At 40.8% G+C, this 131,156-nt stretch overlaps 3 protein-coding genes across 12 annotated transcripts in view; 2 read left to right on the forward strand and 1 right to left on the reverse strand.

Annotated features, from left to right (window-relative positions):
- The window catches only part of SLC51B (SLC51 subunit beta), a 3,983-nt gene extending 2,586 nt beyond the window's left edge, over window positions 1–1,397 (reverse strand). The window contains exons 1-2 of the mRNA XM_060095236.1: window positions 1,301–1,397; window positions 157–247 (exon numbers count right to left, since the gene is read on the reverse strand). Coding sequence (XP_059951219.1) covers window positions 157–247; window positions 1,301–1,397 — 188 coding nt within the window. The remainder of the gene's footprint in view (window positions 1–156; window positions 248–1,300) is intronic.
- Window positions 1,398–32,019: 30,622 nt separating this feature from the next.
- On the forward strand, window positions 32,020–52,300 carry MTFMT (mitochondrial methionyl-tRNA formyltransferase). 5 transcript variants are annotated; one of them, XM_060095237.1, is made up of 10 exons: window positions 32,020–32,301; window positions 34,197–34,400; window positions 35,883–36,005; window positions 37,761–37,863; window positions 38,993–39,068; window positions 43,037–43,128; window positions 47,617–47,667; window positions 49,565–49,643; window positions 50,499–50,581; window positions 51,765–52,300. In XM_060095237.1, exons 1-10 carry the CDS (start codon window positions 32,054–32,056, stop codon window positions 51,948–51,950), a joined length of 1,245 nt encoding a protein of 414 aa, XP_059951220.1. In that variant the 5' UTR covers window positions 32,020–32,053; the 3' UTR covers window positions 51,951–52,300. The 5 variants fall into 5 exon arrangements, with proteins under 5 accessions (XP_059951220.1, XP_059951221.1, XP_059951222.1 ...); XM_060095238.1 differs by lacking the exon at window positions 47,617–47,667; XM_060095239.1 differs by lacking the exon at window positions 34,197–34,400.
- Window positions 52,301–60,134: 7,834 nt separating this feature from the next.
- SPG21 (SPG21 abhydrolase domain containing, maspardin) lies at window positions 60,135–118,029 on the forward strand. Of its 6 annotated transcripts, none has more exons than XM_060095246.1 (10): window positions 60,135–60,163; window positions 64,202–64,288; window positions 67,227–67,388; window positions 93,511–93,591; window positions 94,715–94,860; window positions 96,799–96,907; window positions 97,582–97,689; window positions 100,751–100,891; window positions 115,700–115,840; window positions 117,336–118,029. In XM_060095246.1, exons 2-10 carry the CDS (start codon window positions 64,226–64,228, stop codon window positions 117,450–117,452), a joined length of 1,068 nt encoding a protein of 355 aa, XP_059951229.1. In that variant the 5' UTR covers window positions 60,135–60,163; window positions 64,202–64,225; the 3' UTR covers window positions 117,453–118,029. The 6 variants fall into 6 exon arrangements, with proteins under 6 accessions (XP_059951229.1, XP_059951227.1, XP_059951225.1 ...); XM_060095244.1 differs by lacking the exon at window positions 60,135–60,163 and adding an exon at window positions 60,170–60,456; XM_060095242.1 differs by lacking the exon at window positions 60,135–60,163 and adding an exon at window positions 60,170–60,392.
- The last annotated feature ends 13,127 nt before the right edge of the window (window positions 118,030–131,156 follow it).

The following is a 131,156-nucleotide window of genomic DNA, read 5'->3' on the forward strand; positions in this document are numbered from 1 at the left end:
TTTTCAGCAGCTTTGGGTTCTCAGAGGACCCTAAAGGATGCATTTTGCTGTCCCAAAGGGTGGACAGCCAAGGCCCCTAGATGACTCCTCTCTAGGTTTCCTTTGGGAGGGCAGGGCCCACCCCCTCCAGAGACCACCCCCAGACCAGCTCCTCACCTGTTTGCCTGGATGTTCCTTCTCAAGAAGACAATGCTTATCACGACCACCACGGCCACCAGGACAAACATGGAACTATTCCAAGGAGTTGCTGGGGAGGGACACACAGGACAGAGCCTTGAGGAGAGGCTGGGTGCCCTTCAGGCCCCTAACAGACCAGCTCACAGCATCAACCTTCCTGTGCTGTGGGCCAGGTATTGTGGGGAGACTCTAAGCTGAAAATGAGCCCCCTGCCCTGCGGGAACTCCCAGTCCAGTGTCGGCGGGAGAGGGAGATAAGATCTCTGCTCTGAAGAAGCTCTCATCTACCTGGGGCAGACAGCACTGCAGCTGGGTAATGATGGTGGGCAAAGGAGGAGTGTGGGTGAAGATAAACTTCACAGTCTTCAGAGTTTTGCTAGGGGCTAGCCAAGTGCAGTACAAGGGAAAAAGGAAGGAAAGGAGGGAGGGAGGGAAGGAGGGAGGGAGGAAAGAAAGAAGGGGTGGCAGTTAAATTGGATTCGACCCACTGCCCACAGACAATACGTAAAGTGGCTAATCTGAATTTGGATAATCAAGATTGGTCCACACTGTACCCAAGTGAGGCAGGATCTAGCTTCAGAGCTTTTGCATTTGCTGTTCCCTCTACCAGGAATGTTCTTCCCCCACATAATCTGCATGGCTAATTCCTTCACCTCCTGCAAGCTTTATTCAAACACCGCCTTCTTAGGGAGGCCTTCCTTGACCACATTATGTTCCCTGCAGCACACTTCCTATTCCCTTTCTCCGCTTAAGTTTTCTCCGTATTATGCATCACCAGCACACTATGCATTTTAGTCATTTGTTGATTTTCCGTCTCTTTCACTAGAAGGTATGCTTCATGAGGGCGGAGATTTTTGTTTTTTCCCTTCTGTAACCCCAGTGCTGAGAACAGTGCCTGGTGCACAGAAGGAACTTAATAAATATTTGTGTATGACAGGATGGATGAGTAAATGAGTGGCCAGCCCTGAGAAAAGGAGGGTGCAGTTTAGCCAGACCCCTCTGGGTAGGGAGACCCCTCAGCCTCAGTCCCTGGCTTAGAGGAAACGTGCAGTCTGCTGCAGAGGAGGGGACCATGAAGGGGGCTTCAACCAGATTCCTCTCTTTGTGTTGTGTCCACCACTTACCATCTTCTACGCGAAAAACCCAAAGCATTTCTTCCAGCAGCTCCTGAGGCACCTCGGTGCCAGGTGGGGCTCCAGTAAGCTCCTCATTGTAGCCCATGCCGCTGCTCCTGGTTGGGATATGTTTCTGACAACAAAGTCCTTAGGCCCCTTCGCCCCCAGGTGCTCTCCTGGCCTCCTAGGTTCTGGCTCTTTGCAAAGCCCCAAAGCCTGCTGGAGACAAAGCAGAGAGCATGACTAAATATCCCACCCCAGTTTACTCTCCCCTCTCTGCCCAAATCCAGCTCTCCTCAGGCCCAAAGTTACAGGACCAAAACAGCTGGAACTCCCGGAACAGGTGGGGCCTGGAGAAGCAGAGACCATAGAAGTGGGAGTCACTCAAATCTTTAGGAAAACTCATCATGTGTGGGGAAAAGCACTAACCTGGGAGTGAGGAGGACTGAGCCACTGATGGGCTGTGGGACTCTTGCAGGGGACTCCTGTTCTCCAAGAAGAAACTGATATCTAGAATATACAAAGAATTCTCTCAAGAAGAAAAAGACTAGAATCCTAATAAATGTGTAAAGGATATAAACAGGCAGTTTACAAAATAGGAAACCCAAAAGGCTAGCAAGAATATGAAAATAAACTCTTTGCCAATAACAAGAATGAAAATTAAAACAAAATGAAACACCACTTGACATCTGTTAGATTGGCATAGTTTAGAAGGTGGATAATGCCGTGTGTTGGTGGGGCTCTGGGGCTATAGCCTTATGCACTGCCAGGGTGTTTAGACTGGGGCAGCCATCTAGGGAGCAAATTAGTCAAACTAAGTGTACACATGACCCAGCAGTTCTACTCCTGAGTGTATTTATATCTCAAAGTATCCCTGAGGATCATAAGGGGGCATGCCACACCATTTATGAAAATTCACGTATGCACACAAAACAACAACACACATTTTACAAAAACACATTTTTAAAAAGACACATTCAACACATTAGGATAATTATCACTGGGGGTGGGGAGAAGAAAAAGGTAACAGAAATGGAGATCCAAGTAAAGAAATAAAACAGGAGAAGGGTTTTGAACAGACCAATCATGAAATCATGTCATCGGGCTAAGAAGACAATGAGGCAAAGAGAGAACAAGAGAGGCCAGAAGCCATCTCAAGTCCCCCGCTCTGATACTGCCTTCCAATCCAAAATAGCCTTTGGAGGCTCAGCCAGGAGCATCGGAAAACAAATGGATGGCAAACAGCCAAACAGATGAACAAGGTACTAATAAAAAAATTGCCATCAGAGTTTTCTCCAACTCTCCAGCTCTGAAAAAACTGAAGAAACATCTACAGATTTTGAGGGAAAATATTTTGACACAAATATAATATTGAGCTGAGTTTTTCCTATATGAATGATCATTCATGTGTCAAGATAGAGATGGAAGTCAAGGAGAAAGAAAGACCTTTTTTTAGACTTTCAGGGACTCAGATGCCTACTACCTGCTTACTCATTTGAAGGATATAATATATATACTGGATAAGGGAAAGACAAAGTTACAGGAGTGGCGAATTGATGTGATCTTGTGTTCCAGCTCCAACTGTCCAGAGCCCTTGCTAAGAAGAGCCGTGAGTTTCTGTCCAGTCTCAGATGCAGGAGTACCTGGATTAACTAGTAACATTGGCCACAGGCCCCTGTTGCATATGCAGAGCCCCCCTGAATACCCACAGAGAAAAGAGCACAGAGGTCAAGACACCAAACACCAGCTCCCTTTGGGGAAGTGAGATGGGGCCTAGACCCATGGGACATCCAATTTGAACACTTCTGTATTGTATACATTTCTTGTGAGCACATACTACCTTCGTGAAAACAATACATGTAATTACATTTTTTAAATGTATGTATTTTGTATGTATATTCTAAATATATATTTTGTGTATTTGTATGTATTTTAAATGTATGTATTTACTATCCAAAGAAAACGAAAACCTAAATTCGAAAAGATAGATGCAGGGACTTCCCTGGTGGCGCAGTAGTTAACAATCTGCCTGCCAATGCAGAGGACACGGGTTCGAGCCCTGGTAGGGGAAGATCCCACATGCCACGGAGCAACTAAGCCCATGTGCCACAACTACTGCGCTCTAGAGCCCGCAAGCCACAACTACTGAGCCCACGTGCCACAACTACTGAAGCCTGTGTGCCTAAAGCCCATGCTCCGCAACAAGAGAAGCCACCACAATGAGAAGCCCGCGCACCACAACGAAGAGCAGCCCCCACTCGCCGCAGCTAGAGAAAGCCCGAGTGCAACAACAAAGACCCAACACAGCCATAAATAAATAAATAAATAAATAAATTTATTTGTTTTTAAAAAAAGAAAAGATAGATGCAACCCAACATTCACAGCAGCATTATTTACAATAGCCAAGATATGGAAGCAACCTAAGTGTCCATCAACAGATGAATGGATAAAGAAGATGTAGTATGTATATATACAATGGAATACTACTCAGCCATAAAAAATGAAATTTTGCCATTTGCAGCAACATGGATGGACTTGAAGGGTATTATGCTAAGTGAAATAAGTCAAAGAAAGACAAATACTGTATGATATCACTTATATGTGGAATCTAAAAAATAAAACAGAAAAGAAATAGTGAATATAACAAAAAAGAAACAGACTCAAAGATACAGAGAACAAACTAGTGGTTACCAGTGGGAAGAGGGAAGGGGAAGGGGCAATATATTGGGGTAGGGGATTAAGAGGTACAAACTACTATGTATAAAATAAATAAGCTACAAGGATGTACTGCACAGTACAGGGAATATAGGCAATAGTTTATAATAACTATAAATGGAGTATAACATTTAAAAATTATGAATCACAATGTTATACACCTGAAACATATAATATTGTAAAAAAACTATACCTCAATTAAAAAAAGTATGTATATATTGTATTTATACCTTTTGAGACAGTTCCAATTTTGGATATTTAATTAGTGGAACTAATCAAGATGTCAGTTCTTACCAATTTGATCTATAGATACAGTGCAACCCCAGTCAAAATCCCAGCAAGTTATTTTATTTTATTTTATTTTTGCGGTACGTGGGCCTCTCACTGTTGTGGCCTCTTCCGTTGCAGAGCACAGGCTCTGGATGCACAGGCTCAGCGGCCATGGCTCACGGGCCCAGCCGCTCCGTGGCATGTGGGATCCTCCCGGACCGGGGCATGAACCCGTGTCCCCTGCATCGGCAGGCGGACTCTCAACCACTGTGCCACCAGGAGGCCTGGAATGTGTGCTTTAAACATGTATAATATTGTTATAATAAAAATATACCAACAAATGAAACAAACAAAGTGATAAGATGGATACAAGTCAGCCCTCCCTGACTGTGTTAGATGCCACAGAAACAAAGGACACAGTTCTCTCAGAGCACTTATCCAGTTTTCTTCTAGAGTGAACATGGTATTAATATCTCTGCTTTTTAAAAATTATTAACTAAACTTCATGATTTATTTGCATTTCATTTTTCCATTAATGTCTTTTTGCTGCTCCAGGTTCCCGTCCAGGATATCATATTGCATTTAGTTGTCATGTCTCCTTAGGCCCCTCCAGGAGATTCCTGCATTTTAAACAGGGCTTAACCATCTGTCATTGGACAGTGATTCCTGCCAAAGAACCTGGGCCACCCATCCCCATGGGAGGTTGAAGACACTCACCCTGGCTCCTGGGTTCCGAGGACTTGTCTGATCTGCTGTTGCGAGCAGCACCGATTTTTCCGTTCCTCTTCCTCCTTTCTGGGCAATACCGATGGTCTTTCCACCTGAGCTTTCACACAGCTGTCACCTAGTGGGCAGCGCTGCAGAGCCTGGGGCAGCCAGGCCCATCTGGTAGCTCTGCATTTATCACACGCCTGGAGCCTTCTCTGTCACTTGGGGGTGACTGACCTCTTGAATGAGAGGCCTCAGATGGCAAACAGGCTCCACCTGACTTTCACAATCAGTAAGAACTAGAAGCCCAGTGCTCTCCTTCTTATCTGTTGGCCTCAAAGAAAAAGAAAACATCCAGACCCTCTTGCCAGCCCAGGGGAATGGGCTGGGGAGGACCCTCCATCTGAAGGTCCCGTCATTGCAGGGGGCTGTGTGGTGTGCCCACTCCAGGCCTCTATTTCCTGGTATTATCAATGTTTAACCACGGAGCAGGGAGCCAAGCCTGGCCTTTTACAGCCTCTGCTTTCTCCCAGTGAGGATCATGGCCTCCTGTGAACTCCTCACAAGAAGCTATAAAATAAGACCTTTGGAGGGTCACGGGTGGGGAAGGCAAGGCATGTGAGGCTGTGTGAGTGACCCAGAGAGGAAGAAGCGGGCCAGGTTGAACAGCGTTGAGTGGGAAGGGTTTGGTGGGGAAGCAGGAGTGAGGTGCTCCCCCAACCAGGCCACATGTATTCAATTCTGATCATCAGTGGGCTTTTCTACCCCCACCCCCCAGGCTCCTTGCATCTCCAGCATCCCTTGGAGTTGGCTCAGTAAGGAGTAGGGTTCCCATTTCCCAAATGAAGCAGGTTGAATGAAGTCACATGACAGGTGCAAGCTCCTCTTCGAGTTAATATTGGTCAACGGTGTGAACGACAGAGAAAAGGAGATGCAACAGGGAACCTAGGGCCAGAACGGACTCCAGCTCCTCATCGTTTCGTAACTCATTCATTCAATAAATATTACTTGAACACCAACTGTGTGGACACAAGGTAAACAAGACAGGCAAGGACCCTGGTCTCCTGAAGCTCATACTCTAGGGGACAGACAGGCAACAAAAAAGTAAGTAAAACATAAGATAATTTCAGCTAGTGACAATTTCTGTGAATAATTTAAACAACAAAATGATACAGAAATGGATGGGGGGCTGTGATTACTATATTACTTTACTAAAAACTGAATGACAAAGAATTAACTATGCAAAGACCTGGGGCAGCACTGAAGAAATAATGAGCTTAACTAGTTTGAGAAACAAAAAAAAAGGGCAACGTAGTGATATGGGGAGGTGGCATGGGATAAAGTTGGAGGCTAGACAGAAACAGAACGTGAGGTAAAACAGAATAAGGAGTATGGATGTAGAGAGAAGCCACCAGAGGTGACATGATCTGACTGACATTTATCCAAGATCACTTGGCCTGCTGGGTGGGGAATGGTTTGTAAGGGAGCGAGAGAGGAGATGGGAGACATTGGGAGGCTCTTGCATTCATCCAGGCAAGAGACAGTGGTGGTTTGGACCAGGATAATGACAGCAAAGATGGGGAGAAGTGGCCAGATGCAGGGTACATTTTGGAGAGAAAGGCAGCTGATAGATTTCGGAAGAAAGGAACTCTAACTCTCTTAAGCACAAAAGGAATTCGAAAGGAATTCGTTGGCTCATATAACTGGGAAGCGCAGAGTGGAGCTGTCCTTACGGATAGCTAGAACCAGGAGCCTGAAGATCCTTTGCTCTTTCTCTCTAGGTCTCTTCCTGCTTCTCTTTGGGTATCAGGCTCATTCCCACAGGCTGGCCATCTCCTGGTAACTGGACCAGGCCGCAGGAAATCCAGGCTCACACCCTTACAGCTAGAGGAGGAAGGAGTCCCTCTTCTCAACTCCAGTTTGGCAGTTCCTGGGACAGGACCCTAATTGTCCTGGCCTGGGCCACATACCCACGTTTTGGATCAGTTGTTATGGCCAAGGGTGAAGTACTATGGATGCTAGCACAAATCTCATACCCATCGAGTAGCCAAGAGAGAAAGGCTGTGAGCTGGATAGCCATGCCAGTGTGGGTCCCTGAAGTGACCCCTTGACTACAATCCTCCCAGTCTGCCCTGGGGGAGTGTCCCCTTCAAGAGGTGCCTGCCCCATCTGAGGTTTTCCGCTCTTCTACCTGTTTCTCTTTTCTTCCTCCTCTTACTTTAGTTCTCTCTGCTATAGCTTATCCAATAACTATTATTCTGTGTCTGCTCTGTGCCAGGATTATGCTACTGATGAACAATCACAGTCATTGTCCCTGACTTCATGGAGACTGCAGTCTCATGGGAGTCACACAGGTAGTCACACCAGGGATCACGTAATTGATTGCTGTGTGATAAGGGCCATGAAGGAAACGTACACACAGAGATGAGAGAACATTGCCAACCCCTCCCTTCCTCATAGCTTCAAATATCACTTCCGGACAAATCAGTCCTACCTTGGACTCTCCTTTCTTGACCTCTCCAGTTCCTTGTCTCCCTCCCTGGGCAATTAGTAGTGGAGTGGAGTAGAAACAGCTTTGGACTTGCCCCTGCTATACTAAATCTACCACCTCATAACCCTTCTAATCTCAGTTTAAATATCATCCTGTCAGGGAAACATTCCACATCAGTTAAGACTTGTGATTGGTTCTGGGTAACAAAGACCCAATTTCAGTGGTTAAAATACATAGGGTTTATTTTTTCATATAAGAATTTCAGAGGTAGGGACTTCCCTGCTGGTCCAGTGGGTAAGACTCCACACTCCCAGTGCAGGGGGCCCAGGTACGATCCTTTGTCGGGGAACCAGATCCCACATGCGTGGCGCAACTAAGCGTTCACATGCCACAACTAAGAAGCCTGCATGCTGCAACTAAAAAAAAAGATCCCACAGGCCTCAACGAAGATCCCGCATGCCACAACTAAGACCTGGTGCAGGCTAAATAAGTAAATAAATAAATAAAACTTTTTTTTTTTTTTTTTTTTTTTTTAAGAATTTCAGAGGTAGACAGTTACTGATGTCAAAAGCTCAAGGAAATCAGTGCTGATTTCTGAGAATTCCCTCATGGTCCCAAGAAGGCTAATGCAGCCCCTGCCATGATGTCCAAGTTCCAAGCAGATAAAAAGAAAAAAGGGAAGAAGGACAAAAAGATGTGGCTATCAAGTATAATGGACAAATAACCTGCCAGAGAGTAAATCCAGACAACACGGAGAACTACAGAGAAGGACGGCATTCCCATAGAACAGTAGCGGGGCAGCCAGTGGGCTAACCAGGAAACTTTATTGTCAGGGGATCGTCACAGGTCATGCCCAGCAGGATTTGATAACCGTCATGGACCAGTGATGGCTACACAGACTGTAACAGAGCCTGCTAATTGTCCCCTAGAATACATTCTTCCCTTCCTCCTTTTTATAAAAGAACCCTCTGAATTTGAGCGTCATATGGCCACCCAGCTAGAGACTGCATTTCCCAGATCGCTTGGGGTGGTCCTTTGACTAAGTTTTGGACAAGAGATGAGAGTAGTATACTACTTCTGAATTACTCTCTCTCTCCTTTTTTTTTTTTTTTTGCAATTATGTAAACTTTTAAATTGAAGTGTAACCTACATGCAGAAAAGTAAACAAATATTAAGATCTGGCTTAGTGGATTTTTACATGTGAACACACCCATGTGTGGGAACATACACCCTCTAGATCAAGAAATAGAACATTGCGAGAACGCAGAAGTCTTATTGTGTCCACTTCTGGTTACTAGCCCCCACAAAGACAACCACTGTCCTAACTTTTAATACCATAGGTTACTTTGCCTGTTTTTATATTTTATGTAAATGGAATCAATCGGTAGGTAATCTTTTGTGCCTGGCTTCTTTGCTCGACATTATATTGTGGTATTCACCCATGTTGTGTGTAGTTGTGGCTCATTCATTCTTGTTTTCAGAATATTCCATTGTGTGGCTATGCCACACTATTTTTATCTATGGATCCTATTTTTGTAAGAGAAATTTCAACCCATCCCTTCTTTCTTCTGTCTGGAACATGAATATGATGGTGGAAAGAACATCTAAAGGCAAGAGTCATTAAATTATAACGTATGGGCCAAATCTAACCTGCAGCCTGTTTTTGTAAATACAGTTTTATTGGAACATGGCGGTGCTCATTTGCTTATGTAATGTCTATGGCTGCTTTTGCATTCCATTAGAAGAAATGGGCAGTTGTAGCAATGATTATATTGTCTGCAAAGCCTAAAATACTTACTGTGTGGCCCTTTACAGGAAAATTTTGTGGACCCAGACAACAAGTTAGAAGGGCCTGGTTCCCTGGATAACCTCATGGAGCACAGCAGCCTACCTGCCCTGGAGCTGTCCACCTCTGGAGTGTTATGTGGGAGAGAGGTAAACTTTGGTATGATTTGAGGCACTGTGTTTGAGATATCTTTGTTACAGAAACTTAGTCTGTACTGTAACTAATACATACATTATTTATGCTCAGTGACTGCTGAATTAGTGAATGCCATGGTATCAGAAGAACTAAGTTCTAGTCTAGTTCACCTTTGCTATGACCAGCCTTAGGGCCTTGGACCTTGAACCTCTTTTTCTTATCAAACCATATAAACTTCAAAGAGGAGTAAAAAGGAAACGTATCTAAGAAATTATTACCAGGAGGGGTCAATTGTGTAATGACGAAATCCAGGCCCTTTAAACTCAGTAGGTTTTTCACCTGGGGTTAACCAGTTAGCTTTTCTGCTAAATAAATAATAGGTAAAGCCCAATATGAAGGGAGGAACCCTTTTCCTAAGAAAAGGTAGGGAAACACCCATTGAGCTGTCCAGGGTCTTGACCTCTCAGTTCAGGGCACTTTAATCTGATCCCAGGGTTAAAGTGCCAGGTAGGATCCTACCCTAAGCTCCAGGGACCTAAGGGTAAGCATCTTCCTGCTTCTCAACCTCCTGCCTCCCCACATCGAAGATGTGATGTTTGCTAAAGCTGACAGCCAGCAAAGGCTTCAAGGTGCTGGAGACTGCTCTATATTTCCAGGTCAGGCTGTTCTGTTCCTTGGGGTGGGTCATTCACTGTCAGCTGATACCAAGTGGGTGGACAAGCCCTTGGCTTACTGTTTGTTCTTTCCTTCATTTTCTCAAACATCACTTACACTCAGAAGCCAATTTAATCATTCAGTTTGAACAATTCTGCCAAGTTCCCAAAAGCAGCACATTCTCTTCTCAGTAAACTTCATAGAAAGTGAAATGAAATCCAAAAGTGGTGATGTAAGAAAATGATAACACACAGGATAACCCAGCAGAGATACAAGGATGTTCATTGGAACATTGTTTAAAGAGGTTAAAAAAAATCTAAATATCCAAGAAGAGGGGAGGGGTTAAATTATAGTACATTTGGAACCAATACTTCTTCTAGGGGCCAATTTTTTAAAATTAATTAATTAATTAATTTATGGCTATGTTGGATCTTCGTTTCTGCCTAAGGGCTCTCTCCAGTTGTGGCAAGCGGGGGCCACTCTTCATCGTGGTGCACGGGCCTCTCACTATTGCGGCCTCTCTTGTTGCGGAGCACAGGCTCCACATGCGCAGGCTCAGTAATTGTGGCTCACGGGCCCAGCTGCTCCGCGGCATGTGGGATCCTCCCAGACCAGGGCTCGAACCGGCGTCCCCTGCATTGGCGGGCAGATTCTCAACCATTGCGCCACCAGGGAAGCCCTCTAGGGGCCAATTTTTATATTAAACCCAGAGGAGAGAAACATATAGTAGAATTAGTGAGGAGATTTTCTGAAAAGGTGTGGCAATTTAGCCCAAAATTATTGGTGCTTAAGCACTGACTTGATGCCTCCATCTGTGGTAGGGTGGTTGAGAAAAAAGATGGGTATCCAAAGGGAAGACATCGTTATACTGAAATAAAATCATCTCAGTGATCAGATGCATTTTCAACAGACGTGGATTTTGCTGGAAGCATTTCAGAAACATTTGCAAAGTATTGGAAGTTTGGGCAGAAACTGGTGTGAAACAATGGTACAAAGTATGTACTTTCTCCAAGAAAGGACATTCTGTAGCCATCACTTTTATCTTAGTTATAACATTAGAAACGTTCTATGTCATTGACCCTTATTTACAATCCTTAATTCTATGTCTTTGACCCCTTGCTCCTGGTTATAGGATAACCAAATACATTCTTCAGTCCCTGACTAAATCAAAGTCCAAGAGTAGAATAAAATCAAAGTCTATCAGCCTTTCATTTTAACTATATGAGGTACTTGAAGTTTAATCATTCCCCTACACATCACTCTTTGAATAGCTTTGTCTTGAAGAGAGTTGCTCAATAATGTGTTTGAGGAATGTCTAACAACTTGGTCAATAATCATTGTGTGTTACTTTGTCTGAATTTTGTTGTTCTCACTTTACAAGCAAGTAAGCATTCTTTCAGAGGAACTAAGTGGCATACGATTGACCCCACTGTTAACAAGAACACTTCAGACAATTTAGTTAGGACTGCAGTTAAAGTTTTATCACAATCGTGCTGTAAGGGGAAGGGCTTCTGGTAGTCCCAGTTTAGAAATTCACTTTTGGTGGGTGACTAATCATTGTGAGACTAGATTTAAAATAAAAACAAAAACCATGTCCAATTAAAAAGTCACTAAGACTCTTGACTGATGTCAGTTGGGTGGGTGGGTGACTAAGTTTTTCAGAATAAGTCTTAATCCTCTTAAATGTATCAGAAAAATTTCTGAGCATTTTAATCAGGAATCATAATTTCTTTCCAGAGGTTATGAATTAAATCATTCAAAAAGAAAAAAAATTCTGTCCTCGACCAGATTTGGGACAATTTTTCTTTTGAACAACTCCTCCTTTGGGCTCAGATAATTTTTAAAGATCTGTCTTCCTCAAAAAAGGGACTCTATTTTCATTAAATTTCTTCCCTAGTTGATCACTTTTTACTTTTTTTTAAAAAATGGAGGCAAGTAGCCATACAAGAAAATATATAATCATCATTGACAGAAGTATTTATATCCACATTAATATTATTCCTTTAAACCAGCTTCCTATATTGGGAAAGAATTTCTTTAAAAAAATCTTTTTTCCTCAACATATAATTGATTTTTTAAAAATTTTTTTATTGGAGTATAGTTTTATTTTTTTATTTTTTTGTCTGCATTGGGTCTTAGTTGCAGCACATGGGATCTTTTGTTGCGGTGCACACACTTCTCTCTAGTTGTGGTGCATGGGCTCCAGGGCATGTGGGCTCAGTAGTTGGGCACGCAGGCTTAGTTGCTCCATGGCATGTGAGATCTTAGTTCCCTGACCAGGGATCGAACCTGTGTCCCCTGCATTGGAAGGTGGATTCTTAACCACTGGACCACGAGGGAAGTCCCCTCAACGTACAGTTGATTTATAATGTTGTGTTAGTTTCTGCTGGATGGCAAAGTGATTCAGTTATACAAATATATATATATTCTTTTTCATATTCTTTTCCATTATGGTTTAATCGCAGGATATTGAATATAGTTTCCTGTGCTATACAGTAGGATCTTGTTTATTCATTGTATATATAATATTTTTATACACACACATACACACATCTTTTTTTAATTTTTAATTTAATTTTATTTATTTTTTTATACAGCAGGTTCTTATTAGTTATCCATTTTATACATATTAGTGTATACATGTCAATCCCAGTCTCTCAATTCATCACACTACCACCCCCACCACTTCCCCCCCTTGGTGTCCATGTTTGTTCTCTACATCTGTGTCTCAATTTCTACCCTGCAAACCAGTTCATCTGTACCATTTTTCTAGGTTCCACATATATGCGTTAATATACGATATTTGTTTCTCTCTTTCTGACTTACTTAACTCTGTATGACAGTCTCTAGATCCATCCACGTCTCTACAAATGATCCAATTTCGTTCCTTTTTATGGCTGAGTAATATTCCATTGTATATATGTACCACAACTTCTTTATCCATTCGTCTGTCGATGGGCATTTAGGTTGCTTCCATGTCCTGGGTATTTTAAATAGTGCTGCAGTGAACATTGGGGTGCATGTGTCTTTTTGAATTATGGTTTTCTCTGGGTATATGCCCAGTATTGGGATTGCTGGGTCATATGGTAATTCTATTTTTAGTTTTTTAAGGAACCTCCATACTGTTCTCCATAGTGGCTGTATCAATTTACATTCCCACCAACAGTGCAAGAGGGTTCCCTTTTCTCCACACCCTCTCCAGCATTTGTTGTTTGTAGATTTTCTGATGATGCCCATTCTAACTGGTGAGAGGTGATACCTCATTGTAATTTTGATTTGCATTTCTCTAATAATTAGTGATGTTGAGCAGCTTTTCATGTGCTTCTTGGCCATCTGTATGTCTTCTTTGGAGAAGTGTCTATTTAGGTCTTCTGCCCATTTTTGGATTGGGTTGTTTGTTTTTTTAATACTGAGTTGCATAAGCTGTTTATATATTTTGGAGATGAATCTTTTGTCTGTTGATTTGTTTGCAATTTTTTTCTCCCATTCTGAGGGTTGTCTTTTTGTCTTGTTTGTAGTTTGCTTTGCTGTGCAAAACCTTTTAAGTTTCATTAGGTCCCATTTGTTTATTTTTGTTTTTATTTCCATTACTCTAGGAGGTGGATCGAAAAAGATCTTGCTGTGATTTATGTCAAAGAGTGTTGTTCCTATGTTTTCCTCTAAGAGTTTTATGGTGTCCAGTCTTACATTTAGGTCTCTAATCCATTTTGAGTATATTTTTGTGTATGGTGTTAGGGAGTGTTCTAATTTCATTCTTTTACATGTAGCTGTCCAGTTTTCCCAGCACCACTTATTGAATAGGCTGTCTTTTCTCCATTGTATATCCTTGCCTCCTTTGTAATAGATTAGTTGACCATAGGTGCATGGGTTTATTTCTGGGCTTTCTATCCTGTTCCATTGATCTGTATTTCTGTTTTTGTGCCAGTACCATATTGTCTTGATGACTGTAGCTTTGTAGTATACTCTGAAGTCAGGGAGTCTGATTCCTCCAGCTCTGTTTTTTTTTTTTTTTTTTTTTTTTTTGCGGTACGCGGGCTTCTCACTGCTGTGGCCTCTCCCGCTGCGGAGCACAGGCTCCGGACGCACAGGCCCAGCGGCCACGGCTCACGGGCCCAGCCGCTCCACGGCATGTGGGATCCTCCCAGACTGGGGCACGAACCTGCGTCCCCCGCTTCAGCAGGCAGACTCTCAACCACTGCGCCACCAGGGAAGCCCCTCCAGCTCTGTTTTTTTCCCTCAAGACTGCTTTGGCTATTCAGGATCTTTTGTGTCTCCATACAAATTTTAAGATTTTTTTGTTCTAGTTCTGTAAAAAATGCCATTGGTAATTTGATAGGGATTGCACTGAATCTGTAGATTGCTTTGGGTAGTATAGTCATTTTCACGATATTGATACTTCCACTCCAAGAACATGGTATATCTCTCTGTTTGTATCATCTTTAATTTCCTTCATAAGTGTCTTATAGTTTTCTGCATAGAGGTCTTTTGTCTCCCTAGGTAAGTTTATTCCTAGGTATTTTATTCTTTTTGTTGCAGTGGTAAATGGGAGTGTTTCCTTAATTTCTCTTTCAGATTTTTCATCATTAGTTTATAGGAATGCCAGAGATTTCTGTGCATTAATTTTGTATCCTGCAACCTTACCAAATTCATTGATTAGCTCTAGTAGAGTTCTGGTGGCATCTTTAGGATTCTCTATGTATAGTATCATGTTGTCTTCAAACACTGACAACTTTACTTCTTCTTTTCCAATTTGTATTCCTTTTATTTCTTTTTCTTCTCTGATTGCCGTGGCTAGGACTTCCAAAACTATGTTGAATAATAGTGGTGAGAGTGGACATCCTTGTCTCGTTTCTGATCTTAGAGGAAATGCTTTCAGTTTTTCACCATTGAGAATGATGTTTGCTGTGGGTTTATCATATATGGCCTTTATTATGTTGAGGTAGGTTCCCTCTATGCTCACTTTCTGGAGAGTTTTTATCATAAATGGGTGTTGAATTTTGTCAAAAGCTTTTTCTGCATCTACTGAGATGATCATATGGTTTTTCTTCTTCAGTTTGTTAATATGGTGTATCACATTGATTGATTTGCGTATATTGAAGAATCCTTGCATCCTTGGGATAAATCCCACTTGATTATAGTGTATGATCCTTTTAATGTGTTGTTGGATTCTGTTTGCTAGTATTTTGTTGAGGATTTTTGCATCTATATTCATCAGTGATATTGGTCTGTAATTTTCTTTTTGTGTAGTGTCTTTGTCTGGTTTTGGTATCAGGGTGATGGTGGCCTCATAGAATGAGTTTGGGAGTGTTCCTTCCTCTGCAATTTTTTGGAAGAGTTTGAGAAGGATGGGTGTTAACTCTTCTCTAAATGTTCGATAGAATTCACCTGTGAAGCCATCTGGTCCTGGACTTTTGTTTGTTGGAAGATTTTAAATCACAGTTGCAATTTCATTACTTGTGATTGGTTTGTTCATATTTTCTGTCTCTTCCAGGTTCAGTCTTGGAAGGTTATACCTTTCTAAGAACTTGTCCATTTCTTTCAGGTTGTCCATTTTATTGGTATAGAGTTGCTTGTAGTAGTCTCTTAGGATGCTTTGTATTTCTGTGGTGTCTGTTGTAACTTCTCCTTTTTCATTTCTAATTTTATTGATTTGAGTCCTCTCCCTCTTTTTCTTGAAGAGTCTGGCTAATGGTTTATCAATTTTGTTTATCTTCTCAAAGAACCAGCTTTTAGTTTTATTGATCTTTGCTGTTGTTTTCTTTGTTTCTATTTCATTTATTTCTGCTCTGATCTTTATGACTTCTTTCCTTCTGCTAACTTTGGGTCTTGTTTGTTCTTCTTTTTCTAGTTCCTTTAGGTGTAAGGTTAGATTGTTTATTTGAGATTTTTCTTGTTTCTTGAGGGAGGCTTGTATAGCTATAAACTTCCCTCTTAGAACTGCTTTTGCTGCATCCCATAGGTTTTGGATTGTTGTGTTTTCATTGTCATTTGTCTCTAGGTAGTTTTTGATTTCCTCTTTGATTTCTTCAGTGATCTCTTGGTTATTTAGTAACATATTGTTTAGCCTCCATGTGTTTGTGTTTTTTACATTTTTTTTCCTATAATTCATTTCTAATCTCATAGTGTTGTGGTCAGAAAAGATGCTTGATATGATTTCAATTTTCTTAAATTTACTGAGGCTTGATTTGTGACACAAGATGTGATCTATCCTGGAGAATGTTCCATGCGCACTTGAGAAGAAAGTGTAATCTGCTGTTTTTGGATGGAATGTCCTATAAATATTAATTAAATCTATCTGGTCTATTGTGTCATTTAAAGCTTGTGTTTCCTTATTAACTTTCTGTTTGAAAGATCTGTCCATTGGTGTAAGTGAGGTGTTAAAGTCCCCACTGTTATTGTGTTACTGTCGATTTCCTCTTTTATAGCTGTTAGCAGTTGCCTTATGTATTGAGGTGCTCCTACGTTGGGTGCATATATATTTATAATTGTTATATCTTCTTCTTCTTGTTATGTCTTCTTCTTTATAATTGTTATATCTTCTTCTTCTCACTTTCAGTCTGTATGTGTCCCTAGTTCTGAAGTGGGTCTCTTGTAGACAGCATATATATGGGTCTTGTTTTTGTATTCATTCACCATGCCTGTGTCTTTTGGCTGGAGCATTTAATCCATTCACATTTAAGGTAATTATCGATATGTATGTTCCTATGACCATTTTCTTAATTGTTTTGGGTTTGTTTTTGTAGGTCCTTTTCTTCTCTTGTGTTTCCCACTTAGAGAAGTTCCTTTAGCATTTGTTGTAGAGCTGGTTTGGTGGTGCTGAATTCCCTTAGCTTTTGCTTTTCTGTGAAGCTTTTGATTTCTCCATCGAACCTGAATGAGATCCTTGCTGGGTAGAGTAGTCTTGGTAGTAGGTTCTTCCCTTTCATCACTTTAAGTATGTCATGCCACTCCCTTCTGGCTTGTAGAGTTTCTGCTGAGAAATCAGCTGTTAACCTTATGGGAGTTCCCTTGTATGTTGTCATTTTTCCCTTGAAGCTTTCAATTTTTTTCTTTGTCTTTAATTTTTGCCAATTTGATTACTATGTGTCTCAGCATGTTTCTCTTTGGGTTTATCCTGTATGGGACTCTCTGCACTTCCTGGACTTGGGTGGCTATTTTCTTTCCCATGTTAGGGAAGTTTTTGACTATAATCTCTTCACATATTTTCTCGGGTCCTTTTTCTCTCTCTTCTCCTTCTGGGACCCCTATAATGTGAATGTTGTTGCGTTTAATGTTGCCCCAGAGGTCTCTTAGGCTGTCTTCATTTCTTTACATTCTTTTTTCTTTATTCTGTTCCACAGCAGTGAATTCCACCATTCTGTCTTCTAGGTCACTTATCTGTTCTTCTGCCTCAATTATTCTACTATTGATTCCTTCTAGTGTAGTTTTCATTTCAGTTACTGTATTGCTCATCTCTGTTTGTTTGTTCTTTAATTCTTCTAGGTCTTTGTTAAACATTTCTCGCATCTTCTCGATCTTTGCCTCCATTCTTTTTCCGAGGTCCTGGATCATCTTCACTATCATTATTCTGAATTCTTTTTCTGGAAGGTTGCCTATCTCCATTCATTTAGTTGTTTTTCTGGGGTTTTATCTTGTTCCTTCATCTGGTACATAGCCCTCTGCCGTTTCATCTTGTCTATCTTTCTGTGAATGTGGTTTTTGTTCCACAGGCTGCAGGATTGTAGTTCTTCTTGTTTCTGCTGTCTGCCCGCTGGTGGATGAGGCTAAGAGGCTTGAGCAAGTTTCCTGATGGGAGGGACTGGTGGTGGGTAGAGCTGGCTGTTGCTCTGGTGGGCAGAGCTCAGTAATACTTTAATCCACTTGTCTGCTAATGGGTGGGGCTGGGTTCCCTCCCTGTTGGTTGTTTGGCCTGAGGCGACCCACCCTGGAGCCTACCCAGGCTCTTTGGTGGGGCTAATGGCGGACTCTGGGAGGGGTCATGCCAAGGAGTACTTCCCAGAACTTCTGCTGCCAGTGTCCTTGTCCTCACTGTGAGACACAGCCACCCCCTTCCTCTGCAGGAGCCCCTCCAACACTATCAGGTAGGTCTGGGTCTGTCTCCTATGGGGTCACTGCTCCTTCCCCTGGGTCCCAATGCATACACTACTTTGTGTGTGCCCTCCAAGAGTGGAGTCTCTGTTTCCCCCAGTCCTCTCAAAGTCCTGCAATCAAATCCTTCTAGGCTTCAAAGTCTGATTCTCTAGGAATTCCTCCTCCCATTGCCGGACCCCCAGGTTGGGAAGCCTGACGTGGGGCTCAAAACCTTCACTCCAGTGCGTGGACTTCTGTGGTAAAGTGTTCTCCAGTTTGAGAGTCACCCACTCAGCAGTTATGGGATTTGATTTTATTGTGATTGTGCCCCTCCTACCCTCTCATTGTGGCTTCTCCTTTGTCTTTGGATGTGGGGTATCTTTTTTGGTGAGTTCCAGTGTCTTCTTGTCGATGATTGTTCAGCAGTTAATTGTGACTCCAGTGCTCTCTCAAGAGGGAGTGAGAGCACATCCTTCTTCTGCGCCATCTTGAACCAATCTCCCCCCTTTCTATACATAATATTACAGTTTGCATCTGCTAACCCCAAACTCCCACGCCATCCCTCCCCCAACCCCCTCCCCTTTGGTAACCACAAATCTGTTCTCTATATCTGCAAGTCTGTTTCTGTTTCATAGGTAAGTTCATTTGTGTCATATTTTAGAGTCCACATATAAGTGATATCATATGGTATTTGTCTTTCTGACTTACTTCAGTTAGTATGATAATCTGTAGGTCCATCCATATTGCTGCAAATGGCGTTATTTGGTTCTTTTTCATGGCTGAGTAGTATTCCATTGTATATTTATACCACATCTTCCCTTTTTTAAAAAAATTTATTTTGTTTATTTATTTTTTTGGCTGTGTTGGGTGTTCGTTGCTGCATGCAGGCTTTCTCTAGTTGTGGCGAGCGGGGGCTACTCTTCATTGCAGTGTGCGGACTTCTCATTGCGGTGGCTTCTCTTGTTGCGGAGCATGGGCTCTAGGTTCATGGACTTCAGTAGTTGTGGCACAAGGGCTCAGTAGTTGTGGTTTACAGGCTCTAGAGCACAGGCTCAGTAGCTGTGGTGAACAAGCTTAGTTGCTCTGCAGCATGTGGGATCTTCCCGGACCAGAGGTTGAACCTGTGTCCCCTGCATTGGCAGGCGGATTCTTAATGACTGTGCCACCAGGGAAGTCCCCACATCTTCCTTATCCATTCATCTGTTGATGGACACTTAGGTTGCTTCCACATCTTGGCTATTGTGAATAGCGCTGCTATGAATATAGGGGTGCATGTATCTTTTTTAAAAAATTTATTTATTTTTACTTATTTATTATTTTTGGCTGGGTTTGGTCTTTGTTGCTGTGCGCGGGCTTTCTCTAGTTGCAGCGAGCGGGGGCTACTCTTCGTTGTGGTGCACAGGCTTCTCATTGCGGTGGCTTCTCTTGTTGCAGAGCACAGGCTCTAGAGTGCGTGGGCTTCAGTAGATGTGGCGCGTGGGCTCAGTAGTTGTGGCTCATGGGCTCTAGAGTGCAGGCTCAGTAGTTGTGGCTCACGGGCTTAGTTCCTCTGCAGCATGTGGGATCTTCCCAGACCAGGGCTTGAACCCGTGTCCCCTGCAATGGCAGGCGGATTCTTAACCACTGCACCACCAGGGAAGCCCTGCATGTATCTTTTTGAATTATAGTTTTATCCAAATATATGCCCGGGAGTGGGATTCCTGGATCATATGGCAACTGTATTTTTAGTTTTTTGAGGAACCTCCATACTGTTTTCCATAGTGGGTGCACCAACTTACATTCCCACCAGCAGAGTAGGAGGGTTGGGAGGAATTTCTAAACAAATATTGTATGGTGTTTCAGTCTGGTGGTAACTATCTCATGCTGTTTATGAGCCTGAATCATGTAAGTGTTATTCTGTGTGTCATGTTTTAATTCAGGGGTGCAACGAGTGGCATCTATAAATGCACAAAGCCTCTTTGCTGAATGGTGAACAAAATTAGACCTATAAGGTTAGAAGCAGAAAGTTAACTTTTGCCTGTAAATGTTACAAAGCCATAGGGTTGAGTTTCCATTTCTTCCACCAGAAGTGCTTTCTACTGAACTTATCAGTGTGTTTGCTCTGAGGACAGAAATCAAGCACAATCTAATTCACCTCACCAGGTTTGATCATCAGTTTCCACATCTCTTCTCCAGCTCCCTGAAGTTTGTGAATGTTTCTGGCCTGTCTAGAAGTGTCAGCCTTTACTACCTGTAAGGTTGTGACTCCATAAGCCATTTCCTTGAAGGGTTTTACAGCATCATTTCCATATATAAAATGCAGTCCTTGTTTCCTATCCATGGGAAGGCTTAAAACTCATACAAAGAAATTCATCTCTAAATATGACCCTCCTGGCTGGACTTGGTTACACATTTGGATTTTCCAATCATACTTTGGTGGGAAGGAGAACCAATTCTTATTGAACTTATGCCAATAACCTCCCTGCAAAGCAGGGGCCTTCCTGACCTCCATTATGGATAGTGCTACAGAGAAGGACATTTTATACCTCCTGGACTCTAATAGGGTATGACAATGTGGGCAGGTATTCTGAGGCATTTAGTCCCTGGCTTCGAAAAACTGGATGATCTGAAGTACACAATATTATTTCTTTCATGAATCTTGAGGGATCATCTGAAATAAAATACCAGCTAAGGGGAAGGATTCACAAAGCTAATAATCAAGGAGATTTAGGGTAATAGTTCCTTTAACTATGCGTGTTAAGAGAGAGAGAGTTTCTTTCAGTTTGACGAGTTAAAGCCTGCTAAACTGAAGGTTAGAGATGCAATAAAAAGGCCCTTAATCAATCATATGCCTAGCAGAATATAGAACAGTAGAAAAGTACCAAAAACATTCCAAGACAATGCAGTCTACATTCTGTCACTGGTTTCATTCAGTCCTACATGATGAATTCTCTGTAGGCAAATATTGGGTCAGCTGTCCATGTTTAAACATTTATCTGCTTCTAGATAAAGGAGTTCCAGAAATTCTGGGATTTAAGTGCTCTGGTACAGCCTGCCAGGCAAAGTCAACTCACACCAAAAGGCCAGAACTCATGAGTTAATTCCCTGAAGTATCAGTAAAGATTGCTGGCACGCTGTCATACACTGCTGGTGGGAATATAAAATGGTGCAGCCACTTTGGAAAACACCTTGACATTTCTTCTAAAAGAAGAATGTGAAGTTACCATTTGACCCGGCAATTCCACTCCTAGGTCTATACCCAAGAAAATTGAAAACATATGTCCACACAAAACCTTGCACATGAATGTTCATAGCAGTATTATTCATAATAATTAACAAGTAGAAACAACACAATGTCCCTCGACTGATGAATTGAATAAGCAATGGAATATTAATCAGCTATAAAAAGCAATGAAAGGCTTCCCTGGTGTCACAGTGGTTAAGAATCTGCAGTGCAAGGGACACGGGTTCGAGCCCTGGTCAGGGAAGATCCCACATGCTGCGGAGCAGCTAAGCCTGTGCGCCACAACTACTGAGCCTGCACTCTAGAGCCTGCGAGCCACAACTACTGAGCCTGCATGCCACAACTACTGAAGCCCACACACCTAGAGCCCATGCTCCGCAACAAGAGAAGCCACCACAGTGAGAAGCCTGCACACCGCGACGAAGAGTAGCCCCCACTTGCCGCAACTAGAGAAAGCCTGCACGCAGCAATGAAGACCCAACACAGCAAAAAATAAATAAATAAATTTATAAGAAAAAAAGCAATGAAGAACTGATATATACAACACAGATGAACCTTTAAAACTATATAGTGAAAGAAGCCAGTCACAAAAGACCACATCTTATATGATTCCATTTACATGAAATGTCCAGAATAGGCAAATCTATAGAGACAGAAAATAGATTAGTGGTTGCCTAGGGGCAGTGGGTCAGGGGGAGGTTGGAGAGGGGTAATGGAATAGGATTTATTTGGGAAGTAATGAAAATATTCTAAAATTGACTGAAGTAGTTGGTGCACAGCTCTGTGAATATACTGAAAGCCACTAATTTGTACGTTTTAAATGGGTGAATTGAATAATATGTGAATTATATCTCAATAAAACTGTTAAAAATAATGAGTATCTGATACAGTCCTTACTACGAAGATTGTATGATTTTCCTTTGATATTTCTTCCAGAAGGCATGATCTCTGACTTACATACAAGGGCATTTAAGCAAGTGTGAAGAGAGAGCAAAAACCACCTGTTGATGACAAGACTAGGTACCTCTGCTTTAATTTATTACAGTGTCAGCTAAATACATCAGAATGGAAGACAGTGGAATTCCCTACTGGAGAGCAGGATAGAAGCAATGGGCCTTTCCATAACTCTTAAAGACTTAATTGATCATCACTCCCAGAGGGAAGGATGTAATATTACAGACAATGAAGGTTTTGACAAATCTCCAGGGCATGACACTCTGTCTTGTAAAGTGTAAAGTGGGTACCACAATCACCTCCAACTGACAAAGTTATTATAATTCTAGGAGAAATCTTCTTAGAAGTAAATTTATTGACAACCTTTATACATGAACAGAAATATGCTACTATCCAACACAAGCTATATAATAATATATCCACAGTGACACTTTACCTATAGAAACAAATAGGGTATCTTGCTCTTCTCTTTTTAATTCGACAACTTTCCTGTACTCTGAACCCAATAAATAGAGAAGCTTGCTATTGAGGTAACTGAAAACTATGGAGTGCATCAATCACATGCAACTGTTTCTAGCATCCCTCTTCTTTGTGAGTGCTACCTGAGGTGAAGGAGCGAGGCTTTAGTGCTGTCTGTAGCTGTCTAGGAAATAGCAAAGATGGTTTGGGTGTAAAAGTCAGGCTAGCTATTTTATTACTTCAGACGTGGGGCCCAATTTCAGAGAAAAGCAGCATCAGAAAGGGCTTTCAGATAAGAACCCAGGTGTCCAAAACAAGAGATGACCATGGCTTTAGCTATTTTATTAACCAGAATTTTGCAGTGCTTTGCAATACCAGAGCTGAAGGCAACACAACAAACAGGAATTCCAGCTGCTCTAGAAGCAAGGAATCCTTTATGGTTCTGTTTGCTTACAATCATTTGCAGGTTTTATATTTCCAAAAGCTTCATGAAAGTTAATAGACGCTTTTAGTAGTATACATTAAAAATACAAACTTTTTTCACTACCTCACATTGAGGACAACTGTATACTCATGACCAGGCATATGATCGATGTGTCAAGTTAGATTTTTAGTACTTTATTAAACGTAAGCTTACCAGTTACATTATTAATTTTAATATAGCTCAATACATATATATTTTGAATGTGCAGCCTAAATAATGATAGGTACAATGTTATTTTATTTTATTATTTTTTTGCGTTATGCGGGCCTCTCACTGCTGTGGCCTCTCCCGTTGCGGAGCACAGGCTCCGGACGCACAGGCTCAGCGGCCATGGCTCACGGGCCCAGCCGCTCTGCGGCATGTGGGATCTTCCCAGACCGGGGCATGAACCCGTGTCTCCTGCATCGGCAGGCGGACTCCCAACCACTGCGCCACCTGGGAAGCCCCTACAATGTTATTTAAATCTTAAAATTTTTGCTTTAAAAATAAAATTAGCCTTATAAACATATTTTAGGATACTTTTTACTGCATTGATTTTATTCTTGTAATTTGAATCTGATGAAAAAAGTACATTCCATACAGACGAGTATGTAAAAAAATATATGCTCTAACAGTTTTATTGAAATATAATTGACCCACCATACAATTCACTCATTTAAAATGTGTGCAATTCAATGGCTTTTAGTAAGTTCATAGAACTGTGTAACCATCAATGCAACCAATTTCAGAGTGTTTTTATCATCCCCAAAAGAAACCCTGTGCCCCTTGGAGGCACCCCTCAACTGTTCCAACACCCACCCCTGCCCTACTTTCTGTCTCTAGAGATCTGTCTATTCTGGACATTCATATAAATGGAATCATATACTTATTTGGTCTTTTGTGATCTTTTGTGACTCGTTGTAAAAAGGATCGCGTAGTCTTCAAGAACTTGTATGCTTTCTGTCTCTGTTCCTTTTAATTTCTTAATTTTTTTCAGATAACCAAAAATCATTTATTAATTACTTTTAATTAATATGTTTAAGCTCTTAAAATTAATTAGTGATCTTGGGATTACTATTTAAACTGACATTAAATAATTAATCACTGTTAATATTAAATACACACCCTAACTTTTACTCAGGTATTGCAAGCAAAGCAATTCTGTGGTTCCACATGGTTTGCAACGTGGCCTGAATTTTACCTATCTCACTAGTTTTTATAGTTACATTTAGTTGAGACCCCACATTTATGTCTACATAGTTTTATATTCTTGGTGTAAAGAATGATTACCTATGTAATCTATAAGACAAGCATGAGGAATTTAGAAAATTCCAACTAATTAGGTTTATCAGAATATAAATCCAAGCCTTACGAGTTAAAATGGTATGTTGGCATTTTACCCACATTGTGATCAAATAAGAGCCTTTTAAAAAATTGAAGTATACCAGACACACAGAATCCAAAAATCATAAATGTAGAGCTTGATGAATTTTCACAAACGGATCACACCTGCGTAATCAGCCCCCAGATCAAGAAATGGAGGCTGACCAGATACCTAGAAGCCCCTCTTGTGCTCTTTCCAGTCACCACCACCAAACCCCCTCTAAGGGCAACAACTGTCTTGATTCTAACACCATGAATTTGTTTTGTGTGTTTTCAACTTTATGTAAGTGGAAGCACTTTTGTGTCTGGCTTCTTTCACTTGATGCGATGTTAGTGATATTTATCTATGTTGTTGCATGCAGGTATAGCTGCTATGTGGTCTTCCATTTGTGACTAGTCTTACATTATTTATCCATTCTATTGCTGACAGCTTTGGGGTTGTTTCCAGTTTGGGGCTATTATGAAGGGTAGTTCTATGAACATGTGTGAGCTTGTCTTTTGGTGAACATGTGTACACTAGGAGTAGAATTGCCAGGTCACAGGGTAGGCTTATGTTCAGCCTTAGTAGATACTGTCAAATGATTTTCCAAAATGACTCCCCCACCAACAGTGTATGAGAATTCCAGTTGTTCTGCATCAATGCCAACATTTGGTATTGCCTGTCTCTTGGTTTCAGCCATTCTGACAGTCACATGTTTATATCTCACTGTGGTTTTAATTTGCATTTCTTTGATGACTAATATGTTTATTGGTTCTTTGAGTATCCTCTTTTTTTGTTTTTTTAAATACATATGTTAGTAGTTACACATAGACAGAAATACCTGAAAGAAAACACCCCTAAGTGTTAGTAGCAGTTTGTCCCTGTGTAATAAGAATTTGGGAGATAGATAGATGGTAGAAAGAGATAGAAGATAGAGATATGTAGAGATATAGATATATCTGCATTTCCCAATTTTTCTAGATTTTTATTGTGATACATTCATGACAGAAAAAGATGGCTTAAAAATGTTCTATGCATTTGTTTTTCAGTAGAGTAGTCATTTAACAAATATTCCTACCATCTTTGTGAACTCTATTTTTTTTTTTGCCTGCCCCCATTATTTTTTTTTTATTTTACAAATTTAATCAGTTATACATATACATATGTTCCCATATCCCCTCCCTTTTGCGTCTCCCTCCCACCCTCCCTATCCCACCCCTCCAGGCAGTCACAAAGAACCGAGCTGATCTCCCTGTGCTATGCGGCTGCTTCCCACTAGCTATCTACCTTACGTTTGGTAGTGTATATATGTCCATGCCGCTCTTTCACTTTGTCACAGCTTACCCTTCCCCCTCCCCATATCCTCAAGTCCATGCTCTAGTAGGTCTGTGTCTTTATTCCTGTCTTACTCCTAGGTTCTTGATGACATTTTTTTCCTTAAATTCCATATATATGTGTCAGCATACAGTATTTGTCTTTCTCTTTCTGACTTACTTCACTCTGTATGACAGACTCTAGGTCCATCCACCTCATTACAAATAGCTCTATTTCATTTCTTTTTATGGCTGAGTAATATTCCATTGTGTATATGTGCCACATCTTCTTTATCCATTCATCCGATGATGGACACTTAGGTTGTTTCCATCTCCGGGCTATTGTAAATAGGGCTGCTATGAACATTTTGGTACATGCCTCTTTTTGAATTATGGTTTTCTCAGGGTATATGCCCAGTAGTGGGATTGCTGGGTCATATGGTAGTTCTATTTGTAGTTTTTTAAGGAACCTCCATACCGTTCTCCATAGTGGCTGTACCAATTCACATTCCCACCAGCAGTGCAAGAGTGTTCCCTTTTTTCCACACCCTCTCCAGCATTTATTGTTTCTAGATTTTTTGATGATGGCCATTCTGACTGGTGTGAGATGATATCTCATTGTAGTTTTGATTTGCATTTCTCTAATGAGTAAAGATGTTGAGCATCCTTTCATGTGTTTGTTGGCTGTCTGTATATCTTCTGTGGAGAAATGTCTATTTAGGTCTTCTGCCCATTTTTGGATTGGGTTGTTTGTTTTTTTGCTATTGAGCTCCATGAGCTGCTTATAAATTTTGGAGATTAATCCTTTGTCAGTTGCTTCATTTGCAAATATTTTCTCCCATTCTGAGGGTTGTCTTTTGGTCTTGTTTATGGTTTCCTTTGCTGTGCAAAAGCTTTTAAGTTTCATTAGGTCCCATGTGTTTATTTTTGTCTTTATTTCCATTTCTCTAGGAGGTGGGTCAAAAAGGATCTTGCTGTGATTTATGTCATAGAGTGTTCTGCCTATGTTTTCCTCTAGGAGTTTGATAGTGTCTGGCCTTACATTTAGCTTGTCTTTTGGTGAACATGTGTACACTAGGAGTAGAATTGCCAGGTCACAGGGTAGGCTTATGTTCAGCCTTAGTAGATACTGTCAAATGATTTTCCAAAATGACTCCCCCACCAACAGTGTATGAGAATTCCAGTTGTTCTGCATCAATGCCAACATTTGGTATTGCCTGTCTCTTGGTTTCAGCCATTCTGACAGTCACATGTTTATATCTCACTGTGGTTTTAATTTGCATTTCTTTGATGACTAATATGTTTATTGGTTCTTTGAATATCCTCTTTCATAGAGTGTCCAACTCTTTTTTCCATTGGGTTATCTCCCTTTTTAAATTGATCTGTGGGAATTCTTTATATACTCTGGATACAAGCCCTTTTTCAGAGATACACAATAGCTTTCTCTTAAACCATATTTACCACAAACATTTAACTTGTCCAGGTATTTACCATGATCAAGAGTATTAGAAATTGTAATTGTATATAATTCTCTTCTATTTGTTTATCAAGTATTGATACAACTTTTATTTTTATAATATTTATTTATTTACTTGGCTGCACTGGGTCTTAGCTGCAGCACACGGGATCTTTGTTGCAGCATGTGGACTCTTAGTTGCGGCATGCAAACTCTTAGTTACAGCATGCATGTGGGATCTAGTTCCCTGACCACGGATCGGACTCAGGCCCCCTGCATTGGGAGCACAGAGTCTTAACCCCTGGACCACCAGGGAAGTCCCTTGATACAACTTTTAATATCTTGGTTAAAAAGATTTATACAGATGGATTCCCTGGTGGCGCAGTGGATAAGTATCCACTTGCCAGTGCAGGGGACACAGGTTTGATCCCTGGTCCAGGAAGATCCCACATGCCATGGAGCAACTAAGCCCGTATGCCACAACTACTGAGCCTGCGCTCTAGAGCCCTCGAGCCACAACTACTAAGCCCATGTGCCACAACTACTGAAGCCCTCGTGCCTGGGCCCGTGCTCCACAACAAGAGAAGCCACTGCAATGAGAAGCCCGTGCATGGCAACTAGAGAAAGCCCGCACAGCAACGAAGACCCAATGCAGCCAAAAATAAATAAATAAAAAATAAACAAATTTATTTTTTTTAAGTCTTATACAGAAAGCTGTCTTAGGGCTAGTCTAATATCTATTTGGATATCTTTCATTCCCTATGTTGTCTTAGTAACCAGACACCTTTTTTTAAAAAAATTAATTTATTTATTCATTTTTGGCTGGTTGGGTCTTTGTTGCTGTGCACGGGCTTTCTCTAGTTGCTGCGAGTGGTGGCTACTCTTTGTTGTGATGAGCGGGCTTCTCATTGCAGTGGCTTCTCTTGTTGCAGAGCACGGGCTCTAGGCACGTGGGCTTCAGTAGTTGGGGTGCGTGGTCTCAGTAGTTGTGGCGCACGGGCTTAGTTGCTCCGCAGCAGGTGGGATCTTCCCGGACCAAGGCTCGAACCCGTGTCCCCTGCACTGGCAGGCGGATTCTTAACCACTGCGCCACTAGGGAAGTCCCAGACACCTTCTATTAACTAAAATGTATTGTTCTTTTTTGAACACTTGTTTCTTTCTTCCTCCTTTTATTTTCCCAAGAGTTCTTGAAACCCTTGTTCTAAATTTATGTACGTGATTACCAGTCTCTAGACCAGTCATATTATGAGCTCCATTAAATGTGAGAGGCTTTACTATCTTGTCAATTTCCTTGTGGATAGGCAAAGGTAGTTTATAAAAAGAAATTGTACTCTCCCTTTGTTAATATAACACAGCTCTTTTGCTTGGGGGGAAGGGGCTGAGAAACAACCAAAGATTTTATTATTTGATCTCTTTAAGCCTATTTTGATATATCTCTTGGTTTACTAGGTTGACTATGGGCAGCAAAAAGAAACTTTCTTAGCCCTTTCTCTTATCCCTAGACTGCTTCTCATTCCTATAGTACCACATCTGGCTTCCCTTCCTGGGACTCTGGCATCCTTCAGCTGTCATGTAACCTCTCCAGTCTCTCTCCTCAAGGACACCCAGTCCTGTGGGCCCACACTGCCTCTTAAGCTCTTCCCTGGGACGGAAAGGCATCCCAGGCCACCCTGGTGGGAGAGAGTCTGTTGCATAGAACTGCCTCTTTAACATTTGTGTATTATCTGTAAGAGCTGAGGCGGGTGTTAAGAGATGGGGGTGGCCAGCATGTCCCGGTCCTTCCCTAGCGGGTGGCCTTGCTGCTTTACAGAGCAGCTGGACAAATTAGGAAGTGATATCTACTGAGACCACAAAGGGCCCTAACAACACGGACAGTCAGACAGACAAATGGGAGTCAGAAGCTCTGAAGCGTGTGTAATTGTCCACCACGCTGTGGTGGGAAATTAGTGCGCAGCGCCCCCTCGTGGGCTTCTGATGCAACCACAGGCAGTAGATGGCCGTATATGGAACTTCGCACTAAGTGGCTGCATCCCAGAAGGCATCACTGGCCTGCGTCCCTCCGTTCAGTTCCTGCCGCTGATAATTGGCGCGATGCCTGTGTATGGCAACTCTCCTCCTGGTCACATGTGGCATTGCCTCCCAGGGCACATGTAGGAATTCTGTGGACTCAAGCATCAGCCACATACCAACCAGAATTCCGCCCCCCCCACCTTTTTTGGCCTCACCGCGCGGCATGTGGCACTTCCCCGACCAGGGATCGAACCCTTGCCCCACGCAGTGGAAGCGCAAGTCTTAACCACTGGACCATGGGGGAAGTCCTTCTGACCATTTTCCTCTCATGCCCCTGCTTCATCTTTCCCAGGGCTCCGGCTGCTCCCCTTTTTGACTCTCAACACCAGTGGGCTAATTACACACACACACACACAGACACACACACTCTCTCTCTCTCTCTCTCTCTCTCTCTCTCTCTCTCTGTGGCAGGTCTCCCGACTCCTCAGAACTCATACACACATAGGTTTAGGGTGGGATGATGGGGAATAGGGAGGGGATGTTTCCTGCTTCCTCAGACTCCAGGATCAGCTCTCTCACCCGCCCTAGTCATGGAAGCCAGTCCCACATTCTAGATTTCTACCAAACATCACTTGCTTGTCTCATCACTTCAGTTTCAAAGCAAAGCTGAAAGTCATCATGGTTACCACCAAGCAGTTCTTCCTCTCTGTCAACCTCTTGTCACCTAGACTCAGAAACTGGAGTAATTTCACTGACTCAAATGCACACATACTCCATTCATCAGGGGAGAGAAATTTCTGGAAACTGGAGCACCAGCCAATTAGCATTATCTGGGTTCTATTATAGCCCAGTCCTCTTGGATGTGCTTTCTGGGCGTCTTAACTTATTACCTAAAACTCCTTGCCATTAGGAGCTAACGTCCTCATTTTCTCTGTGTGCTTTATAGTAGCTCCAGACGTGGATTTGTCTGGGCTTGGAAATGGACTCCCCCACCCCCAATACAACCCTAATTTACCACCAAGAGTTTCAGAAAGATTTCCATTTTAGCATCCTTGGAAAACTTAAGCTGTTACAATAATATCATGTTCAGTTTTTTAAAAATAAGTTTGCTAAAAATCAAAAGACCACCCACTAGAAAATTAGATGTCGGCGGTAGGAGCCAACTCTATGGAGGAAAGAAAACAGATTGGCGTTGGCCCTTCAGACTGAGCCGTCGGTATGTGCTCGGCAGAGGGCGCTGTGAGTGGCTCAAGGCAGCTCTGTGGGGCGGAGCTACCTGTGGAGAATTTGGGCTGCCAAAAATAAATTGTAGCATAATGCAGTCTCTCTAACTCAAGGAGAGAAATTACGTAAAGACAAATACGAAGAGTCATTCTTTAGACAGCAGCCAGAGTCTAAGGCGAAGACCTAAATGAGTATTTGGGTTGTATTTATAGATCATGTTGTATGGGAAAAGACCATTTTTAAAATATTAGAATCATATTTCACTTACCCTAAGAGAGGATACTAGAAGAGAACTTGACTGTAGGAATAGAAGGTTGGGATCTCAGTTAGCTCCTCACCTCATATATGATCAGATGAACAGAATCACTGGAAATACACTCCCTCCCTTCCTCTTTGCCTCTCTCTTTTCTATTCAACACACAGGTGAATTTGTCAATGTCTATGCATACATTAGACAACTTCCCTCAGTAATTCCAAATTGTGTGAGAAGCAGAGGTCCCCACAGAGCATTAAAAGGGCACATAGAGAAAGACACTAAGTCCATGCAGGCAAGAGCTCAAGTCTTCAGGAAGGATGTCTGACCTTGGCATTGAAGAATGGATAGCATTTAGAGAGGAAGAGAGGTGGAGAGGGCAGTAAAACTAGAAGAGAATCTGGTCTCCACTCAACAGCCAGGATGTGTGACCATCCTCAAGGAGAAGGCCACTGCATAGGCCTCAGGAATACAGAATCTAAGCACTAAAGGTCTTTAGAAGTCTTCTGAAGACAGCTTCCCCTGCCCATTTTCCTTAAGAGTCTCTTCTATGTTATCCCTCGGTGTGGGAGGGAACCCACGGGGTACGGGCAAGAGCGGGCCTTTGATTCACCAGAGTGACTACGAACAAGAATTAATCCTCCGTTTCCTCAGGGGCAAAAAGGGGACATTGACTTCCCTAGTACATAGGATTGCTATGAATGCCAAATGGTTAGGATCACAGAATTTGGAGCTACATGGGGCTAGCTGTGAGGATCCTATATAGGTAATTACCTTAATTTCACGGAGCCTCAGATCCTCTTCAGTAAAATGGTTGTAATAATATCTACCTGGTATAGTTGATATGAGGATTAACTAAACTAACGGATATATAAAATGCTTAGCCAAAGCATGGCTTCTAGTAAATATTAGTTATAATGGCTGAGAAAATGATAAATAAATAAATGAGATTTCGTCGTCTGAAAACACATATGATTTGTTCCAAAAGAGTTGTTTGGGGAGATTGGCTAAATCGTGCAAACAAATGCAACAAAAGTCACGGGGACGCTTGAACCGGCAAATTCCTTCATCTGCCGCGCCTGCAATCAGGCAAGCCCCGCCCCAGTCGCTGAAAGACCTCGCCCATCGGGTTTCCTCCCCGGCCCCGCCCTCCTGCCTAGCTCCTGCTGCCCCCACCACAATGCGCCTGCGCAGCGTGGGCCGCCCGCGGAGGCAATGAGGGGTCTGGTACGGGGCTGCTGGGGGCCCCTGCCAGGCAGCGGTGGCGGCAGCGGCGGCGGCGGCGGCGGCGGCGCGGGCAGGAGGCCGAGCCCTCAGTGGCGGTCCCTGGTCGGCCTGAGCGGGTCCTCTGGCGGGGAGGACGGCCGGGGCGCTCGAGTCCGCGAGAAGCCGCCTTGGCGGGTGCTCTTTTTCGGCAATGACCAGTTCGCCCGCGAAACGCTGCGGGCGCTGCAGGCCGCCAGGTACCGGGGCCAGGGATTGGGAGGCCCGGGTGTCGAGGGCGCGGCTGTGGAGCCACTGCGGCCGGCCTCGAGGGTTTGGACTCCTTCCTAGTCGGGGAAAGCAGCTGCGCCGGAGGGGTGTGGGCCCAGATCTCGGCGTCTCCGGGCGCCCGGAAGGTGCTCGGTCAGCCCTTGGGCGCCCGCCTGGTCCCGTCCGGTCTACACGCCCGACTCTTTCCGCGCTCTGAGCGCCACCGGGCGCCCCGCGGTGCCAAGGCCACGCTCGTTGCTTTACCTGCATCACCTCCGTCCAGTCCCACCACCTCCCTGCCCGTTTAGCATGTAAACCGTAGCTCAGAAAGGTTAAGAGATTGCCCCAGGTCATCAGCTGAGCAGGTTGGTAGTAAAACGGGCTCTGACTTCAAGGACCTCCCCTTTCCACTTCCTCCTCCTGCCTCCTACTCACCTGATTTGTATCATCTAATCCTTTGGGCTTCTTCCCAGGCACAGGCATCCATCCCTCTGCACACACTTGCCTCACGCCTTCGCTCCCCATCGCCTCCCTATATACAACCGGATCCAGTTTTCTGAGACTGAAATGAAGACATAGTACAAAAACGAACTGTTTTCCTATAAATAAATTTATAAATCAGAGCTCTTAGGTATACATTTAGTATTTCTAAAATTTAACAAATTGTGTTTCCTGGACAAAAATAATTGAGATCCAACCTGTCCTGAAAGTCCATGGTATGTGGTGGCTATACCCATATATCCTGCTCTGTCTTCTCCTTTCCCCAGCCTCCATTTTTTATTTCCCCACTCCGTTTTTTCCTGATGCACCCTCACACTCATTTCTGCAGTCTCCCTTCATCAAGTCTTCTCTACAAATACTTCCCAGCAGACCCTGATGTTGACTCATTCATGAATCCCCTTGTATTTCCCCCTTCACACACTACCCTCTGTAACACACCCTGAAACACTTCCTTCACACATGTTCCCTTTGCACACCTCCGTAATACACTCTCTACATGCTACTTTTCGTGTATGGCCTCCTGCATCTCTCACTGCGTGTATCCTGACGCTTCTGCTGATGCTTCACTTGGCAGCTCCAGTACTTCTGCACTTTTTCTTGTGGGCCCTCCTGTCTATTCCTTTTCTCATAAATCCTCAACATTTATGATGTTGTGCCTGCATGATGCAGTGCCTACTAAATAAATAAATAAACAGCCCCAGGCACTGGAATACTTTGCAGCAGGTAAAAAAAAAATGAGGTACTGCTACATATAGTGTCATGGAATGATGCCCATGGTGTGTGTGTGTATATATATACATATATATATATATATATACACATATATATGTATATATTATATATTTTAAGTATTGTTTGAATAACATGTTATAGTAAAAAATTCAAAAGATATAAAAAGTCAGTTCCTTCCATCTCTTTCTCCCAGTCCCCAGTTCTTCTCTTCACTTCAAAGATAGCCACTGTTTTCAGTTTCCTATTCTAGAAATGTTTGATGCTTATACAAGCAAATGTATATTTAACCCATTTTTTAAAAAGACTCACATAATAGCATACATAATGTTAAGAGAAAAAAACAAAATGCAGGACAGTATATATAATATTACAATTGTGTAAAATGTCTCTACTGTATATGTTTCTGCATGCACAGGAAATTTCTACAACCATAACAGTCCAAACAGTAGCCAGTAGCCACTTGTGACTCTTTAAATTTAAAACAATTAAATAAAAACAAAACTTTAGTCTCTCAGTTGCACTAGTTTTAATCATTTACCCTTAAATGCTTCGTGAATTTAATCATAAAAATGCCTTAGAAATGCGTGAAGTAGTTTAGCTTTCCGACATTGTCTTAACACTGTCACATTTTCTTCTAATCTTTCCAATTTAGGGAAAACAAAGGGGAAGAGTTAATTGAAAACTTGGAGGTGGTCACAGTTCCCTCACCAAAAAGACTGCCGGTGAAGCAATATGCTGTCCAATCTCAGCTTCCAGTGTATGAGTGGCCAGATGTGGGATCTGGAGAATATGATGTTGGAGTGGTAGCTTCATTTGGCCGACTTTTGAGTGAGGCTCTTATTCTTAAATTTCCCTAGTAAGTTTTATTTGTAAGGAAATACAAATGTGTAGAGACCTCGGTCTTCATATATGGACCTGGTATCTAAAGTGCAATAACTTGAACTTAATTCTGCTTTCTTTAGTATTTTCTCTTAAAATAAAAGATTTTATTAGTGGCATGAATTGTTAAAATGTATGATGCTCTTTATCACTATCTATGAGCTCTCACCCACCCTCATTTAAATGCCATGTGTATGCTAATAACTCCCAGATGTGTCCCTCCAGTTCAGATCTCTCCCTGAACTCCAGGCCCCTGATACCCACTGCCTCCTCCGCAGCTCTGCTTGGATGTCTGATAGGCACCTTACATGTAAGATGTCCAAAACAACATTCCTGAACTTTCACCCCAAAACCTGTTCCTTCCCAAAATCTTCATCTCAGTACACGGTGACTCCAGGCTTTAAGTTGCTCGGACCCAAAGCCTTGGCATTATTCTTAATTCCTTATCTCACACCACGCATCCAATCCATCAGGAAATCCTGTTGGCTCTGCCTTTGAAACCTCTCTAGAATGTCTGATTCTCATCACTTCTGCTGCCACCACTCTTGGCTGTCATACTGCAGTAGCCTCCTAAGTGGTCTCCACTTCTGTCTTTGGCCCTCTCAGTCTTTTACCACCCAACACCAAAGTGATCCTTTTAAAACATAGATCCTGTCACTTTGCTCAAAATTCTCTGGTGGTTTTCCATCTCCCTCAGAATAAAAGTCAAGTCCTTATATTGGCCTATGAGGGCAGAATTTTTTTTTTTTTCCGGTGTGGTTCACTGTTGCTTATATCCCCAGCACTTAATGCCAGAACATGGATTGTGCTCAGTAAATATTTGTTGGATGAATGAGACTGGGCTGAACAGTGGAATTTAGAATATATATATACACATATGCACTCTCAAGTGTATACTCATGCTGATGGAGACATTAAACTAATGACAGATTAGTAAATTATTAAAATTGCTCATTAATGGGTGAAAGGTGTATAGGGATAAACAGCAAAGGTGAATAAATCAGATGGGGATTTAAGAAGCTTGTTTTAGGAACTCTATATACAAACTAAGTGAAGTGAGGGTAATTATGTAACTAAACTATACGTGTAATTCACATCATCCATGAGATGCATGATTGCATTTGAGTGGTTTTTCTCATAGAGTAAAAAAACACATTTTTTGTCTTTATTTAAAAACTCCCAGACATTGCGAGCTATGTCTCGAATTGCGAAGCTGGAACATCTTCGGAACAATGAATAGTTGTTCCTGCTCTTTTTTTAATTGAGTTTCATTGGTCTCTTATGGTAAGAAAGTTGAACTTAGCTCTGACTCCTGCTTCAGTTGGTATGAGACCAGATTTAACCGTTTTTCAAAACTGGGCAAGTTTAATGATGAAAAGTAGCATATTAGTTTAGGTAGCAGTAAACTAAATGGTAAAAAGCCCACTTGCATACTAATTTCCTGCCTTTTCTAACTCAGTGGCATCTTGAATGTCCATCCCAGTTGCCTCCCGAGGTGGCGTGGTCCAGCCCCTATAATCCATACGGTCCTGCACGGAGACACAGTTGCTGGAGTAACGATTATGCAAATTAGGCCTAAAAGGTAGAGCATATTTTCTTGAGACTTTTTGTGATGGTGATTGTTGATGTCAGTCTGCCTGGGGGCAAGTGGAGGTGGATGAGTGGGTACTAATTACTCTAATTTATTACTAATTTCTAACGCCTAATTTCTAATTAGGCGTTAGAAATTAGTAATAAATTAGAGTGTACTAGAGTACTAATTTCTCTAACTCCTGGGTTTCTTCCTGGTTTCTAACATAAACCACATGTTTGGCATTTACACAGTGTCTCTTTAAACTTGTTAATTGAAATAAATTATTAACAACTGGATTTCTATAAACGATGTTGTGTAGATGAGAGATGGATTTTTGTATATTAGTTATGAATCTCTGTTCTGCTGGCTTTGGTTTCTATGGTCAAAAATTTTTTGGAACCTGAAGAAAGAATACGTTGTATACCAGTGTGTTATATAATTGTCTTAAATGTTTAATTTTTTAAATTATACCTACAATCTAAGAAGCAATTATTTTAAATTGTTTTAGGAGTGTATTATGCCTCTGCCTATTATCACCTAACATCCCCATAGAAAAGAAAAATTAACAAGTTCACCAGACGAAGTCAATATCTGGGATTTGCTTTAACTTACTTCAAAAAAAAAAAAAAAAAAGAAGGGAGGGACAGATGAAACAAGAGTGGCGAAACTTTGGTAATTCTCAAATCTGGGAGATGTGTATATGGGGGTTCCTTAGACTGTTCATTCTGTTTTTGGAATGTTTGTAACTTTTCATAATAAGCATTTTATTAAAGCTCATAGGTTAAAAATAGAGTTAACAGACCACAAAGTTAAGTATTTAAAACAAAATATATTTCTAATAAAAACTGATGGCCTATATTTGCAGAGCTTGATATAAAATATTGAATATAAGACTTATGGGAATGCAAATACCCTTGCACCTACTTATAATCACTATTGATTATAATTCAGGCAAAACTCTTGTCCTTTGAGAAAGGAAATACAGGAAGGAATGATTGTAAATTCCTAGTTGTACTTCCTTGGAAAACATATTCTTTGCTCTGTACTTTCATGATATAATTAGAGATTTTTTTCGTACTATTTACTACTAATGATAGAATTATTTGTAGTTGCATTTAAATCCCTGATATGCAACCTTTTTCCTTTGTGAAAAAATAAACCTAAAATCTAAATATAGGCCAGATTTTGCTCTCCCTTCTTTCTTTTTTCAAAATGTTATGGATTTTAATTTTTAAAATTTTAATAGTTTAGTAAAATGACTGTATTAGAATTTAATTTTGTTAAGCTCAAGTATTGACTCCATAAATGACCAGAAAATGGTACTTAAGAATAAAGCAGATGAAAATGCAGAGAATGGTGAAAAGTTAACGTGCTTAAACTATCTAGTTGATAGACTAAAGTGATATTAGTAACATGCTAATGTTGTTCTCCCTTCTTTCAAACTGACATTTCTCCCTTGCCAATGGCTAATAGTCACATTCATGGCCACGGTTAAACTATCCTTGTGGGGGAATTTCCTGGCCTTCCAGTGGTTAGGACTCTGCACTTCCACTGCAGTGGGCCTGGGTTCGATCCCTGGTCAGGGAACTAAGATCCCATAAGCCACACTGTGTGGCCTAAAAAAACAAAACAAAACAAAACAAAACCCACCCGAACAAACAAAAAAACTATCCTTGTGGTATATAAACTTTCATGTAGACAAACATATTGATCTTAAGAAATAGTCAGTAATCATGTTATTATTTGCTTTTAATTTTTTGGTAGGTTTGATGTAGGCCCAATTCTCAAACAGGAAACAGTTCCTGTACCACCCAAGAGCACCACAAAGGATTTGGAAGCAGTGCTGTCAAGACTGGGTGCCAACATGGTACAGTTTTCCAATATCCCCCTGCTTGTTTCCTAAGTGGTTATGATGAAAAGAACAATTTTATGATGTGTGATTTTAAGCTTCTTTTTAAAAAGTGGTTTCTATCCCTGGCTTCCTAAAAATTAGCATGGCTTTTGTGATCTTATGTTAGTCTTTGAGAATTTACACAGAGTATGTACGTAATCAAAGCTTTTGAATGAAATATGTGATTTTATATGGTCTGTTACATTTCATGGTGAGGCTTTTAGACTATTCTTCCCATTTTCACTCTCCTTAGTCTCATAGACGTACCATTCACCCCTGTCGAACTGAACTAACATCATTTCCTAAGTCTCTGTTTTCCTCCCACTTGTATGCCTGTGTTCCAGTCATTTGCATCTGTACCATTGGAATTCTACTGACCCTCTAGCTGTAAATGAACTCTGAGACTTTTATTTGAGTCTGCATACAATAGGGTGTGAATAAAGGCTTAATGACCCAATTAATTATTTTCATCTGAACTAAATTTTCTGTAGAGGAACCCCCCCTCCACCCCATCCCCTGCTGTATAGATGATGCTTCCCATTCTAGGCACTCACCTCGGAAATGCTGTTATTATAGTGTCTGTCGTTTATTGAGCACTGGCTTGTGTGCCAAGACTGTTTTAGATACTTTCATAGACTTATTTTTTTTTACCTTTGCAAGAAACCTTTGAGGTAGCTATTGCTTTCAACTGTTTTATAGATAATGACATTGAAGGCCACAGACAAGTCAAATAACTTTTCCACAGTGACACAGCTAGCAGGTGGTAGAACTGGGATTTGAACCCAGAACTATGTGACTCCAGAGTATGAAGTCCCCACTGCCTTCCTTCAGAGTGAGAGTGCGAGTGTGGATGGCCGAGCACAGGCTGTTCTGACAGCTAGTCGAGGCTCAGTATTCTCTGGAAGGAAATCAATGACCTGTACTCTACAGAGAGCAACATCTCTACTGAAACTCCACCAAGTAGATGGATCCTCACAGCCTAAGCCAGTTTACTGCTTTACCCTGCCACACAGCTCTTAAAGCTGTAATTTCATGGTACTGAATTGTAATGTATTTCTGCTTTCGTTCTTTTCATCTTGAATATCTTACTCTCCTTTTTTTAAAGCTTATTTCAGTTTTGAAAAATTTGCCTGAAAGTTTGAACAATGGAAGGCAGCAGCCAGCCGACGGGGTGACACATGGTAAGTGCAGATGGCAGAGACTCTGACATCTTTCCTAAGGTTTTGTTTGTTGTGATGGCATCTGAACACTGTGGCTTCCTCACTTGCAAGTTTCCCTTAATTTTGACTAAAGATTGAATGTCCACTTGCATGTCCTTTTCCAGAGAATGATTGGTAAGGGGTCTCTCTCCCTCTTCACATTTAGCCTTATGAAAGATTAGAACAATTTTCTCTATTCTTTATATTGAAAAATACCAAACACAAAGGTAAGTTGAAAGACAGTGAATACCTGTTTAACCCAGAGTCAACAATTATTAATGTTTGGCCATATATATGTGTTTATGTAGCATATATATTTTAATTTTTGCTATACCATTTGGAAGTATGCATCATGACCTTTCATCCCTAAATATTTCAACATGCATCTCCTAGGAAAAATGAACAGTTCCTTAATAGCATCGAATAGCCAGTCCATATTTAAATTTTCCTGACACTCTAAAAATATATTTTATAGCTGTATATTTTTTCAAACTAGGATCCAATTATAATTAGTCGTATGTCTCTTTAGTCTCATTAGAGTAATTCCTCCACTGTTTTTTTCCCTCCATGTCATTAACTTTTTGAAGAGACCAGGCCAATTGTCTCTTTCCTTCCAGTGTTGTTTAATGTGTTTTTCTAGCCCTTAAAGTTCCTGTAAATTGGAAGTTCTACAGGCTTGATGAGATTCGGGCTTAAAGTTTGTGGAAAGAGTATTTCATAGATGATATTGTATTCCAGTGATATTTGTTTCACTTTGTTTTTTAACCTTAATGGTTGCATTTTATTTTTATTTATGATGTAGTTTTATTTCTTGACTACGTAAGACATTTACATGACTCAAAAGTTAAAACTGTTTAAAGGATCTACTCAGAGAAGCCCCCGCCTCCGTCCCCTACAGTCTTAGGGAGTCATATCAGTAAGCCATAATACCAGGTTGCATCAAGGCTAGTGAAGCTAAATTTGATCACTTGATGGAGGTGGTGACCACCAGATCTTTCCAGTGTAAAGATCTATTTCTCCCTTTGCAAATGGCAGGTAATCCATGGGGTAATACTTTGGCACCATGCAAATATCCGGTTCCCTACCAGCCTTTCACGTAACAGTTTTAGCATGGATTGATGCTCCTTCCCTGAATGAATTATTCCAATGAAAATCAAAATGGTGATTTTCCAATTCCTTTTATATTTAATAGTTGGCATTGTTCTGTAAAGAAGAGCTTTTCCTTATTAATTGCGGGTGAATTTTAATTCATCCTAAAATGGCAGGATAAATACTTAATTCTTTCTCTAATTATCAATATTTAAGATAGGGAGTTGTTGCCATAATCACCTTCAATTATGGTGGCGAGTGAGTTTTTTTAGTTATTTGACTTGTGGATTTTTATTTACTGTGTTTTATAGTTAATTACATTCATAATGCTTTGTGCTGCTCAAGTTGTCCCAAATTTCGCTAGTGGGAGCCTCTTAAAGTTGGCTCCCGAATCCTTTGACATCCCTCCACCCCCAGCTAGTTTTTGAGCACTTCCTTGTTTCTATCGCAAGATGTCCCAGGCTCACCTTGTAAATTCTCTGTCCCATGTTGGAATCAGCCTCCTCTCCCTTGTTTATTTTAGTTGGGGGGTAGTATTTAGAAACCATCTAATACAATGATGTGCTCCAAAGTGAAGTGTTAGTGGAGAAGGGTAGGCATTTTTTAAAAATGTTTGAGTTCAGGGACTTCCCTGGCTGTCCAGTGGTTAATACTTCACATTCCAATGCAGGGGGTGCAGGTTCAATCCCTGGTTGGGGAGTTAAGATCCCACATGCCTCAGGGCCAAAAAAACAAAACATAAAACAGAAGCATGGGCTTCCCTCGTGGCGCAGTGGTTGAGAGTCCGCCTGCCGATGCAGGGGACACGTGGTTTGTGCCCCGGTCCGGGAAGATCCCACATGCCGAGGAGCGTCTGGACCCGTGAGCCATGGCCGCTGAGCCTGTGCGTCCAGAGCCTGTCCTCCGCAACAGGAGAGGCCACAACAGTGAGAGGCCTGCATACCGCAAAAAAAAAAACCCCAAAAAACCCAAAAGCAGTATTGTAACAAATTCAGTAAAGCCTTTAAAAAAAAAAATATTTGAGCTCATATTGTTTCTGATTCAAATTTTAAAGTACAGGGTTTTTCTGGTATTTTCTCTTACACAGAAAATCTTTTTTAAATCAATGCTGACCTGTTTTTTATTTGCTGTGCATAAAATAATTTCAAGATTACAGCACCAATATCACTACAGAAAGTATAACTACTAAGTGAGAGTTAAGATTTTTCTGCAGTTTTTTTTTTCCGCAGTTTTTTTTTTTTTTTTTTTTTTTTTTTGTCCTTAAAATATATCCTACGAAGGGTATATAGTCAGAGTACTGTGTTCAAAACTTACTGGAGGGCTTCCCTGGTGGCGCATTGGTTGAGAGTCCGCCTGCCGATGCAGGGGACACGGGTTCATGCCCCGGTCCGGGAAGATCCCACATGCCGCGGAGCGGCTGGGCCCGTGAGCCATGGCCGCTGAGCCTGCGCGTCCGGAGCCTGTGCTCTGCAACGGGAGAGGCCACAACAGTGAGAGGCCCACGTACCGCAAAAAAAAAAAAAAAAAAAAAAAAAACTTACTGGAGATAATTATTTTTTCCATGTGGTTTTGTTATCTACTTTGATATATAGTTAAGTTCCTTTGTTTCAGTTTGTTTTTAATTTTCAGGGTTGCATTTTCCTCTTTACAACTAAATCTTATTTTTGAATATATAAAATACTTACATGATTCAAAGTTAAAACTATTTGGAAAGGTTATACAGAGAAGTCTTACTTCCATCCCATTTGTATCTCTTCCAATCCTGTTTCCCTCCCTCTAGAGTTAGTAGTTTCTGATTTAGCCTTTCAGTTGTTTCCTTTTATGAAAATAAGCAAAAACACATACTTTAAAACTGATTTTTCCTTTTTTCTTCCACAAAAGGTGGCATAAAATATACACTCTTCTGCATCTTTCTTTTTTTCACTTTACGGTGTATCCTGGTGATCATTTCCTATCAATAAGAAGAAATTTTCCTGTTCTTTTTTATGGCAGTATAGTTCTCACTTGTATGGGTAAATCATAATTTAATCAATAGATCCCCTATTGGTGGACATTTGGATTGTTACTAATCTTTTGCATTTCAAATAATGCCACTATGAATAACTTTATGCATACGTTACCTCCTAATCTAATAGATAAAAAATTGTGTCTTGGAGTAGTTTTAATTTACATTCCTCCTTGAGTGAGGCTGAGGAGCTTTTTATATGTTTAAGGACTATTTGCATTTCTTTTTTTCTGAGAAGGGTCTGTTATATCTTTTGCCCATTTTTCTATCTGGTTTTTGGTCTTTTTTGTCTCAGTTTTTAGGAGTAGTTTGTGTAATAGATATAAATAAATCTATATAATAGATACAAAGTACTCCTAAATATAATATAAATATATATAATATATATATAACATATATATAGTAATTATATATAAATATATAAATATATTTATTATATTTATTATAGATACATCCCTCATGGAATATATATAAACAGATATAAAGTACTGTGATATAAATTGCAAATAACTTGTTTGTCATTTGTTTTTTGGCTTGATTTATGGCATTTCTTTTTGTCTTACAAAAGTTTAATTTTTTGTAGTCACATTTATCATTCTTTAATTGTTTCTGGATTTTGAGTCATAGAAGGACTTTTTCTATTACTAGGTTATAAAGAAATTTACCCATGTTTTCTTCTAGTACTTTTATTTACTATGTATGTATGTATATATCTTATATTATGGAAAATTTAAAACATACAAAAGTTGAGAAAATAATATAATGAATTCTCTTGTAGCTGTCATTCAGTATCAGTAATTACCAATTTATGGTCATTGATCTGATATTCATTCTTGCTATTGGCTTTATCTTGTAGCCCCTAAGATTTCTGCTGCTACCAGCTGTATAAAATGGGAGGAACAAACTTCAGAGCAGATATTCAGACTTCATCGTGCCATTGGAAATATAGTAAGTTGGAAGTCAAATTGCAGTTTTACCTAATTGTGTGTGTGTAATTTACTTTTGAAATATTTTAATTTAGGAATAAATCTCATAAACAAAACCAAAGGATCCTGAAGTTCATTTTTTTTTAAATAACTATCTTTTGGTTCTTTTGAACCTAGGGACAGGACAGGAATAAAGACACAGATGTAGAGAATGGACTTGAGGACAAGGGGAGGGGGACGGGTAAGTTGAGACAATGTGGGAGAATAGCATTGACATATATACACTACCAAATGTAAAATAGATAGCTAGCGGGAAGCAGCTTCATGGCACAGGGAGATCCGCTCTGTGCTTTGCGACCACTAGGAGGGGTGGGATAAGGAGAGTGGGAGGGAGATGCAAGAGGGAAGTGATATGGGGATATACATATGCATATAGCTGATTCACTTTGTTAAGCAGCAGAAACTAACACAACACTGTAAAGCAATTATACTCCAATAAAGATGTTAAAAAAAAGAAACTTTTTTTATTGGGATAAAATAGATATAACATAAAATTTACCATTTAAACCATTTTTAAGTGTATAGTTCAGTGGCATTAAGTACATTTACATTGTTATGCAACCATCACCAGTATCCATTTCCAGAACTTTTTCATCATCTCAAACTGAAACTCTATACCCATTAAATAACAACTCCTCATTTCCCCCGCCCCACAGTCCCTGGTAATCACTATTCTACTTCCTGTCTCTATGAATCTACCTTTTATAAGTGGAATCATACAATATTTATCCTTTTGTGTCTGGCTTATCTCACCTAGCATAATGTTTTCAAGTTTCATTCATGTTGTACCATGTATCAGAATGTCATTCCTTTTTTAGTCTGAATAATATTCCATTGTATGTATATAGCACATTTTGTTTATCCATTTGTCTATCAATGGACAGTTGGGTTGTTTCTACCTTTTAGCTAATGTGAATAATGCTGCATGAACTTGGGTGTACACATATCTGTTTGAGTCCCTGTTTCAGTTCTTTTGAATATATGACATTCATTTTTTAAATATTCTTTAAACTTCAAGTTTTCATAGGGGACTTAGAATTAACAAAGTACTTTAAAATAGATATTTTGCCATCTCCCATAACCAAATTTTATTATCCTATTTCATAGATGAGGAGAATGAAAATGAAGTGACTAACTTCGGGTGCCCAGTCACTGAATAATGAACCTAAATCTTCTAACTCCTAGTCCAATGCTTTTACTAGTATGTCTTTCTGCCTTTGGCCCATTTTTTACAACTGAATTCTTAAATCCTTGATTTCTACATATGGCATACAAAATCTAGTTGTAATAACTTGTTAAAGTATCTGAATTAAATTCTCAGTTCTTTGACAAATTTATTGGGGTTTTTTCCCTTCATTTTGATAGCATCTTATGTTGTTTGAACTCTGAGTCTACCAAGTGTGGGGTTTTAATGGACCTCCTCTGTAGGTTAAAATGGTGAACTGCCATTGAATATCTGTAGCATGCCAGGTTCTCCAGTGAGGATTACAGCCTCATGTTGTGGGTATTATCCCATTTTAAGTTGATGAAATTGAGGCTTAAAGAAGATACTCAGTGAATGGCTGTTGAATATTGCTCAAGGTCACATTGCTAGTTAGTGAGAGTCAGGTTTTGAACCAGATCTGCCTGACGTCAAACCCTGTACTTTCCCCACTGTAAGAGAATGGCATAGGGCAAGGAACATTGACTTTAGAGCCAGACGGAGCTGGGTTCCATCTTCTCTCTGCTACTTCCTCGCTTTATAGACTTGAGAAGGTTATTTAGCTCTGAGCTTTAGTTAGTTCATTTGAAAATTAGAATGATATAATGTATATAAAGCATCTAGTAGAGTATCTGAGTAGGTACTCATTAAATGATATCTGTTCTTATTCATTCATTAAACAAAATATTTATTGAAAGCCTCTTATATGTCAGGCATTGTTCTAGGTATTAGAGGTGATGTGAGAAGACAGAAACAAATAAATAAATAAGAAAAATATCAGATGGTGTGATAAGCTCTTTGATGAAAATTAAAATAATGTGATAGATTAACTGGTGGCTATTTTAGTCTGGATATCTAAATGGGGACGGCCACTTTGAACTGACATTTAAGCTGAGGTCTGAAAGACAATAAGGAGCAAGTCATGCCAAGATCAGGAAAAGACCATTCCAGGCAAAGGGAGTAGCCAGTACAAAAGTCAAGTAAGCTAAACCAGATAAAGATTTTACAAGAAAAGAAAACTACAAATCAATAGCCCTTGTTAATATAGAGGCAAAAACCCTTAACAGAATTAGCAAAGTGAATCAAGCAACAGGTAGAAAAGGATTATACACTGACCAAGTGGGATGTAGCCCAGGAATGTAAGCCTGGTTCAACATACAAAAATCAATCCACATAATATACCATATTAATAGAATAAAGGACAAAAGCCACATAATTATCTCAGTAGATGCAGAAACAGCATTTGAAAAATCCAGTACCTTTTCATGATAAAAATGTTCAACAAAGAATAGGGCCTCCCTGGTGGCGCAAGTGGTTGAGAGTCCGCCTGCCGATGCAGGGGATACGGGTTCGTGCCCCGGTCTGGGAGGATCCCATATGCCGCGGAGCGGCTGGGCCCGTGAGCCATGGCCGCTGAGCCTGCGCGTCCGGAGCCTGCGCGTCCGGAGCCTGTGCTCCGCAACGGGGGAGGCCACAACAGTGAGAGGCCCGCATACCGCAAAAAAAAAAAAAAAAAAAAAAAAAGAATAGATGGGAACTTCCTCAATCTGATGAAGAATATCTACAAAAAAATCCAAATCTAACATATTTGATGGCGAAAGATTGAAACTGTTCCCTCTAAGATCAGGAACAAGACAAAGATGTCCACTGTCACCACTTCTATTCAACATTGTACTGGAGGTTATAGCCGGGGTGATTAGGCAAGAAAAAAGGAACAATGTAAAACTATATTTGCAGATGGTGTAATCTTATATATAGAAAATTATAAATAATTCCACCCCCCAAAACTAATAGGGCTAATAAATAGTAAAGAAGACCTAAGTAAATGGAAGGGCCTCTGTATTTATGGATTAGAAGACTTAATATTGTTAAGATGGCACTATTCCCGAAATTGATATACAGACTCAACACAATTGCTATAAAAATCCTAGTTGACTTCTTTGCAGAAATTGACAGGCTTATCCTAAAATTCATATGGAATCCCAAGAGGCCCAGAATAGACAGAAAATCTTGAAAAAGAAGAATGAATTTCCGATTTCAAAGTTCCTATGAAATCAGGATGCATAGTTCCTGATTTCAAAATTTACTACAATGCTACAGTAATCAAGGCAGTGTGATACTGACAAAGACATAAAGCTCAATGGGATAGAATTCAGAGTCCAGAAATAAACCCATACATTTATGGTCACTCGATTTTTGATAAGGGTGCCAAGGCAATTTGATGGGGAAAGAATAATCTTTTTACCACATGGTGCTTGGACAACTGGATATCCACAATCAGAAGATATGGATTTGGATCCCTACCTCATACCACATATAAAAATGAACTCTAAATGGATCAGAAACCTAAATGTAAGAGCTGAAACTATGAAAACTCTTGGAAGAAGATACAGGGGCATATCTTCATGACCTTGAAGTAGGCGGTGGTTCTTAGATATAATGCCTGAAGCATAAGCAACGAACTAAAAATAGAGAAATTGGACTTCAAAATTTAAAACTGTTGGGCTTCAAAGAACACTAACAAGAAAATGAAAAGACACCCTACATAATAGAAGAAGATATTTGCAAATCACAAATCTGATGAGGGTCTAGTATCCAGAGTATATAAAGAACTTTTATAGCAAAAAGATAAATAACATGATTAGAAAATCAGCAAAGGATCTACATAGACATTTATCCTAAGAAAATATATAAATGGCCACTATGCATATGAAGAGATAATTTCATTAGTCATTAGGGAAATGCAAATCAAAACTATACTGAGATACCACTTCACACTAGGATTACTGTAATTTTAAAAACAGACAATAACAAGTGTTGACAGGGATACGGAGAAATTTGGAACCCTCATTCATTGTTGGTAGAAATGTAAAATGGGGCAGCTGCTTTAGAAAACAGTTTGACAGTTCCCCAAAAAGTTAAACACTGCATAATAATTCTTATCTTCTGCAATTCACTTTTCCTCTCCACTGAGAAATTCTTGTGCTACAACAGAAGGAGTGCCTATCTTGGAGCCAGAAGGTGAAATTTGATTCCTAGAGTTGCCGTGTATTAACCAAGAGCAAGATCCTTATCTTCTCTGAGCTTCTGCTTTTCTATCTCTAAAATGAGGTTAATGACCTGGTCCACAACTGTCAGGATCAAAGGAGATAAACTGTGAATTTAAATCCACGCCAGCATGTGATTTTGACAGTAATGACGGTGGGCACAGAAATGACTGTTTTCTTACCATCACTTTCCTTTCTTCAGTGCTCTGATGATAAGGTGAAGATGAGCTTTACCTCCTCAAGAACAAGAAGGGTATATTCTGATTCTATACCTATCATATTTATAGTTCTCAGTAAATATAAACATTTTTCAAACAGTAATCGTGTTTCAGAAGTATTTTGAGTTCTTTGAAAGAAAAAAGTTACACACATGAAAGTCATTTCATAACTTTTATTAGAAGCAGATGAAAGAAAAATAAGCAAATTATAGAAGAGGATATTTTACCAAAATATGACATATATAAGGTTGTGAATACTTTTCTTCACATTTACTTAATTCTCTGATTTCTTTAATTCTCTGATTAATCGTTCACATCTTTGAAACAACCTAACTGTTCTGAAAGTAAAATGTCCTCTTTAGAGAATGTCATCAAAAGAGCACTGAACTGAGAATGAGAAAGCATAGATTCTGTTCCTTGGCTGTGCCACTAACTAGCTGTGTCTAAACTTGGGAAAACAGCTGCATTTCTCTGGGCCTCACTTTCCTCGTCTATGAAATAGAGGACTGAACTGCAGTCTGAAAATCCGTTTATTTACTTCAGAAAGTTGAGAGAACTTATTTCCTGGTGTGGGTTAATTTCTGTTAGCCTATTTAAATCAAAATGTAATAAAGGTAGCATTTCACACTGAGGGGAAGGATGGGATGGATTATTCAATAAATAGTGTTGGGACAGCTGGTTAGCCTTTAAAAGGGAGAGCCCTCAAGTCTCACTTTTTCAAATCAAAATAAAATCTAGATGGATCAAGGATTTAAGTATTTTCAAAAAATGAAACCACAAAGAACTGGGAAAAAGAACAGTTGAATAATTTTATAATATTTGATAAACGTGGATAGGCCTTTTTAAGCATGACATGAACCAATGAAGTCATGAGAGAAAAGAGTGATAAATATTACTCCATAAAATTAAAAAATTATGCATGGAAAAAAATTACCCAGTATTTAAAGTCAACAAACTAGAAAAATATTCATAATCATCTGAGAACTAAAGGGCTAATTTCCTAAAAATATAAAAGCCTTTCACAAATTAATAAGAAAGAGATGAATAACTCAGGGTTTTTTTTGTTTGTTTTTGTTTTTGTTTTAATGGGCAAAGGGCATAAATAGGCCTAAGAAATAAATAACATGTGCAGGTAGATATGGACTGCTCCTCAGCCTCACTAATAATAAACAGCAATAGACTGCCATTTTTCTTCTCTTATCAAGGCAGTTTAACAATAAAATGTTGATACTCTTTAACCCAGGTGGTCCACTTAAAAAACAACTATTCTCCAGAAATATAAAAGTCCTCAAAGATATATCTACCAGGATATTTGTTATCACATTTAAATTTTTTCGTAATTTTGTAATGTGTTATGAAATATCCATCATTAAGGCATTTGTTGCATAAATTATGGTACATTTTATAAAATGGAATACTGTGCAGCAGATTAAAGAGTGAAATAGATAAGTGTGCACTGATGAAAATTTGTCCACAGTTTATGGTTAAGTAGGAAAAGTTCCTTGTCAAACAGTATGTTCTAGATTTTTGTGATAATTATATTTGTAGGAAAAATACAAGGATATACACATTGAACTATTAGCAGTGGTTACCTCTGGGGATGGGAGTACAGAATACTTTCACATTCTAATTTTTTTTAACATAGTTGTTGTAATGCTTGCATTTTTTAAAATGAGCATGATTTTTAACTAGAAATATTAATGAAGATATAAACATTGATTTTAAAATAGTGTTTAATTTTAAGATCTAATGAATCCTGGAGACTGATGTAGAGGGTCATGTTATGTTCTATTCTGTAAGGTTTAGAGACTGAGTTCCCAATTCCTCTGTAATTGGGAGAGAAGTCAGACCGGATTAACACAAAATAGTAGTTGAAAAGGGTTTCAGGGTTGAGTGTATTTATTTATCATCCTTCTTTCATTTTATTTGCAGATTCCGTTGCAGACACTCTGGGTGAATAGTACCATTAAACTTCTGGATTTGGTAGAAGTTAATAGTTCAATCCTCACTGGTACTTATTTTTGAATAGCTGACATGGAAAATGTTTTCAGTATAGTCTATTTGAAAATGTGTCTGTTTTACCATAGGTCCCATTTACTAAAAATAAGGATTCTTTTAGCTTGTTTCAGTTCAATAATGGTAATACTTTACATTCATTTATAGTCTTATTCTTTACAGTGTCCGTTCATGTGTATTTTCTCTTCTGGTCATCATAAGAACCTGAGAAGTAGGCAGATCAGTGTTACTATCCCATTTTAAGCTCTGTGATTCCCTATATTAAGGTTTTCAGGGAATGCAGAGTGCCTAGGTTGATTTCATTCTGGTGAATATCAATGAAAATCTCTGGGCACCTCAGTGAGAATCTTAGGCCAGGGTGTAGCATTTCATGACCCTGGTCCATTCAGAGGCCCATCAGTGCCCTCCCATCCTGGTGGACTGAAGGAGTGTGAGCCACAAAGGCAGAGAGTTCCCCAGAAATCTGGGAATTGGGACTTGTTTAGTCATGGTTGGAAGGGCCAGCTTAGATCCTAAGTCTCCTGTATGTCTCTCCACTGGTAGCTAGTTATTTCCCCCAAATGGTCAAAACTTCTAGATTCAACATTTTAGGTTGATCTCTGGGACACTGGGTAAAGGACTCATAGCTTCTTGTGTGTATGGAAAGCTTCCCTTTGGGTTCAAGATACACACAGAGCACCACAGCTCTATCGTAAGTTTTAGATTACAAAGTCAGGGCATCAGCAGATGTGTACCCTCCGATATTAGTACTGTCTTGCAGAATGTTTTTTGATTTTTAAGAAGCATCGTGAAGTTGCATAATTATTTATTCTCTCTCTCATATCCCTCTTTTCCTCTCCCCTGTCTTTAGATCCAAAATTAACAGGGCAGGCTGTTATTCCAGGATCAGTAATATACCACAGACAGTCACAAATACTGCTGGTTTGTTGCAAGGTACATTTTCCTTTAGTTTCACATTATCACACTTGTTTTACTGAGTTTATAGTTGGTATCATTTGTCATTTTTAGCTGAGACTTCACTCAACTGCCTGCCCATCAGATTGAGCCAATGGACAGTTTAGTTTTCTTAAGAAATAGTAGAATCTCTAGTATAATTTTTTTCAAGAGATGAAGTTTTACCAAGGTGTTACTATTACTCAGACAATGAAAGAAGATTCAGTAACTTTAGTTCTTTCTCAAAAGAAACTTGTATATTCTCAGTAATCCAATTTAATTAACAAGTCATCTTGTTAATAGGACTATCACAAAAAAATAGTAATGTCAAAGTATCTCACTGAACTACAACAGTGCCTGTATCCTACTTGCTCCTACTGTTTAATGTGGTTAGAGAGGAGATTTCTTAACTATTTAAAATGACTTTGAAACCACTATCATTTTTAAGACAATGGCATTATCCTGAGAAGTGTTCCTTGTTCCTTCCATTTCCTGAGTATTTTCCTTCATGTGGTATTTATGTGCGATGTTCCATGCTCAAGAAAGAGTATTTAAAATGTGTGATAAGATTGATCTGACCTACACAAGACTGTAGATACAGAATGCCTACAGCAACCTCTCTTCACCTCTCTTCAACTTATTCTGGAATAGCACTGGGTGCATATGTCTGTGTCTGTATACATCTATACTTCAAATCCACAGTTTGCTCTCATAGAAGAAGTGGGTTGTCTCAACGTGTGAGTTTGGGTCCCACCAGTTATGTCACCTTGACAAATCACTCACACTCTCTGGGCATCAGTTTTCTCTTGTAAAATCAGTTTTCTCTGGGGATAATATTGGATCTGCCTACTTTTTAGAGTGCTTGTATTTTGACAACCAGTAACAATAAGATACATGGACATACTCTGAAAACTGTCAAGCACCACACAAATACAACGTATACCTTTTTATTCTGCCCTGTCTACATTTAAATAGATTTAAATAGGTCTATACATTTGTTATCACTCCTCGGTAATAAACTTTTAGAGTCAAAGAATCATATATGTTACTTAGTGCTATTTGTAGCCTGGCATTTAGTAAAGATTTGTTGGTTTATTTTTTTCATGATAAAAGTTTTATAAACTAAAATTTACCACCAGTTTTGCCAGCACCGCGTATTCACTATTTGTCTCTTGCCCTATAGGATGGCTGGATTGGTGTTCGATCAGTGATGCTCAAGAAAACACTAACAGCTACTGATTTCTACAATGGATATTTACACCCCTGGTACCAAAAAAATTCCCAGGCTCAACCAAGCCAGTGCAGATTTCAGACTCTCAGACTTCCACTGAAGAAGCAGCAGGAGAAAAAAATTGTCGCTATGCAATAGTGCACCAAGTAGTTAGGAAGAAGATGGACAAGTACCTACTACCTACTTGTAATTTGTTAAAAGCCTTATTTACAAGGAATTACCTTGACTTTCAGAGAAGATGGCACTGTTGGAAGGAAAGATTATTGTCAAGAAGCGGAATCACCTCACTTTTCACTTTTCATTTAACGGTAGTTAAAAACAGCTTTTTCTGTTTCAATAACAATAGAAACTTTAAATTAAATGTTTATTTATAATATCAGATTCATGGAGATTGTATCTTTCCCTAAGAGCAAGTACAACTAACTGTTACGTGTATATACTGAAGAGACGTTCTTTTAAAAAGTGCATCTATTAAATTTTTAAAATCATGTGTCCCCATTGACTATGTTACCATTTCAGTAGTATTTAATCTGCATTTTGGATTTGCAACAAGGAGTAAAGTCAGCTCTTTAAATTTAGCTACCATCTAGTTCTCACCAAGTCATAAACATTCATAATGTGTAATAATCTGTGTCACATTGATCTGTCCAATAAATTCAGATTTTACATCTAGATTTTCTTAAAGTAGGAATACAGTAACATTCTTCAACGTATTTGTGCAGTAAAGGTTATTGAGCATCTGGTCTGTGCAAACTCATCTTCTCCGTCTCCAGGAGAGCCAGGCACTTCTGGAGGAGGAAGGAGGTGCAGTGGCCAGCTGTTGAATTTTTTAATATCTTTACATAATCAGCTTTTCCTGCCTAGATGCTATCAGTTAAAATCTTTCTGCAATCATTAATTCGTCCATTCAACATTTATTGATAGCGTGATCAGATAATTGGTCATCTAAATTAGGACATGTTCATGAGTAAAAAGAAGCACTTATATTAATTATTTCTGAACAACAGGCATAAACAGGACTCCCAGGCAAACCAGGTTGTGTAAACATCCTATTTATTGAACACTTACAGTATAACCAGACTTTATGCTGATTGCTGGAGATTCAGAGATTAAATAATATTTGGTGTGTTCAATCTACTGGGGAGGCAAGCATAAGCAAATATAATACTGTTATAAATGCCATAATGAAGGTATAGTGGAAGCAGTAAGTCACCCTCAAGGGAGTCATTGGAGGCTTCCCAGAGGAGGCAAAGCTGAATCTGAGGTTCCAAATGATGAGTTCGTTATGCAGACTAAGGCCTGGAAGAAGATTCTAGCACGTGCAGAGGAACAGAGGCATACAAGAACACTATCCCATAGGGGGTTGGTAACGTGGTTCTTAAACTGGGAGCATGATTGCCTTTTATTATCATTCTTTAAACCATAAATTTGCTATGCACTCTTACGTGTATGAGCTAGTTATACACTTACGTAAGTGTATATAGAGATGGCTTGGAGAACGCTAACAGTGGATCATGGAAGAGAAACAAATGGCATGTTAAACACAGGAAAAAAAGAGCTGTGTTTTAAAGAAACTGGAAGAATTGATAGAAATGGAGTAGAACAATGGAGATGAGTCTGGAAGACCAGATCATGGAGGGCCTGAAGACCATGAGAATTTGGACCTTTGTCTTGTAGTGCAATAGACAATCAAGGAAGTGACATGACTACAGATTTGCATTTTGGTAAGTTAACTCTGGTGGTGGGGTGGAAGGTAGATTGGAGGTAAAACCTGGGGCAGGAAGATCTGTTGGGAGGTTAGAAACATGAAGATACGAACTATGGCAGCAGTTAATGGGGGTGGGGGAAATGGTTTAAAAGATTTTGCTGTGGAAGTAAGAACTTGAGTTATCAGTTGGGTATTATATTCTTATGGAGAGTTTTGGCTTCACCACTGATTAGCTCTTTGATCTCTAACAAGTTACTAAACATCACTGAACTTTAGTTTCCTCATATGTGAAATGGGGCTGAAGATAAAAAACAGCACTCCCAAAATAGTTTTGAGAATCAATGACTGTGAAAGTGCCTTTTTGTTGTTGTTTTTCAGTTGTGTATTGAGCACTCGCCCCCCTCTCCAGGCACTAAGCTCATGTTATGGAATTCAGAGACAACGAGAGTCAGTGTCCCCTGGGAGCTTATTGGTGATTTCTGCAGGGAATCTCGGGAGGTACCCACTCAGACATTGCCACGGGGAGTGGGGAACCTTAGTGAGGGCCCAGATTTCTGCTATAAGTTCTCATCTCTTACTACATGGTGGTAAATGGTCTCAGGTCTGCCTCCCTGCATTCTTGGTGGAGCCTATCTGATTGTTTAGCCTATTACCTTTGCCCTTGCTGGGCAGAATCTTTTTGCCATACCACCCCTAGCCCTTGGCTAGACAGTGAGTCAAGGCCTGCCCCAGTCCAGTGATGCCACCTGCATAACCAATTCAGCCTAATGCCAAGTAGGGGGCTGTGGGTGAGGCTGTGTGAGCTGGAAAGGGAAGCTGGTCATCATGACTGACATGGTTGGTACACTTAGGACAACATGAAATACTGTTTATACATATGAAATCTTGAGTCATGATTGCAAGGCCCATCTCATAGAGGGCAGTTTCCCATCCAGGGAGCCTCAAGCCCATCATGGTACTGGAGGACAAACACCAGGTTTAGAATGCCATCTCTATGTTAACAGCCCATTCTTTGAAAAATTAAATGGTGCACATCCCAGATAGGCCTCAGGAAATGAGATGACCCACTCTTTCAGGCCCCCTGTAGAGACCACAACCCAGTATGACTGAGCAGTTTCTCACCTGAACCAGAATCACCTGGAGTACTTGTTTAAAATGTAGATTCCTGGGCCCTACTCCAGTGCTTGAATCAGAATCTCTGGATATGGGAATCTGCATTTGATCACACTCAACAAATAATTTGTATGTTAGAGCAGTAACAGCTTTAACCAGCAAGAGGTACACATGGGGCCACATGTTGGGCCTTAGGTCCGGGGTCCTCCTAGAAAGGGTGGAACACAGCCTTTTCTGCACTCTGGCTGAAAGGATGGATTTGCAAACACATTGCCTCCTTGTGCAAGATGCTTCTATTTTGATTCTTGTCATTGCTGAAAAAACATCAGACTCAAAACAGTTCAGTTACTCATGGCTAGTTGGGTGACCCAGGACAAATTTAAAAAATTTTAAATTCTGGGAATTCCCTGGTGGTCCAGTCGTTAGGACTTCGTGCTTCCACTGCAGGGAGCACAGGTTCAATCCCTGCTTGGGGAACTAAGATCCCGCATGCCGTGTGGGGCGCAACCAAAAAAAATTTTTTTAATTCTGATTTCTCAGTTTAAAAGCAAGGGTAGAATGTAAAAACATTCTATCTTGCAGAATAGAAATACATATAGAATATGCCCAGGGAAGCACGTGGCAAACAGTAGACAATAAATGGTAGCTATTTTTGTCACCACAGTCTAACACTGCTATGCCTTCTTTGGGCCTGCAAGAATATTTCCTCCTCTGGATGGCAGCAGCAACTTGCTGAGATGCCTTTAGACTAACAGGAGGAAAAGAATTTTAGAGCGGGAAAGGCTCAATGATTTAGTACTCACAATTTCAGTTTGGAGATGATGAAACAGGGGTCCAGCAAGAGCTAGCTAGTGACAATATTAGAACCCAAAGACTACTGTAGATTTTGTTTAAAAAGGATTTTATTCTTGGTTTGATTTGAGGGACAAAAGAAATATACCGGAGCATAAAATTGAGCTCTTGAAAAAGCCTGCTGAGAGAATGTTTATTGCTTTTAAACGTTGTGTTAAAGGAAGTACAACCTATTTTCACCATTTTTCTTTATATTTATCAAACAATTTCAAGGTAAAGAGATATGATTTTGAGAGGTAGAGTCTTAGATTCAACAAAAATGGCATGAGCCCTGCCACTGACCTTAAGCTGAGGCTGATTACACACCCTCTCTGAATCTATTTCCTTATCTATGAAATGAAAATTGTTACCTGCTTTGCAAGGATTCTCATGAGGAATAAAAATAGTATATGTAATGTACCTAGCACAGTGCCTGGAACACAGCAGGTTCTCAATACCATTATTATTAGCCAACATTTATTGATTGCTAGTCTCGTTGCTAAGGACTCGACCTGAACTATCTCATTTTATATTTACAGTAACCCTATGAGTCAGGTAATGTTATTGATCCTCATTTTTCCAGACTGTTAGATAGCTAATAAGTGGTAGAGCTAGAATTCACACTCCAGTAGTCTGACACCAGTCTGTGGGCCTAACCACTTTGGTACCCTACCTCTATTGCAAATGTTTTTATCCTTGATCAAGGAATTTAATATATTAGGCTTTTGTGCTCAGAAATGTAGAAGTAGGAGCACATGTTAATTAAGTGCCCATCATATGCATGCACTAGGCTAGACAATTTCAAAAAGATTTTCCTATTTTAGTTACTATTTAGTCACTGTCTTTATTACCTCTAAGAATTCATAAAGTTTTCTAGAACCCTACAGATAGAAGCTGCTTTATTTTGTAGTATAATAGTGCAGCTCTTGTTTCCCAGGATTTTTTAATTGCAGCTCTTTTTCCGGAAGGTTATCGCATTGTTATTTATGGAAGAAACATTAATGAGATGCTAGGTTGGCAGATGATACAAAAGATGTGGTACCTTTGCTTAGGAACTTTTATTTTACCAAGTTAATAATGGTCAGACATTAACTTATCGAAGAAGTCAAAATACTGTTTCCATAAGCAGGCATTTTTGTGTGCAGGATACTTTTTTTTTTTTTTTTTTTTTTTGCGGTACGCGGGCCTCTCACTGTTGTGGCCTCTCCCGTTGCGGAGCACAGGCTCCGGACGCGCAGGCTGAGCGGCCATGGCTCACGGGCCCAGCCGCTCCGCGGCATGTGGGATCCTCCCGGACCGGGGCACGAACCTGCGTCCCCTGCATCGGCAGGCGGACTCTCAACCACTGCTCCACCAGGGAAGCCCCAGGATACTTTTTTTTTTTTTAATATTTATTTTATTTGTCTATTTATTTGGTTGCACCAGGTCTTAGTTGTGGCAGGCGGGCTCCTTAGTTGCAACTCACTGGCCAGGCTACTTTTTTTTTTAAGTTTGACTGGAAGGGAGTGATGGTGGGGGGATTTTCAGAGAAGAGCAGCTTTGAGGAAAGGCTGTTGTAAAGATTCTGTAATATAGCTCTCATAAGTACATAGAATCTAAAATCTTAGAATTGGAAAGAACTTAGAGATCATTTAGTCTAACTTTGGACTCATTTTACAGAAAAGAAAACCACACCTAGAGAGAGGAAATGTCTTGCCCAAGGATAGAACTCAGGTTTCTTAACTCCCGAATGATAATAAATTATTAATTATAAATAACTGTATATAACCTGTTTGATAGGACCTTTAGGTAGCAAACTATAGAATAGTCATGTCGGTATCTTTCTTTGGCAGTTTTAGAATCCCCACTCTGTGTCTGATCCCTATAATCCAGTATAGTATGTGTATGTCACAGACTGGGTCGGGCAATGAGGAAACAGCATTCATTTTCAATCTTGGTTCTTAGCATAATTTGATATATAACACTGCAGTTGATTGTACCCTGGAAAGCTTAAAAGGATGGTATTCCAAGAATTGGTATTAGTGTGAAAAACTAAGTGTTTTGCTCCTCTTTTACTTTTTCACACATGGCTCCTGGGAGCAAAATAGGGGAAATTCACTCTGAGTGGAGGGAAGAGCATACACAAATGCCTAGAGGTTTGAGACCTCATAGGGTGTAATGGGCCCTTTGGGAGAGTCAGACCTGCTGTAGCCCATACACTTTGGACTTTAGCTTGAAGGCAATGGGGAGCTATTGAAGGATTTAGAGCAGGTTTACAGCAGCATTTAAAGCATGAATATAGTTGCTTTTAAGTAATTTTATGTCATACAATAACATATGGATACATGCTTATATAAATTCAAATACTAAATCTAAAGCCAGCTTCTCCTTCAACACCCCTTCTATTCCCAGTTTCCCCTCAGAGGTAACCACTACTCTGTTTGGTATGTATATGTGCATAAGAGAGATATCTAGGATTATTTTGCACATGTGTTTTTTTTTGTTTGTTTGTTTTTTTGCGGTACGTGGGCCTCTCACTGTTGTGGCCTCTCCCGCTGCGGAGCACACGCTCCGGACGCGCAGGCTCAGCAGCCATGGCTCACGGGCCCAGCCGCTCCGTGGCACGTGGGATCTTCCCAGACCGGGGCACGAACCCGTGTCCCCTGCATCGGCAGGTGGACTCTCAACCACTGCGCCACCAGGGAAGCCCTGCACATGTGTTTTAAAACAAATATTATCCTGTCAAAAGATAAATTTGAGGAAAAGAGCTTGGGTTTGGGCAATTTTGAGAACCAGCTGGCCACCTGTTTACTTTGCTCGGTGTTCACAGAGTATTTTGTGAACATTCCAGTTTGTAAAGTGAGATTCTCACACAGGGACTGGTGCTGTGGGAACCATCTAGCAGACCCCAACCATGACAGCTGCGAACCTTCCCAGCCATATCCACCAGGTCTGCCTGCACCGTGGCCTGCCCTGGGTTAAAAGTTTGCTTCCTGCAGTTGTGCAATTACAGGACAGCTGGAACTCACAGATACTAAATGTTTCTTGTTCAGATTAGGGAATGGACAATGTGCTTGCTATGTGTTATGGACCAACTGAAGATCCAAACATGACCATGGATTCCTTTTCTAAGGGAAACAAAACATTCATTATTTTGGGTTTGATCTTTTAATAAAAGTATACATATAACAAAACATATCTACATAGTGAAATAGTTTTCCATTATCAACAGTCAAGTTAAAAATTATTATTACCAAACTAACAGAATAAGGACTTCTAATACATTTGGGCACATCCATAGTTCATGTCTCTTCAGGGCTGATACTCAAGTGAGGTCTGGGAGTGTGGGATATAGGAATACAGCCTTAGGATACAAGCAGATAGATTTCTTTATTTGCTAATTAGTTCATTCAGTACACATTTAGTACTTATTATGAACCAGGTCATAATAGCTCAGGCACTGGTTAAATCACTCTGTTCACTTTGCTCTAAATTAAAGCTCCCAGCCCACTGCGGGAGACAGATAAACAATGTAATGAGTACCCATAATGGATTTTACATAAATACAACCAGTGATTTGCCAGGTATTCCATTCATTAAACCTCTCCAAGTTTTTTAGAAAAAGTCTCAAAGTTAAAAATCTTTCACAAAAACATTCCCTGTATAGCACCTATGTGATGCTTATAATAGAAGACCATTTTCTGTTACTGATTCAAAATTCTGAAAAGGTGATTTGGGGGGGAAAAGGCGGATATGTTACTGTGCTCTTGGGAAATTCGTCTGGGATTTGTCCAAGTTCTAGACTGGGAACCAAGGCTCCTGAGCAGGAGGGCAGAGGTCATGACTTAGGATTCAGTTTACTTGGATTCTCCCCTGACCTTAATCCCCAAAACAGTTGCCAGAGTAAAGGCAAAGGCCTTTAATAGGGTACAGGTTTTCCCTAACACAGATTAGGGAGAGGCATTTTCAGCAGGATCTTGTTGAAGGATCACCAAAAGACTTCCAACAAGGAGATTTACATGTTATTCAACCTTTTCATATCTCCAAATATTTTACTGAAAAGGAGAGTCGTGACCTCTGCAACATCTTAAAAAAATGATTATAAATAGATTAATATTCTCTATTCCTTTAAGGGAAAGTGATGAAGGAGCTGGAGGCTCAGTGGGAGCTGTTCCCGGAAATCTCCAGGACCTCAGCACAAGTCTGGGAAGGGAGGTGGGGGCGTTACAGTGGAGGATTAGGGAGGGCGTCTGTAGTTGTGCCAAAGGAAAAAAATCTTGCCAAGAAAAGAGAGTATACAAAGCCCTGTTCGTCAAAGCCTGTAACCCAAAGGGATCCCCTCAAAGCTTTACACGGCGGAGAGAAAAGGTCGGCATCTGCTTCCTCCAAGAGGGCGCGAACTGCAGGTGGAGGCAGATTTCAAGGGTCAGGCGCCCCTTTCTTCCAGTCCCACGACCTCTCCCTAGGTACTCACGTCACATGGGTGACCTAGAACTGACCCAGAGGCTCCTCGGACCTCCTCCCCGCGCCCGCCGCCACCGGCAGAGCGGATGCCGACTCCGCACCCGGCAGGATGTACAATAGAGTGCCGAAGTCTCACCCTGTGGTCCAACCCGCCCCGTCGCCATGGTGACCGCCGGAGTCACGCAGCTCCACCCCTTCCTCGAGGCGTGGCCCCGCCCCTCCGAACCCGGAAACGCGAGGCTCGAGCCAGCTGCGCGTAAGATTCGGGAGGAGGGAGGGCGGTGGCCGAGGCTCGCTTGGCTGCGCTCCCCGCCCCTCGGAGGCCGGCCCTCCAGCGCGCCCCAAGGTCCACAGCGCTTGCGGGTACTGAGCGCTCAAGCCGCCGGCCCCGACCCGGGCCCAGCAGCTTCCCAGGCCCGCACCCCTAGTGGAGGGAAGAGCCGCCTTGGGGAGGAGGGAAAGGGACCTGGGGGCGGCCACGGCAGGTGAGGGGTGGGCGAGGCCCTGGGAAGCGGGGGATGTGGGTGTGTGACGCGTTTGTGGCTTCAGGTGAGTATGGTTTGTAGTGTGCGCGGCTGCCTCTGTCGGTGTGACTTTGTGAGTGTGGCCCTGAGTGGGTCGGTTCATGTGACCATGCACGTGATTGCATGTCCCTGTGTGTGTCTGAGGTCGAGTCTGAGTTCATGGGGGTGATTGGTGTGCCTGTGCCCCTGCCTTTGTGTAGCTGTCATCAGTGGGACTGGGAGAAGGTGGAGATCTGTGTGTGGGTCGCCTGGGGTGGGCAGTGGGGCGCTTGACCTGGGCATACGACTGTAATACCATTTTGGGGCTACAGTGCTGCAGCCCAGGAACATGTTTTTCCTGTAAACTTTTAAGAACTCTGAGCAGACTAGTTATTTTGGAGATTGCATCTCAGCCTGAAAGTGATAAATGCCTTTGTCATTGCTGAGTACGGGCCAGGTGTGAGGCTTGTGAAGGAGGCATGAGGAAAGTAGCAGGGCTAGGCTGTCTCACTTTTCCTAGGGAGTCATAAGTTCTGCATTTATGCTGCTTCTTTGTCTCCACCTACAATGTTCCAGCTCCTGTTGGCACAAAGCTTCAAGAGACTGAGGGGTGATAGAAGAGCTGTGTGCAAATTTCCAAAAGCTTTTATACTAAGACAGAGTACAAGATGAGGTGTCACCGTCGAAATGTCAGGTAGTCAGCTTTTCCTCCCATGAGGTTTAGAAGATAAGGGAATAAGTTTCTGAAGAAAAGAGGGGTAAATCTTCCCCTGAGGAAACCTAAAAAAAGAATAGCTCTGTACTGGTGTGGTGAGGTATGGAGGCTTGCATTAAAAAGCCAATGGCATTGCCCAGAGACTCTCAGGTTCTAATATTTCGTTATTGCTGGTGTTAATAATAATCACAGATTGTCCATACGAAGATCATATGATTGAGATAAAGGATAAGAAAACATCTGACTAGTTAAACTGGTTAGATGACTTAAACATTTGTAAAGGCAATTTCACTGACTCTAAATTGGCAGGGTCTGTTGAAACCCTGAGGGATAAGTGGACTGTAAGCTGGCTGGTTCTGCTGAAACCTTGAGGGATAAGTGCACGTAATTCTTGGTGCACACTCGCAACTAGCAGTTTAATTGTCGAGCAGTACAAGGGCCAGAGAGGCCCCGGTGTCCAGAGCACTCCCTGAGGAGGGGTTTCCTTAGGCAGGATTAAGGCAAAATTCCTGCAGCCCTTTTCCCAGCAACATGAACAGGTGCTTTTGTTTTTGTGAAGAATTGTGAGAGATCAAATCAGCATTGAGTTCGTGGTCCACATTCTTTCTTATTTAATACTGACCAGTTGAGTTACAGTCTCAGTGAACCTTTTTTTTTTTTTTTTTTGCCCTATGCAGAATGTTCCCCTTGTGACTTGGAAAAGTATTCCCCTGAAGTGGATGAAAGAGAGCTGGGAGAACAAACTTCCTTTTCATACCACTCACAGCTGCTTTCCCTTTGCAGCAGTTTTTTTTTTTTTTTTTTTTTTCACTTAAACGTCAGTTGGTCAGATGCAACATTTGGTATCTATCTTAGCTTTCATGTACTGCCAAACTAGCACAAGTGTTAAAATCACTTGCCTCTACAAAAATTTAGTTACGGTTGGGTGGAATCTCTCCATCCAGCAAGATTAGTTATAAAATATTATAATATTGGGTGGTAGTGGATAATACTGAGGACTGTGGTGAGGAACATCTTTCTACTTACTGCTGAGGGAAGAAGTGGATGACAGTGAATGTGTGTGCCTGTGAATGATGGGTGTATGTGTATTTGTATGGTAGTTTGGTTTGTAGATTGCAACTGATTCAAACTATGAATACTTTATTTTATCCCAAGTTTGGTGAATCTAGAAGCATACTTTCTGGCTTTAATTAGCTAAAGTGTTTTATAAATCTGTTGAGTAGGGTTTTTTTTCTAAACATGTTTTTGATATTTCCTCCTGTAGAATAGTGATTGTTTATAGTATTGCAATACTAGAAAATGTCTCCATTAGGCAATATTTAGATGATATAGAAATATTTCAAGTCTGTCCAGGTAGAAAATATTCTGGAATTAACTATATGGGCTAGTTGCTTTCAATTAAAAGCAGTGACCAGCTTAGAGAAAGGCTGTAGTTCAAATGGCTTCAATTTTTAACATTAATATTTGTTAAGAGAAAATGAAAATGCAAAGAATGATTTTCTTTATTTCAGTATGAATAAGAACTACATCTGTGCACACTGATTTTCAGCATAAGACTGGCTGATAATTTTCTTGATATTTTAGAGCCACTTAAGATTTTAATAAACTTCTAAGTACCATCCTAGCCTTGAGAGAAGAGACCATTATTACAGTGTCAAGGTTGTAAACCTGGTTTAATATTGGATGTCTACATTTACCATCTCCTTGGGGTTCAGTTTAGTAACCCCCAAGGTTAGAGGTAGCAGTTGAGATTGCTCAGTGCCCTGTGTTCTTGAGGGAGAAGATTTGGAGGGCCAAGGAGGAAGATTCGTTGGTTTTAGAATCCCCAGCTCCTGACCAGTCCAGAGAAGCCCCTCTAAAATGGCAGTTCAGAGTCATCGCAGGAGTTAAGTCCTAGGGTCTCAAACTCATCCTAGCCCTGCTAGGAAAATCCAGGCTTGTGCTGGGGTAGAGGACATGATGCAAACAAGCATTTGAATCCTTCCATACTGATGGGTGGAAGTTCTTCATTGGGCAATAAGAATCTGCAACAAGGAACTATAATTTTCAGGTTCCTGTTACAACACAACACAGATCCCTGAGCAAAGAGGGGTAGCCTTTAAGTTGAAGATGCCCAGCTAATGGAAAGCTCGTAGGTACCTGGGTTAAAAGAGACTCCAGGATTGCCTAGTTTGGCCTGCTTAGGATGTAGTCATTTATTTAGTCAACAGATAATGCCTGCTGTGTACCAAGCACTGTTCTATGCTTTGGAGAGAGAGTGGTGAAATAGTCACAGATGAGAAAACAGCCCAAAAAGGGTCAGTGACTTTTCCAACTATAAAAGCTGGAAATCACTAATCTCACAACAGAAGACCACACATTTTTTCTAAAGGCACATGTTTTGTTTTGTTGCTAGTTATTGTGCCTTCAGGTCTATTCTGGTATCTTATCATAGATCTTTCAGAGTACATTATATCACTTTTAACCACATCCATATGAACAGCAAGTTTTCCTGTATTTTGCATTAAAAACTATGTGTGAGTTTCTGAAGCTATGTTCCCCTAGAGTGAGATTTATGGCATTTTATGAATTTGTGAGGAAGCAGGCTTACATTAACTCTTTTTTCTAGTATGGACTGTTCTCTAGAACTTTATCAGACAGGAATATCTTTATTAACATAGATTCTTAAGATCTTGTCAAAAGATAGGTTATGCTACTGTATTTGGAATCATTTAACTAGGACAGACAGTCAGGTGTCAGAAAAGGCTGTCCTGGGTCTGGTCCTGGTTTTTCAATAGCCATGGGATCTTGGGTAAGTCATTAAAATTTTCTAGACCAGATTCTTCTTCTGGGGGAATTAAGAGGGTTGGAATAATTCTCTCTCAGGGCCCTTCCTGCTCCATGATTATAGGTTTTCACCAAATTGTTTTCTGTAGTTTAAGTATATGCCGACAAGCATATAGCATATAGCTTGAAATAGCCCATTTCCTCAGTTTTATCCTTTAAAGTATTGTTGGTAGAGCTAGACCAGACTCTACGTTTAGTGCTGATGTAAACATGAATTCTTGACATGAAACATCACATGCTTTTATTTCAGGGTTAACCTCCATTTCAGCTGATCATGGGAGAGATTAAAGTCTCTCCTGATTATAACTGGTTTAGAAGTACAGTCCCCCTTAAAAAGGTATGTATGGTTTTACTACACCTCTTATTTACAAAATCTTGTAATTGTTTTTATCTGTGATTTAGATGTTATGTCTTAGTATTGTTTGAGAGTAAAGGTTATTGCCAAGTATTGTGACTGGGTTGCAGAGTCCAAAGTTCACCCCTTCCCTGTCAAGTACATTCAACTTCTGAGACTCATTCAAGAGTAAAAGTGAGAATAACTGTACTCATTATTTTATAATTGGTTTTTATAATTGGTTTTACATATTCAAGGAAGCAGGAATATGTGTACTCCTCTGTATAGTTTAGTAGAAAGCTTACAGCAACTGCAACTGTACAGTAAGTGCAGTTAGATTCTATTAGAAAGCATTTTCCTGTTCCTCAGATTTAAGATTTACAGTGAGTCACATTATAGGTCCTCTGTTTGCCATGATATATACTCATTCTGCCATAGTCATCTTTTGGAAACTTTATATGCCTGGGATGTCTAGAAACGCTAAACACATATTGAAGTTTGTTGACTCTGAGTCCCAATTTAATCCCAAATGTTTGGGGATCACACTAGACAAAAGTTGTGTCAGAATAAAATCTTTGCTGATCCCCTTGCAGAAATATTAGAGTACTATGATATGAAGAACATCTATGTCTCTGTTGTAATTATTTTGTCAGGATATATAGCTGTGGAAGTATCATGCAAGTTTGAATTGATAACAGAATTATACTTCATATAGAAATTTGAGATACAGTCTCCAAGTATAGACAGAATACCTGCTATATACTTGGCACTGTTGTAGGAAGTCCCCAAATATCTTATTTAATTCTTTCAACAGTTTAACAAAGTGGATAGTGGTGTGCCCACTTTGCAGATGGGAAAACTGAGGTTCATGGAGGTTAACATGTTAAAGTCACACAGTCTAGTCGAGTTTAAATTAAAATCAAATTAATCTGGCTTCAAAGCCAGAACTGGGCTTCCCTGGTGACACAGCGGTTAAGAATCCGCCTGCCAGTGCAGGGGACACGGGTTCGATCCCTGGTCCAGGAAGATCCCACATGCTGCTGAGCAACTAAGCCTGTGCGCCACAACTACTGAGCCTGCGTGCCACAACTACTAAGGCCCGTGCGCCTAGAGCCCATGTTCCGCCACAAGAGAAGCCACGGCAATGAGAAGCCTGCGCACCACAATAAAGAGTAGCCCCCGCTCTCCGCAACTAGAGAAAGCCCGCAGTCAGCAACAAAGACCCAGCACAGCCAAAAATTAATTAACTTCTTTAAAAAAAGAAAAAATTCCTTAAAAAAAAAAAAGCCAGAACTAATTGGCAGCTTACCAAAGGGAACCTGCCTTTCTTCTTGCTACCCCAGGAACTACTGCCCATTGCTAGGAGAATTGCCCCCAGAGCCCCTCTGCCTTGTCCCATCCCCTCAAGTAATTCATGTGAGCTCCTCTCCATGGACTCACTCAGCAAGCTGATCACCAGACCCAAAACAACACAAACTTATCTAAATATTCTTGGAAGTAGTAGTTTCATTGATGTAATTTTCTCCTTTGGTCAGTTTGGCCCACAAGACATGAAAAGTTTGCTTGAAATTTCATAGTGCTAGATTTTCATTTCAGAGATCTGAATATCTTATCTCATATGAATTTTATTACTATAAGGTTGGAATTTACCGCATACCACTGTCAGAGGTTACTGAGATTTTTTTTTTTACTACAATCAGAGCAAAAAGAAACAGGAAAAGCAAAAATGTGAGTGGCAAATACAAAGGGCAAAAACATAATCATGAGATATACTGTCACCCGGGGAATTCCAGTAGGTGTTGGTTAGGGCCCTCTGGGCTTTGCCTTGCCCTGGTTGTCTGCTCCCAGTGATGCCAGTGACCCCGGTTAGTGTGCCGCCACCCACATTGACACCATGGTCCCCACAGCACTGCCAGTTAGGAGCTCTCAGAAAATAGAACCTTGAACTTTTTAATGTAAAAAGGATAAGTGTTGATTTGCATTGGCAAAAGTTCAAGCAGTTAATGTACTTTTCCAACTACCAAAAAGTCAGCCAAAGAGAACAAAAATTAAACTATCATGCAGTGCATACTGTAGCTAACACTCTTGACACTGTTGAACACTCAATATCTGCCAAACTCTGTGCTAAACACCTGATTTGTCTCAGCTCATGTAATGCTCATCTGTTTCCCTTTTTGGGTCAAGAACCACTAAATCAGGAAGGTTTCTGATGACCTTCTTCCTTCTTACCCCCTTTTCCCCAAAAAGCCAGTTTTTCCCTGAGCCCATTCCCCACACTGACTAAATGGTTTGAAACATTTTCTGGGGACAGTGACGCCTATACCTGCCTTGTCCCTCCTCTCTAGCAGAGGTCTCCCCTTCAGAGGCTTGGTCTAGATCAGGCTACTGAAGCATCTCTTGAGAGGTCCCATCTCTACCCAGTTTCTCCCCGGAGCCTGGAGTCTTTTCTTCCCCTCACCTCCCCTGGTCACACACTGACCCTGCTGATTCCAGCCCGCCCTCTGGGCCAGCACCCGAGAATGACTCTGCAAATTGTCCTCCTCCTATGTGCACACACACACGCACATGCACGTGTGTGCACACACACACACAGGCAGAAGTATGGGGAAGAAATAAGATGCCATGTACAGAGTTTACTGTTTAATGGTAAACAAAATAAACTTCATATAATCATGGCTGGGGAGGAAAATTCAAAACTGATAGAAAAAACAGCTCTTGGGAGAAATATAAAGCAGTTCCATGGACTATGTCAGCACTGAAGAAAGAAATGGAGACAAAACCGTTTTTTATATGTGCTAGTCTGATGTGATCCCCGCATTAGCTTGGAACAACCAAGGCAGTGGTATTAAAATTGTCAGTGAAATTATAGTGCTGAAATAACTATATAAAATCCAATCCATGAGGTTTTTCTTTTTTTTTTTTCTTATAATTTTCCCTCCAGATTATTGTGGATGATGACGACAGTAAGATCTGGTCGCTCTACGATGCAGGCCCCAGAAATATCAGGTGTCCTCTCATATTTCTCCCTCCCGTCAGCGGAACTGCTGATGTATTTTTCCGGCAGATCTTGGCTTTGACTGGATGGGGTTACCGGGTTATAGCTGTAAGTATTATTGACTCAGGATTGAAATTAAGTCCACATTTTCTGGTTTTCTGTGTGTGTGTGTGCATGTGCGCTTCTGTTGATTAACTGTAGTAATAGGCATGTTTTTTATTGAGGTAAGATACTGTTTTCCTTTGTTAAAATGTGAAAGGGAGTTTTTTGAAGGAAGGTGGTGTGGTTCACCAACATACAGAGGCTCAGAGGGGACAAACCTCTATTGGAAGCCTTCTCTACCCTCAGCTTGAACATGCATTTTCTGAATAACTCTGACCAGCAGGAAGCATTGTCCTTGTTTATAGTTAAGGAGACTGAGGTCCAGACCGTTTTAGTGATCACCGAGGGTCACACAGCCAGTAAGCCATGGAGGGAGAGGCCAGCTCAGTCTTCTGACCCCATTTACCCTCCCCTTTTATTACATCACTGCTTCTGGGGCAGCAGAGGGATCAGCTGACATCCAGGGGACTGAAAGCTTGCTTTAATATGTCTTTGTTAGGTGAGGTGAGGCTCATTAATTGGCTCATATCCTTCGCATTTGGTTTTTTTGTTTCTTTCTTTTTTTTTTTTACATCTTTATTGGAGTATAATTGCTTTACAATGGTGTGTTAGTTTCTGCTTTATAACAAAGTGAATCAGTTATACATATGTTGCCATATCTCTTCCCTCTTGCATCTCCCTCCCTCCCACCCTCCCTATCCCACCCCTCTAGGTGGTCACAAAGCACCGAGCTGAACTCCCTGTGCTATGTGGCTGCTTCCCATTAGCTATCTATTTTACGTTTGGTAGTGTATATATGTCCATGCCTCTCTCTCGCTTTGTCACAGCTTACCCTTCCCCCTCCCCATATCCTCAAGTCCGTTCTCTAGTAGGTCTGTGTCTTTATTCCTGTCTTACCCATAGTTTCTTCATGACATATTTTTTTCTTAAATTCCATATATATGTGTTAGCATACGGTATTTGTCTTTCTCCTTCTGACTTACCTCACTCTGTATGACAGACTCTAGGTCCATCCACCTCATTACAAATAGCTCTATTTCGTTTCTTTTTATGGCTGAGTAATATTCCGTTGTATACATGTACCACATCTTCTTTATCCATTCATCCGATGATGGACACTTAGGTTGTTTCCATCTCTGGGCTATTGTAAATAGAGCTGCAATGAACATTTTGGTACATGACTCTTTTTGAATTATGGTTTTCTCAGGGTATATGCCCAGTAGTGGGATTGCTGGGTCATATGGTAGTTCTATTTGTAGTTTTTTAAGGAACCTCCATACTGTTCTCCATAATGGCTGTACCACTTCACATTCCCACCAGCAGTGCAAGAGTGTTCCCTTTTCTCCACACCCTCTCCAGCATTTACTGTTGTAGATTTTTTGATGATGGCCATTCTGACTGGTGTGAGATGATATCTCATTGTAGTTTTTTTTTTTTTTTTTTAAGTATTGGAAATAATTATTTTATTTTTTTATTTTACAAATTTAATCAGTTATACATATACATATGTTCCCATATCCCCTCCCTTTTGCGTCTCCCTCCCACCCTCCCTATCCCACCCCTCCAGGCGGTCACAAAGAACCAAGCTGATCTCCCTGTGCTATGCGGCTGCTTCCCACTAGCTATCTACCTTACGTTTGGTAGTGTATATATGTCCATGCCGCCCTTTCACTTTGTCACAGCTTACCCTTCCCCCTCCCCATATCCTCAAGTCCATGCTCTAGTAGGTCTGTGTCTTTATTCCTGTCTTACCCCTATGTTCTTGATGACATTTTTTTCTTAAATTCCATATATATGTGTCAGCATACAGTATTTGTCTTTCTCTTTCTGACTTACTTCACTCTGTATGACAGACTCTAGGTCCATCCACCTCATTACAAATAGCTCAATTTCATTTCTTTTTATGGCTGAGTAATATTCCATTGTATATATGTGCCACATCTTCTTTATCCATTCATCCGATGATGGACACTTAGGTTGTTTCCATCTCCGGGCTATTGTAAATAGGGCTGCTATGAACATTTTGGTACATGTCTCTTTTTGAATTATGGTTTTCTCAGGGTATATGCCCAGTAGTGGGATTGCTGGGTCATATGGTAGTTCTATTTGTAGTTTTTTAAGGAACCTCCATACCGTTCTCCATAGTGGCTGTACCAATTCACATTCCCACCAGCAGTGCAAGAGTGTTCCCTTTTTTCCACACCCTCTCCAGCATTTATTGTTTCTAGATTTTGGCCATTCTGACCAGTGTGAGATGATATCTCATTGTAGTTTTGATTTGCATTTCTCTAATGAGTAAAGATGTTGAGCATCCTTTCATGTGTTTGTTGGCTGTCTGTATATCTTCTGTGGAGAAATGTCTATTTAGGTCTTCTGCCCATTTTTGGATTGGGTTGTTTGTTTTTTTGCTATTGAGCTGCATGAGCTGCTTATAAATTTTGGAGATTAATCCTTTGTCAGTTGCTTCATTTGCAAATATTTTCTCCCATTCTGAGGGTTGTCTTTTGGTCTTGTTTATGGTTTCCTTTGCTGTGCAAAAGCTTTGAAGTTTCATTAGGTCCTATTTGTTTATTTTTGTTTTTATTTCCATGTCTCTAGGAGGTGGGTCAAAAAGGATCTTGCTGTGATTTATGTCATAGTGTTCTGCCTATGTTTTCCTCTTAAGAGTTTGATAGTTTCTGGCCTTACATTTAGATCTTTAATCCATTTTGAGCTTATTTTTGTGTATGGTGTTAGGGAGTGATCTAGTCTCATACTTTTACATGTCCCTGTCCAGTTTTCCCAGCACCACTTATTGAAGAGGCTGTCCTTTCTCCACTGTACATTCCTGCCTCCTTTATCAAAGATAAGGTGACCATATGTGCATGGGTTTATCTCTGGGCTTTCTATCCTGTTCCATTGATCTATCTTTCTCTTTTTGTGCCAGTACCATACTATCTTGATTACTATAGCTTAGTAGTATAGTCTGAAGTCAGGGAGCCTGATTCCTCCAGCTCCGTTTTTCGTTCTCAAGATTGCTTTGGCTATTCGGGGTCTTTTGTGTTTCCATACAAATTGTGAAATTTTTTGTTCTAGTTCTGTGAAAAATGCCAGTGGTAGTTTGATAGGGATTGCACTGAATCTGTAGATTGCTTTGGGTAGTAGAGTCATTTTCACAATGTTAATTCCTCCAATCCAAGAACATGGTATATCTCTCCATCTATTTGTATCATCATTAATTTCTTTCATCAGTGTCTTATAATTTTCTGCATACAGGTCTTTTCTCTCCTTAGGAAGGTTTATTCCTAGGTATTTTATTCTTTTTGTTGCAGTGGTAAATGGGATTGTTTCTTTAATTTCTCTTTCTGATCTTTCATTGTTAATGTATAGAAATGCAATGGATTTCTGTATGTTAATTTTGTATCCTGAAACTTTACCAAATTCATTGATTAGCTCTAGTAGGTTTCTGGTAGCATCTTTAGGATTCTCTATGTATAGTATCATGACATCTGCAAACAGTGACAGCTTTACTTCTTCTTTTCTGACTTGGATTCCTTTTCTTCTCTGATTGCTGTGACTAAAACTTCCAAAACTATGTTGAATAGGAGTGGTGAGAGTGGGCAACCTTGTCTCGTTCCTAATCTTAGTGCAAATGGTTTCAGTTTTTCACCATTGAGGACGATGTTGGCTGTAGGTTTGTCATATATGGCCTTTATTATGTTGAGGAAAGTTCCCTCTATGCCTACTTTCTGCAGGGTTTTTATCATAAATGGGTGTTGAATTTTGTCGAAAGCTTTCTCTGCATCTATTGAGATGATCATATGGTTTTTCTCCTTCAGTTTGTTAATATGGTGTATCACGTTGATTGATTTGCATATATTGAAGAATCCTTGCATTCCTGGAATAAACCCCACTTGATCATGGTGTATGATCCTTTTAATGAGTTGTTGGATTCTGTTTGCTAGTATTTTGTTGGGGATTTTTGCATCTATGTTCATCAGTGATATTGGCCTGTAGTTTTCTTTCTTTGTGACATCCTTGCCTGGTTTTGGTATCAAGGTGATGGTGGCCTCGTAGAATGAGTTTGGGAGTGTTCCTCCTTCTGCTATATTTAGGAAGAGTTTGAGAAGGACAGCTGTTACCTCTTATCTAAATGTCTGATAGAATTCGCCTGTGAAGCCATCTGGTCCTGGGCTTTGTTTGTTGGAAGATTTTTAATCACAGTTTCAATTTCAGTGCTTGTGATTGGTCTGTTCATATTTTCTATTTCTTCCTGATTCAGTCTTGGCAGATTGTGCATTTCTAAGGATTTGTCCGTTTCTTCCAGGTTGTCCATTTTATTGGCATAGAGTTGCTTGTAGTAATCTCTCATGATCTTTTGTATTTCTGCAGTGTCAGTTGTTACTTCTCCTTTTTCTTTTTCTTTTTTTTTTTTTTTTTTTGCATTACGTGGGCTTCTCACTGCTGTGGCCTCTCCTGTTGCGGAGCACAGGCTCTGGACGTGCAGGCCCAGCAGCCATGGCTCACGGGCCTAGCCACTCCGCGGCATGTGGGATCTTCCCGGACCGGGGCACGAACCCATGTCCCCTGCATCGGCAGGCGGACTCTCAACCACTGCGCCACCAGGGAAGCCCACTTCTCCTTTTTCATTTCTAATTCTATTGATTTGAGTCTTCTCCCTTTTTTTCTTGATGAGTCTGGCTAATGGATTATCAATTTTGTTTATCTTCTCAAAGAACCAGCTTTTAGTTTTATTGATCTTTGCTATCGTTTCCTTCATTTCTTTTTCATTTATTTGTGATCTGATCTTTATGATTTCTTTCCTTCTGCTCACTTTGGGGGTTTTTTGTTCTTCTTTCTCTAATTGTTTTAGGTGCAAGGTTAGGTTGTTTATTCGAGATGTTTCCTGTTTCTTAAGGTAGGATTGTATTGCTATAAACTTCCCTCTTAGAACTGCTTTTGCTGCATCCCATAGGTTTTGGGTCGTCGTGTCTCCATTGTCATTTGTTTCTAGGTATTTTTTTATTTCTTCTTTGATTTCTTCAGTGATCACTTCGTTATTAAGTAGTGTATTGTTTAGCCTCCATGTGTTTGTAGTTTTTACAGATCTTTTCCTGTAATTGATATCTAGTCTCATAGCGTTGTGGTCAGAAAAGATACTTGATACAATTTCAATTTTCTTAAATTTACCAAGGCTTGATTTGTGACCCAAGATATGATCTATCCTGGAGAATGTTCCATGAGCACTTGAGAAAAATGTGTATTCTGTTGTTTTTGGATGGAATGTCCTATAGATATCAATTAAGTCCATCTTGTTTAATGTATCATTTAAAGCTTGTGTTTCCTTATTTACTTTCATTTTGGGTGATCTGTCCATTGGTGAAAGTGGGGTGTTAAAGTCCCCTACTATGAATGTGTTACTGTCGATTTCCCCTTTTATGACTGTTAGTATTTGCCTTATGTATTGAGGTGCTCCTATGTTGGGTGCATAAATATTTACAATTGTTATATCTTCTTCCTGGATCGATCCCTTGATCATTATGTAGTGTCCTTTGTCTCTTCTGAGAGTCTTTATTTTAAAGTCTATTTTGTCTGATATGAGAATTGCTACTCCAGCTTTCTTTTGGTTTCCATTTGCATGGAATATTTTTTTCCATCCCCTTCCTTCAGTCTGTATGTGTCTCTAGGTCTGAAGTGGGTCTCTTGTAGACAGCATATATATGGGTCTTGTTTTTGTATCCATTCAGCCAGTCTGTGTCTTTTGGTGGGAGCATTTAATCCATTTACATTTAAGGTAATTATCGATATGTATGTTCCTATTCCCATTTTCTTAATTGTTTTGGGTTTATCATTGTAGGTCTTTTCCTTCTCCTGTGTTTCTTGCCTAGAGAAGTTCCTTTAGCATTTGTTGTAAAGCTGGTTTGGTGGTGCTGAATTCTCTCAGCTTTTGCTTGTCTGTAAAGGTTTTAATTTCTCCATCAAAGCTGAATGAGATCCTTGCTGGGTAGAGTAATCTTGGTTGCAGGCTTTTCTCCTTCATCACTTCAAATATGTCCTGCCAGTCCCTTTTGGCTTGCAGAGTTTCTGCTGAAAGATCAGCTGTTAACCTTATGGGGATTCCCTTGTGTGTTATTTGTTGTTTTTCCCTTGCTGCTTTTAATATGTTTTCTTTGTATTTAATTTTTGACAGTTTGATTAATATGTGCCTTGGCGTGTTTCTCCTTGGATTTATCCTGTATGGGACTCTCTGTGCTTACTGGACTTGATTAACTATTTCCTTTCCCATATTAGGGAAGTTTTCAACTATGATCTCTTCAAGTATTTTCTCAGTCCCTTTCTTTTCCTCTTCTTCTTCTGGAACCCCTATAATTCGAATGTTGGTGCGTTTAATGTTGTCCCAGAGGTCTCTGAGACTGTCCTCAGTGCTTTTCATTCTTTTTTCTTTATTCTGCTCTGCAGTAGTTATTTCCACTATTTTATCTTCCAGGTCACTTATCCGTTCTTCTGCCTCAGTTATTCTGCTATTGATCCCATCTAGAGTATTTTTAATTTCATTTATTGTGTGTTTATCGTTGCTTGTTTCATCTTTCTTTCTTCTAGGTCCTTGTTAAATGTTTCTTGCATTTTCTCTATTCTGTTTCCAAGATTTTGGATCATCTTTACTATCATTATTCTGAATTCTTTTTCAGGTAGACTGCCTATTTCCTCCTCATTTGTTAGGTCTAGTGGGTTTTTATCTTGCTCCTTCATCTGCTGTGTGTTTTTCTAGCTTCTCATTTTGCTTATCTTACTGTGTTTGGGGTTTCCTTTTTGCAGGCTGCAGGTTCATAGTTCCCGTTGTTTTTGGTGTCTGTCCCCAGTGGCTAAGGTTGGTTCAGTGGGTTGTATAGGCTTCCTGGTGGAGGGGACTAGTGCTCGTGTTCTGGTGGATGAGGCTGGATCTTGTCTTTCTGGTGGGCAGGTCCACGTCTGGTGGTGTATTTTGTGGTGTCTGTGGACTTATTATGATTTTAGGCAACCTCTCTGCTAATGGGTGGGGTTGTGTTCCTGTCTTGCTAGTTGTTTGGCATAGGGTGTCCGGCACTATAGCTTGCTGGTCGTTGAGTGAAGCTGGGTGCTGGTGTTGAGATGGAGATCTCTGGGAGATTTTTGCCATTTGATATTATGTGGAGCTGGGAGGTCTCTTGTGGACCAGTTTCCTGAAGTTGGCTCTCCCACCTCAGTGGCACACCACTGACTCTTGGCTGCAGCACCAAGAGCCTTTCATCCACACCGCTCAGAATAAAAAGGAGAAAAAGTAGAAAGAAAGAATTAGAAGAAGGAAGGAAGGAAGGAGGGAGGGAGGGAGGAAGGGGGGAAGGAAGGAAGAAAAGAAAGAAAGAAAGAAGATAAACTAAAATAAAATAAAGTTATTAAAATAAAAAATAATTATTAAGAAAAAAAATTTTTTTAAACAAACAAAAAAACGGACAGATAGAACCCTAGGACAAATGGTGGACTCAAAGCTATACAGACAAAATCTCACACAGAAGCATACACATACACACTCACAAAAAGAGGAAAAGGGGAAAAAATCATAAATCTTGCTCTCAAAGTCCACCTCCTCAATTTGGGATGATTCATTATCCATTCAGGTATTCCACAGATGCAGGGTACATCAAGTTGATTGTGGAGCTTTAATCCGCTGCTCCTGAGGTTGCTGGGAGAGATTTCCCTTTCTCTTCTTTGTTCACACAGCTCCTGGGGCTCAGCTTTGGATTGGGCCCCACCTCTGCGTGTAGGTCGCTGGAGGGCGTCCGTTCTTCGCTCAGACAGGACGGGGTTAAAGGAGCAGCTGCTTCGGGTCTCTGGCTCACTCAGGCCGGGGAGGAGGGAGGGGTACGGAGTGCGGGGCGAGCCTGCGGCGTCAGAGGCCAGCACCTGTACCACATCTTCTTTATCCATTCCTCTCGATGGACATTTAGGTTGCTTCCATGACTTGGCTGTTGTAAATAGTGCTGTCCTGAACATTGGAGTGCATGTATCATTTCGAATTATGAGTTTTTCTGGATATATGCCCAGGAGTGAGAGTGCTGGATCAAATGGTAGTTCTTAGTTTTTTGGGTTTTTTTTTTTTTTTTTTTTTTTTTTTTTTTTTTTTTTTTTTTTCAGTATGCAGGCCTCTCACTGTTGTGGCCTCTCCCGTTGCGGAGCACAGGCTCTGGACATGCAGGCTCAGCGGCCATGACTCATGGGCCCAGCCGCTCCGCGGCATGTGGGATCTTCCCGGACCGGGGCACGAACCCGTGTCCCCTGCATCGGCAGGCAGACTCTCAACCAGGGAAGCCCGGTAGTACTTAGTTTTTTAAGGAACCTCCATACTGTTCTCCACAGTAGTTGTACCAATTTAAATTCCCACCAACAGTGTAGGAGGGTTCTCTTTTCTCCACACCCTCTTTAGCATTTATTGTTTGTAGACTTTTTTTTTTTTTTTTTTTTTTCTTTTTGTGGTATGTGGGCCTCTCACTGTTGTGGCCTCTCCCGCTGCGGAGCACAGGCTCCGGATGCGCAGGCCCAGCGGCCATGGCTCACGGGCCCAGCCACTCCGCGGCATATGGGATCCTCCCAGACCGGGGCACGAACCCGTATCCCCTGCATCGGCAGGCGGACTCTCAACCACTGCGCCACCAGGGAGGCCCTATTGTTTGTAGACTTTTTGATGATGGCCATTCTGACTCATGTGAGGTGATACCTCATTGTAGTTTTGATTTACATTTCTCTAATAATTAGCAGTGTTGAGCATCTTTTCATGTGCTTTTTGGACATCTGTATGTCTTCTTTGGAGAAATGTCTGTTCAGGTCTTCTGCCCATTTTTCAATCAGGTTGTTTGTTTTTTGATATTGAGCTGCATGAGCTGTTTGTATATTTTGGAGATTAATCCCTTGTCAGTTGCTTCATTTGCAAATATTTTATCCCATTCTGTGGGTTGCCTTTTCATTTTGTTTATGATTTCCTTTGTTGTGCAAAAGCTTTTAAGTTTAATTAGGTCCCATTTGTTTATTTTTATTTTCATTACTCTAGATGGTGGATCCAAAAAGTTATTGCTGTGATTTATGTCAGAGTGTTCTGCCTATGTTTTCCTCTGAGAGTTTTACAGTATCCAGTCTTCATTTAGGTCTTTAACCTTTTTTTAGTTTATTTTTGTGTATGGTGTTAGAGAATGTTCTAGTTGTATTCTTTTACATGTAGCTGTCCAGTTGTCCCAGCACCATTTCTCCATTGTATGTTCTTGTCTCCTTTGTCATAGATTAATTGACCATAGGCACGTGGGTTTATTTCTAGGCTTTCTATCCTGTTCCCCTGATCTATATTTCTGTTTTTGTGCCAGTACCATACTGTTTTGATTACTGTAGCTTTGTAGTATAGTCTGAAATCAGGGAGTCCGGTTCCTCCAGCTCCATTTTTCTTTCTCAGGATTGCTTTGGCTATTCGGGTCTTTTGTGTTTCCATACAAATTTTTAAATTTTTTTGTTCTAGTTCTGTGAAATATGCCATTGGTAATTTAATAGGGATTGCATTGAATCTGTAGATTGCCTTGAGTAGTATAGTCATTTTGACAATATTGATTCTTCCAATCCAAGAACATAGTCTATCTTTCAATTTGTTTGTGTTATCTTCAATTTCTTTCATCAGCGTCTTATAGTTTTCAGAGTATAGGTCTTTTGCCTCCTTGGGCAGGTTTATTCCTAGATATTTTATTCTTTTTGATGCATTGGTAAGTGGGATTGTTTCTTTAATTTCTCTTTCTGGTCTTTCATTGTTAATGTATAGAAATGCAACAGATTTCTGTATATTAATTTTGTATCCTGCAACTTTACTGAATTCATTGATGAGCTCTAGTAGTTTTATGGTATTATCTTTAGGATTTTCTGTGTACAGTATAAACAGTGTAAACAGATGGCTGTTTACAGTCATCTGCAAACAGTGACAGTTTTACTTCTTTTCCAATTTGGATTCCTTTTATTTCTTTTACTTCTCTAATTCCCATGGCTAGGAATTCCAAAACTGTGTTGAATAAAAGTAGCAAGAGTGGACATCCTCGTCTTGTTCCTGATCCTAGAGAAAATGCTTTCAGCTTTTCACTGTTGAGTATGATGTTAGCTGTGGGTTTGTCATATATGGCCTTTATTATGTTGAGGTAGGTTCCCTGTATGCCTACCTTCTGGAGAGTTTTTATAATAAATGGGTGTTGAGTTTTGTCAAGAGCTTTTTCTGCATCTATTACATGATCATATGGTTTTTATGCTTCAGTTTGTTAATGTGGTGTATCCCACTGATTGATTTGTAGATATTGAAAAATCCTTGCATCCCACTTGATCATGGTGTATTATCCTTTTAATGTATTGTTGGATTCAGTTTGCTATTATTTTTTTGAGGATTTTTGCATCTATGTTAATCAGTGATATTGGTTTCTTTCTATTTTTGTGGTATCTTTTTCTGGTTTTCGTATCAGGGTGATGGTGGCCTCATAGAATGAGTTTGGGAGTGTTCCTTCCTCTGCAGTTTTTTGGAATAGTTTCAGAAGGATAGGTGTTAACTCTTGTCTAAATGCTTGATAGAATTCGCCTGTGAAGCCATCTGGTCCTGGACTTTTGTTTGTGGTAGTTTTTAAATCACAGTTTCAATTTCAGTACTTGTGATAGGTCTGTTCATATTTTCTATTTCTTCCTGGTTCAGTCTTGGAAGATTGTACCTTTCTAAGGATTTGTCCACTTCTTCTAGGTTGTCCATTTTATTGGCATATAGTTGCTTGTAGTAGTCTCTTATTATCCTTAGTATTTCTGTGGTGTCCATTGTAACTTCTTTTTTCATTGCTAATTTTATTGATTTGAGCCCTCTCCCTTTTTTTTCTTGATGAGTTTGGCTAAAGGTTTATCAATTTTGTTTAGCCTTTCAAAGAACCAGCTTTAACTTCATTGATCTTTCCTATGTTTTCTTCATCTCTATTTCATTTCTTTCTTTTTTTTATTTCATTTATTTCTGCTCTGATTTTTATGATTTCTTTCCTTCTACTAACTTTGGGTTTTGTTTGTTTTTCATTCTCTAGTTGCTTTAGGTGTAAGGTTAGGTTGTTCATTTGAGATTTTTCTTGTTTCCTGAGGTCAGATTGTATTGCTGTGAACTTCCCTCATAGAACTGCTTTTGCTGCATCCCATCGGTTTTGGATCATCATGTTTTCATTTTCTTTTGTCTCTAGCTATTTTTTGATTTCCTCTTTGATTTTTTCAGCAATCCATTGGTTGTTTAGTAACATATTGTTTAGCTTCCATGTGTTTGTGTTTTTCAGTTTTTTTTCTTGTAGTTGATTTCTAATCTCATAGCATTGTGGTTGGAGAAGATGCTTGATATGATTTTAGTTTTCTTAAATTTACCAAGGCTTGCTTTGTGGCCCAGCATGTAATCTGTCCTGGAGAATGGGCCTTGTGCACTTGAGAAGAATGTATATTCTGCTTTAAGATGGAATGTTCTATAAATATCAATTAAGTTCATTTGCTCTAATGTGTCATTTAAGCCTTGTGTTTCCTTATTTGATTTTCTGTCTGGATGTTCTGTCCACTGATGTAAGTGGGGTGTTAAAGTCCCCCACTATTATTGTGTTACTGTTGATTTCTCCTTTTATGGCTGTTAGCATTTGCCTATATATTGAGGTGCTCCTATCTTGGGTACATGTATATTTACAATTATATCTTTTTCTTGGATTGATCCCTTGATCATTATGCAGTATCCTTCTTTGTCTCTTATAACAGTCTTTATTTTAAAGTCTATTTTGTCTGATATGAGAATTGCTACTCAAGCTTTCTTTTGATTTCCATTTGCATGGAATACGTTTTTCCATCCCCTCACTTTCAGTCTGTATGTGTCCCTAGGTCTGAAGTGGGTCTCTTGTAGACAGCATATATACGGGTCTTGTTTTTGTATCCATTCAGCCAGTCTGTGTCTTTTGGTTGGAGCATTTAATCCATTTACATTTAAGGTAATTATCAATATGTATGCTCTTATTGCTGTTTTGTTAATTGTTTTGTACATCTTTTTTCTTCCCTTCCTCTTTTGTTCTCTTCGCTTGTGATTTGATGCCTATCTTTAGTGTTTTTTTTTTTTTTTTTTTTGCGGTACGTGGGCCTCCCACTGTTGTGGCCTCTCCCATTGCGGGGCACAGGCTCCGGACGCACAGGCTCAGTGGCCATGGCTCACGGACCCAGCCGCTCTGCAACATGTGGGATCCTCCCGGACTGGGGCACGAACCCGTGTCCCCTGCATCGGCAGGCGGACTCAACCACTGCGCCACCAGGGAAGCCCTCTTTAGTGTTTTGTTTGGATTGCTGCTGCTTTTTTGTGTGTGTATCTATTGTAGATTTTTGGTTTGCAGTTACCATGAGGTTTTGTTATAGCAGTCTATATATACAAGATTGTTTTAAGTGCTGGTCTCTTAATTTCAAATGCATTTCTAACATCTTGCATTTGTACTCTCTTCTAACGATTGCTGGTGTTATCTATCTATCTGTTTATTTATTTATTTATTTTGGCTGCGCTGAGTCTTAGTGGCAGCACGCGGGATCTTTGTTGCAGCATGCGGGATCTTTTAGTTGCGGCATGCGGACTTCTTAGTTGCAGCATGCAGACTTCTTAGTTGCAGCATGCGGACTCTTAGTTGTGGCATGCTTAGTTGTGGCATGCATGTGGGATCTGGTTCACCCACTAGGGATCGAACCCGGGCCTCCTGCATTGGGAACACAGAGTCTTACCCACTGGACCACCAGGGAAGTCCCATGATTGCTGGTTTTCATATCATATTTGTGTGTGGATGATTTCCTACCTTTACTGTATGTTTGCCTTTACTGGTCAGCTTTCCCGTTTGTAATTTTCTTGTTTTTAGTTGTGGCCTTTCTTTTCCATCTAGAGAAGTTCCTTTTAGCATTTGTTGTAAAGCAGGTTTGGTGGTGCTGAATTCTCTTAGCTTTTGCTTGTCCATTAAGCTTTTGATTTCTCCGTCGAATCTGAGTGAGAGCCTTGCTGGGTAGAGTATTCTTGGCTGCATCGCTTTAAATATATTGTGCCACTCCCTTCAGGTCTGCAGAGTTTCTGCTGTAAAATCAGCTGACTGTATGGGGAGTCCTTGTATATGATTTGTTGCTTTTAATATCTTCTCTTTGTCTTTAATTTTTATAAATTTGATTAATATGTTTCTTGGTGTGTTCCTCCTTGGGTTTATGCTATATGGAACTCTCTGGACTTGAGTGTTTCCTTTCCCATGTTAGGGAAGTTTTTGGCTATTATCTCTGCAAATATTTTTTCAGGCCCTTTCTCTCCCTCTTCTTCTGGGACCCCTATAATGTGAATGTTGGTGCATTTAATGTTGTCCCAGAGTTCTCTCAGACTGTCCTCATTTTTTTCATTCTATTTTCTTTTTTTTTTTTTTTTTTGGCGGTACACGGGCCTCTCACTGTTGTGGCCTCTCCCGTTGCAGAGCACAGGCTCTGGACACGCAGGCTCAGCAGCCATGGCTCCCGGGCCCAGCCGCTCCGCGGCATGTGGGATCCTCCCAGACCAGGGCGCGAACGCGCGTCCCCTGCACTGGCAGGCGGACTCCCAACCACTGCGCCACTAGGGAAGCCACCTCATTCTTTTTTCTTTATTCTGTTCTGCAGCAGTGATTTCCACCAACCTGTCTTACAACTCACTTATTCGTTCTTTTGTCTCATTTATTCTGCTATCGATTCCTTCTATTCTATTTTTCATTTCAGTTGTATTGTTCATCTCTGTTCTTTAAAGCTTCTCGCTCTTTGTTTTTTTTTCTACATCTTTATTGGAGTATAATTGCTTTACAATGGTGTGTTGGTTTCTGCTTTATAAGAAAGTGAATCAGTTATACATATACATGTGTTCCCATGTCTCTTCCCTCTTGCGTCTCCCTCCCTCCCACCCTCCCTATCCCACCCCTCTAGGTGGTCACAAAGCACTGAGCTGGTCTCCCTGTGCTCTGAGGCTGCTTCCCACTAGCTATCTATTTTACGTTTGGTAGTATATATATGTCCATGCCACTCTCACTTTGTCCAGCTTACCCATCCCCCTCCCCATATCCTCAAGTCCATTCTCTAGTAGGTCTGTGTCTTTATTCCTGTCTTACCCCTAGGTTCTTCATGACATATTTTTTTGTTAAATTCCATATATATGTGTTAGCATACGGTATTTGTCTTTCTCTTTCTGACTTACTTCACTCTGTATGACAGACTCTAGGTCCATCCACCTCATTACAAATAGCTCTATTTCGTTTCTTTTTATGGCTGAGTAATATTCCGTTGTATACATGTACCACATCTTCTTTATCCATTCATCCGACGATGGACACTTAGGTTGTTTCCATCTCTGGGGTATTGTAAATAGAGCTGCAATGAACACTTTGGTACATGACTCTTTTTGAATTATGGTTTTCTCAGGGTATATGCCCAGTAGTGGGATTGCTGGGTCATATGGTAGTTCTATTTGTAGTTTTTTAAGGAACCTCTATACTGTTCTCCATAATGGCTGTACCACTTCACATTCCCACCAGCAGTGCAAGAGTGTTCCCTTTTCTCCACACCCTCTCCAGCATTTACTGTTTGTAGATTTTTTGATGATGGCCATTCTGACTGGTGTGAGATGATATCTCATTGTAGTTTTGATTTGCATTTCTCTAATGATTAATGATGTTGAGCATTCTTTCATGTGTTTGTTGGCAGTCTGTATATCTTCTTTGGAGAAATGTCTATTTAGGTCTTCTGCCCATTTTTGGATTGGGTTGTTTGTTTTTTTGTTATTGAGCTGCATGAGCCGCTTATAAATTTTGGAGATGAATCCTTTGTCAGTTGCTTCATTTGCAAATATTTTCTCCCATTCTGAGGGTTGTCTTTTGGTCTTGTTTATGGTTTCCTTTGCTGTGCAAAAGCTTTGAAGTTTCATTAGGTCCCATTTGTTTATCTTTGTTTTTATTTCCATCTCTCTAGGAGGTGGGTCCAAAAGGATCTTGCTGTGATTTATGTCATAGTGTTCTGCCTGTGTTTTCCTCTTAAGAGTTTGATAGTTCTGGCCTTACATTTAGATCTTTAATCCATTTTGAGCTTATTTTTGTGTATGGTGTTAGGGAGTGATCTAGTCTCATACTTTTACATGTCCCTGTCCAGTTTTCCCAGCACCACTTATTGAAGAGGCTGTCCTTTCTCCACTGTACATTCCTGCCTCCTTTATCAAAGATAAGGTGACCATATGTGCGTGGGTTTATCTCTGGGCTTTCTATCCTGTTCCATTGATCTATCTTTCTCTTTTTGTGCCGGTACCATACTATCTTGATTACTATAGCTTAGTAGTATAGTCTGAAGTCAGGGAGCCTGATTCCTCCAGCTCCGTTTTTCGTTCTCAAGATTGCTTTGGCTATTCGGGGTCTTTTGTGTTTCCATACAAATTGTGAAATTTTTTGTTCTAGTTCTGTGAAAAATGCCAGTGGTAGTTTGATAGGGATTGCACTGAATCTGTAGATTGCTTTGGGTAGTAGAGTCATTTTCACAATGTTAACTCTTCCAATCCAAGAACATGGTATATCTCTCCATCTATTTGTATCATCATTAATTTCTTTCATCAGTGTCTTATAATTTTCTGCATACAGGTCTTTTCTCTCCTTAGGAAGGTTTATTCCTAGGTATTTTATTCTTTTTGTTGCAGTGGTAAATGGGAGTGTTTTCTTGGTTTCACTTTCAGATTTTTTGTCATTAGTGTATAGGAATGCCAGAGATTTCTGTGCATTAATTTTGTATCCTGCTACTTTACCAAATTCATTGATTAGCTCTAGTAGTTTTCTGGTAGCATCTTTAGGATTCTCTATGTATAGTATCATGACATCTGCAAACAGTGACAGCTTTACTTCTTCTTTTCTGACTTGGATTCCTTTTATTTCCTTTTCTTCTCTGATTGCTGTGACTAAAACTTCCAAAACTATGTTGAAGAAAAGTGGTGAGAGTGGGCAACCTTGTCTTGTTCCTGATCTTAGTGGAAATGCTTTCAGTTGTTCACCATTTAGGACAATGTTGGCTGTGGGTTTGTCATATATGGCCTTTATTATGTTGAGGAAAGTTCCCTCTATGCCTACATTCTGGAGGGTTTTTATCATAAATGGGTGTTGAATTTTGTCAAAAGCTTTCTCTGCATCTATTGAGATGATCCTATGGTTTTCTCCTTCAATTTGTTAATATGGTGTATCACATTGATTGATTTGTGTATATTGTTGAATCCTTGCATTCCTGGAATAAACCCCACTTGATCATGGTGTATGATCCTTTTAATGAGTTGTTGGATTCTGTTTGCTAGTGTTTTGTTGAGGATTTTTGCATCTATGTTCATCAGTGATATTGGCCCGTAGTTTTCTTTCTTTGTGACATCCTTGTCTGGTTTTGGTATCTGGGTGATGGTGGCCTCGTAGAATGAGTTTGGGAGTGTTCCTTCCTCTGAAATTTTTTGGAAGAGTTTGAGAAGGATAGGTGTTAGCTCTTCTCTAAATGTTTGATAGAATTCGCCTGTGAAGCCATGTTGTCCTGGGCTTTTGTTTGTTGGAAGATTTTTAATCAGTTTCAATTTCAGTGCTTGTGATTGGTCTGTTCATATTTTCTATTTCTTCCTGGTTCAGTCTTGGCAGGTTGTACATTTCTAAGAATTTGTCCATTTCTTCCAGGTTGTCCATTTTATTGGCATAGAGTTGCTTGTAGTAATCTCTCATGATCTTTTGTATTTCTGCAGTGTCAGTTGTTACTTCTCCTTTTTCATTTCTAATTCTATTGATTTGAGTCTTCTCCCTTTTTTTCTTGATGAGTCTGGCTAATGGATTATCAATTTTGTTTATCTTCTCAAAGAACCAGCTTTTAGTTTTATTGATCTTTGCTATCGTTTCCTTCATTTCTTTTTCATTTATTTGTGATCTGATCTTTATGATTTCTTTCCTTCTGCTCACTTTGGGGGTTTTTTGTTCTTCTTTCTCTAATTGTTTTAGGTGCAAGGTTAGGTTGTTTATTCGAGATGTTTCCTGTTTCTTAAGGTAGGATTGTATTGCTATAAACTTCCCTCTTAGAACTGCTTTTGCTGCATCCCATAGGTTTTGGTTCGTCGTGTCTCCATTGTCATTTGTTTCTAGGTATTTTTTTATTTCCCCTTTGATTTCTTAAGTGATCACTTCGTTATTAAGTAGCGTATTGTTTAGCCTCCATGTGGTTGTATTTTTTACAGATCTTTTCCTGTAATTGATATCTGGTCTCATAGCGTTGTGGTCAGAAAAGATACTTGATACAATTTCAATTTTCTTTTTTTTTTTTTTTTTGTTAGTTTCTGCTTTATAACAAAGTAAATCAGTCATACATATACATCTGTTCCCACATCCCTTCCCTCATGCATCTCCCTCCCTCCCACCCTCCCCATCCCACCCCTCCAGGCAGTCACAAAGCACCGAGCTGATCTCCCTGTGCTCTGCAGCTGCTTCCCACTATCTATCTACCTTACGTTTGGTAGTGTATATATGTCCATGCCTCTCTTTCGCTTTGTCACAGCTTACCCTTCCCCCTCCCCATATCCTCAGGTCCATTCTCAAGTAGGTCTGTGTCTTTATTCCTGTTTTACCCCTAGGTTCTTCATGACATTTATTTTTAATTCCATATGTATGTGTTAGCATACGGTATTTGTCTTTCTCTTTCTGACTTACTTCACTCTGTATGACAGACTCTAGGTCTATCCACCTCATTATAAATAGCTCAGTTTCGTTTCTTTTTATGGCTGAGTAATATTCCATTGTATATATGTGCCACATCTTCTTTATCCATTCATCCGATGATGGACACTTAGGTTGTTTCCAGCTCCGGGCTATTGTGAATAGAGCTGCAATGAACATTTTGGTACATGTCTCTTTTTGAATTATGGTTTTCTCAGGGTATATGCCTAGTAGTGGGATTGCTGGGTCATATGGTAGTTCTATTTGTAGTTTTTTAAGGAACCTCTATACTGTTCTCCATAATGGCTGTACCACTTCACATTCCCACCAGCAGTGCAAGAGTGTTCCCTTTTCTCCACACCCTCTCCAGCATTTATTGTTTCTAGATTTCTTGATGATGGCCATTCTGACTGGTGTGAGATGATATCTCATTATAGTTTTGATTTGCATTTCTCTAATGATTAATGATGTTGAGCATTCTTTCATGTGTTTGTTGGCAGTCTGTATATCTTCTTTGGAGAAATGCCTATTTAAGTCTTCTGCCCATTTTTGGATTGGCTTGTTTTTTTGCTATTGAGCTGCATGAGCTGCTTATAAATTTTGGAGATGAATCCTTTGTCAGTTGCTTCATTTGCAAATATTTTCTCCCATTCTGAGGGTTGTCTTTTGGTCTTGTTTATGGTTTTCTTTGCTGTGCAAAAGCTTTGAAGTTTCATTAGGTCCCATTTGTTTATCTTTGTTTTTATTTCCATCTCTCTAGGAGGTGGGTCCAAAAGGATCTTGCTGTGATTTATGTCATAGAGTCTTCTGCCTATGTTTTCCTCTAAGAGTTTGATAGTTTCTGGCCTTACATTTAGATCTTTAATCCATTTTGAGCTTATTTTTGTGTATGGTGTTAGGGAGTGATCTAGTCTCATACTTTTACATGTCCCTGTCCAGTTTTCCCAGCACCACTTATTGAAGAGGCTGTCCTTTCTCCACTGTACATTCCTGCCTCCTTTATCAAAGATAAGGTGACCATATGTGCGTGGGTTTATCTCTGGGCTTTCTATCCTGTTCCATTGATCTATCTTTCTCTTTTTGTGCCAGTACCACACTGTCTTCATTGCTGTAGCTTTGTAGTATAGTCTGAAGTCAGGGAGCCTGATTCCTCCAGCTCCGTTTTTTGTTCTCAAGATTGCTTTGGCTATTCGGGGTCTTTTGTTTTTCCAAACAAATTTTGAAATTTTTTGTTCTAGTTCTGTGAAAAATGCCAATGGTAGTTTCATAGGGATTGCATTGAATCTGTAGATTGCTTTGGGTATTAGAGTCATTTTGACAATATTGATTCTTCCAATCCAGGAGCATGGTATATCTCTCCATCTATTTGTATCATCTTTAATTTCTTTCATCAGTGTCTTATAATTTTCTGCATACAGGTCTTTTGTCTTCTTAGGTAGGTTTATTCCTAGATATTTTATTCTTTTTGTTGCAATGGTAAATGGGAGTGTTTTCTTGATTTCATTTTCAGATATTTCATCATTAGTGTACAGGAATGCCAGAGATTTCTGTGCATTAATTTTGTATCCTGCTACTTTACCAAATTCATTGATTAGCTCTAGTAGTTTTCTGGTAGCATCTTTAGGATTCTGTATGTATAGTATCATGTCATCTGCAAACAGTGACAGCTTTACTTCTTCTTTTCCAATTTGGATTCCTTTTATTTCCTTTTCTTCTCTGATTGCTGTGGCTAAAACTTCCAAAACTAGGTTGAATAAGAGTGGTGAGAATGGGCAGCCTTGTCTTGTTCCTGATCTTAGTGGAAATGGTTTCAGTTTTTCACCACTGAGGACAATGTTGGCTGTGCGTTTGTCATATATGGCCTTTATTATGTTGAGGAAAGTTCCCTCTATGCCTACTTTCTGCAGGGTTTTTATCATAAATGGGTATTGAATTTTGTCGAAAGCTTTCTCCGCATCTATGGAGATGATCATATGGTTTTTCTCCTTCATTTTGTTAATATGGTGTATCACATTGATTGATTTGCGTATATTGAAGAATCCTTGCATTCCTGGAATAAACCCCACTTGATCATGGTGTATGATCCTTTTAATGTGCTGTTGGATTCTGTTTGCTAGTATTTTGTTGAGGATTTTTGCATCTATGTTCATCAGTGATATTGGCCCGTAGTTTTCTTTCTTTGTGACATCCTTGTCTGGTTTTGCTATCTGGGTGATGGTGGCCTCGTAGAATGAGTTTGGGAGTGTTCTTTCCTCTGAAATTATTTGGAAGAGTTTGAGAAGGACAGGTGTTAGCTCTTCTCTAAATGTCTGATAGAATTCGCCTGTGAAGCCATGTTGTCCTGGGCTTTTGTTTGTTGGAAGATTTTTAATCACAGTTTCAATTTCAGTGCTTGTGATTGGTCTATTCATATTTTCTATTTCTTCCTGATTCAGTCTTGTCAGGTTGTGCATTTCTAAGAATTTGTCCATTTCTTCCAGGTTGTCCATTTTATTGGCATTGAGTTGCTTGTAGTAATCTCTCATGATCTTTTGTATTTCTGCAGTGTCAGTTGTTACTTCTCCTTTTTCATTTCTAATTCTATTGATTTGAGTCTTCTCCCTTTTTTTCTTGATGAGTCTGGCTAATGGTTTGTCAATTTTGTTTATCTTCTCAAAGAACCAGCTTTTAGTTTTATTGATCTTTGCTATCGTTTCCTTCATTTCTTTTTCATTTATTTGTGATCTGATCTTTATGATTTCTTTCCTTCTGCTCACTTTGGGGGTTTTTTGTTCTTCTTTCTCTAATTGCTTTAGGTGCAGGGTCAGGTTGTTTATTCGAGATGTTTCCTGTTTCTTAAGGTGGGATTGTATTGCTATAAACTTCCCCCTTAGAACTGCTTCTGCTGCGTCCCATAGGTTTTGGGTCGTCGTGTCTCCATTGTCATTTGTTTCTACGTATTTTTTGATTTCCTCTTTGATTTCTTCAGTGATCACTTCGTTATTGAGTACTGTATTGTTTAGCCTCCATGTGTTTGTATTTTTTACAGATCTTTTCCTGTAATTGATGTCTAGTCTCATAGCATTGTGGTCGGAAAAGATACTTGATACAATTTCAATTTTCTTAAATTTACCAAGGCTTGATTTGTGACCCAAGATATGATCTATCCTGGAGAATGTTCCATGAGCACTTGAGAAAAATGTGTATTCTGTTGTTTTTGGATGGAATGTCCTATAGATATCAATTAAGTCCATCTTGTTTTTTTTTTTTTTTTTTTCTTTTTTGCGGTACGCGGGCCTCTCACTGCTGTGGCCTCTCCCGTTGTGGAGCACAGGCTCCGGACGCGCAGGCTCAGCGGCCATGGCTCACGGGCCCAGTCGCTCCGCGGCATGTGGGATCTTCCCGGTCCGGGGCACAAACCCGTGTCCCCTGCATCGGCAGGCGGACTCTCAACCACTGCGCCACCAGGGAAGCCCGTCCATCTTGTTTAATGTATCATTTAAAGCTTGTGTTTCCTTATTTACTTTCATTTTGGGTGATCTGTCCATTGGTGAATGTGGGGTGTTAAAGTCCCCTTCTATGAATGTGTTACTGTCGATTTCCCCTTTTATGGCTGTTAGCATTTGCTTTATGTATTGGGGTGCTCCTATGTTGGGTGCATAAATATTTACAATTGTTATATATTCTTCCTGGATCGATCCCTTGATCATTATGTAGTGTCCTTCTTTGTCTTTTCTAAGAGTCTTTATTTTAAAGTCTATTTTGTCTGATATGAGAATTGCTACTCCAGCTTTCTTTTGGTTTCCATTTGCATGGAATATCTTTTTCCATCCCCTTCCTTCAGTCTGTATGTGTCTCTAGGTCTGAAGTAGGTCTCTTGTAGACAGCATATATATGGGTCTTGTTTTTGTATCCATTCAGCCAGTCTGTGTCTTTTGGTGGGAGCATTTAATCCATTTACATTTAAGGTAATTATCGATATGTATGTTCCTTTTCCCATTTTCTTAATTGTTTTGGGTTTGTTATTGTAGGTCTTTTCCTTCTCCTGTGTTTCTTGCCTAGAGAAGTTCCTTTAGCATTTGTTGTAAAGCTGGTTTGGTGGTGCTGAATTCTCTCAGCTTTTGCTTGTCTGTAAAGGTTTTAATTTCTCCATCAAAGCTGAATGAGATCCTTGTTGGATAGAGTAATCTTGGTTGTAGGTTTTTCTCCTTCATCACTTCAGATATGTCCTGCCAGTCCCTTTTGGCTTGCAGAGTTTCTGCTGAAAGATCAGCTGTTAACCTTATGGGGATTCCCTTGTGTGTTATTTGTTGTTTTTCCCTTGCTGCTTTTAATATGTTTTCTTTGTATTTAATTTTTGACAGTTTGATTAATATGTGTCTTGGCATGTTTCTCCTTGGATTTATCCTGTATGGAACTCTCTGTGCTTTCTGGACTTGATTAACTATTTCCTTTCCCATATTAGGGAAGTTTTCAACTATAATCTCTTCAAGTATTTTCTCAGTCCCTTTCTTTTTCTCTTCTTCTTCTGGAACCCCTATAATTCTAATGTTGGTACATTTAATGTTGTCCCAGAGGTCTCTGAGACTGTCCTCAGTGCTTTTCATTCTTTTTTCTTTATTCTGCTCTGCAGTAGTTATTTCCACTATTTTATCTTCCAGGTCACTTATCCGTTCTTTTGCCTCAGTTATTCTGCTATTGATCCCATCTAGAGTATTTTAAATTTCATTTATTGTGTGTTCATCATTGCTTGTTTCATCTTTCGTTCTTCTAGGTCCTTGTTAAATGTTTCTTGCATTTTCTCTATTCTATTTCCAGATTTTGGATCATCTTTACTATCATTATTCTGAATTCTTTTTCAGGTAGACTGCCTATTTCCTCTTCATTTGTTAGGTCTGGTGGGTTTTTATCTTGCTCCTTCATCTGCTGTGTGTTTTTCTATCTTCTCATTTTGCTTATCTTACTGTGTTTGGGGTCTCCTTTTTGCAGGCTGCAGGTTCCCGTTGTTTTTGGTGTCTGTCCCCAGTGGCTAAAGTTGGTTCTGTGGGTTGTGTATGCTTCCTTGTGGAAGGGACTAGTGCCTGTGTTCTGGTGGATGAGGCTGGATCTTGTCATTTTTGTGGGCAGGTCCACGTCTGGTGGTGTGTTTTGGGGTGTCTGTGGACTTACTATGATTTTATGCAACATCTCTGCTAATGGGTGGGTTGTGTTCCTGTCTTATTAGTTGTTTGGCATAGGTGTCCAGCACTGTAGCTTGCTGGTCGTTGAGTGAAGCTGGGTGCTGGTGTTGAGATGGAGATCTCTGGGAGATTTTCACCGTTTGATATTATGTGGAGCTGGGAGGTCTCTTGTGGATCAGTGTCCTGAAGTTGGCTCTCCCACCTCAGTGGCACACCACTGACTCCTGGCTGCAGCACCAGGAGCCTTTCAACCACATGGGTCAGAATAAAAGGGAGAAAAAGTAGAAAGAGAGAGAGAGAGAGAGAGAGAGAGAGGGAGAGAGGGAGAGAGAGAGAGAGAGAGAGGGAGAGAGAGAAAGAAAGAAAGAAACAGCATAAAATAAAATAAAGTAAGATAAAATAAAAGTTATTAAAATAAGAAATAATTATTAAGAAAAAAATGTTTTTAAAAAGAGAAAAAAACGGACAGATAGAACCCTAGGACAAATGGTGGACTCAAAGCTATACAGACAAAATCTCACACAGAAGCATACACATACACACTCACAAAAAGAGGAAAAGGGGAAAAAATCATAAATCTTGCTCTCAAAGTCCACCTCCTCAATTTGGGATGATTCATTATCCACTCAGGTATTCCACAGATGCAGGGTACATCAAGTTGATTGTGGAGCTTTAATCCACTGCTCCTGAGGTTGCTGGGAGAGATTTCCCTTTCTCTTCTTTGTTCACACAGCTCCTGGGGCTCAGCTTTGGATTGGGCCCCACCTCTGCGTGTAGGTCGCTGGAGGGCGTCCGTTCTTCGCTCAGACAGGACGGGGTTAAAGGAGCAGCTGCTTCGGGTCTCTGGCTCACTCAGGCCTGGGGAAGGGAGGGGTACGGAGTGCGGGGCGAGCGTGCGGTGGCAGAAGCCAGCGTGACGTTGCACAGCCTGAGGTGTGCCGTGCTTTCTCCCGGGGAAGTTGTCCCTGGATCCCGGGACCGTGGCAGTGGTAGGCTGCACAGGCTCTTTGGAAGGGAGGTGTGGAGAGTGACCTGTGCTCGCAAACAGGCGCCGGCAGCAGCAGCCCCAGCGTCCCATGCCCGTCTCTGGGATCCGCACTGTTAGCTGCGGCTCGCGCCGGTCTCTGGAGCTCCTTTAAGCAGTGCTCTTAAACCCCTCTCCTCGCGCACCAGGAAACAAAGAGGGAAGAAAAAGTCTCTTGCCTCTTCGGCAGGTCCAGAGTTTTTCCCTGACTCCCTCCCGGCTAGCTGTGGTGCAGTAACCCCTTCAGGCTGTGTTCACGCCGCCAGTCCTCTCCCTGCGCTCCCACCAAAGCCTGAGCCTCAGCTCCCAGCCCCACCCACCCCGTTGGGTGAGCAGACAAGCCTCTCGGGCTGGTGAGTGCTGGTCGGCACCGATCCTCTGTGCGGGAATCTCTCTGCTTTGCCCTCTGCACCCCTGTTGCTGCTCTCTCCTCCACGGCCCCAAAGCTCCCCCCCTCCGCCACCCACAGTCTCTGCCCGCGAAGGGGCTTCTAGTGTGTGGAAACCTTTCCTCCTTCACGGCTCCCTCCCACTGGTGCAGGTCCCGTCCCTATTCTTTTGTCTCTGTTTATTCTTTTTTCTTTTGCCCTGCCCAGGTACGTGGGGAGTTTCTTGCCTTTTGGGAAGTCTGAGGTCTTCTGCCAGCGTTCAGTAGGTGTTCTGTAGTTGTTCCACGTGTAGATGTATTTCTGATGTATCTGTGGGGAGGAAGGTGATCTCAGCGTCTTACTCTTCTGCCATCTTCCCCCTCCCAGCTCTTTCTTAAACATTTCTTGTATCTTCTCGATCTGTGCCTCCATTCTTTTACTGAGATCTTTACTATCATTACTCTGAATTCTTTTTCAGGTAGCGTGCCTATCCCCACTTCACTTAGTTGTTCTTCTGGGGTTTTGTCTTGTTCTTTCATGTGGAATATATTTCTCTGCATCTCATTTTGTCTAATTTTCTGTGTTTGTGGTCTCTGTTCCTCGGGCGTCTCATTATGGCTTCTTTGTCTTTGGGTATAGAATATTTTTTTGGTAGGCTCAAGTGTTTTTTGTCAGCAGTTAGTTGTGATTTTGGTGTTTTCATGAGAGGAGGTGAGCTCAAGTCCTTCTACTCCACCATCTTGTCTCCAGCTTTCTTTTTTCCCTTTGTGCTTCCAGTCTCACTTGCTCATAGAGTCCTGCATGCAGAGACTTTCCACCTGGTACTTCAAGCCGGAGTTTCTAGTGTGAAATGGCTGTGCTTGACACCTCAGCTCTGCTACACTCCGTAAGGCACAGACATTTTTAAATTAAAGGGTTCATAAAAATGTCATCTCCTTTCTTTTAGGCTGTCATCTGACTCAAATTCTCAAATTTGCAGCTAGGGAGAGTCTGTTCTCCATCCTGCCTCAGAAAAGTGGAATTCTATCCACAAGTGGGATTTTAATAGTAAAAGTAACATATTACATCATATCTGAAATTATCCCATAATTTACATGGCAGTATCTATCCCAGTGATTTGTCAATGGCAAAATGAATCTAAGTGCTTAAAACAGCAAGCCTTTAAGATGGGTTTTACATGTATTAAAGAGAGGGGAACTCTTAGGTGACAAGCCTGAGTCTCCTAGAAAGGAATTAATGACTTGTGTTTCTTTTTCTTCATTATTGTCAACATTAATAGGCTACTTAGGGTCAAGCATCTGAAATTTTTGGTCACAAACAAAAGTACTACAAGAAATCAGAGAGAATGACTAAGTCATTAAAAGTAGAGGAACAATTTTATTGAATACTGCCTTAAAGAAATGCTACCAAAAAGAGAGGAAACTCTCCTTAGAACAGATTTTATTTCTTGTTCTCCTGAGCCATAATTCAGAACGAAATTGGTTTAAAGGGAAAACAGAATTTCTTTATTTGAATGGGTTCTGCTCTGTTCATCCTTGAACCTCAGAGTTTCTTAGCTATTTGGAAAGGAAATTGATGTGAATTAAAATTGTTGTGTACTTAATATCACTAAAGTGTGCTTTTTTATTTTTATTTGTTAAATTGTTCTATTAGATAAAATGTGAATTTTGAAGTTTAGGATAAGATGAGAGCTTATTTTCCACATATTTTGAATAAGGAGCAGAGATTAAGCAAATGAGAAATGCTATTATGAAATTCCTAAATTTTTCAGATATATATGAGTTGTATTTTACCTCTACAGTTTTTAAAATAAATTTTAAATTTATTGTTATTATTCTAGTTGCAGTATCCAGTTTATTGGGACCATCTTGAATTCTGTGATGGATTCAGAAAACTTTTAGACCATTTACAGTTGGATAAAGTGAGTCCCTTGAAACTAATTATTCACATGTGATTTTAATGCAACATTTATTGATACATTGTTAAGTCTGGTGTTGTCTTTTATTTTTTAATAACAGCTCTTTTGAGATAGAATTCACATACTGTACAGTTTACCCTTTTAAAGTGTATAATTCACTGTTTTTTAATATATTCACAGTATGTACAACCATCACCACAGTCAATTTTTGAACATTTTTCCACCCCAAAAAGAAACCCCATACTTAGCAGTCACTCCCCACCCTTCCTCCCTGGAGCCCTGTTTCTATGGATTTGCCTATTTTGGATATTTTATGTAAATGGAATCATGTAATTTGTGGTCTTTTGTGACTGGCTTTTTTCACTTAGCATAACACTTTCAGGGTTCATCAATGTTGCAGATTATATCAATATTTCATTCCTTTTTATTGTCAAATAATATCCCATTGTATGGATATAACACATTTTATTTATCCATTCATCATTTGGTTTGTTTCCATTGGTTAGTTATTATGAGTAATGTTGCTATGAACATTCTTTTTTTTTTTTTTTTTTTTTTTTGCGGTATGCGGGCCTCTCACCGCCGTGGCCCCTCCCGTTGCGGAGCACAGGCTCCGGATGCGCAGGCCCAGCGGCCATGGCTCACGGGCCCAGCCGCTCCGCGGCATATGGGATCCTCCCAGACCGGGGCACGAACCCGTATCCCCTGCATCGGCAGGCGGACTCTCAACCACTGCGCCACCAGGGAGGCCCGCTATGAACATTCTTATACAAGTTTTTGTGTAGACAGATGTTTTCAGTTCTCTTGGGTACCTGCCTAGGAGTGGAATTACCAAATCATAGTTTTCTTAAACAGAAACTACAAAGTAGTTTAATTTTCTAATGCAATCTATGAATAATATTTTTTAACTTGTGTAATTTATATGCACAGTTGTATTTTTTCTTGACAGGGTGTAGACTTTGCATTTAAATACAATATTTCCTAAACTTCTAACTGCTGTAAATATTTCAGTCTAATGACTGGTGATGACATTGTATTCTGTGGTTGGTGATAATTAAAACAATTTTTTTTTGATACTTCAAGATTGATCATTGTTCTTAGGATCCTTGTGTTTGTTTCCAATTAGGTTCATCTCTTTGGGGCTTCTTTGGGAGGCTTTTTGGCCCAGAAGTTTGCTGAATACACTCACAAATCTCCCAGAGTCCATTCTCTCATCCTCTGCAATTCCTTCAGTGACACTTCTATCTTTAACCAAACATGGACTGCAAACAGGTAAGAATGTAAACATTCAACCAACATTTTTTTTATTTTCAGTGGAATTTTGAAAATGTTGGCTTTTGGTTTTTCAATGCATTAGGGAGGGAGAGGCCATATATACTTGTGTCTTTTGAAACCACCCTGGCTTTTAAAATTAGAAACAATCACCTTTGGAAAAGAAAAGAATTGAAAGACTTCTAAATTCAGTTGTTTCCATTACTCTAAATCATTGTCTAGCTTTGTTTACTATATGTTCACATGCCTTTACAGTTTAGTGCATATGTAACTGATACTGTGTTCTGCTTGCTCCACTTAGTATTTTGTGTACACAGTCCTGTTATAGTTTTTTAAGGCCTTTGGCTTCCCCCAATTTTTCATCATGTTCTACTGTAAATCTTTGTATAAATTACTTTTGTTCCTTCCCTTTCTGGGTTATTTTCTTGAGATATGTTCCCCAAAAGGGAGAGATTAGAGCATTTAGTCTGTCAGCAGATGTTCTGCACATCTTGACACTTTTACAACGTTAGTCTGCTTTTTAGAAAGATGGAAATGGTGGAATGCTTTGCGGGGCAACTAGTGGGGTACCTGTTTCCTCTGAGCCATCCCTTTATTGATTTAATCATTTTAATTAACTTGATAGATGTCTAATGGTACCTTAAAGCTGACGTGATATTTCTTTCATTGCTAGCAAGGCTAGGCTCTACCCCAAAAAGCAGCCTAGTAACTAAACCTACCTGTGTGATCAGATTGGTTTTCACATAATGTTCTAGGTAAACATTGTTTTCATGGTTTTCACATCTACTCAACATTCACTCTGATTTTTTAAATATTTCTCCTGATATTTTCTCAGTTGTTTACTCAACATTCATGCAGCAATTTCTTATATACATCAGACACAGATACTTCATGTCCAGATGATTCTTCATGTTGTTTTAATTGTCAGAAGCCAAGACTTCCCCCACTTTGTTTGTGCTCTTGCATATCAGCTACTTTTTATCAAATGTCTGAGTACTTACTATGTGCCACACAGAGGCTGCAGGGGCAAACAGAGCCAAGAGGATGCACCCTCTACAGAGCACACCTAGGCAGCATCACCTTTAGAAGATAAGGAGCTGTGGGGTAGAGAACTTAGAAAGATCACTGAAGGTGACTGAAAGATGGCTGTCTGGTCCTTGTGAGGGAAGCCCACTGAGAATATGCATCAGAAGGTGGTCTGCACGTGTTTTGTGGTTTTTTTTTTTTTTTGGCTGCAGCCTGTGGGATCTTAGTTCCCTGACCAGGGATCGAACCCACGTGCCCTGCATTGGAAGCATGGAGTCCTAACCATTGGACCACCAGGGAAGTCCCTGGTCTATACCTTTTATAAGTCATTTTCAGCATAGGGTAGAGAAATTCATGTTTATCCTGTATAATGGCTCTCAGTGTAATTAGTGGAGTAAATACTAATGACAGATCACATATAGAAATACATAAAGATTGAGTTGCTTTGAATTAGCCCAGTTGAACCCAGTAGTTGCAATAGGAGGTATAATAACTCTGATTTTCCTATTTTGAAATCTATCTTTAATCAAAAGGTGATATAAACCTTAAGGTTGATATGGTAAGTGTTCACTTTACTGCAAATAGGTTAGCCATTGGAAATAAGACCAAATAGAAAATAAAATCTTGGAATCATCAGAATGTCTACCTCTGTAATGGCATTTTGAAATATTGCTTATAATTATTCCAAATCCCCAAAAGTTGGATCATATTAAACCATAACTCAGAGCTTGAGAAAATGCATACAAAAACTAGATGCTTCAAAACTAGCTCTTTAAAGGAAGGGACTAGGTTTTTTTTAATCTCTAGGTCCCAAGTACCTAGCTAATATGAAGCTTCAGTGTTGAATGAATATTTGCCATTTATGTGTAGTCTTGGAAATTTAAATTATCAGGTCTTTTTTTTTTTTAACAGCTTTTGGCTGATGCCATCATTTATGCTCAAAAAAATAGTTCTTGGAAACTTTTCATCTGGCCCAGTGGACCCTATGATGGCTGATGCCATTGACTTCATGGTGGACAGGGTAAGGATCATGACCTTGGGGTGGGGACACCTTGTACTCGGAATTTTCATGTCCACTTGGTTCCTGAAGAAATACGTGTCTCACTGTGTACTAGAGGTATTTGTTAAGCATTCTTCCATATTAACTTTACTACATCCAGACAGATATTCCTGCTGCTAAGTAATTCATCAGAATCACTTGGGGGAGCTTTTAAAAATACAGATTCTAAGGCCTCACACCAGACCATTGAACTAGAATCCCTGGCCGAGGGTGCTGGGAATCTGTGTTTTTACTTCACCCCTCCTCCTTCACCTCCCCAGGTAAGTGTGACGGAGCAGGTCTGTGGACTTGCATTTAGGAACTACTGGGATAGACGTTTTTCTTCGGAGGCCTCTACTTAAATGTCTGTCTGTCCTCTTGGAGCTGCTGGAATTGGCTTGGTACCCACAGGCACCTGGTGGGAGAGTCGGCTCAGGTTGAGGGCTGTGGAAGGCCAGGTGCCCAGAATAGAAAAATGTCACCACTTGCAAGGCCCAGTTATGGTCTCAAATACACTGTGTTTCCTCAGTGGTGACCATACTGGCCCCACCACACATAATGCCACCTTTCTAAGCACAGATATTATCTGTGGATTTAATGTAAATGTGAAAAACAAAATAAATTTTTAAAAAACTCACCTTTGTTTCTTGCTGCAGCTGGAAAGTTTGGGGCAGAGTGAACTGGCTTCAAGACTTACCCTGAATTGTCAAAATTCTTATGTGGAACCTCATAAAATTCGGGACATCCCTGTAACCATCATGGACGTAAGTTTTCTTTTAAGTAAAATAGATGCTTTGCTTTTTCTATATGTATATGTCAAGATCCACCTTATAATTATTTTATGATTTTTCAGTGTGCCTCTTCAAATACTGCCTTGGATTTTCTTTTTTTTACCCCCCAGCTTTATCAAATCCAAAATAATCTTTTATTGCTTATCCTGTGTTTTTCCTGGCAGGAATAACACCATTGAAATCAAAGTAAATTTAAACAAACATGGTAGTCCTTACCCATTTTGGTTTGCTTTGCTATTCTCATCAACAGAGATTGCTCTTTAGACTAAATTACAAATCTGGGCAGTAAAGTGAAGGTGCCTCGTGAGTGCAGAGAATCAAGAATTCCATAAAGTCTAACACAAAAACTTGCTTCTTATATATTTTTTAATTGTAGTGAAATATACATAACAAAATTCACCATTTAAATCACTTTTAAGTGTACAGAGCAGTGGCATTAAGTACATTTACAGTGTGGTCCAACTGCCACTGTTATCTCCAGAACTTTCCATCATCCCAAACTGAAACTCTGTACCCATTAAACAATAATTCCCCATTCCCCCCCAGTCCCTACTACTAACCTTTATCTTACTTTTTTTCTCTATGAATTTGCCTATTCTAGGTACCTCATACAAGTGGAATCATATAATTATCCTTTTGTATTTGGCTTGTTTCACTTACTTAGCATAATGTTTTCAAGGTTCATCCATGTTACAGTGTCATTCCCTTTTAAGGTTGAATTATACTCCATTGTACGCATATACCAGCTTTTGTTTATCTTCTCATCTACTGACAGATATTTGAGTTGTTTCCACCTTTTGGCTATTGTGAACATTGGTGTACAAATACCCATTTGAGTTCCTGCTTTCAATTCTTTTGGGTAGTTCATATCTAGAAGTAGAATTGCTGAATCATTTGGTAATTCTATATTTAACTTTTTGAGGAACTGCCTTATCGTCTTCCACAGGGGCTGTACCATTTTACATTCCCACTAGCAATGCATAAGGTTTCCAATTTCTCCATATTCTCTCCAGCACTTGTTGTTTTCTGTTTTTTTTGATAGTAGCCACCCTAGTGGATGTGAAGTGGTATCTTACTGTGGCTTTGACTTTTTATTTTATTTTATTTATTTTTTTTTCTTTTTGCGGTATGCGGGCCTCTCACTGTTGTGGCCTCTCCCGTTGCGGAGCACAGGCTCCGGATGCACAGGCCCCGCGGCCATGGCTCACGGGCCCAGCCGCTCCGCGGCATATGGGATCCTCCCAGATCGGGGCACGAACCCGTATCCCCTGCATCGGCAGGCGGACTCTTAACCACTGCGCCACCAGGGAGGCCCTGACTTTTTATTTTAATCATATAACTGTTCTGTCTCATAATGGATTTATTCCTAAATGCAAGTAACATGGTTTTTTTTTTTTTTTTTTTTTTTTTTTTCACGGTGCACGGGCCTCTCACTGTTGTGGCCTCTCCCGTTGCGGAGCACAGACTCCGGATGCGCAGGCTCAGCGGCCATGGCTCACGGGCCCAGCCGCTCCGCAGCATGTGGGATCTTCCCGGACCGGGGCACGAACCCGTGTCCTCTGCATCGGCAGGCGGACTCTCAACCACTGTGCCACCAGGGAAGCCCTAACATGGTATTTTTAAGAACTGATTTTTATCAGGAAATGATCCATTACAAACATGTACAATAACTTATCATTCTCCACTATAATTCCTACATTCCAACATTTACCATGACACAGAGCAAGCTTTCCAATACTCTCAGTGAAATATACGGTCCTCACAGTGCATTTGCTCTGCCTGCCCTTTCAAAGTTGTGTTCACCACTTGGGTACATGGTCACTTAAAACTGTCTACAAGTTTTAGCAAGGTGGAGATGCACCTATTTTTATTTTCATGGGTTCTTCTGTTTCTTTTAAATTACTTTGAATAATTTTTTGCGCGTGCATAAACATAAATTTGTATGAGTACTGAAAGATTCTAGAGTCATATATTCCAAACTTATGACAGTGGCTCCCCCAGAAAAGGGTCTCGACTTATACTATAAAAATTTTTTTTCAATTCTTTTTCACCGAGCATACACTACTTATATAACTTTTTATTTTTTTAATAAAATTTTCTTTTTTCTCTTTTTTTAAATAAATTTATTTATTCATGGCTGCACTGAGTCTTCATTGTTGTGCCTGGGCCTAGTTGTGGCAAGTGGGGGCTACTGTTTTTTGTGGTGCATGGGCTTCTCATTGTGGTGGCTTCTCTTGTTGCGGAGCACAGGCTCAGTAGTTGTGGCGCATGGGCTTAGTTGCTCTGCGGCATGTGGGATCTTCCCAGGCCAGGGCTTGAACCCATGTCCCCTGCATTGGCAGGTGGATTCTTAACCACTGCGCCACTAGGGAAGTCCCTATAACTGTTTTTAAATTAATAATAAGTTCTTTTGGGGTTTCGGGATCTTTTTGAAATTGGTATTTTCAACGATTGTTCGTGGGACTTCCCTGGTGGCTCAATGGTTAAGAATCCGCCTGCCAATGCTGGGGACATGAGTTCGATCCCTGGTCCTGGAAGATCCCACATGACACAAAGCAACTAAGCCCATGCGCCACAACTCCTGAGCCCGTGGGTCACAACTGCTGAAGCCCATGTGCCTAGAGCCCATGCTCCACAAGAGAAGCCACTGCAATGAGAAGCCACACACGACAACAAAGAGTAACTCCCACTCACCTCAACTAGAGAAAGCCCCCACAGCAACAAAGACCCAACACAGCCCAAAAAAAAAAATTGCTATTAATATTCTGTTAATTTAGTTAACTATGTTTGAGGACAAAGGAAATTCATGGTAGAATTTTTTCTGCTAAACAATGCAGGAGACATTTGGCAATAAAATCTGTATTAATGTTTGTTTTACATTGGAGTTAGAGTCACCAGGGATGAGCAAGAGGGCTCTAGAAGGGTTCAGCCATGTCTCTTGAAAGGAATGCTTGGCGGTGGGGGTGGGGGGCACTTTGCTGAACGTGAAAAGAACACATTGAAATAACAGTTTGGGCCTCATGTTCTTTTAAAGGTGTTTGACCAGAGTGCACTTTCAACTGAAGCTAAAGAAGAAATGTACAAACTGTATCCTAATGCCCGGAGAGCTCACCTGAAAACAGGAGGCAATTTCCCATACCTGTGCAGAAGTGCAGAGGTGAATCTCTATGTACAGGTAGGTCCTAGGTTGGAACCCAGAGCACTTTGAACCCAGAGCCTGGTTTGGAACATAAAGTTTTTTTTTTTTTTTTTTGGTGGTCGAGTAAGAGAACTACAGAATTCTCTGTAAGAATGAAGCATTGACTTGATAAAGGTGGTCTACATTAGTAACTTACAGGAGAATTCAAGCATATTAGAGACACCTGGGGGACTCTATGCCCACTATCCCTTTTCTAAGAACCACAGGCCTGAACTGACACACTGAAGCAGCTGTTTGGTACAATGGGACCTTGGCTCCTGGGCGCAATGAATTCAGCCAGAGCAGGACACCAGACTTAAATGGAGTCAATCTGAATCCCATGAAGTGACTTCTTGGTCTAATTTTAATGCATTAAAACACATGCACACAAACAAACAAACACCACTTCTTCTCATACCTGCCTAAATGGATATTAGAATAGTGGTGAGAAATGGTTGCTTTGCAATTTGACAAGTAGTATCAAGAGCCTTAAAAAGCCAGTCACGTTCTTTGATCCTGTTGTCCATGTGTGGCAACAGATCCTGAGGAGAGGATCATAAATACAAAAACACTTGATTTCCAGAGATAGCCCTTATGGTGCTAGAACAGCAGAGGAAGGTAAGATGTAAATAACAATTTGTAGTTACCTGGAAAGACTGGCTACATATTAAGTGAGGAACAAAGATCCCAAATTGTGGTTTTGTGGTTTTGGTTTCTTTTTGGTTTTTGCCTGTGTTGGGTCTTCATTGCTGCATGCGGGCTTTCTCTGGTTGCAGCAAGCAAGGGCTACTCTTCATCGTAGTGCGTGGGCTTCTCATTGCGGTGGCTTTTCTTGTTGCAGAGCACAGGGTCTAGGCACGCAGGCTTCAGTATTTGTGGCACATGGGCTCAGTAGTTGTGGCTTGCGGGCTCTAGAGCACAAGCACAGTAGTTGTGGCACACGGGCTTAGTTGCTCCACAGCATGTGGGATATTCCCGGACCAGGGCTTGAACCCATGTCCCCTGCATTCGCAGGCAGATGCTTAACCACTGCACTGCCAGGGAAGTTCCGAAATTCTGGTTTTTAAAAATTGTTGGACTTTTCTGTTTTCTAATTTTTCTAATTAGTATGTATTACTCTAATTTTTTAGTGTATATATTTTTTTTTATTGAGGTATAGTTGATTTACAATATTAGTTTCAGGTGTTCTATATAGTGATTCAACATTTTTAGAGATATTACATTTAAAGTTACTATAAAATATTGGCTATATTCCCTGTGCTGTACAATATATTTTTCTAGCTTATTTTATACGTAGTAGTTTGTACCTTTTAACCCCCTGACCTTATCTTGCCCATTCCCCCAGTACTCTGTAATTTTAGAACTAGGAACCATTAATACACAACAGTGATGTTTAAAATAATTATTCTGCATTTCTGCAGATACATTTGCTGCAATTCCATGGAACCAAATATGCGGCTATAGACCCATCGATGGTCAGTGCTGAGGAGCTCGAGGTGCAGAAAGGCAACCTTGGCATCAGTCAGGAGGAGCAGTAGCCGTTAGAGTTGGCTGTTAGTGATGAGTGATCCAGGGTGTTCGTACAATCAGTGACATCAGTGCCCACCAGTCGGCCTCTCTCTTCGGTTTGTCAGGTTCACCGGTTATCACTGTGTTTGGAACTAGGACTGATTGTCATCTTCGTGACAGGCGGCAGCTCTTCTAAGCCAGTGTAACTATTCCCTCTTCAGTATTTTTTTTAGCTTTTGAACTTAAAGAAGTACTTTTGAAGATTCCCATTTTAAGAATTGTGAAAATTTTGCTACCAAAGTCTTCACCACTCTGTTGTTAAGTGAATGTTAATTTCTGAATTTGGGGATTCTGTGGATTTTTTTCCTTTCCTTTCTTCCTGTTATTTGCTGTAAATCCTGCACATCCACATAGTGTATCAGAAGGACATTGGTTATTTTTATGTTTTCTTGGTTACAATGTAACAGAGTGCCAAGGCTGTCACCCACTGTTTGCTCTCCTGCAAATGAACTACTTCTAATTTCCAGTTAAGCAAATTGTTTTCCGTTTTGGCTGTTGTCTTTCTACGCATTACAGTCTTTGGAATAAAAATTCAATTTGAGTGAATGGCTTTTGTGATTATCATAGCTGCCAACTGGGCTACCTACACATAGGACTCTCTGAGAAGCAGACTGGTGTTTGCCAAGCCTGTGTGTCTTTAGGTTTAGTTACTTAGTCTCTCTAAAGTGCAGTTTGCTCATTGTTAGATTCCAGAAACAATCCTTTATTGAGCTGCTGCTATGTGCAAGGTACTTTTCATACCTGCTTTTTTTCCCCCTCAGTGGAAGATTCTAAACACACATAAAGTAGAGAAAATAGTATAATGAACTACATCCCCATTACCCAGTTTCAAAAATTATCAACTCATGGACTGTGTTGTATCACCACTTACCCAACCCTCACTTTTTCCACACATACTCCTATGACTGAATCATTTTAAGGCAATGTCTGATACCTTATTTCATCTGTACATTTCTATATGTACCTTCAAGAGATAAAATAATGCCATTTTCACACTAAAAAATTCACCAATAATTCCTTCATACTAACACCCAGTCAATGTTCTTATTTGTGATTATCTCATAAATGTCTTTTTACAGTTGACTTGTTCTAATCAGCTTCCAAAGTTGACACTGTTGAAAGACGAGAAACTACAAAAAAGGTCTTCTACAACTAAAGATAATATAAAGAAGGAACCACTGCAAGACGGGCAGGAGGGGTGGAGTCGCAATATAGCCAAGTCCCATACCCCCAGGTTGGGGACCGACATACGGGAGAATTGCAATTGCAGCGGTTCTCCCAAAAGAGGGTTCCAAGCCCCAAGTCAGGCTCCCCATCCCAAGGGTCCTGCACTGGCAAGATGAGCACCCAGAGCATTTGGCTTTAAAAGGCAAAAGGGGCTTACTTTCAGGAGTACCAGAGGGCTGGCAGAGACAGAGACTTCACTCTCAAACGCCTCACAGAAAATCTCACATGCTCCAGGACCCAGGGCAGGAGCAGTGATTATAAAGGAGCCTGGGTGACACCTACTTGCTGCTCTTAGAGAATCTCCTGGAGAGGCAGGAGGCAACTGCAGCTCACCCTAGGGACATAGTCACTGGCAGCAGCCATTCTTGGGAGCTCATTCTACCATGTGGACACTGGTGCTGGCAAGTCATTATGCAATCCTCCCTCCAGCTTATTAGCTCCAGCACCCAGCCTGGCCCTGGCCCAACAGCCTATAGGCACTACTGCTGGGATACCTTAGGCCAAGCAACTAACTGGGTGGGGACACAGCTCTACCCACCATCAGGCTGCCTTGAGACCCCATGAGCCCCCAGCCACCTCTGGACATGGCTGTGCCCACCATAGGGCCCAGCTCCACCCACACATGGGCAGGCACCAGTGCCTGGGCCACAGTCCCACATTCCAAGGAGTCTGCTCTACCCTCCAGACCAGTCTTACCCACAAGGGAGCAGACACCAACAGCAAGAAAACCACAGCTCCACAGCCCATGGACCCGGACACTCCACCAACAAGTCAGATCCTGCACTAGGACCAGCTGGGCCTGGCCACACCACTAGCAGGCCAACACAAACTTCAGGATGCTCTGGAGTCTGCACTCAACCATGTCAGGAATGGGCCTCACCCACCAGCGACCTGACACCAGCTCAGGGACCCCTGGTCACCGGGACTAGATTCCAGGATCTGGCTCTGCCTACCGGTAGGATGGCACTAGCCCCAGGACCTGGGTTCCCCCACCAGTGGGTGGGCAACAGCCCCAGAGTCTGCTGGACCTTGACTCTGCCGACCAGTGCCTAGCACTAGTCCCGGGCCTCCTGGGTTCCACATTCAGCCACCACATCACCTGGTTCCACCAACCAATGGTCAGCACCCCACACACAAGGCAAGGCCTGGGAATCAACTGAACCAGGGGCCAATCAAGCCTACCAAACTACCGACACAGCCTGCCACAACAGAGGGACCCATGCAGCCCTCATAGAGTGAACCCCTAGAGGACATGCAGCTTGGGTAACAAGAAGGGGATGCATTGCTGGGATGCATAGGACGTCTCCTACAAAAGGCCGCTTCTCCAGGGAGGGGAAATGTTACCAACCTGCCAGATACATAAAAATAAAAACAACTCAGCAAAATGAGGCAACAGAGGAGTATTTTCTAAACGAAGGAACAAGATAAAACCCCAGAGGAAAAACTAAACAAAGTGGAGATATGCAGTTCTACTCAAGAAAGAGTTCAGGGTAGTGATCATAAAAATGATCAAAGAACACGGGAGGAGAGTGGATAAACAGAAAATCTGGAAGTTTTAAACAAAGAGTTGGAAAATATAAAGAACCAAACAGAGATGAGAATACAATAACTGAAATGAAAAATGTACTAGAAGAAACCAACAGTAGACTAAATGGGACAGAGGAATGATCAGTGATCTGGAAGATGGAGAAGTGGAAATCGCTGAAGCTGAGCAGAAAACATAATGAAAAGAAATGAGGACAATTTAGGAGACCTCTGGGACAACATCAAGTGTGGTAATATAGAGGTCCAAGAAGGAGGAAACAGAGAAAAGGGAGCTGAGAACAAACTTGAAGACATAATAGCTGAAAACTGGCCTAAAATGGGCCAGGAAACAAACCTCCAATCCAGGAAGTACAGAGTCCCCACGGGATTAACCCAAAGAGAAACACACCAAGACACATTGTAATCAAAATGGCAGAAATTAGAGATGGGGAGAATATTAAAAGCAGCAAGGGAAAAACAACAAATGAAATACAAATAAAGTCCCATAAACCTATCAGCTGACTTTTCAGCAGAAACTCTGTAGGCCAGTAGGGAATGGCACAATATACTTAAACTGATGAAAGGGAAAAACCTACAACAACCAAGAATACCCAGCAAGGCTCTCATTCAGATTTGATGGAGAGATCAAAAGCCTTACAGACAAGCAAAAGCAAAAAAAGTTCAGCACCACCAAACAAGAAACGTTAAAGGAACTTCTCTAAGCAAAAAATAAAAGGCCACAACAGGAAACCCGAAAATCATGAAAGGAAAAACCTCATTGGTAAATGCAAACAGTAAAGGCAGGAAATCACCCACACACAAAGCTAGTAGGAAGGTTAAAACACAAAAGTAGTAAAATCTACCTCCACAGTAAGCAGTAAAGAGATACACAAAACAATTAGATGTAAAACATAATATCAAAAACAGTAAACATGAGGGGAGGAGAGTACAAATGCAGGGTTGTTAAAAGGCATTGGAAATTAAGAGATCAGCAACTTAAAACAATCACATATATATATCAGTTGCTATATAAAAACCTCATAGGGGACTTCCCTGGTGGTCCAGTGGCTAAGACTCTGTGCTCCCAATGCAGGGAGCCCAGGTTCGATCCCTGGTCAGGGAGTTAGATCCCACATGCATGCTGCAATGAAGATCCCACATGCCACAACTAAGACGTGGCGCAGCCAAAATAAATAAATAAATCTTAAAAAAAAAAATCTCATGGTAATCACATACAAGATCTGTAATAGACACACACACTCAAAAAGAAAAAGGAATCCAAACAACACTAAAGATAGTCATCAAATCACAAGAGAACAAAAGAAGAAAGGAACAAAAAAGACCTATAAAAATAACCCAAAACAATTAACAAAATGGCAATGAGAACATACATATCCGTAATTATTTTAAATGTAAATGGACTAAATGCTCCAATCAAAAGAGTAGCTGAATGAATAAAAAAACAAGACCCACATATATGCTGGCTACAAGAGACTCACTTGAGATGTAAAGACACACACAAAATGAAAGTGAGGAGATGGAAAAAGGGGATGAAAATATTTCCATTCCATGCAAATGGAAATCAAAAGAAAACCAAGGTAGCAATACTCATATCAGACAAAATAGACTTTAAAATAAAGATTGTTACAAGAGATAAAGGAGGACATTACATAAAGAACAAGGGATCAATCCAAGAAAAAGATACACCAATTGTAAATATATATGCACCCAACATAGGAGCACCTAAATACATAAAGCAAACATTAATGGACATAAAGGCAGAAATTGATAGTAACAATAATAATAGGGGAACTTACCACACTAACATCAATGGACAGAACATCCAGAGAATCAATAAGGAAACACTGGCCTTAAATGACACATTAGACCTATTGAACTTAATAGAGATATATAGAACATCCCATAAAAAGCAGTAGAATACACATTCAAGTGCTCATGGAACATTCTCCAGGATAGATCACATGCTAGGCCAGAAAACAATCCTTGGTAAATTTAAGAAAATTGAAATCATATCGAGCAACTTTTCCAGCCACAATGCTATGAAACTAGAAGTCAACTGCAAGAAAAAAAAAAACCTGCAAAAAACACAAACAGGTGGAGGCTAAATAATATGCTACTAAACAAGCACTGAATAAGTCAAAGAGGAAATAAAAAATACCTAGAGACAAATGAAAATGGAAACACAATGATCCAAAAATGGGTGCAGCAAAAGCAGCTGTACGAGGGAAGTTTATAGCAATACAAGCTTACCTAAGGAAACAAGAAAAATCTCAAACAACCTGACATTACACGTAAAGGAACTAGAAAAAGAACAACAAACAAAACCCCAAGTCAATAGAAGAAAAGAAATTGTAAATCAGAGCAGAAATAAATGAAATAGAGATTTAAAAAATATCAATGAAACTAAGAGCTAGTTCTTTCAAAGGCTAAAATTGATAAACCTTTAGCCACACTCATCAAGAAAAAAGAGGGAGGGCCCAAATCAATAAAATCGGTAATGAAAAAGGAGAAGTTACAGCCAACACCACAGAAATACAAAGGATCATAAGAGACTACTACACACAAGTATATGCTAATAAAATGAACAAACCAGAAAAAATGGACAAATTCCTAGAAATATACAACTTCCCAAGACTGAACCAGGAATAAACAGAAAATATGAACAGATCAATTACCCATAATGAAACTTAATCAGAAACTATAAAAAATCCCAACAGCAACACCAAAGTCCAGGACCATGTGGCTTCACTGGAGAATTCTACCAAACATTTCTACAAGAGTTAACACCTATCCTTCTGAAACTCTTCCAAAAACTGCAGAGGAAGGAATACTTCCAAACTCATTCTATGAGGCCAGCATCACCCGGATACCAAAACCAGACAAAGATACCACAAAAAAAGAAAATTGCTGGACAATATCACTGATGAATATAAATGCAAAAACCCTCAACAAAATATTAGCAAACCAAATCCAATGATACATTAAAAGAATCATATAATATAATCAAGTGGGATTTATCTCAGGGATGCAAAAATGTTTCAATATTCACAATCAATCAATGTGATACACCACATTAACAAACTGAAGAATGAAAACCATATAATCATCTCAATAGATTCAGAAAAAGCTTTTGATAAAAACTCAATATCCAAGCTTCCCTGGTGGCGCAGTGGTTGAGAGTCCGCCTGCCGATGCAGGGGACGCGGGTTCGTGCGCCAGTCCAGGAAGATCCCACTCGCCACGGTGTGGCTTGGCCCGTGAGCCATGGCCACTGAGCATGCACGTCCGGAGCCTGGGCTCTGCAACAGGAGAGGCCACAGCACGGAGAGGCCCATGTACCGCAAAACAAACAAACAAAAAAAAGAAACCCCTCAATATCCATTTATGATAAAAAACTCTCCAGAAAGTGGGCATAGAGGGAAACATAACTCAACATAATAAAGGCCATATATAACAAGCCCACTACTAACATCATGCTCAACAGTAAAAAGCTGAAAGCATTTCCTTTAAGATCAGGAACAAGACAAGCATGCCCACTCTTGCCACTTTTATTCAACATGGTATTGCAAGTCCTAGCCATAACAATCACACAAGAAAAGAAAAGTAATCCAAATTGAAAAGGAAGAAGTAAAACTGTCATTTTTTGGATAAAACATGATTCTATACATAGAAAATCCTAAAGACACCACCAGAAAACTGACAGGGCTCATCAATTAATTCACTAAAGTTGCAGGGTACAAAATTAATATACAGAAATCTGTTGCATTTCTAAACACTAAGAACGAACTATTAGAAAGAGAAATTAAGGAAACAATTCATTTACTGTCACATCAAAAAGAGTAAAATAGGAATAAAGCTACCTAAGGAGATAAAAGACCTGTACTCAGAAAACTAACTATAAGACGCTGATGAAAGAAGTTGAAGATGACACAGACAGATGGAAAGATAGACCACATTCATGGATTGCTAGAATTAATATTGTTAAAATGACCATAGTACCCAGGTGATCTACAGATTCAATGCAAACCCCATCAAAATACCAGGGGCATTTTTCACAGAACTAAAACAAACACTTTTAAAATTTGTGTGGAAACACAAAAGACCACAAGAAGTCAAAACAATCTTGAGAAAGAAGATCAGAGCTGGAGGAATCATGTTCCATGGCTTCAAATTATACTACAAAGATACAGTAATAAAAACAATAATGTACTAGCACAAAAACAGACACATAGATCAATGGAACAGAACAGAAAGCCCAGAAATAAACTAACACACCTATGGTCAATTAATCTATGCAAAAGGAGATAAGAATATACAATGGATAAAAGTCTCTTCAATAAGTGGTCCTGGAACAAATGGGGCTTAATGAAACTTAAAAGCTTTTACACAGCAAAGGAAACTATAAACAAGATGAAAAGACAACCCTCAGAATGGGAGAAAATATTTGCAAACAAATCAACGGACAAAGGATTAATCTCCAAAATATATAAATAGCACATGCAGCTCAATATTAAAAAAAATAAACAACCCAATCAAAAAATGGGCAGAAGACCTAAATAGACATTTCTCCAAAGAAGGCATACAGATGGCCAAGAGGTACATGAAAATCTGCTCAACGTCACTAATTATTAGAGAAATGCAAATCAAAACTACAGTGAGGTATCACCTCACACCAGTTAGAATGGGCATCATCAGAAAATCTACAAACGACACGGCGGAGCAACTAAGCCCATGCGCCACAACTAAGCCTGCGCTCTAAAGTCTGCGAGCCACAACTACTGAGCCAGTGTGTCAAAATGACTGAAGCTCTCGTGCCTAGAGCCCGTGCTCTGCAACAAAAGAAGGCATCACAATGAGAAGCCCGGGTGCCATAATGCACTTAGCAAATCCCCGTCAGCAGTCTGTGATGCACACAGGTGAACAGAACTCTCAAAATCAGCCTGGAGCTAGTGAGTAGGCAATGCAAAGACACTCACCAGGAGCTTCTGCCTTCCCTTACCTGTTTTTCCCTTAGATCCAAGCCCCAGGGCAAATTCAGACAAACAGATACACCCTCTTGGGATGTCCGCTCTAAGATGCTCCCTGGACTGTGGCGCTTCAGGAGCTCAGGTGTCCACCTTTCCTCTAACCACCTGTCCTAGACCTTTGCACAGCCTGCTCTGTCAGGCACCTGTCTCACACCATGTGTGCCCTGCCCTGCACTAGGATCGCTCTCTCTGAAGCAAGTGTGGAAGACTGGGTCACCTGCTGACCTCCTATATCGACGATAAAGGGCACAGGAAAGCAGAGACCAGATCTGTAACAAGTCTTCCACAACAATGCCTTTCAAACTCAACTCTTCAGGATCCTCCAGGACTGCACTTGGCAAACTTTAGAGTTTTTAAAAATCACCAGAAGAGATTGCTAAAACAGACTGCTGGATGCCACCTCCAAAGATTCTGATGCAACAGCTCTGCAGTGGAGCCCAGGAATCTGTATTTCTAACGAGTTTCCAGGTGATGCTGATACAGCTGCCCCAGGTACCACCTTTTAAGCAGCAGGTGCTAAGATACTCTTTGCTGATTTCCAAGGTTTCCAGGGGCTCCGGTTTGTACAGAATTTCCTTCTGGTTCCTTCTCATGTCCCTGACCTCCAAGAGTTAGGGCTGCCTCAAGATTCAGTCCAGAAAGTTCTTCTCTATCTCGACTCATCACTCTCTTGGTGAACACATTCAACTTCATGACTTCAAAGTGCATCCATATGCTGACGACTCAATGCCAACTTGATGGCTCCAGTTGGGTGTCTAAAAGGTGTCTCAAACATGCCCCAAAACAAACTCCATATTTGCCTCTAGAGGTCCCTCTACCCTTTCTATTGAGCAGGCGATATATTCTGGAGCAATCCTTGATTTCTCTGTTTTTCATACTCCACATACAATCAGCAGCAAGAACCTTCAAATTACAGCCAGACTCAGACCAATTCTTCTTGCTGTCACCATCCAAACCACCATCTTCTCTGCCTGAAATACTCCAGTAGCCTCCTAACTAGTCTCTCTGATTCTATTCCAGTCCCGCGTGCAAGTCTATTTCCTACAAAGCAGCCAGAGTGGTCTCTCTCTTTTTTGTTTTAGTTAAAAAATACTTGATTGTTAAAAAGTGCTAGCCATCATAAAAAATATATAGAAAAGAAAGAAAATCTAAAATGACAAATGCTGGAGAGGGTATGGAGAAAAGGGACTCCTCTTGCACTGTTGGAGGGAATGTAAATTGATACAGCCACTATGGAGAACAGTATGGAGGTTCCTTAAAAAACTAAAAATAGAAGTACCATATGACCCAGCAATCCCACTACTGGGCATATACCCTGAGAAAACCATAATTCAAAAAGACACATGCACCCCAATGTTCATTGCTGCACTATTTACAATAGCCAGGTCATGGAAGCAACCTAAATGCCCATCGACAGACAAATGGATAAGGAAATATGGTACATATATACAATGGAATATTACTCAGCCATGAAAGGTACGAAATTGGGTCATTTGTAGAGACGTGGATAGAGCTAGTGATTGTTATATAGAGTGAAGTAAGTCAGTAAGAGAAAAACAAATATTGTCTATTAACGCATATATGTGAAATCTAGAGAAACGGTACAGATGAACCATTTTGCAAGGCAGAAATAGACACAGATGTAGAGAACAAACGTATGGACACCAAGGGGGTAAAGCCGGGGGGTGGTGGGATGAATTGGGAGATTGGGATTGACATATATACACTAATATGAATAAAATAGATAACAAATAAAAACCTGCTGTATAAAAAAATTAAATTAAAAAAAAACAAAAAAGAACAGGGCAAAGTGAAAAAATAAAAATAAATAGTCCTGGGAAAACCAGGCAGCTTCATGTAAAAGAATAAAATTAGGACACTGTCTAACACCATATACAAAAATACACCCAAAATGGATTAAAGACCTAAATGTAAGGCGGGAGGCTATAAAACTCCTAGAAGAAAACATAGGCAGAACACTCTTTGACTTAAATCATAGCAATATTTTTTGGGGTCTGTCCCCTAAAGCAAAGGACAAAAAAGCAAAAACAAACAAATGGGACTTAAATAAACTTAACAGCTTTTGCACAGCAAAGGAAACCATCGACAAAATAAAAAGACAGCCTACTTAATGGGAGAAAATATTTGCAAACCATGCAAATGATAAGGGCTTAATATCCAAAATATTTATACAGCTCAGACAGCCCAACATAAAAAACAAACAACCAGATTGAAAAATGGGCAGAAGACCTGAATAGACATTTTTCCAAAGAAGACATGCTGATGGCCAACAGACACAGGAAAAGATGCTCAAGATCATTAATTATCAGAGAAATGCAAATCAAAACCACAATGATGTATCATACGTCACTACTGTTAGAATGGCTATCATCAAAAAGAACACAGGGGGCCTCCCTGGTGGCGCAGTGGTTGAGAGTCCGCCTGCCGATGCAGGGGATACGGGTTCGTGCCCCGGTCTGGGAGGATCCCATATGCCGCGGAGCGGCTGGGCCCGTGAGCCATGGCCGCTGAGCCTGCGCGTCCGGAGCCTGTGCTCCGCAACGGGAGAGGCCACAACAGTGAGAGGCCCGCATACCGCAAAAAAAAAAAAAAAAAAAAAGAACACAAATAACAAATGTTGGTGAGGATGTGGAGAAAAGGGAACCCTAAGACACTGTTGGGGGGAATGTAAATTGATGCAGCCACTGTAGGAAACAACATTGAAGTTTCTCAAAAAACTAAATATAGAACTACCACATGATCCAGCAATTTCACTACTGGGTATCTACCTGAAAAAACAAAAACATTAATTCGAAAAGATACATACACACCATGTTCATAGCAGCATTATTTACAATTGCTAAGATATGGAAGCAACCTAAATGTCCATCAGCAGACAAATGGATAAAGAAAATATACACACAATGGAACACGACTCAGCCATGAAAAAAAGAAGGAATTTTGCCATTTGCAGCAACATGGATGGACCTGCAGGGTATCATGCTTAGTGAAATGAGTCAAAGAAAGAAAAATACTGTATGATATCACTTACATGTGGAGTCTAAAAATTAAAACCACCTACTGAATATAACATAAAGGAAAGAGACTCACGGATATAGAGAACAAACTAGTGGTTACCAGTGGGAAGGGGAAGGGGCAAGATAGGGGTAGGGGATTAACAGGTACAAACTATTATATATAAAAATAAATAAGTTATAAGAATATACTGTACAGCACAGGCAATATAGCCAATATGTTATAATAAGTATAAATGGAGTATAGCTTTTAAAAATTGTGAATTATATGTACACCTAAAAGTTATATAATATTCTACATCAACGATACATCAATTAAAAAAAGTTACCTCAGTTCTGTGCTGTCAGTCCCTCCACCTCCCTCCTCAGAGACACAAGGGAGGATCAAGATGGCGGAGTAGGAGGACATAGAGCTCACCTGCCCCCCACAAACACATCAAAAATACATCTACATGTGGAACAATTGTGTGGAAAACCAACTGGAAACTGGCAGAAGAACTCCTATATAACCAAACCTGTAAGAAAGATTTCCACGTAACTGGGTGAGACAGGTAAAAAAGCCATTGGATTCGGACCTGCACTCTTGGATTGGAACCCTCGCCCTGGAGAGCAAGCAAGTTGAGCCACAACCTGGGTATCCCAGTCCTGGGGGTCTTGCATGGAGGACACAAGCCCACTTGCCTGCTGGGAAATCCACTGGGACAGACAGAAGGGCTGGAGAAGCCTGGACTCCACTCACAAGGACTATGCTCATGCTGGCTCACTAACCATCAGGGCAGAGAGAGCCTTGCACTGGCTGCTGCCACCTCTCCACACTTCCCAGTCCAAAGGGGTCAACACCTCAGCTCTGCCCACTCCACACCACAGCTTAGCGCTGGATATGGCAGACATGACCTGAGAGAAGTCTGCCACAGAGGCAGCCCAGATCTCTGGTGGGCGGTGCCGCCACCTCAATTCCTGCAGCCACACATCACAACCCCCAGCCTCAGCCTGCTCCACAGCACAGCCTTGCAGTAGATCTGAGACAAACACAACTGAGAAAGGGACACGACCTTGGGCGGCTTCTGAGCAGAACTGTGGATGCATACACAGGGAGCACATAGGTCCCCTGTGACTGCATGGGCCTCACTTGCTCCAGCAACTACCTCATTTGCAGCAGGGCACGTGCCCAAAGGCAGCAGAGCCTGACTGAACCCAACCCTCAGGGCTTCTACTTCAACAACGGAGGAGCAGACCCCACTCCGACAGAGCTGTGACGGCCGTGGAGCAGAGGGGAAGTCCTGCCTCACACCCCGCACAGGCTTTAGATGCTCAACACCAACCACACACCCCTATCAAGGGGATAACGGCCAGCACTTCCTGAGGGAAGATGTGGCTGTCATCCATTCCGAACCAGCCCTCGCACCACAAACACTGGACACACACGGTCTACACATGGACACTCCCACAAAAAAATGCCTCTTCAGCACCACAGTAGATAACTGTTTCTCCTAAATTCATAGAGACAGAGAACGTTAAGTCAAATGAAAAGACAGAGGAATTACTCCCAATTAAAAGAGCAATAGGTAAAGCAGAAACTAATAAATAAATAAATAAATAAATAAAAGAGCAAGAGATATCCTCTGAAAGAATAATGAAACAGAGCTCACCAGTCAACTAGACACCGAGTTCAAAAATGTGGTAATAAAAATGCTAACTGAATTAAGAAAGATTATCGATAGAAACACAGATCACTGTAACAAGGAACTAGAAGCTACAAAGATGAACCAATCAAAAATAGACAATTCAGGGACTTCCTTGGTGGTGCAGTGGTTAAGAATCCACCTGTCAATGCAGGGGACACAGGTTCAAGCCTTGGTCCAGGAAGATCCCACATGACACAGAGCAACTAAATCCATGCGCCACAACTCCTGAGCCTGCACTCTAGAGCCCGCAAGCCACAAGTACTGAGCCCATAGGCCACAACTACTGAAGCTCATGCACCTAGAGCCCGTGCTCCACAAGAGAAGCCACTGCAATGAGAAGCCACACACCACAACAAAGAGTAACTCCCACTCGCCTCAACTAGAGAAAGCCCCCACACAGCAACGATGAGCCAACGCAGCCAAAAAAAAAAAAAAACAGATTGCTATTAATATTCTGTTAATTTAGTTAACTATGTTTGAGGACAAAGGAAATTCATGGTAGAATGTTTTCCACTAAACAATGCATGAGACAATTGGCAATAAAATCTGTATTAATGTTTTCCATTGGAGTTAGAGTCACCAGGGATGAGCAAGAGGGCTCTAGAAGGGTTCAGCCATGTCTCTTGAAAGGAATGCTTGGCGGGGGTGGTTGGGCACTTTGCTAAATGTGAAAAGAACACATTGAAATAACAGTTTGGGCCTCATGTTCTTTTAAAGGTGTTTGACCAGAGTGCACTTTCAACTGAAGCTAAAGAAGAAATGTACAAACTGTATCCTAATGCCTGGAGGGCTCACCTGAAAACAGGAGGCAATTTCCCATACCTGTGCAGAAGTGCAGAGGTGAATCTCTATGTACATGTAGGTCCTAGGTTGCAACACAGAGCACTTTGAACCCAGAGTCTGGTTTGAACCATAAAGTTAGGTTTTTTTTGGTGGTCGAGTAAGAGAACTACAGAATTCTCCGTAGGAATGAAGCATTGACTTGATAAAGGTGGTCTACATTAGTAACTTACAGGAGAATTCAAGCATATTAGAGACACCTGGGGGACTCTATGCCCACTATCCCTTTTCTAAGAACCACAGGCCTGAACTGACACACTGAAGCAGACGTTTGGTACAATGGGACCTTGGCTCCTGGGCGCAATGAATTCAGCCAGAGCAGGACACCTGATTTAAATGGAGTCAATCTGAATCCCATGAAGTGACTTCTTGGTCTAATTTTAATGCATTAAAACACAAGCACACACACACGCACCACTTCTTCTAATACCTGCCTAAATGGATATTAGAATAGTGGTGAGAAATGGTTTCTTTGCAATTTGGCAAGTAGTATCAACAGCCTTAAAAAACGAGTCACGTTCTTTGATCCTGTTGTCCACGTGTGGCAACAGATCCTGAGGAGAGGATCATAAATACAAAAACACTTGATTCCCAGAGATAGTCATTACGGTGTTAGAACAACAGAGGATGGGAAGGACCTGGTTCATAGCAGCAGAGGGGAACGGTGAACACCTACTGGTGAAGCAGCATGTGGCAATTTAAGATGTTAATAACAATTTGTAGTTACCTGGAAAGACTGGTTACATATTAAGTGAGGAACAAACATCCCAAATTCTGGTTTTGTGGTTTTGGTTTGTGTTTTTTTTGTTGTTTTTTTTTTTCCCTGCGTTGGGTCTTCATTGCTGCACGTGGGCTTTCTCTGGTTGAAGCAAGCAGGGGCTACTCTTCATCGTAGTGCACGGGCTTCTCATTGCGGTGGCTTTTCTTGTTGTAGAGCACAGGCTCTAGGCACGCAGTCTTCAGTATTTGTGGTGCATGCTCTCAGTAGCTGTGGCTTGCAGGCTCTAGAGCACAGGCGCAGTAGTTGTGGCGCACGGCCTAGTTGCTCCACAGCATGTTGGAGCTTCCTGGACCAGGGCTTGAACCCATGTCCCCTGCATTCGCAGGCAGATTCTTAACCACTGCACTGCCAGGAAAGTCCCCAAATTGTGGTTTATAAAAATTGTTGGACTTTTCTGTTTTCTAATTTTTCTACTTAGTATGTATTACTCTAATATTTTAGTGTATATATTTATTTTTATTGAGGTATAGTTGATTTACAATATTAGTTTCAGGTGTTCTATATAGTGATTCAACATTTTTAGAGATATTACATTTAAAGTTACTATAAAATATTGGCTATATTCCCTGTGCTGTACAATATATTTTTCTAGCTTATTTTATACGTAGTAGTTTGTACCTTTTAACCCCCTGACCTTATCTTGCCCATTCCCCCAGTACTCTGTAATTTTAGAACTAGGAACCATTAATACACAACAGTGATGTTTAAAATAATTATTCTGCATTTCTGCAGATACATTTGCTGCAATTCCATGGAACCAAATATGCGGCTATAGACCCATCGATGGTCAGTGCTGAGGAGCTCGAGGTGCAGAAAGGCAACCTTGGCATCAGTCAGGAGGAGCAGTAGCCGTTAGAGTTGGCTGTTAGTGATGAGTGATCCAGGGTGTTCGTACAATCAGTGACATCAGTGCCCACCAGTCGGCCTCTCTCTTCGGTTTGTCAGGTTCACCGGTTATCACTGTGTTTGGAACTAGGACTGATTGTCATCTTCGTGACAGGCGGCAGCTCTTCTAAGCCAGTGTAACTATTCCCTCTTCAGTATTTTTTTTAGCTTTTGAACTTAAAGAAGTACTTTTGAAGATTCCCATTTTAAGAATTGTGAAAATTTTGCTACCAAAGTCTTCACCACTCTGTTGTTAAGTGAATGTTAATTTCTGAATTTGGGGATTCTGTGGATTTTTTTCCTTTCCTTTCTTCCTGTTATTTGCTGTAAATCCTGCACATCCACATAGTGTATCAGAAGGACATTGGTTATTTTTATGTTTTCTTGGTTACAATGTAACAGAGTGCCAAGGCTGTCACCCACTGTTTGCTCTCCTGCAAATGAACTACTTCTAATTTCCAGTTAAGCAAATTGTTTTCCGTTTTGGCTGTTGTCTTTCTACGCATTACAGTCTTTGGAATAAAAATTCAATTTGAGTGAATGGCTTTTGTGATTATCATAGCTGCCAACTGGGCTACCTACACATAGGACTCTCTGAGAAGCAGACTGGTGTTTGCCAAGCCTGTGTGTCTTTAGGTTTAGTTACTTAGTCTCTCTAAAGTGCAGTTTGCTCATTGTTAGATTCCAGAAACAATCCTTTATTGAGCTGCTGCTATGTGCAAGGTACTTTTCATACCTGCTTTCTTTTCCCCCTCAGTGGAAGACTTTAAACACACATAAAGTAGAGAAAATAGTATAATGAACTACATCCCCATTACCCAGTTTCAAAAATTATCAACTCATGGACTGTGTTGTATCACCTCTTACCCAACCCTCACTTTTTCCACACATACTCCTATGACTGAATTATTTTAAGGCAATTTCTGATACCTTATTTCATCTGTACATTACTATATGTACCTTCAAGAGATAAAATAATGCCATTATCACACTAAAAAATTCACCAATAATTCCTTCATACTAACATCCAGTCAATGTTCTTATTTGTGATTATCTCATAAATGTCTTTTTACAGTGGACTTGTTCTAATCAGCTTCCAAAGTTGACACTTTGGAAAGACCAGAGACTACCAAAAAGGTGTTCTACAACTAAAGATAATATAAAGAAGGAACCACAACAAGACGGGCAGGAGGGGTGGAGTCGCAATATAGCCAAGTCCCATACCCCCAGGTTGGGGACCGACATACGGGAGAATTGCAATTGCAGCGCTTCTCCCAAAAGAGGGTTCCAAGCCCCAAGTCAGGCTCCCCATCCCAAGGGTCCTTCACTGGCAAGATGAGCACCCAGAGCATTTGGCTTTAAAAGGCAAAAGGGGCTTACTTTAATGAGTACCAGAGGGCTGGCGGAAACAGAGACTTCACTCTCAAAGGCCTCACAGAAAATCTCACATGCCCCAGGACCCAGGGCAGGAGCAGTGATTATATAGGAGCCTGGGTCAGACCTACATGCTGCTCTTAGAGAATCTCCTGGAGAGGCAGGACGCAACTGCAACTCACCCTAGGGACATAGTCACTGGCAGCAGCCATTCTTGGGTAGCTCATTCTACCATGTGGACACTGGTGCTGGCAAGTCATTATGCAATCCTCCCTCCAGCTTATTAGCTCCAGCACCAAGCCTGGCCCTGGCCCAACAGCCTATAGGCACTACTGCTGGGATACCTTAGGCCAAGCAACTGACTGGGTGGGGACACAGCTCCACCCACCATCAGATAGGCTGCCTTGAGACCCCATGAGCCCCCAGCCACCTCTGGACATGGCCTTGCCCACCATAGGGCCCAGCTCCACCCACCCATGGGCAGGCACCAGTGCCTGGGCCACAGTCCCACATTCCAAGGAGTCTGCTCTACCCTCCAGACCAGTCTCACCCACCAGGGAGCAGACACCAACAGCAGGAAAACCACAGCTCCACAGCCGATGGACATGAACACTCCACCATCAGGCCAGATCCTGCACTAGGACCAGCTGGGCCTGGCCACACCACTAGCAGGCCAACACAAACTTCAGGATGCCCTGGACTCTGCACTCAACCATGTCAGGAATGGGCCTCACCCACCAGTGACCTAACACCAGCTCAGGGACCCCTGGTCACCGGGACTAGATTCCAGGATCTGGCTCTGCCTACCCGTAGGGTGGCACTAGCCCCAGGACCTGGGTTCCCCCACCAGTGGGTGGGCAACAGCCCCAGAGTTTCCTGGACCTTGACTCTGCCGACCAGTGCCTAGCACTAGTCCCGGGCCTCCTGGGTTCCACAGTCAGCCACCACGTGACCTGGTCCCACCAACCAGCGGTTAGCACCCCCCGCACAAGGCAAGGCCTGGCAATGAACTGAACTGGGGGCCAATCAAGCCTACCAAACTACCCACACAGTCTGCCACAACAGAGGGACCCATGCAGCCCTCATAGGGTGAACCCCTAGAGGACATACAGCTTGGGTAACAAGAGGGGGATGCGTTGCTGGGATGCATAGGACGTCTCCTACAAAAGGCCACTTCTCCAGGGTGGGGAAATGTAACCAACCTGCCAGATACATAAAAACAAAAACAACGATTCGACAAAATGAGGCAACAGAGGAGTATTTTCCAAACGAAGGAACAAGATAAAACCCCAGAAGAAAAACTAAGCAAAGTGGAGATATGCAGTCTACTCAAGTAATAGTTCAGGGTAGTGATCATAAAAATGATCAAAGAATACAGGAAAACTGGATAAACAGTGAGAGAATTTGGAAGTTTGAAACAAAGAGTTGGAAAATGTAAAGAACCAAATAGAGATGAAGAATACAATAACTGAAATGAAAAAGGTACTAGAAGGAACCAACAATAGACTAAATGGGACAGAGGAATGAATCAGTGAGCTGGAAGATGGAGAAGTGGAAATCACTGAAGCTGAAAAGAAAAAATAACGAAAAGAAATGAGGACAATTTAAGAGACCTCTGGGACAACATCAAGTGCGGTAATATGGAGTTCCAAGAAGGAGGAAACAGAGAAAAGGGAGCTGAGAACAAACTTGAAGACATAATAGCTGAAAACTGGCCTAAAATGGGACAGGAAACAAACATCCAATCCAGGAAGTAGAATCCCCACAGGATTAACCCAAAGAGAAACACACCAAGACACATTGTAATCAAAATGGCAGAAATTAGAGAGGGAGAGAATATTAAAAGCAGCAAGGGAAAAACAACAAATGAAATACAAATAAAGTCCCATAAACCTATCAGCTGACTTTTCAGCAGAAACTCTGTAGGCCAGTAGGGAATGGCACAATATACTTAAACTGATGAAAGGGAAAAACCTACAACAACCAAGAATGCCGAGCAGTCTGTCATTCAGATTTCATGGAGAGATCAAAAGCCTTACAGACAAGCAAAAGCAAAAACAGTTCGGCACCACCAAAAAACAAATGTTAAAGGAACTTCTCTAAGCAAAAAGAAAAGGCCACAACAGGAAACCCGAAAATCATGAAAGGAAAAATCTCATTGGTAAAGGCAAACAGTAAAGGCAGGAAATCACCCACACACAAAGTTAGTAGGAAGGTTAAAACACAAAAGTAGTAAACTCTACATCCACAGTAAGCAGTAAAGAGATACACAAAACAATTAGATGTAAAGCATAATATCAAAAACAGTAAACATGAGGGGAGGAGAGTACAAATGCAGGGTTGTTAAAAGGCATTGGAAATTAAGAGATCAGCAACTTAAAACAATCACATATATATATCAATTGCTATATAAAAACCTCATGGGGGACTTCCGGGTGGTCCAGTGGCTAAGACTCGGTGCTCCCAATGCAGGGAGCCCAGGTTCGATATCTGGTCAGGGAATTAGATCCCACATGCATGCTGCAATGAAGATCCCACGTGCTGCAACTAAGATGTGGCACAGCCAAAATAAATAAATAAATAGTAAAAACAAAAACCAAAAAAAAAAAAAAAAACCTCATGGTAATCACACACAAGATCTGTAATAGACACACACACTCAAAAAGAAAAAGGAATCCAAACATAACACTAAAGATAGTCATCAAATCACAAGAGAACAATAGAAGGAACAGAAAAGACTTATAAAAATAACCCAAAAACAATTAACAAAATGACAATAAGAACATACATATCCATAATTACTTTAAGTGTAAATGGACTAAATGTTCCAATCAAAAGACAGAGTAGCTGAATGAATAAAAAAACAGGACCCACGTATATGCTGGCTACAAGAGACTCACTTGAGATGTAAAGACACACACAAACTGAAAGTGAGGGGATAGAAAAAGGGGATGAAAATATTTCCATTCCATGCAAATGGAAATCAAAAGAAAGCCAAGGTAGCAATACTCATATCAGACAAAATAGACTTTAAAATAAAGACTGTTACAAGAGATAAAGGAGGACATTACATAATGAACAAGGGATCAATCCAAGAAAAAGATATACCAATTGTAAATACATATGCACCCAACATAGGAGCATCTAAATACATAAAGGAAACATTAATGGCTATAAAGGCAGAAATTGTAAGTAACAATAATAATAGGGGAACTTACCACACTAACATCAATGGACAGAACATCCAGAGAATCAATAAGGCATTGGAAATTAAGAGATCAGCAACTTAAAACAATCACACATATATATCAATTGCTATATAAAAACCTCATGGGGGACTTGCCTGGTGGTCCAGTGGCTAAGACATATTAGACCTAATGAACTTAATACATAAATATAGAACATCCCATAAAAAGCAGTAGAATACACATTCAAGTGCTCATGGAACATTCTCCAGGATAGATCACATGCTAGGCCAGAAAACAATCCTTGGTAAATTTAAGAAAATTGAAATCATATCGAGCAACTTTTCCAGCCACAATGCTATGAAACTAGAAGTCAACTGCAAGAAAAAAAACCTGCAAAAAACACAAGCAGGTGGAGGCTAAACAATATGCTACTAAACAAGCACTGAATAAATCAAAGAGGAAAGAAAAAATACCTAGAGACAAATGAAAATGGAAACACAATGATCCAAAAATCTATGGGATGCAGCAAAAGCAGTTGTAAGAGGGAAGTTTATAGCAATACAAGCTTACCTCAGGAAACAAGAAAAATCTCAAACAACCTGACATTACACGTAAAGGAACTAGAAAAAGAACAACAAGCAAAACCCCAAGTCGATAGAAGGAAAGAAACTGTAAATCAGAGCAGAAATAAATGAAAGAGATTTTTTAAAAATCAATGAAACTAACAGCTAGTTCTTTCAAAGGATAAAATTGATAAAACTTTAGCCACACTCATCAAGAAGAAAGAGGGAGGGCCCAAATCAATAAAATCAGAAGTGAAAAAGGAGAAGTTACAGACAACACCACAGAAATACAAAGGATCATAAGAGACTACTACAAACAAGTATATGCTAATAAAATGAAAAACCTAGAAGAAATAGACAAATTCCTAGAAATATACAACTTCCCAAGACTGAACCAGGAATAAATAGAAAATATGAACAGATCAATTACCCCTAATGAAACTGAGTAAGAAACTTTAAAAAATCCCAACAACAACAAAAAAGCCCAGGACCATGTGGCTTCACTGGAGAATTCTACCAAACATTTCTACAAGAGTTAACACCTATCCTTCTGAAACTATTCCAAAAAACTGCAGAGGGAGGAATACTCCCAAACTCATTCTATGAGGCCAGCATCACCCGGATTCCAAAACCAAAGATACCACAAAAAAAGAAAATTGCAGGCCAATATCACTGATGAATATAAATGCAAAAACCCTCAACAAAATATTAGCAAGACAAATCCAATGATACATTAAAAGAATTATATAATATAATCAAGTGAGATTTATCCCAGGGATGCAAAAATTGTTCAATATACACAATCAATCAGTGTGATACACCACATTAACAAACTGAAGAATAAAAACCATATGATCATCTCAATAGATTCAGAAAAAGCTTTTGATAAAAACTCAATATCCAGGTTTCCCCGGTGGCGCAGTGGTTGAGAGTCCGATTGCCGATGCAGGGGATGCGGGTTTGTGTCCTGGTCCGGGAAGATTCCACATGCCGCAGAGCAGCTGGGCTCGTGAGCCGTGGCCACTGAGCCTGCGTGTCCGGAGCCTGTGCTGCACAACCAGAGAGGCCACAGCAGTGAGAGGCCCGCGTACCGCAAAAAAATAACAAAACTCTATATCCATTTATGACAAAAAAAATTCTCCAGAAAGTGGGCATAGAGGGAAACATAACTCAACATAATAAAGGCCATATATGACAAGCCCACTACTAACATCATGCTCAACAGTAAAAAGCTGAAAGCATTTCCTCTAAGGTCAGGAACAAGACAAGCATGCCCACTCTTGCCACTTTTATTCAACATGGTATTGCAAGTCCTAGCCATAACAATCGCACAAGAAAAGAAAAGTAATCCAAATTGAAAAGGAAGAAGTAAAACTGTCATTTTTTGGATACAACATGATTCTATACATAGAAAATCCTAAAGACACCACCAGAAAACGGACAGGGCTCATCAATTAATTCACTAAAGTTGCAGGGTACAAAATTAATATACAGAAATCTGTTGCATTTCTAAACACTAAGAACGAACTATTAGAAAGAGAAATTAAGGAAACAATTCATTTACTGTCACATCAAAAAGAGTAAAATAGGAATAAAGCTACCTAAGGAGATAAAAGACCTGTACTCAGAAAACTAACTATAAGACGCTGATGAAAGAAGTTGAAGATGACACAGACAGATGGAAAGATAGACCACATTCATGGATTGCTAGAATTAATATTGTTAAAATGACCATAGTACCCAGGTGATCTACAGATTCAATGCAAACCCCATCAAAATACCAAGGGCATTTTTCACAGAACTAAAACAAACACTTTAAAAATTTGTATGGAAACACAAAAGACCACAAAAAGCCAAAACAATCTTGAGAAAGAAGAACAGAGCTGGAGGAATCATGCTCTGTGGCTACAAACTATACAACAAAGTTACAGTAATAAAAACAATACTGGCACAAAAACAGACACATAGATGAATGGAACAGAACAGAAAGCCCAGAAATAAACCAACACACCTATGGTCAATTAATCTATGCAAAAGGAGATAAGAATATACAATGGAAAAAAAGTCTCTTCAATAAATGGTCCTGGAACAAATGGGGCCTAATGAAACTTAAAAGCTTTTACACAGCAAAGGAAACTACAAACAAGATGAAAAGACAGCCCTCAGAATGGGAGAAAACATTTGCAAACAAATCAATGGACAAAGGATTAATCTCCAAAATATATAAATAGCTCATGCAGCTCAACATTAAAAAAAAAAAAACCCAATCAAAAAATGGGCAGAAGACCTAAATAGACATTTCTCCAAAGAAGACATACAGATGGCCAAGAGGTACATGAAAAGCTTCTCAACATCACTAATTATTAGAGAAATGCAAATCAAAACTACAATGAGGTATCACCTCACACCAGTTAGGATGGGCATCACCAGAAAATCTACAAACGACACCACGGAGCAACTAAGCCCACGCGCCACAACTAAGCCTGCGCTCTAAAGTCTGCGAGCCACAACTACTGAGCCCACGTGCCACAACGACTGAAGCCCTCGTGCCTAGAGCCCATGCTCTGCAACAAGAACAGCCATCGCAATGAGAAGCCCGTGCGCCACAACAAAGAGCAGTCCACACTCGCCGCAACTAGAGAAAGCCCACGTGCAGCAACAAAGACACAACGCAGCCAAAAATAAGTTACTTAATAATTTAAAAAAAAGAATATCTATGATTTACATGGATAACAGAGTCACAGGTTCTGCTAACACTACTGTGGTTTGCTGCCTACATTCATAATGGAAGGAAATGCTAAATTTCAGTTTGACCAGTATACATTTTTTTCCCACTCAAGTTCATGGACCTGCTGCATTACACCATGGAATCGAGTTCAAGAACTCCTTTTCTAATGAAGCCTTCTCCTGCCAGCACCAGATCGGATGAACCACTCTGGGCCCCAGCCACACTCTGTTTAAAATGCTGGCTTAGGGCCTCCCTGGTGGCGCAAGTGGTTGAGAGTCCACCTGCCGATGCAGGGGATACGGGTTCGTGCCCCGGTCTGGGAGGATCCCATATGCCGCGGGGCGGCTGGGCCCGTGGGCCATGGCCGCTGAGCCTGCGCGCCCGGAGCCTGCGCGTCCGGAGCCTGTGCTCCGCAACGGGGGAGGCCACAGCAGTGAGAGGCCCGCATACCGCAAAAAAAAAAAAAAAAAATGCTGGCTTAGCACCTTTCACACAACCTGCCTTGTTAACATCTCTAAATCACTGAAGGACTCCAGTCTTCTTCCTTTATTTATCTTTGCTATCTTGGACAGGTATGGCCCCTCGGATGCACTTAGCAAATCCCCATCAGCAGTCTGTGATGCACACAGGCGAACAGAACTCTCAAAATCAGCCTGGAGCTAGTGAGTAGGTAATGCAAAGACACTGACCAGGAACTTATGCCTTCCCTTACCCGTTTCTCCATTAGATCCAAGCCCCAGGACAAATTCAGACAAACAGATACACCCTCTTGGGATGTCCACTCTAAGATGTTCCCTGGACTGTGGCGTTTCAGGAGCTCAGGTGTCCACCTTTCCTCTAACCACCTATCCTGGACCTTTGCACAGCCTGCTCTGTCAGGCACCTGTCTCACACCATGTGGGCCCTGCCCTGCACTAGGATTGCTCTCTCTGAAGCAAGTGTGGAAGACTGGGTCACCTGCTGACCTCCTATATCGACGATAAAGGGCACAGGAAAGCAGAGGCCAGATCTGTAACAAGTGCTCCACAACAATGCCTTTCAAACTCAACTCTTCAGGATCCTCCAGGACTGCGCTTGGCAAACTTTAGAGTTTTTAAAAATCACCAGAAGAGATTGCTAAAACAGACTGCTGGATGCCACCTCCAAAGATTCTGATGCAACAGCTCTGCAGTGGAGCCCAGGAATCTGTATTTCTATCAAGTTTCCAGGTGATGCTGACACAGCTGTCCCAAGGACCACCCTTTAAGCAGCAGGTGCTGAGATACTCTTTGCTGATTCCCAGGGTTTCCAGGGGCCTCTAGTTTGTACAGAATTTCCTTCTGGTTCCTCCTCATGTCCCTGACCTCCAAGAGTTAGGGCTGCCTCAAGATTCAGTCCAGAAAGTTCTTCTCTATCTCGACTCATCACTCTCTTGGTGAACACATTCAACATCATGACTTCAAAGTGCATCCATATGCTGACGACTCAATGCCACCTTGACGGCTCCAGTTGGGTGTCTAAAAGGTGTCTCACACATGCCCCAAACGAAACGCCACATTTGCTTCTAGAGGTCCCTCTACACTTTCAATTGAGCAGGCGATATATTCTGGAGCAATCCTTGATTTCTCTGTTTTTCATACTCCACATACAATCAACAGCAAGAACCTTCAAATTACAGCCAGACTCAGACCAATTCTTCTTGCTGTCACCATCCAAACCACCATCTTCTCTGCCTGAAATACTTCAGTAGCCTCCTAACTGGTCTCTCTCATTGTGTTTCCGTCCCACCTGCAAGTCTATTTCCTACAAAGCAGCCAGAATGGTCCCTGTTTTTTTAAATTAAAAAACACTTGATTGTTAAAAAGTGCTAGCCATCATGAAAAAAAAAAAGAAAAGAAAAGAAAAGAAAATGTACAAACAACAAATGCTGGAGAGGGTATGGAGAAAAGGGAACCCTCTTGCACTGTTGGAGGGAATGTAAATTGATACAGCCACTATGGAAAATAGTATGGAGGTTCCTTAAAAAACTAAAAATAGAATTACCATATGATACAGCAATCCCACTACTGGGCATATACCCTGAGAAAACCATAATTCAAAAAGACACATGCACCCCAATGTTCATTGCAGCACTATTTACAATAGCCAGGTCATGGAAGCAACCTAAATGCCCATCAACAGACAAATGGATAAAGAAATGTGGTACATATATACAATGGAATATTACTCAGCCATGAAAAGGAATGAAATTGGGCCATTTGTAGAGACGTGGATAGAACTAGAGATTGTTATACAGAGTTAAGTAAGTCAGTAAGAGAAAAACAAATATCGTATATTAACGCATATATGTGTAATCTAGAGAAATGGTACAGATGAACCTGTTTACAAGGCAGAAATAGACACAGATATAGAGAACAAACGTATGGACACCAAGGGGTAAAGCCGGGGGTTGGTCGGATGTATTTGGAGCTAGGGATTGACATATATACACTAATATGTATAAAATAGATAACTAATAAGATCCTGCTATATAAAAAAATAAAATAAAATTCAAAAAAAAAAAAAGAACACGGCAAAGTCAAAAAATAAAAATAAATAGTCCTGGGAAAACCAGGCAGCTTCAAGTAAAAGAATTAAATTAGAACACTGTCTAACAACTTATACAAAAATACACTCAAAATGGATTAAAGACCTAAAGGTAAGGCAGGAGGCTATTAAACTCCTAGAAGAAAACATAGGCAGAACACTCTTTGACTTAAATCATAGCAATATTTTTTTGGATCTGTGCCCTAAAGCAAAGGACAGAAAAGCAAAAACAAACAAATGGGACTTAAATAAACTTAAACGCTTTTGAACAGCAAGGGAAACCATTGAAAAATAAAAAGACAGCCTACTGAATGGGAGAAAATATTTGCAAACCATGCAACTGATAAAGGCTTAATATCCAAAATATTTATACAGCTCAGACAGCCCAACATCAAAAAACAAACAACCAGATTCAAAAATGGCCAGAAGACCTGAATAGACAATTTTCCAAACAGGACATGCAGAGAGCCAACAGACACAGGAAAAGATGCTCAAGATCATTAATTATCAGAGAAATGCAAATCAAAACCACAATGATGTATCACATTTCACTCTTGTTAGAATGGCTATCATCAAAAAGAACACAAATAACAAATGTGGGTGAGGATGTGGAGAAAAGGGAACCCTAAGACACTGTTGGGGGGAATGTAAATTGGTGCAGCCACTGTAGGAAACAACACTGAAGTTTCTCAAAAAACTAAACATAGAACTACCATATGATCCAGCAATTTCACTACTGGGTATCTACCTGCAAAAACAAAAATATTAATTCGAAAAGATACATACACACCATGTTCATAGCAGCATTATTTACAATTGCTAAGATATGGAAGCAACCTAAATGTCCATCAACAGACAAATGGATAAAGAAAATATACACACAATAGAATAGCACTCAGCCATGAAAAACAGAAGGAATTTTGCCATTTGCAGCAACATGGATGGACCTGCAGGGTATCATGCTTAGTGAAATGAGTCAAAGAAAGAAAAATACTGTATGATATCACTTACATGTGGAATCTAAAAAATAAAACCACCTACTGAATATAACATAAAGGAAAGAGACTCACGGATATAGAGAACAAACTAGTGGTTACCAGTGGGAAGGGGAAGGGGCAAGATAGGGGTAGGGGATTAACAGGTACAAACTACTATATATAAAAATAAATAAGTTACAAGAATATACTGTACAGCACAGGCAATATAGCCAATATGTTATAATAAGTATAAATGGAGTATAGCTTTTAAAAATTGTGAATTATATGTACACCTAAAAGTTATATAATATTCTACATCAACGATACATCAATTAAAAAAAGTTACCTCAGTTCTGTGCTGTCAGTCCCTCCACCTCCCTCCTCAGAGACAGAAGGGAGGATCAAGATGGCAGGTCATTGGGTCAAATGACCCAATTTCGTTCCTTTTCATGGCTGAGTAATATTCCACTGTATATATGTACCACATTTCTTTATCCATTTGTCTGTCGATGGGCATTTAGGTTGCTTCCATGACCTGGCTATTGTAAATAGTGCTGCAAACACATCAAAAATACATCTACATGTGGAACAATTCTTGTGGAAAACCAACTGGAAACTAGCAGAAGAACTCCTATATAACCAAACCTGCAAGAACCTTCCATGTAACTGGGTAAGACAGGTAAAAAAGCCATTGGATTCGGACCTGCACTCTTGGATTGGAACCCTCGCCCTGGAGAGCAAGCAAGTTGAGCCACAACCTGGGTATCCCAGTCCTGGGGGTCTTGCATGGAGGACACAAGCCCACTTGCCTGCTGGGAAATCCACTGGGACAGACAGAAGGGCTGGAGAAGCCTGGACTCCACTCACAAGGACTATGCTCATGCTGGCTCACTAACCATCAGGGCAGAGAGAGCCTTGCACTGGCTGCTGCCACCTCTCCACACTTCCCAGTCCAAAGGGGTCAACACCTCAGCTCTGCCCACTCCACACCACAGCTTAGCGCTGGATATGGCAGACATGACCTGAGAGAAGTCTGCCACAGAGGCAGCCCAGATCTCTGGTGGGCGGTGCCGCCACCTCAATTCCTGCAGCCACACATCACAACCCCCAGCCTCAGCCTGCTCCACAGCACAGCCTTGCAGTAGATCTGAGACAAACACAACTGAGAAAGGGACACGACCTTGGGCGGCTTCTGAGCAGAACTGTGGATGCATACACAGGGAGCACATAGGTCCCCTGTGACTGCATGGGCCTCACTTGCTCCAGCAACTACCTCATTTGCAGCAGGGCACGTGCCCAAAGGCAGCAGAGCCTGACTGAACCCAACCCTCAGGGCTTCTACTTCAACAACGGAGGAGCAGACCCCACCCCGACAGAGCTGTGACGGCCGTGGAGCAGAGGGGAAGTCCTGCCTCACACCCCGCACAGGCTTTAGATGCTCAACACCAACCACACACCCCTATCAAGGGGATAACGGCCAGCACTTCCTGAGGGAAGATGTGGCTGTCATCCATTCCGAACCAGCCCTCGCACCACAAACACTGGACACACAGGGTCTACACATGAACACTCCCACAAAAAAATGCCTCTTCAACACCACAGTAGATAACTGTTTCTCCTAAATTCATAGAGACAGAGAACGTTAAGTCAAATGAAAAGACAGAGGAATTACTCCCAATTAAAAGAGCAATAGGTAAAGCAGAAACTAATAAATAAATAAATAAATAAATAAAAGAGCAAGAGATATCCTCTGAAAGAATAATGAAACAGAGCTCACCAGTCAACTAGACACCGAGTTCAAAAATGTGGTAATAAAAATGCTAACTGAATTAAGAAAGATTATCGATAGAAACACAGATCACTGTAACAAGGAACTAGAAGCTACAAAGATGAACCAATCAAAAATAGACAATTCAGGGACTTCCTTGGTGGTGCAGTGGTTAAGAATCCACCTGTCAATGCAGGGGACACAGGTTCAAGCCTTGGTCCAGGAAGATCCCACATGACACAGAGCAACTAAATCCATGCGCCACAACTCCTGAGCCTGCACTCTAGAGCCCGCAAGCCACAAGTACTGAGCCCATAGGCCACAACTACTGAAGCTCATGCACCTAGAGCCCGTGCTCCACAAGAGAAGCCACTGCAATGAGAAGCCACACACCACAACAAAGAGTAACTCCCACTCGCCTCAACTAGAGAAAGCCCCCACACAGCAACGATGAGCCAACGCAGCCAAAAAAAAAAAAAACAGATTGCTATTAATATTCTGTTAA

This window comes from Mesoplodon densirostris, chromosome 4, assembly GCF_025265405.1.
Source record: "Mesoplodon densirostris isolate mMesDen1 chromosome 4, mMesDen1 primary haplotype, whole genome shotgun sequence".
Classification (NCBI taxonomy): Eukaryota; Metazoa; Chordata; class Mammalia; order Artiodactyla; family Ziphiidae; genus Mesoplodon; species Mesoplodon densirostris.

What these genes read in the sequence shown, in the direction of transcription:
- MTFMT (XM_060095237.1), top strand. Translation starts at nt 32,054, where the DNA reads ATGAGGGGTCTGGTACGGGGCTGCTGGGGGCCCCTGCCAGGCAGCGGT. An exon ending in ATGCAAATTAGGCCTAAAAG is followed by an intron (nt 36,006 to 37,760) that starts GTAGAGCATATT and finishes ATTTTTTGGTAG; the next exon opens with GTTTGATGTAGGCCCAATTC. An exon ending in TACTGCTGGTTTGTTGCAAG is followed by an intron (nt 50,582 to 51,764) that starts GTACATTTTCCT and finishes CTTGCCCTATAG; the next exon opens with GATGGCTGGATTGGTGTTCG.
- SPG21 (XM_060095246.1), top strand. Translation starts at nt 64,226, where the DNA reads ATGGGAGAGATTAAAGTCTCTCCTGATTATAACTGGTTTAGAAGTACA. An exon ending in GGGGTTACCGGGTTATAGCT is followed by an intron (nt 67,389 to 93,510) that starts GTAAGTATTATT and finishes TTATTATTCTAG; the next exon opens with TTGCAGTATCCAGTTTATTG. An exon ending in ACCATTTACAGTTGGATAAA is followed by an intron (nt 93,592 to 94,714) that starts GTGAGTCCCTTG and finishes GTTTCCAATTAG; the next exon opens with GTTCATCTCTTTGGGGCTTC.